This window comes from Haliotis asinina, chromosome 14 (assembly GCF_037392515.1).
Source record: "Haliotis asinina isolate JCU_RB_2024 chromosome 14, JCU_Hal_asi_v2, whole genome shotgun sequence".
Classification (NCBI taxonomy): domain Eukaryota; kingdom Metazoa; phylum Mollusca; class Gastropoda; order Lepetellida; family Haliotidae; genus Haliotis; species Haliotis asinina.
Genome location: NC_090293.1, coordinates 27004241 through 27148419, shown reverse-complemented (window position 1 = coordinate 27148419; position 144179 = coordinate 27004241). Strand labels below are relative to the sequence as shown.

At 38.8% G+C, this 144179-nt stretch overlaps 6 protein-coding genes across 10 annotated transcripts in view; 1 reads left to right on the top strand and 5 right to left on the bottom strand.

Moving 5' to 3' along the window:
- The window catches only part of LOC137261165 (cryptochrome-1-like), a 16196-nt gene extending 11635 nt beyond the window's left edge, over positions 1-4561 (bottom strand). The window contains exons 1-5 of one of the 3 annotated variants that reach the window (XM_067798870.1): positions 4462-4561; positions 3573-3806; positions 2268-2462; positions 1504-1622; positions 20-171 (exon numbers count right to left, since the gene is read on the bottom strand). In XM_067798870.1, the coding sequence (XP_067654971.1) occupies positions 20-171; positions 1504-1622; positions 2268-2462; positions 3573-3787 (681 nt within the window). In that variant the 5' untranslated portion in view covers positions 3788-3806; positions 4462-4561. Of the gene's footprint in view, positions 1-19; positions 172-1503; positions 1623-2267; positions 2463-3572; positions 3807-4266; positions 4361-4461 lie in introns of those variants that run through there. The other 2 variants (XM_067798871.1, XM_067798869.1) reach the window with 2 other exon arrangements.
- Positions 4562-12055: 7494 nt separating this feature from the next.
- Positions 12056-42403, bottom strand: LOC137261115 (nucleobindin-2-like). The gene is made up of 12 exons (XM_067798800.1): positions 42317-42403; positions 41768-41917; positions 27277-27384; positions 24309-24471; positions 18927-19015; positions 18280-18465; positions 17131-17221; positions 16578-16636; positions 15988-16182; positions 14919-15002; positions 14063-14662; positions 12056-13923 (listed from the first exon to the last, which is right to left on the bottom strand). The coding sequence occupies exons 2-12, from the start codon at positions 41903-41905 to the stop codon at positions 13897-13899; spliced, it is 1740 nt and encodes a 579-aa protein (XP_067654901.1). The 5' UTR covers positions 41906-41917; positions 42317-42403; the 3' UTR covers positions 12056-13896.
- A 21742-nt stretch (positions 42404-64145) lies between these two features.
- On the bottom strand, positions 64146-65737 carry LOC137261147 (nucleoplasmin-like protein ANO39). Its single transcript, XM_067798850.1, has 4 exons — positions 65582-65737; positions 64870-64960; positions 64575-64701; positions 64146-64409 (listed from the first exon to the last, which is right to left on the bottom strand). The coding sequence occupies exons 1-4, from the start codon at positions 65593-65595 to the stop codon at positions 64279-64281; spliced, it is 363 nt and encodes a 120-aa protein (XP_067654951.1). The 5' UTR covers positions 65596-65737; the 3' UTR covers positions 64146-64278.
- Positions 65738-65955: 218 nt separating this feature from the next.
- Positions 65956-81456, top strand: LOC137261837 (COMM domain-containing protein 9-like). Its single transcript, XM_067799639.1, has 6 exons — positions 65956-66077; positions 76157-76294; positions 77994-78078; positions 78903-78992; positions 80592-80695; positions 81167-81456. The coding sequence occupies exons 1-6, from the start codon at positions 66039-66041 to the stop codon at positions 81305-81307; spliced, it is 597 nt and encodes a 198-aa protein (XP_067655740.1). The 5' UTR covers positions 65956-66038; the 3' UTR covers positions 81308-81456.
- Positions 81457-87606: 6150 nt separating this feature from the next.
- Positions 87607-113314, bottom strand: LOC137261047 (uncharacterized). 2 transcript variants are annotated; one of them, XM_067798708.1, is made up of 6 exons: positions 113251-113314; positions 107387-107721; positions 93863-94016; positions 90536-91636; positions 89769-89959; positions 87607-89296 (listed from the first exon to the last, which is right to left on the bottom strand). In XM_067798708.1, exons 2-6 carry the CDS (start codon positions 107525-107527, stop codon positions 88934-88936), a joined length of 1950 nt encoding a protein of 649 aa, XP_067654809.1. In that variant the 5' UTR covers positions 107528-107721; positions 113251-113314; the 3' UTR covers positions 87607-88933. The 2 variants fall into 2 exon arrangements, with proteins under 2 accessions (XP_067654809.1, XP_067654810.1); XM_067798709.1 differs by lacking the exons at positions 93863-94016; positions 107387-107721; positions 113251-113314 and adding an exon at positions 92309-92318.
- Positions 113315-125660: 12346 nt separating this feature from the next.
- On the bottom strand, positions 125661-143126 carry LOC137261045 (uncharacterized). Of its 2 annotated transcripts, XM_067798706.1 has the most exons (6): positions 143081-143126; positions 137719-137993; positions 136402-136543; positions 131722-133794; positions 129606-129847; positions 125661-127243 (listed from the first exon to the last, which is right to left on the bottom strand). In XM_067798706.1, the coding sequence occupies exons 2-6, from the start codon at positions 137893-137895 to the stop codon at positions 126941-126943; spliced, it is 2937 nt and encodes a 978-aa protein (XP_067654807.1). In that variant the 5' UTR covers positions 137896-137993; positions 143081-143126; the 3' UTR covers positions 125661-126940. The 2 variants fall into 2 exon arrangements, with proteins under 2 accessions (XP_067654807.1, XP_067654808.1); XM_067798707.1 differs by lacking the exon at positions 125661-127243 and having other exon boundaries at positions 129631-129843.
- Positions 143127-144179: the final 1053 nt, after the last annotated feature.

The window sequence follows — 144179 nt, the reverse complement described above, 5'->3', positions numbered from 1 at the left end:
TGCCACGACTTGTACTCACAGTTTTCTTGAGGTATCTCTCCATACGGACAAGTGCCTCTGTCTCCCCACCGGGGTACAGGTTCGGACCCAGGTCATTCTTGCACTTGTCTAGGTCATCCAGAGTCGGAACTCTGTACTTCTCTGTGTCGTCTGCTTCAGGGGTCCGACAGCCTACAACAAAAAGGTAGTCAGGTGCAAAGCCACTTTCAACAATATTTTAGCTAAATCACTTTTTGAACTTATACTGCATTTACAATACGTAAAACATTCTCCCAGAGTAGTCTTCCAGAAGTCACATGTAGTGATGTACAATGAGTGACAATAGAGACATCTGGTAAGGGGAGGTAACTGTGGTGCAAGGCTGAAGAGTATTTGGCTCTGTCTGGCTTTTCAAAGCAACAGATCCAATTCTCAACTGTCATGGAAACTGTGTCACGCTATAGTAAAATTGTTCACCCTTTTTATAATACAAAGACACCCAAACCTATGCTGAAAGGTCTCAGTGTGAGCTGATTATTCATTCATACGGCACACACACACCTGACAAAATGCTCAAAACTATTGAGACCCAGAATGACAGAACTCATTCCTGAACCCTTTCCCTTTTTTCAACAATATATGTTAAAAACTACACCTAGAAGAAAAAGGAAAAGAAGTGATTGCTCTAATTCTGACAATTGATATCAGATGATTTCTAAATTGAAAAAGTAAAGCCAGAAACAGGACAACTTTGAGAAGGGATAGCTGTAGTTATAACACTGGGTTCCTACACAGACGATCACACTGAGTATCTTTTGCTATCAAATATATCACCACAAGATGATAAAGTTACAAATAGCCAAGGACATTTTTGCTTTTCTCGATGAGTTGTGATATATTTGATATCAGAAGACCCAAAGGTGAGTTTGTGTGTATCATCAGAGATCATTTTCAATGGAAAATGTCCATCGCCAAGTAGGGTTCTGTCATTTCACTTGCTGTGCAGTGATGTCATAGCATTGTGATGTCATCAAGTTCATGATGTTGAAGAATTTTGACATCATCAAATTCATGATGTCATAGAATTGTGACATCAAGTTCATGATGTCATAGCACTGTCAGGGCATTGTACAAAATCTACAGTCAAAATGATATCTCCTGAGATATCATCTGATCTCACACAGGTGATATCTCCTGTGGAGCACAGATTTGGCTGATAAAGACACATCTTGGCCTGCTCGAAGGTTGACATTTGTTTCAAAATTTGCTGACCTGAAAAATGTCCCAGTTTTCATGATGTATATTAATGGAAAGTGTTTGTGTCGTGTATTTCACTAATAACGAACCCGATAACAAGGGGAGATTCACTTGATTAAGACACATGAATATTGGTCTTGATTCACAAAGCATTTGTAACGTTACACGTATAGTTTATTTTCATAGGATTACGAGTGTTGTAGTGCTATGAGGGCCTTGTGGATCAGAACCCAGGTGACATGAAAAAAGTATGGAACAGCATCTTACCTTTCATCTCCTCTGAGGTGAGCGTATTTACAGGTGATGGAGGAGCCCCCATTTGTGAGATCAATGTCTGAAGTCTTTGGTATGTGAGTGGGGGTGTTCCACCATTTTTCTTTATTGTTCTGGCAAGGAACACCAAATGCATTTATGGTATTCACATCTTCAATACTTCTGTTTTTTATAAACTGTCAAACTAAGAAGATGACTGATGGTTAAGTTATTGGTCCTAAATTAAAACAGGGAGCACAAGATTGACACCGATGATGAAATTATTCTATCTATTTAACATAAATTGAATTTTGCAGAGCTCGTAACGTGAGGGAGTGAGTATGGTTTTACACTACTTTTAGCAATAATCCTGCAATATAACAGCAGGTGACACCTGAAACAGGCTTCACACATTATACTCATGTGGGGAATCAAACCTAGGTCTTTGGCAAGACGAGACAACACTTTAATAGTTAATTTACCTTACAGTCCCAGAGTTCTTAAACAGTACCTGCCTTCACATATGATCTGTAAAACAACTTCGATTTTTCTCCCTTAATTACTATCTACTGAAATAGCTGTTCTTTACTCCATGAACAAGCCAAAGATGAAGAGAGTGTAAATATCTGATTCCAGGCAAACTAGTGGTTGAGAACTTTATAGCCACCAGATTACCAGGAGTCTGCTTTCACAACTATGACAGGCAATGGAGTGTCTGGGACAGATTCAGACTGCAACCACATGATCCTTACTTCATCAGTGATGAAAACATATCTTACTTGTTGACATCAAACAGAGTGTGTGACACCTCCGTGACGACCTCCACTCCATGCTGGTGTGCCAGCTGTTTCACTTCTTCATCGCGGGCCTCGGCATACGGTTCAGTGTCCACCTCAAACGTCAGTCGAGTTATCTCCCATTGTTTAAACAAACCTGGGAACACCTCCGCCGGCTTGCCTTGTATGACAAACAACCTGTCAGAAGTTAAAGAGGGTCAAGGTTAAGTTCTTATAGTCAGCAATATTCTCTCATGGCAAAAAAACCCCTGAAAATTCGGGTTAGAATTGATCTTCCGTAACCCATGCTTGTCTTAAGAGATCGGATGATCAGGCTCGCTGATTTGGATGACACATGTCATCGTGTCCCAATTGCGTACATCAATGTTCATGCTGTTTATCACTGGATTTTCTGGTCCAGATTTGATTATTTACATACTGCGCCATACAAATGTTGCAGAGAGCGGTGTAAAATTAACCTCAATCACTATCATAGCAAAATTTCTATAATTCTTCTATTTACAGACATTCTCTTCCCATAGTGGTTACATGTCATATCTTCCCACGTGACCTCTGTCCTAATATGACCTTTACATGGTGCGAGTATTCAAGACTCGTGATTGGAGGCAATCAGATTTAGTAGTGCAATCAGCGACCTTGTTTCAAAAGTTATTATTCGCAAGATCTCGGTAATTTCCGGATGCATCGTGAAAACTAGAACCTCTTCCAGAGCGTGATACTCAAATGTTTCTTCTAGACAGAACTCAGTCATCTCATATTTGTTTCTCCACATTGCTTGGATTTGTCAAGTTGAATCTAGGTTGATGTAACACGTGTTCTGATTGGAAAGAAAAAAGGGGAGATAAATCTGCTGCCATTTTTTGCCGCATTGGTTGCAGTCATGAATTTATTTCATGCCACAGGGCAAGTTACTTTCCAAAAGTAACTAGTCTTGACTAATTTTCCACTTAATTGCCCTGATTTTATGACATAATCAAGAGTGATATATAGCAAAGAAAGCTTGCTCTACTTCATTATTACTGCGAAATTTATCAGCTACATTTAAGCAGATATGAAATGAAAGCCAAGTTTATTTGCAGTTTGAAACCATAAGTGGAAATTATCTAATAGCCCACGGACAAGGAAGATACCATTATTTGATTGCCTGAAATGAAAACTGATTTGTCCTAGATGTGAGGCAATGGGATTTTTTGACAACTGAGAAAGGATACTACGAGTACACTCGTGAGAGGCAGGAAACGTGTTAAAGACAAACAGCATGGTTACTTCTTGTTAAGGAATCAGTACCTTGAGTTGACTTTCCTCAAATTCTCATCAAGATCTTTCAAAGACTGAAGCAGAAACCGCCATCTGTTGATTCCAACTCGAGCATTTTTGGCAAACCACGGATCAAGAATGAATATAGGCCATAATGCCTCTCCCTCTTTGACAGCTGCCAGGAGAGCTGGGTTGTCATGGACACGCAGACCCTTCCTGAACCAATGGATTGTCTTGTGTGACATAGCTGACTTTTCATACACTCTGAAATTTAAAACAAAAACAAAAAACATTAATCAAATTCTGAAACAATATAAAATAGGCAGGTGTCTGCAAGATCTCTTGTGAAAAATTTCATGTTATGATTTAGAATATACACAAAGGTCCTATTTTGCAAAATTTTAAGAAAATTGTTTGGTTAGTAAATTGAAGGTAAAGAAAAATGTCCAAACATGCAAAATATTTTCGTTGGATCTGAAGTTTTCTAGTTCAGCAAGCTAAACGTCGTGTTCCTGCCAAGGCATACACCGACGGTGTATGAGACACGACGTTTAGCTTGCTGAACTAGAAGTTTTCAAGCAATCTGTCTGTTGAAATGTCACTGGTGTGCAAGCCAAGCACCATATCAGCATTCAACGATTGTTCCATAAATAGTAATGTCTGTGGTCCGTATATAATCTAGTCTGGACCACACGATGCAGTGATTTGGCATCGTCAACATCACCGTTCCCTCAACGCATCAATCCAGCTACTGAGCCTGACCGCTCGATCCATGTCGCCTCGCTTCCAACAAGCCATTCATCGAAAAAGTGGAGCACATGCGACAATGGAAATGTGGAATGGGTGTGCGTTATTCATATACAGAAATGCTGGGATTCTTTTCATTGTTTATTCAAGTGAGAAAAACAAACATCCTTACCAGTACCCCGACTTGCAGCTTGAACTTAAAAGCGGCGCGTGGCTCTTGTTATGTAAACAGCAGTGACACACAGTTACCTCCCCTTCACCAAAAGCTGTACAATAGCTTTCCTCACCAAACAACTAGAAGCTAGGGCTTGCAGCGGAAACAAGTGAATTCAACATGGTTGCTGACAATTGAAACCTCCTTCAAAACAACCACTTATGCAGTAGCATTTTGAAAAATCCATCTTACTTTTGAACAATATATAATTTTACTGCAATACAATTAAGTTGTTTCAAAGGCATTTAGAAGTTGGAGGAATCAAACTTAAAAAGTGCTTTATGCTGTTATGGTTCAACTTCTTTATTATACAAGGTCACAACGTTTCGAGACAGATTCTAGTCTCTTCTTCAGGTGATTTTTCAAAATGCTACTGCATAAGTGGTTGTTTTGAAGGAGGTTTCAATTGTCAGCAACCATGTTTGCTGATAAATATGGTTTAACTCACCTGAAGAAGAGACTAGAATCTGTCTCGAAACCCTGTGACTTGGTGTAATAAAGAAGTTGAACCATAAAGCACTTTTAGTTTGCATTACAATTACTTGTTAAAACCTCGAATTTCCAGTCATTTTCAGCCAATCAACAAATCCCAGTAAATGATGGAACTTAGTATTCTGTGTAACTTAAATGATGTTGGTGATGATTTTCATTATGTGTTTATCTGTTCCAAGTTGGAATTAGAAAGAGAAAAATATATTCACAAGTATTAATATATTAGAACAACTGTGTACAAAATGAAGAAGAGATTTGTAAGAGCATTATTCTAAGTCAGCGTATCGTAAATTTAAGACGCTTCTGTAAATCTATTTGCCAGTGAAAGCTGACCTGTCACTTTATCTTTAAATTATAATTGGTAAATTGCGACCATATTCAAGTGAATATAACATATAAGTACAGTATCTGTTCCTGGGATTTAACATTCATTTCAGTTGTGAACGATTGGTTATGAACTGACTATGTATTAGATGCTAATTGCAACATTTAACAGCTGTGTGTCAGACCACCTGTCACTGTGATGATAGCAGGGGTGATGACAGCATCTTCATTGTTACAAGTCAAATTTCCTTTATGTCATTACCAGAATATGCTGCGTGTCCTCATGCATTTGTTTCATGTTTACAAGATGGTGGGGTAGCCTAGTGGTAAAAGCGTTCACTCGACATGCTGAAGACCTGGGTTTGATTCCCCATATGGGCACAATATGTACCAATTCTGGTGTCCTCTATGATTTTGGTGGAATATTGCTGAAAGTGGTGTAAAACTCACTCACTCACTCATGTTTTACATGGCACAGACATTCCAGTTAAATGAATGACATCTATAAATAACTGAGGTTGGACCACATAATCCATTGACTGACATGAACATTTAGAAGCACAGATCTGTATGTCAGTTTTAAGCATGTCACAAAAGGCAATATAAGACACTGCAGCTATGACATATGACAGCAGCCAATACTCATAAACTGCGAATCTGTTCAGTTAAGTTTCATCTTTAAGAAAAGTAGCAACTAAAAGGATCGGGTGATCAAGCTGCAGACTTCGTTAACACATCATCGTATCCCAGCTGTGTACATCGATGCTCATGCTGCTGATCACTGGACTGCCTGGTTCAAACTCAAATATTTACAAACTGCCACCATATAGCTGTAGTATTGCCAAGTGCAGCATAAAACTAACCTCACTCACTGACTTATCGACGTGCATGCTGTTGGTCACAGCAGGAATACTGCTGCGTGCAACATAAAACTAAACTCACTCACTGTATAAAGAACACGAGAGTCCATGAAACATGATAAATAATCATTTATTTCTCTTTCATATCAGCATTGGCTATGGAATATTCACACTAAGCTACACAAAATTCTCAACAACTTTCTACAAGACATGGGAATCCACTGACAAATGTTTTGTTTTTGCTCATGATATAACATTGTACTTATACAACAGAAACATTCATTACATCGAACTGGCCCCAAAAATGACTTGCTCAAATGCCCTTTAATTGGCAAAGGCAGATACCTCTGAGATTTAAAGTGGTTCTGCCTACCTGGATCAGACAAAGTTGTTGGCAAGCATTAATCTGTTATGAAAACTTAAAACAGTGTTCATAGTTATTTTGGCCAGACAGGGGCAAACTCACAATCACTGTTAGATGTTCAAATAACATGTTTTCTAATTCAACATTTCAGTGTATTAACTGTAAAGGATTATCCAGAAAGTGTCTCCATAATAACACAGGCCACTAATTATGACCTACACAATCTGGACACATCATCAGGCAGTCTTCCATACATCCTCCGAATATTGTCCCCCATTCCACAAAGCAGTGTTGAGGCTACACTAAGTATAAGCTTCTGATAAAGTATGGAAGTAACGATGACTCAGAAGCAAAAGGCTGCTTTGTGAAATGAGGATCCTGGGTTATGATGATCCATTAACAGACAGGGTTCCTTTCGACAAAACAATCTTAGAACACTACCATTGTAAGCCTATGCTGACACATGAGAGTTAGGGTACTCTTAGTGCAAAGGTCACTTCGAAGAAGGGGACCTGGGGACCTGGGCCGCATTTCACAAAGTGATCACAGAGCTTCGGTGATTGCAACTCCTGTCTTTCAACATACACTTACAACAGTCATATCACTACAATAGTGGTCTGAAACAGACCCTCAATGATAACATTTTGGAAACCCAAATTCTGCTGGAATCACAAGTCCTGTATAAGGTAACGAATCACTTCACACATGGATATATCTATATAGTGATTAGGTAACGACTAGAGTGGATCAGGAACCAGCCATTTGACATTAAGAAGCTGGAAGCTAGGATTGTTTTTTTTCTGTTTTCCAATTTGTCCATTCAAAACTTTGCAGAAATATAATTTAATTTGTCCTCAGATTAACTTGTTTCTTAAGGGAACGGTTTTTCAGACATGCTAACTTGAAATAAAAACATATTGTGAAAAATCCAAGACCTAATTTCAGAATATTAACCGACTGGTTCCTTAGCTACCACAGAAATATTTGTTCTTGACAATATAACACAGTAAAATCCAACAAATTATTCAATAAATTATAGTATTAAAACATGTTTCATACCTGAACATTCTGTTTTTCATAGTATGTCTCTGCTAATTTTCACTCAGTAAATAAATCACTTGGCAATATTAAGTTTAGAATTTGGACAGAAAGAAACATTATGTCAACGCTAAAACTAACTTTTGTCAACACAAGTATTTGATAAGTAGCATTTGTTTGGAGACAAGGCTTTGTTCATGAAGGATGTGCATGGTTTAATGTTTGAATCAATAATTGACAGAATTCTTCAACCAGTAGATATAAAGGCTTTTACAAAGCTCACAGTTGTCTGTCATGTCAAACAATATGCAGCTTTACCTCTACTAATATTCTAACTCAACACTTAAAAAAATATATTCAGAAAATAGTTTTCATCAAATGGCAAAATTTCCAAAAGTATGAATAAATCAAACATGAAGTTTCAAAACAATTTTCACCAAGTCTCATTTTCGTGGACAATTTCGAAATAGCATTATGGGAGAGACTATCTCAATATGAGTGAATAGTCATAGAATTGGAATGATAAAGTAAGTTGAAACAAATATTTGATTAAATTGCTTAACATATTAATGTAGACCTTCTACAAGCAAGAACATCAGTATTCTACAAGCAAAGCCAAATACTGAATGCAGAACATCTAACCTATCACCTTGCAGCTAACACACAACATAAACAGCTCATGAGTTATTTCTGTCTGAGGTAAAATATCTAAATAGAAGTGAAACCAAGCTAAACTACATGCTCCCAATATTAGCACCAGACTCTCATCACAAATATATTTGAAACAAAACATAAAAGTTAAAATAACCCTCAGCTTTAAACTTTATATATATATCTGCTTGCCATGCACATCGTCAATTGAGTGAAATAACCTCAAATACAACAATAAACCCCATTTCATCTCAACTTTCACCTTGCCACCATGTTTCAATAACTATTTCTGTACAGTCTTAAAAGAAAAAATATTTACTTTGTCATAAAGCTTCCCCAAATTTTCGCCCCAAAATATTAGGGTTTGTTCTTTAAGAGAGGTGACTAGTATTCCACACAAACCACAGCTAACTCCTGAATACAGCACAAGCACTTTCCACATTTTGGTTCTTCCAGTCTAGTCCATTCCGTCTGAAGTAACCAGTCAAATTACAGTGAAATCCTGCTCACTGGACAGCATTTCTATAGAAGTATTTGGCACTTCCGTCTTAACGCAATGAGTGACCAGGTATCTGCAGTTGGTGATGTTGCAGTATCTAAAACTGACAAGCTCATGTGAATGAAGTGTGTTATCTTACACCACTTCCAGCAATACTCCATTCCAGAAAAGGGCTTCACACTTGAACCGGGGTCTTTGGCATAAAGCAACCTTATGAGAGTTGAGTGAGAGAGGATTTAACATAGAATCAGCCATATCTTTCTGCTGTGTACCTCAATGTAAATAAGCCTCAATGTGAGTTTATTTCATACAGAGGCCACTGACACATTGCACAATGACAAAGGTGACAACACAATCCATCGCCATTTATAATAGAAGCTGTCTGTTAACATGTACAGTGTCTCCTTCAATTCTATGCCTATTTTCAAAAACTTTGCTGAATATGTTCCTTGATGTAAAAAGCCATAATGTTGTACCCAGATGGGACGTGGATATGACTGTTCTATGCATCGAACAATTGCACTTGAAACAGGGCTACTTCAGTCAATCAATCCCCTTAAGCAAAGTTAAGACCCTGTGATAATATGGTAGAGTGGAAATGAGCATACAGCAGTTCTGTTTCAAAGCATGTAGTGATTAACATTTCAAATATAACACAGAAACACTTTTGCAAGAATAATCACAATATACAGATATTACCCCAAAATAAAACAAAAATATGTACAAATTAAATATGACAACAAACTAATAAAACTAACTTGCAGAGCATGCGCTTTACACATTTCAACAGAAATTTCAAACACAGCGATACCAATCAGAACGTTTTTCATACTAACACTTTGGTATAGATCTTTAGTTCACATTCATGCCACTTTCAATGTCCCATATTAATGTTACAGGTAATAGGAATTAATATTTCAAGGCACACATCAACAATCCTCATCTGACACTGATATTCAACTAGACTAAGAATGGGATTATTAATGCAGGAGCATTTAATGCACAGGCTAGCTATTCTTGAACTGTTCGTAGCCCTACGAACTTCTCAAGCCCATTCTCAAGACATTGGCTACGATCAAAGTTAAGGATTCTTAGGGTTACGAACATTTCGAGAATAAGGGCCCAGAACACCATTCTACAAAACGATCTTAGCACTAAGATCATGGTATCTCCTGTGCTTTAACATAAGTTCATGATCATTCTAGAGCTACAAGTGAGTAAATGAGTTGGGTTTTATGCCGCTTTTGGCAATATTCCAGCAATATCACCGCAGGGGAACACCAGAAATGGGCTTCACACATTGTGCTCACAAGGGGAGTCGCACCCAGGGCTTCAGAGCGACAAGCACCAGCTTCAACCACCAGGCTACCCCACAATCCCCTATTGCTAAGATCATTTTGTGGAACAGGGTCCAGGTTTCTGATTTTATTCTGCTCAGATATATGATTCAGTACTCTGTTTACATTCATTCTGAAAAACAGTTTCTCTCTCATAACTAAACCTACCAGGACAGATTGAGGCGTTCAAATTTACCCCACAAAATGTTTCAAATTCCAACAAACCCATGGATAACAACTTCTTTTATTTTGTTATCCATACATTTGACAGTACTGAAGTTAAAAACTTCTAAAATGCCGCTATAGAAGTTTAAAAATACTGTCATTGAAAATTTGAAACACTGACAGATGGCCACTGTGTGTCTTAAGAAGCAGCGTCCATCAAGAAACGATACAGTTACGAAATAATAACTAAAACTGAACAACATGAATTGACGAGTTCAGTCAGACATTGTACAGATGTTTTGGTGAATTATGAGTATATTTATGATAACCAGGATGTACAATGTGCAGGGTCCAAAACTTTCATATGAGCTTTGAAATACAGACAGTAATAATCACAAGAGTGTACAGTGGAAGCTGTGTTAAAGGGGCACTGATGCGGAGCAAATAATGTTTCTCGCCAACGGTTTAATTACGAAACCAAACTGCAAATTGGTCAGCGCCCACTCCCTCGACCGTGACTGACAAAGGGACTGGGCTCCTGTCCATATTAGCAGAATTTCTTCACCTAAACAGTTAAGAGGCCAGATGCCCATCATATGCCATTATTTAGAAAATATCAACGGTATTCCTTGTCTGATCGTAACAAAATATCCCAGCAGTGTAGTTTTTTCAGATGTTTGGATGGTATAGTGACTGATCCAATTTGATCCTATTTCTGTCCTCGATATTTAATCATGTTACGTGAAAATACAATGTCTACAGGCACGTAGCAAGCCATTTGTGTCAGTCCGAAAGACTGCAAAGTTTTATATTTAGGTAGTTTTGAGTGTTGGTTCAGCTGTGATAGCAAATATCATACGTAAATTTTGGTAGCAATGGTAACTGAAAACGATGACTTTGCCTTTGGTACAGAAATTTGAAAATTTTCTTACGTAAACCCAACTTATTACACCTATTTACCCAAGTACACAGCAAATGCCAGTGTGTATTCCTTATGTAACGAAGTTCCTTCAGTATCCTCAAAACAGTTTCGGCCCATAAGTGTTTTCAGGCTGCATGCGACACAGAGATTACATCTTTCGTGCTGTAACGCGCATTTGATGGTGTAAACCTACACGTGTTATTTGTCATCATTCTTTGGATGGTCAGTTAATGAATTTATAACGGGTATAACTAGTAGTACCATCACTTCAGTTACTCAACAAAGGTTCCCATTTGGCATTTCTCCTGTCTGGTGTAAATACTCAACATTATAAATTAAGGTCTGTAATGGCAAATATATTGTATGCTATGTAATATGTGCATGTATGTGATGCAAGAGGATTTATCAGCTGAGGTATAAAAACAAACATCAATCAAAGGATTAACCTGATAAATTAATTACTTTTATCTTCTAGCGGATTTGTCAAAAGGCAATGTGTGTAGATGTACTAATTTATAGTGACTATATCCTGTCGTAAAGTGCGACTGTAAAAACAACATCCTCCCTTCAAAGAATTAACCACCCTAGCGCTGATTGATCATTATTGGTTAACTAAATTACTTAGAATGGCGGACATCCTACAATTAGTAGCCAGGTGTGCTATCTTGGGTGACCAATGAGAGGTTTATCAGTTTTTCACCAATTTGAAAGACGTGAAAGGATGTGTTACTTTTTCGCAAACTGTTGTAAGACACACGACACAAAGCAGGATTATTTACCAGCTGCAGATGAATGTCATACAATTTCTTTTATGTGGATATTGATGATTACATTCCTGAACAAGGTAGTATCCTGACGTTGTTGCTATAAAATAAGTCTGTTTTACATTCATTATTTGCATTTTGTTTTAATTTATTTGTTGTAGCATTCAGCAGAATCTATATGACAGAAAACACACACTAGATCGCGTATGTGTGTGAAATAGGATCCACATTGGCAATCTATACAATCAGGGAGCCTATATAGAGGTACGGTATCCCTGATACAATGTATAAATGTTGCTGTCATGTTAGAAATTTACTATAAGTATAAGGAGACCATGTGTTCTTTTAGTAATTTTCAAAATCATACAAATATACAATAAACTAACTAGGGTTATGAGACAAAATATAGAGACGTATATTGGCTTCGCTATTTTTCCGTCCTTATAGTTTTTTACTATTTCTACCACTGGCAGATGATTAACCTTCAAAGTGTTTTCATAATACATTTGTAATGAAGAAAAAATGACTTCACCTTAGTTGATCAAATTGCTCCGCATTAGTGCTCCTTTAACTGACCATCACTGGGACTGAAGAAATATCCCAGTTTAGACAATGTGCCAGATTATGGAGCTGATGATACATGTACAAGCCACGGATGGGACTGAGAATATATGCCAGTGTTGACAAGTTGCTGTATTGGACACAAGACAGTTTTGACAGCTTCCACTGTATTTCACATTAAACTGTCTTATGAATATCAGTTGGTATGTGTTTACATCAATACAGACTCTCTGGATCTATGACAGCCCTAGTAAATATCTAGCTGACATCACAGTTGATGACAACCTGGCAGTAAACACAACACGCACTCAGGGAATAACAACATCCAAATTGACGTTAACGTACAGTTCTCACGGCTAATGGATTGGGCAGCAATAACCAAATACAGTTGTCACACTGTTCCATCTGGAAGTGACTATATTTAATAATAATGATGAGTCCATTTGTAATGCGCTAAACTCCACACCAGTAGTTATGCTCACAGCGCTTCAGATTTGACAAGCTCAGTCGTCATATTATTTCTTAAAAAGCAGGGTGTTTTGGTCTGATGTTAAGGCATCAAGTCTATGCACTCTTTTCAATTCACCCTTCCAACTGTCAATGTATTAACAAAGTCGCAATATTTTCGGAGGGTATCAAAGGAATGCAGTTTTGTCTTTGTGAGGAGGATGTTTTTCTGTCTCTTTAATAATAATCTACCAGTAGTATCACAGCTGAGGATACCAAGAATGGCCTCACATGTACTGTTGGGGGTATTTCCAGCTCTGTTCTTCTGCATTACTAGTCAACGCTTTAACTATGATCCATGACTGACTGATTATTGGTCAAAGTTGAAAGATAGAAATATGAAGGGGGATAACTCTGACAAGAAGTGATTGAAAAGGATATCACACAGCTTTTGGCAATGGTGTAATCACATGATACTCAGAAAGTGCACCAGGAATTGTTTCATCATTGAACTAAATGCGGTGATTGAATGAGTCACTCATATCACACATTCAGTCTTAAACTTTGATATTCTGATAATAAAGCAATTCTACTACTGTAGATTAACCATCTGTGAGATTCAGAACTTTCATGAAAATCACACTCATTTTCAAAATCCACTTGAACAAAAGAAAGTCACAGTGTGGATTTCTAGGTGTGAATGTAAGAGGATTTAAAAAAAAAATATTTATAAATGACATGTACCATAGTGCCAGAAATAATGAAAATAAACATCATACAAAAGCACTTTGATTTCTTTTCATCAAAAGAAAAATTATCTGAAAACTAAATATACATAAGTATGACTCCTCCACCTAGAGTAAAATAAATAACATAAACAAGATCATATCACTGTTATCAGTTCAGAGCATTGTCCTTGTCATCTTTGATGCCTTCCAAATTCCTCTGGAATGACCTTCACCTCTAAGATTAGGCTTGACCTTGAACTGATTGAGCCTGCAAAAATATAGAGTTTGAAGTTATGTCTGGTCGTGAATAACTGAAAAATAGGAGCATACACAGTTTCTTTTTTATGGGGAATACTCAATATTTACTGTCAGACTGATGTTTGAACCAGAATGTTTCCAGATCATACCTGCTGTTGCTGCTGTTGTTGTCCTTGAACGGGTTGCTGGGCTTGTTGATTCTGAATAGGTTGCTGTCCTTGAACAGGTTGCTGAGCTTGAACAGGTTGCTGGTTCTGAACAGGAACTTGCTGTGGCTGGACAGGAACCTGACCTTGACCTTGCTGCTGCTGCTGATTTGGAACTGGAACCTGACCTTGGACTTGCTGTTGTTGACCCTGCACTGGTACTTGAGCTTGCTGTTGGTGAGCCTGTTGTTGGTTCAACTGCTGGCCCATTTGAGGTTGTTGAAGCATTTGCTGTTGTTGTTGAATATGTTGCTGTTGTTGCTGAACATGTTGCTGTTGTTGCTGCTGCTGTTGAATGTGCTGTTGCATCTGAGCATGCTGTTCTGCAAGTTGCTGCTGAACAACCTGTTGCTGGGCAAACTGTTCCTGTTGATGTTGCAGGATTTGTTGTTGCTGTGCAAATTGTTGCTGTTGCTGCTGGAAGTCATGAGCTTGAGGCTGACCTTGATACTGAAGATTCTGACCTTGCTGTGGCACCTGGCCTAGAGGAACTTGACCTTGGTTCATCTGCATCACACTTGGGTCAAAATGTTCAGGCGGTTGCTAAAAATTGCAATGTATGAAACAATATTAGCAAACATTTTCAGACAGAAATCAACTAATTAAGACAAGACATTACCCAGCACTGGGAACAAATACAAAGGTGCATGTTAAATTAGATGTATACAAATATGGTAGAAATCATGTTTTACTAAAAGGTTGTAGTAGTAATGGATCTTTGAATGGTCATAATCATACATTAAATTCACAAGATAATCCATTTCAAGAGAACAATAGCGTCAATAATCAATGAACCTACATTAACCACTCCAGGCTGAGCATGATGTTCCTCCACAAACTTCTGATATTCCTCATCAGTGAACAGCTGGTCCTCATCAACAGTCTGAAACAGCAACAAATGGATGAAAATCTTTCTGCAGAAATCTGGCACAGCAGACAGTATTGCTTCATGTCTTTACATCTCCCTTCTTTAAATAATGCAACGGACTTCAACTAACACCTCATACATATCCCCAAATACTACTCTAGGTGTGTTTCATTCGTTCATGTTCTGTGATAATAATTCATATTCATCATCATCATCATCATCATCATCATCATCCATGTTTAATACTTTAATGCTTCTATCATCAAACATGACACACCTTTCATCAACTACCTTCTACCATCCACCAAAACCCATCTATCACCTACCTTCCACCACAACCCATCAATCAACTACTTTCTACCATCCACAACTTATCTGTCAACTACCTTCTAACATCCACAAGCAATTCATCAGCTACCTTCCACCATTCACCACAACCAATCCATCAACTACCTTCTACCATCCACTACAACCCATCCATCAGCTACCACCTACCACCCACAACCCATCTATCAACTACCTTCTACCATCCACAACCAATCCAACAACTACTTTCTACCATCCACCCAAAATATCCATTGACTACCTTCTACTATCCATCACAACCAATCTATCAACTATCTTCTACCACCCACCACAACTAATCCATAAACTATCTTCTACCATCCACTGCAACCCATCCATCAACTACCACCTTCAACATCCATTTATTTAACACCTACCCACCAATGACCATACATGTACACATCTGACACCCATCATCACAAATACTTCCACCATGCATGTTCTATCAGCCTTATTCCATCCATCAAACATGTCCATCTTTCCTCACCTTCCACCCATCATCACAAATACTTCCACCAGGCATGTTCTATCAGCCTTATTCCATCCATCAAACATGTCCATCTTTCCTCACCTTCCACCCATCATCACAAATACTTCCACCACGTATGTTCTATCAGCCTTATTCCATCCATCAAACATGTCCATCTTTCCTCACCTTCCACCCCTCATCCTTGTTGAACTCTTCATTTTCTCCATGAGGTCCAGTGTACAGCAGGAACTCTTCTTGTGAGATACGGGTATCCTTGTTCTTGTCCATCTCTTTGAAGATATGCTCTCTCATTCTGTTCATCTCCTCAAACCTTTCCATTGGGTCTGTCCCAGGAGTGTTGCCATCATACACCTTATCCAGCTGCAACAAGGGGGATAACTACATGTCAGTCCAAGTCAATGGCACTTGTCAACATTTCAGTGAATGTCATTTTTGCTGTCTCTCGCTACGATATTGCTGAAATATTGGTAAAATCAGCATAAAACTAAACTCATTCATTCACTGATTAACACAAACAATTCAAACATCAAGAGAGTTTTTAAACTTGGCCTGACATATGTAATAAGACCTGCAGACTAACAGGACATCATGTCCCTCACTATCACTGCATAACACAGAAACTGAACTAGGTTCAACCAATGAGTAAGCCAGGCTTCATGAACAAAATCCAAACAAATTACTGAGTTATCACCCTTTGACTAGCTAATGAAAGCCTCTATCATTACAGTCATGTGAAACACTGTTTATTATCTCACCTCACTCTGCAACACTGCCTCCACTTCTTCAATACCCCAGAAACCGTCATCCTCAATATCTGCAAGGTACAGAGCTGACCATCAGATTGGAACACAACAAAACATTACCATCATTATCAAATGAACATAGTACAAGGACAACTCAGTACTGATTCAAGTACAGTTCAACTGTGCATGCATGATGTGTGGATTCATTTCAAGGGCAGGGAAAAGGGTAGCCCATAAGGTAAAAGCATTTGTTTGTGATGCTGAAGACAAAAGTTTATTTCAATGGGTTCAATGGAAGAAGCCCATTGCTGATTCCCTCGCTGTGATATGGCTGCAATAATGCTAAAAGCTGTGCAAATAGCATGTTCACTGCTCCTGATTGTAAGACTATCTATGCCATCAGCATAAGATAGTTCTCAATGGATTTGACAGTTACCAAGATAATAATGCAAAAACTCTAGGACCATGTGATGTCAGCCAGACAGTCAGCTGATGTACTTGAATTACTCAGCCACCAAAGTCTCCCCAAACATATTACATGTACCTGCAGTTTTCTTTGACCTACCATGCAGCTTGAAGAAAGTCTTTGGGTTAAATTCTTGTTCTTCCAAATGGTCCTTCTTCTCCCAGACCTCTTCAAACTGATCTTTGCTTCCCTGTAAACAGATATAATGATCCTACAAATAATGTTTCAGACAGATCAAAGAGCTCATGTTTCACACAGGTCAAAAACCTCATGCTTCACATGGATCATATAGTTTCATGATCCACACAGGTCACATGGCTCGCTTCAAATACTGACACATGAAATGTTTGCATGGGAATACTTAACTTCCATGACAACTTAACATTATGTATGGCACTCCTACTCATAAGAATGGATCATTGCCATAAACTCATTCAAGCACTAAAGAATGAATGAATGCTGTTTTCAGCTTGGATCATGTACCATGTTGAGATCTGCAAAACAGTGGTTGACAGCATGACTAATGATCCACAACCATATGATTCACTTCAAATTGTGGGATGCATGTGTAAAGTCCATTTTTGGTTTCACCACCTGGGATATTGACTGCATTATACCATAATCAGCCCTTCACTCATCTTCCACAGAAATCCCTCGTGCAATGTATGCAATGTTGCTAGTTACATGATGGGATTATAACTTAGTTTTATTGCATTTATAGCATATATTTGACCATGTCATTGACTTACGGGATATGTTCTGAAAATGATTTACAATTGTGGTAACTAGATAATGTCTGTATAGTTCATGATCAAACAAACTGTAACTTCCACAGATCAGCCTGCCGATTCATCTAACACTAAATGTGACTGGGTCTAGAGAATGCTTTCAGCCAATGAACAATGCTGTTCTTTTCTGTTTTTCTGATTCAGATGGCAGTGACACTAAATGAAATAACAGTGACCATCAAGTTGGTTTTCAAATTTCCTTTTGCACATACATAAAGTGAAATTAAGACTGCAGATCTTCATAATTTCTAAACAGACTATACAAGTAATTCATTAATTACATTATTTAAACAGGTTATCCCAATTTCCTATTTTAAATACAGGGCTGGTTACACGCTATCAGGGCCAGCAAATTTATCAGCCATGATGGCTTCCTGTTTCCCTGAGAAGCTTTATAAACTGCTGTGTTGTAAGAATGGTAACATCATATCTGCAGCTCAGCCATGAATATACGACTTACAGGATGGTGCATTTTTGGATGCTGTGCTTGTTGTTTCTTGATCTCCTCCAGACGTGCTTCCTCTTTCTTCCTCTCTTCCTCTGACAAGTGATTTAACTTGTCCCTCTTCTCATATTCCTTTTCCATTTCATATTCTTTAAACTCCTCCTTCCTCTGTTCGTCCAGCTTTTCAAGGTCACTCGTCGTCTGAAGGAACATTGTCATTGTCAAAACACAGTGATGATGATCATAACGTGCAAGTGCAAGTTTTATGATCACATTGACATTTTATACTTGTCCTGACTAATGTTTATTGCTTATCTCCTTTTGACAGTTAAGTGGAAATTTGAATCCTTTTCAATTCCCTGAAGCAAATGTAGTAACCTCCCTTTTCCTGCCAAAATGGTCCCTTGTGACCTGAGCCTATCTCTAATCACTCTCTCCAAAATCAAGCCAACATTTCATACATTTTGGAGATGATGCCACTTTTTTTAACTGACATAATGTCAGAACTTACAAATACTGAGCCTCAGAATTCTGCATCTAAACATACTAAAAATACCAGGTGAAATCTCTTACCAACCTCCATCAACACTATTACCATGCTCCAAATGTCATCAAAATGTAGTGACGAGGGAAAGGACATCGTTGTCATGGCGACTACTCACCTGTTTAATGAGGGTTTCCAGATCCTTCATTTCAAATGAGTGTGGATTCTGTACATCTAGATGGGCAGGTACCTCGATACCTCCGACACCTGCCATACAAACAAAACAAACTGATTAATTTAACAATATACTGCATCAATCATGACATACAGATACATCTAATAAGGAATACAAGTTCTATTATAACTGAACTGAAAACAGTGGAGTAAGGACCAGCAAAATGCAAAATGGAAACTCACTACCAAATGCAGAAACAAGGCTATTATCATGATCATGAGAACCTTGGTATGATTTATTTCTGTCAGCATCTTTAATCGGTTTGAAAACTTAAGAAGTGTAAGAGTTGTGATTGGTACGCACAACTTCCCAGCATATGGGATGGACAAAAAGCCAGTCAAGGGAGGTAATAAATTCATCGGACTGACCTGTAGATGCATCCAGGGTATTGTGAAGAATTATCGGAACATATATTCCCAGAGATAACGAGGATGTCAGCAATATGGCAACTAAATATGGTCAAATCTGAACCAAACATCAAGTGCATTGTTCAATGGAACAGTGATACAATAACACTCATAAACCAAGTCAGCAACCATTACGGCACCATTCCACAAAAAAATCATAACGCTAAGATGATCATAACTCCCACACAAAACTTAGACTTACAACCTTTGTAGCACTAAGATCACTTTGAGGAAAGGGGCCCTGATCTGGTTTCCTCACCTCTTAAGATAAATCATAAAGATAAGTAGGTGAAGACCCAGCATCTAACTCGGATCTCCACTGAGGGCCAGTAAGTATAAACATAGGTCACAACACCAAATATTCCAATTAGATTTTAAGTACTTACACTGAGCAGTTTTGCTAACACTTGATGAACAACAATTCAGGGATATGGAAAGCCCAAAGCGAAGCAGTTGGCAAACCTTTAACAGTCTCTGCCAGAACTATGTGAGCCTACTAACCCTAACATATTAAATTCTACAATGTAATAGTTTTTAAAGTTAGAGCAAGGTGCTGTAATGAGCTCACAGAAAGAAGTTTACCTACACACAGGCTTTAGACAAAAAACACAAGTAATAATTGTAAACTGCATTGTGGCAACTCCCAATTTACTGTCTCATATCATGCCTGTCCATAAACCCCTTTACACAATGCACATTGAACATTGACTTTCTACTGGGATCATTAATTACCCCAACACTAAAAAGGGAAACAACTTTTGGTCTCAAGTTTTTATAATTTATCTAGGATTCCAACTGAAAAAAAAATGCAAAGAAATTATCTTGTTTGGCCAACAAAAAATTCAGACCAAGTCTGTTTTACAATGAGTAAACAAAAATAACTTCAATTAACCATCTTTCAATAGCTAGTGTAGTTCATTTTTTAAATTATTTTATTTGAATTTCAGCACAAAATTTTTCTAAGTCATCTAATATATGCCTATAGGCTTGACAAGTACAACTCCAGAAATCAACCAGGGAACCAGGTTTATATGTCAATACTGTTGAGTGATTTCATTTCATAGTTTCATGTGACAATGGATTGTATATTTTAACACAAATTATAAGGTCTACTGCTGAAAAGCAAGTTAATAAAACCTACATAGACTAGCATCCAACAAATCTACTCCCAGCTGACAGCCTGAACGGCAGCTTGTTCATTTATAGTGATGCTCTGAGAACAATAGTGCCAGGTTCAGCTGATATCATTAATCTCAGCCCAAATATTAGCTAGAGATCATATTCAGGACCTGATTCCAATAAAATATTCTCAACTGTGTTGGAACAGATTAGGGGAAAACAAAGCCGTGTGATCATGCTAATAACATGCAACGGTTGGTGGTTCATCGGGATAATTTCTTTATACAATCAATCATCTAGTCATGCTCATTAGGGGTATTTGAATTGTTATGAAGGAGAAGGGACAGGGTTTCATCATTCATGTCAGTTTATCCATGTATACAGTATTTCATACAAAATCAACATTTCAGCTACTTATCTATAGTCTTCAATAAAGCTATCTTAAAGCTTCAAAATTTGTCACAAATATCATGACATTCAATATGGTACACACTAGTATACATGGTCAAAAGAAACCTGTGAAAGGTATCCCTAACATGCACAAAATGCAATTTTAGCTACTACTGTGAAGCCAGAGTCTTGTCAGATTGTAGTATTAGGTCTAGCAGGCACTGCTGGTAATCATCTAATAACAACATAAAAATTAACATAAATTGTGCTGCTTACAGAAGAACGCATTGCATGGAAAGTGAAATATCAACACTGACTTGGCTACAACAGAGATCTGTTACAGGAACAAAGTGGAAAGTTGTAATGCACTGTTAAAAATATGTACAAAGCCAGAGAACAAGCAATTGTCTTTTTGTTTGATAAGTTAGTCTGTCGGGTCAATACTAGATGAACGGTATTAATATGAAACATAAGGTGTTCCTTCACTGCTGCTCAGCTCAGTATTATCCAGGCTGTCAAGAATTCTTAACAGTCATATACCTTGTACTGGTTTTGAAATAGGTTTATCCTGAAATAGGAATTCCTGAAATTGCACTCCCTATGTGAACATAATATTTCTGTGCATGGTCACCGACCTATCATAATTACTGTCACTACTAATCTTAATTCACAAATTCAGGTGAGTGTGTTAAAATTTTACTGCCACATAGAAATGTAAACAAGGTTTGCAATTTAAGAGACCTGTCAACAAATGGCAGTAAAATTAACTAGACTATCACAGATATATATATAAAACTATCAATGAAATCTAAACTACTTTAACTACAAAGGACAATGCAATATAAAAACAGTTTATAGATCATCAACAGCTGAAGGAAGATCACCATACTAGGGTCCATGGGGACACTACCTTTGCTACCAACATGGACCCTGGTTGGATTTACACCATCCCTTCAGTCGCTTGCAACTGAGGGAACAATTTAGCCGAATTGTTAAAAAACAAAAACACTATGTTTAAAACTCTGACAAGCTAAAATTGAACTTTGAATGTTTTGGGACTCACGTATTCACTAATTCGGGAAGTAATTCACAAAGTATTGGATATATTAGAAGAGGCAGTGCCTCTAGTAATCATAAACTGGTGATATTGTGATACATAAGCAATGAGAAAGTATTAAGGATGAAATTCATATTGACTATATTTGTAAATGTTATGGGGATATGCGTTACATTTCATTATGAAAACGTTCTATGGATATTATCATTCTCTTCACATCATACGTACATCATGAGGCATTAATATCATAAACACTTATGACAAGTTCTTTGAACATGTGTATTCTGCACCTGTTAAAAGTTACTTTGTGACTGAAGTCACTATCGTAGCACCTTGTAGGATGGGTGCTATGGCCTTTATAAGAAAAACACTTCTCCTTAAATCACAAACATCATAGGAAAATGTTGCTGAAATCGACTTTTACACTGGTTCAAACACAATGCAGTACTTAACTACTACTACCTAGCAAAGACGTTCAGAAACATCATAGTCATACTGTAATTGATTTTATCAGTTTATGCTGTTTTTTATGAATATGATGATATCCTTTTAACTGATAAATATCTTAAAAGAAACATTTCCAGTAAGTAGTCTTGAATAATTATTATATACATAGTACATACCGTACACTGAAAAATGTATTTACAGTACTAATTAATGCAAGATTTTCATGTCAACATGTTAACATCAATTTCATTACTTACACAAAAGAAAGTACTGACTATGTTAAGTTTATTAATGCTACACAGGTCTTCACACCATGGTATAACAAAGTCGTCACAGTTCACCTAGACATTAAATCAAATTGTTTCCTTATGAACACAGCTGATGATGTAGAGTCACCACAGGGATGAACTATCATCTCCATCATCTAGTTATTAGACAACACCTATGACAAGTTAAAAGTCCTCCCTTCACAGTTATTACAATAGAATTACAAAACAGGTTTAACACATGTGTTGATAATAGTAAAGAAGTGTTGTCTAAAGTGTGTTCAGTGCAAACATGATCTGATTACTGTAGTTGGATGCAATGTGAGGCACATACATTATTTTAAAGAAAGTATTTCTACATGAATTTTCATGATGCTATAAAAACATGGAATCAGGTCTATATCTTTATCTTGTATGATGTTGACTCTCCAATCAATGTTTATCAACACTATGTTAGAGTGAATGAGTGAGTATGGCTTCACACCACTTTTAGCAATATTCCAGCAACATCATGACGGGGGACACCTGACACCTGAAAAGGGCTTCACACATTGTGCCCATGTGGGGATTCGAATTCAGATCTTCAGCATGAAAAGTGAACACTTTAACCACTAGGCTACCCCACCGCCCTCTCAAGACTATGTACACAAACTGCACTTTAGACTTAATAATAATTTCACACACAATGAAAATGGCCATTTCTATGTCGTCCAGGATGCACTGTTAATAAAAGTAACTTTTATGATAAAATTGATATTTTAAACCTATCCTGATTCATAGTCTAAGGAAAAAGTTATGACTCGGGATGAAAAAAAAATTTTTAATTTACTCACGCAGTATTTCAAACAGTTTCTTATTGTTACGCTTCATTCATGTGATGCAAAAAAATAGGTAATTTCAGATAGAAGCTGATTATTTCAGATATCAAGTTCAAGGTAAATTGGTGTAATGAGAGCTACAGTTTGTGCAACACCTAATAAAATAACTACTTATTCATTTAAATTGTCTCGTATTTAATTAACATGTCTAAATAGACAGGAGAGTCAGTAGAATTACTATCCAAAGAAGTTGAAGGACACGGTTACGTATTTCGTGTTAATAAAACCTGTGTGACAGAGTAAGCTTGCACAGATTTACTTACATGAATTATCAAACAGTTCAAGCCAAACAGGTAAATCTTAACCATTATTAAACAGAAACACATTAGCAAACCAAAACCAAAAATCCAAAACGAGAATTTTCAACTGCATTCATTTTCAAGGTCTAACATATGCGCAGTTCTAAAACACTGCCAAGATTCCGAAAACATCTGTAACATATCATATTCAATTATCATCCAATTATCATCCAATTATCATTCAATTACTTTTGAAATACATGTGAAAATTCACTGTATTGTATTCTGTCACCAAGTCTACACAGGGACGTGACAACTCTACACTGCAAATAACAAAATATATCCCAAAATACAACCTTTCAAACCCAATGTCTGTGAGTTGTCACATCCCAAACTCAACTGAAAGGTGCTCTAGGGAGCAAGGCAGCATACGTTGTGAGCAGACGACAACTACAGCAGGAGACAGCATGTAGGGCAGACGTCAGTGCGGAAAACTGCTCTTTGTCAACAATAATGGCCTACCTCCATGATAGGCTATGTAATGAAGGACTTTCGTACCCTGCATCGACCTCATCTGTAAACGACGGAGCTCCTGCAGGCGATATATTTCACGACGCTTGATCTCATCCAGTTTGGTGCGGACCTGATGTCCAACAAGTTCTATGTGTTTTGCTACACTGCCATCCTACAAGAGACACATAAAAATACATATACACTTCTTGCAGAAAAACATAAATGTATGTTTTTTGTGTAAATATGTAACAAATGAACAGTCGATGGTTAGCAATGCACCATGAGTGAGTGAGTGAGTTGAGTTTTACGCAGCAGTCAGCAATATTACAGTTATATGGCAGCGGTCTGTAAATAATCGAGTCTGGATCAGACAATCCAGTGATCAACAACATGAGCATCGATCTGCGCAACTGGGAACCGATGACATGTGTCAACCAAGTCAGCGAGCCTGACCACTCAATCCAGTTAGTCGCCTCTTACGACAAGCATAGTCGCGTTTTGTGGCAAGCATGGTTTGCTGAAGGCCTATTCTACCCCGGGACCTTCACGGGTACAATGCACCATGAGTAAGTGAGTAAGTGAGTAAGTGAGAGAGTGAGTTTAGTTCTACGCCACATAGTTAACTCATGATTAGTACTCAATATATTCCGGTTATATGTCAAAGGTCTGTAATGAAGCAAGTCTGGACCACACAATGCAGTGATCAACAGCATGAGCATAAATCTAGCAAATGAGATATGATGACACGTGAGCAAGTCTGACCACCTGATCATGTTAGTCGCCCCCTTATGACAAGCATGGGTTACCGAAGATCATTTCTAGCCCTTATCTTCAAAGATCAATGCATTATACACGAAGGAATAGATTTTCTAAGTTCTCATAGTGCTTAAGATACCGTGTATACCCGCGTATAATGCGACCCCCCTTCTACATCCTTTCAAAATCAAGGATAAATCATATACCTTGTGTATAATGCGACCATGGATGAAACCGTTAAAAACAAGGAAATGAAATACAAATGGTCCTTATTTCGGATATTACAAGTAATTTCGGACTAAATGCAAAGTTTTCTTGTGAAGTGCTGGAATGGCTAACAAAGGCCAGATGACATCGTCTTTGGAAACTGAAAGTGAAACAGCTGGGAAAAACGTAAGATCTTATACCCCCTCATTCTAGGTACAAAAAACTCGCATTATACGCGGGTATATACGACAGTAGTAAGGTAGTGTTAATGTATCGCACTTAAAACATCTTAGCATTAAAAGAGCTTTGAAAATCTAGGCCCAGGACAATTTCAACAACAAACAAGAATCATCAGAAGATGACATATTCCCCCACTCCCCACCCCCGGCCCCCCCATATCTAAAAGGATAAATCATCTGACAGTTACTTGATGTTTTCTTAGATTAAGTTTGAATCATTTCCATGGAAGTCATGAAAAATATAAGTGCCATATATCTGTAAACAGCAAACGGCACCACTTCAAGATCTGTTTCATATATCTGCCCAGATCTGTTGAAAGATATGAAATGGTTTCCCAGTTGTGCTCTGGAAATGAAGCCTATCCCTCCATTTTGAGACTAAGTCAGAATTGTATCCATGGAAACCAGGAAAATTAAAATGCCAAAACATTGTAAATAGCAAAAGGCACCTCTTTGTGGTCTGTTTCTAATATCTGCCAAGTTTTGCTGTAAGATATTGAATAGTTTTTGAGTTGTGCTCCGGAAACAAAGCCTATCCATCCATTTTGAGACTAAGTCAGAATCGTTTCCATTGAAACTGGGAAAATGATAAATCACACAAATCTGTAAATAGCAAAATGCACCACTTTAAGGTCTCCCCTACATATCTGCCAAGTTTTGCAGAAAGATATTTAGAAGTTTTTGCATTGTGCTCCGGAAATGCAGCCCATCTCTCCATTCTAAGACTAAGTCCGAATCATTTCCATTGAAACTGAGAAAATAATATATCACAAAAACCTGTAAGTATCAAACAGCACCACTTTAGGTTCTGACTGATGTATGTAACAAGTTTTGCAGAAACATACTGAACGGTTTTTGAGAAGTGAAGCCCATCCTTCCATTTTGTGAAGTCCAAAACATTTTCATGGAAACAGAAAATAATAAATCCCAAAAGGCACCACTTTGGGATCTGCCACACATATCTAACAAATTTTGCTGACAGATATTACAAAGTTTTTGAGATGTGCTCAGGAAATGAAACACATCTGTCATTTTTGAGACTATGTCCAAGGAAACCAGGAAAATAATACATCACAAAAACCTGTAAATAGCAAAAGGCACCACTTCACGTTCTGACTGATATATCTACCAAGTTTTGCAGAAAAATATAGAACAGTTTTTGAGTTCTGCTCCGGAAAGGAAACACACCTCTCACTTTTGAGACTATGTCCAAAACGTTTCCATGGAAACCGAGACAATAATAAATCACAAAAACCTGTAAATACCAAAAGGCACCACTTCAGGTTCTGTTTGATATATCTACCAAGTTTTGCAGAAAAATATTGAACGGTTTTTGAGTTCTGGTCCAGGAACGAAGCCCACCCCACCATTAGACTAACACCAAAATGTTCCATGGAAAAACAAAAAAAACAAAACAAAAAATGCCAAAACTCTGTACATAGCAAAAGGCACAACTATAGGTTGAGATTTTTATATCTATCAAATTTGGTCTAAAAAAGTAGAACGGTTTCTGAGTTATGCTCCAGAAACAAAATGATTACAGACAGATGAGGCGTCGACTATATCACCCCGGTATGTAATGCCGGGGGTATAAAAATGGACAGACTACAAGACATCATGCCCTAATGTTCAGAAAACAATGTGATTCAGTTCATCAAATGTAATTCGTATAATTCTGACCAGTTAGCTACATACAAATAGATAAGGAATACTTGTAAAATTCAGTTTGTATATACCTCTCCTATCACAAAATAATGAAAGAAAGGTTCACTTACCTTTATGTCAGATACATTCGACTCTTCTAGTTTCTTCCTGAACTCTGGATCTTCCTCCAGTGCCATGACAACTTCACGGAGATAACGGTCATATGATAAATTTGTGCCCTGGAAAAAAATCAGTCAAAAAGAGATAATTATCATAAGAGATTATTTACTACCAAGAAAATACACAGCTGATAATCTCCATTTCTACCAAGAGTAAAAAATAACAATATGACAGATGAACAGGTCAAAACAAATAAAAAAGTCCATGTCAACTCATTTTAACCTTCTGTCTGAAGGACCATCTTAAACATGTTAAAGAAGACAGCTAATTACCAGGGCCCCGTTTCACAAAGCTCGCGTAAGACTAAGATCTCGCAACTTTCTCGTAGCATTCATACCTACTGTGCTGTAACACAGAAGTATGAATGCTACGAGAAAAGTTACGAGATCTTAGGCATATGAGAGCTTTGTAAAATGGGGCTCAGTCCTGCATCACAACCTGTGAACCTGTGATCCTCATGTTAACAGCTCACAAAATTAACAACATTTATTGGTGGCCATTCTGCTGCTGCCTGACAGACATTGCTAAGCGGAGGTAAGTCTAAACCAGGTAAACTGAGGGCAGCAGTGACAGGTCATTATACAAAGTGAGTGAGGAGAGCTTAACAGCACTTTTAGAATTATTCCAATTATATGGTGACTACATACCAGCAATATGCCAGAAATATTTACAACAATGTTTCCACAATATTCCATCAACATGACAGTAATATTTCAAGTACACTCAAGAAATAAACCAGCAATAACAATGTCTAGGGACCCCAAGAATTGTTTTCATACAAAGAACCCTCGTCTATCATACAGATCCTTAAACAAATAGATCCAAGAAAGCCCATGCAAGTCTAGATTATGTAGCAAGTTTATATTCCCAGTTTCTAAAAATGAAGAAAGTGGGCTCCTTTTCATAACATTCTATGATATTAATTGAGCAACTGCTTTTTCCATAAAATATGTTCATTTTACAGACAAGATGCTAGTGTAAAAGTACCCCTGTGATCTTTAACATAACCAGTGACATCTTTAAACAACATTTGCGTTACGTTTTCGGAAACACTACACATCACACATTTCCTCCTGCACAGTCAATTCACTGCAATTGATGAATGCCACTAAGAACTAAGTCACAAAGGAACAATGCAACTTTACATCTTAATCTAGACTTTCCTTAAGGTGATGGCGTCACTTGCAGGAAATACCCCACACCAAAACAAAGAAGACTTCAAGTGAACCAGATAGGTCATATATGCCAATATGTGTACTCATCAACCCTGTTGAGTCCATGATTTCTGCTACTTTACTTGCAGCTGAAACTGCTAGGGGTAAACATGATAAATTTAGCTATGTATTGCAGCCATTTTACGACTGGTAGTTAAAATGCTCGTAATTAAAACAAGTTAGTCAGCCCAAAGCGTTACCACTCCTCAACACACACGCCATCACCAGTGGCATTATTTAGATAATAACAGTGAGAGGCATCAGTTCAAAACAAGACCTGTATTCAGGCAGTTTGGGTATAAAACATGTTAGGAGCACAATCAATAAAAAAGGTCACTTTCATTCTGAATCATGTTATCAGGCATGTCAAGAATGAAAGGTCTATTCTTGTAGATTAACAACTATAAAAACCTAGTGAAACCTTTATCTAGTAAGAAGATACATCAGAATACAGTAGAAGCTGTCAAAACCGGCACTGTCCAATCCGGCAAGTTGTCAACAACAGCATTATAACTCAGCCCCATTCATGGCTTCTACATTTACCATCAGTTCTACAATCCAGCACTTTGTCTAAACTGGATTATTTCTTCAGTCCAAATGAGTGTCGGTTTACAAAGCTTCCACTATATATGTTGATTTGTAGTCAGCAATTTTAATTATGTTTTCTAATTCCAGAAAGCAAAGACTTGATATTGTAGGCAAGAAACATATATGCTTAAGGGAACTGTACAGATTGCTTCTCCAACAGGCAATGCTAGATAATCCACATAAACTGGTTCTTGAACTGGTTCTGCTATGTTTCCAGTCTAAGTAAATTTACCCTCAGTACTTTTCGTAACACTCCACTACTGAGTCTAACAAAACCTTATGGGAGGTCACGTCAGGTAACCTTTGAGATTGACCAATCAGAACACAGCTTACCAAATCGCGAAAGTGGATATTCGCGCATACCTTTTGAACTTTTTATCTCGAAAAGGTTCGTACCCAAATGATTCCGAATGCTATATAGCGTACGCTCGCTTCCTAGTGATGCACATGGCGTACGTACAACCATGACAACGGTGAGTAAACAGTCGCTGAAAATGGTGTTTTTGGCAATATTTAAGGATGTCATCTTGCGGAAATATTAGCTAACGGTAACCATGTCAACAGAAACCCCAAAGCGTATATACTGCAGGTCAAATAACTGTGTTATATGCAGATTTTTGTTTGTGGAGAGATCTGTGTCAGTGACCTGAATATTTTGAAAGTCCCTTCGATTCCGAAATAGTAGCCATTGTCTGATTGGTGAAATCTATTTAACCACCTCGTGTTTGACTGGACGGTCATTGGTCGCTAAAAGGTTACCTGACGCGACCTTCTTGTTTTGTTAGACTCAGTAGTGGAGTGTAACCAAATACACTGAGACTAAGTTTACTTAGATTGGCTATGTTTCACATGTTTTTACACCAATGTAACTTAACGAATCCTACAAAGATTTGATATTGTAGGAGAGAAACATATGCTTGGGGACATTATACAGATTCTGGTTTATATTGCCAACAGGCTATGCTAGATAATCAACATAAACTGGTTCGTGAGCAGGTTCTGGTCCATGAACTGGTTCTACTAGTATCACATGTTTTACATCAATGAATCGTATGCATTGTAGTGCAGAAACTGGAAACAGATGTATCATATTGTGAGCCTCATGTCTCAAAAAAATATTATATTGCCATAGTGTTTCACCATTACTGCAGAACAGGTTCAGCATTTATTGGTGTTGATCTGCATCACATATTTTATGAGCACCCATTGCTAGTTAGAAATTGTAACACATGTTTTATTTAGGATTACCCTTCTACAGTACAGATTCCAGGGCTTATTTTGATTAAGTCCTGTCCTCGATTTGAACAACACACCAACACTAAGTCAGCGGTCTAACCCACTCAGCCACTATGGCTTCAATAAATGGAAGCCTGACAAATGGTAGTCTGGACGATTACCTTTATCTTACCTTACACATAAATGTCATTTTCTGATTGGCTGAGCCAATAAATGTACCCCCCTTATATGCGAGTAACATTTACCCACTGGAAATGCCAAACTGTGGGAATTCGTCTGGTACATCATATTTAGCAGTGATTGCACTGGTGCCTTTCTCAGGTACTCCTCATCGTATCCAATACCTGTACTTGAAACAGTTCAAACTTAACATTGAGGTGTTTGGTGTATGTTGTTCACTGGTCCCTCATGGGACATGGGTTGATGTACCCTCTATGTTTGTCTGTATCCCACTCAGCTTGTGCTCAATGAATATAAACAAATATAGAGGGTACATCAACCCAGGTCCTCCTCATGACCTAGTGGACAAGTTATGTTGTGTACCCCTACGATGAGTATGAATTGGAATGGCACAAACAACCGCAATTTTGAATCCACAATGCCATTTACAAAGTGGTCAAATGTACCTTTGAATGCAACATTAACCACACTTTATTTTGCTAGAACTGTCTTTAAATCAATAACTGAAAATCTCCCACACAAATTAAACTAACTTTGAATAAGATCATAATTTTAGAATTAAGTCAACAGAAATTGGAAACACAAATGCTTCAACTTCACAATAAGCTTTCATTAATGACCTTTTCAAAATATATGAAAAAATTAAAATCGCAAATCAATACTTTTATCAATACTGCTTATTTTTCAAAATGAAATCAGATGTTTATTCAAACAGTCATGTGGCCATCATTAATTTTGTTCAAAAGTTCAAGAACTGACAGACATTGTGCACAAAATCTAAATCATCCAATGATCTGACCGTTAACAATATGATCAGCCTTGAGGTGATTAATTTTTTTATCATTACTGATGCATTCTGGATGACAAATTTTGGAGTGAAATGACATCTAAACCCAAGTTCCCCCTAGCTGAGCCTCGGGATGTTTCACAGGAAAGAGCTGTGTGTCAGTGCTATTTATATCTCATGCTGTTACAGTCATAATACGGCATGTTATTCCCCGTAAAGACTAGGTCAGTTGTAACATATTTCATTATTATTATTTCCATGCTTCTCCAAAATAGATTCTTTCATCATATTCAGTATATCTGGAAAACAATAAGCTTTGGGTCTATCATAAGATCAGTGATTGATATTGATGCTAAACATTCATTTAATCAATAATGACATCTTTTTTTCTTGAGGGTGTATTAATGATATTTGAGTGTGGCTTAAGCCGTTTTTAGCAAATTGCAGCAATATCGAGGAATTGGACTCCAGAAATAGGCTACACACATAGTTCCCATATGGGGAACTGAACCCTGGTCTTTCACACGACAAGCAAACACTTTAACCACTAGGCTACCCAGTAACCCTGTACGGTATTTGAATCTAGAAGGCCTTCAATCTGTAACATCACCATGGTGCATAGACACATCCAGGATTGGAACTCAAGGCGGATCTGAGGTTCTTGTAGGTGCATCAGTGATAACAGAATCTGAAAAACCCTTCAATCTCTATAACCATTTGGGCTAGCACTGCTGATATTGGTAAGTGCTCAAAATTTAGGGGTTTCCTAGAATTCAGGCAGTCATTCCAATGGTATTAGAATTTAATAACACCCCAATCTTCATTTTACATTATCTTATTTCGTTTACATTAAGCTGTCATACTTTATACAGTCAACATGCAGAAAAGTGTTCATGGTAAGCACACTGATTGCCTGTCATGTGTATATTAGTAATAGTAGTATCAGTTCTGCTCAAATTTGAAACTATCAATTATCTCGTAGCTACATTGTTGGTATTTTAAAACAAGTTTCATATGTAAGCAAAATAGGTAAAAGAAACAAAAGTCTCCTGTTTCTTGTGCCTGTTTTGCCAGCATGTGAAACTTGTTTTAAAATACCACTGATGTAGCTATGAGATAGGGCAAATACGACCAGTAATGATACTACTAGTATACTCATGATGGCAGTCTGTGTTAAGAGTTTCATTGGGTATACTCAGCTTCAGGTTTTATTCTAAACAGTGCTCAAAAACAGGAGTCATTTACCCTACACTTATTAAAGGGGGTGAGAATGGGAGGTGTTTAACTTCACATTCAAGATTATTTCCTGTATATAGTCCAAGTGGGTTCATTTCTTCCATCACTCACCTAACACTACAGTCCTCGTGCTTTAATTACAGTGCAGTTTGTCTAATTCGGACCGGTTTGAGACTGAGAAAAAAGTCAAAATTAGACAGCAGTCAGAGTTACACCGAATTTTCAATAAACAAGGATTACATCGGGACCGTAACCAAGTATATCCAGCAATCTGAGAAAGACAGAGTCCCAACTGGACAGAGTGCACTGTACAATAGTTTACCACAAAACTATACTTTATTATAAAACACATTGGGGTAGAGCGAACTTTATTTCCTAATTAAAGATAAGGGTCAGTGCACAAAACCATATATAAGACACATGGATAAGTTTATTTTATGGGGGTAACTTATGAGATATTTCAAACACCTCTAACAACTCCAAGCCATATTTTAACCCTATCTGCTGAACTCCCAGCACAAGAAACAACAAGTAGTAGCTGTTAAAAATGTCTCGAGCTATCAAAAGGCCACCAACCTTCCACTCATGAGGGAAAACACTAATGCTAGAGTTGAAGCGGTCATTGTTGCCACAGGTACTACAAATATGTGAGTGAGTGAGTTAGTTTAGTTTTAAGCTGCACTCAGCAATATGTCAGCTATATGATGGTGGTCTATAAATAATAGAGTCTGGACAAGGCAATCCAGTGATCAACAACATGATCTGCGCAATTGGGAATCGATGACATGTGTCAACCAAGTCAGCGAACTTGACAAGCACACTCGTCTTTTGTGTCAATCATATGTTGCTGAAGGCCTATTCTACCCTGGGACCTTCACGGGTCATACAAGTATATATCCAAAATACCAGTATGTTTCTATATACAGGAACATGCTATACAGAAATGTACCCTAGCCAAAATCAGAAAACACAAAGGTACTCACTACCGTAAACTGGAAAAGAGCTCTCATTTAACGCTTACTGACTACATGTAGTGATGTGCATAGCAATATATTTGTTACTATGTATTCTGGTTTCTTGTTTACAGCAATACAATAGTATCATACAATAGTATGACACTTCTGTTCAAGAAAACAGCAAAATGTAGAATGCACTCATCCTTGGGTGTGTGTCTGTATTCTGATTTTTGGCCATGGTATGTTTCAGAACACAAAAAACATACCTGGGGTACACATCTGTAGTGATCTGTGAAGGTCCGGGGTAGAATAGGCCTTTAGCAAACCCATGCTTTCCATAAAAGGTGACTATGCTTGTCGTAAGAGGCGACTAACGGGATCAGGTTGTCAGCCTCGCTGACTTGGTGGACATATGTCAATAACTGTCATCGGTTCCCAGATCGAAGCTCATGTTGTTGATCACTGCATCATCTGGTCCAGACTTGATTCTTTACAGACCACCACCGCATAGCTGGAATATTGCTAAGTGTGGCGTAAAACTCAACTCACTCACACACTCACATCTGTAGTATCAATGCCGACAATCCCTTCAACAATACCTGTCGACTGATTCATTGTCTAATGCCTCACTCAGCAATATTCCAGCTATATGGCGGTTGTCTGTAAACAATCGAGTCTGGACCAAACAAACCAGTGATCTACAGCATGAGCATCAATCTATACAACTGGATACGACGACGTGTCAACCAAGTCAGCAAGCCTGACCACCAATCCTGATAGTTGCTTCTTATTACAAGCATGAGTTACTGAAGACCAATTTTAATGGTTATCGGCAATACTAGATGTAGACATGGATACTTAGTTCAATTAGCCCTCCAAACATAACTACAGATAACTTTAATCAAGAAAAATTATTTTCAAATAAAGAAGAAAAACAGCCACGTCGGTCAATCATTACAAACTCCTCATCAAGCATAACATGATAAAACAAAATCTTACTCATTCTATGATATGAAAGTGAAACTAGAAACACAAGAACAAATTGGAAAACAAAAATCACATAAAAAAAAGAGGCTTTCAATCTGCATACTACCAAACAAACTCTAAAATACTACAGTATTTCCCTTCAACCTGCACACTGCAGCTAAAATGTCTCATATCCTACCTATTTTGTCAACAGGTGCAGGCAACATGGAGCTGTCGTACACTGTGCAATCACTAGCAAGAAGAAATATTATTAGTGTTATACATCGGTCTGTAGTCAACTTGTGCAGAATTGCCTGGACATTTGGAATATAACAATATCTGTACCTCATCTGTGAGCTCCGAGAATGAGAAACAACAAGTAGCATCAGTGAAAAATGTCTTGTGCTGTAGTCTGGCAATAGTCAGACTCACTGCATAAGTCTAAGAATGTAATATAAATGGGATTACCAGTAGATCACAGTATCTTCAAACACAGGCAAACTGTAGCGCAAATGGGGTTGCACAGCATAAAGAAAATGACCAGTCTTCATATATGGGAGCGAAGCGAGCAAAGGTTGGCAACATACTTTCCTCGCTTCGGATCGAAAAATATTTTTCATCTCAAAATAAAATATCACCACCATCAAAGGTACACTCCTATTTCCTCCTTTGGTTGTGCTCTCAGATTTCCTACCTCATGTGTGATAATTACTCACATGAAATATGTTTTATTCAACATTTCAAGCACCACTCATGGTATTCACATCATTCTTCACCGCCATTACCTCTGCCAGCTTCCAGTTGAACGGAATGATGGAACAAGAATAAGCAGAAATTAAAAAGAAATACCACCCTAATTTTATCATGAACCTGCTGGGATTTATTTGTCTTATCTGTTGTCCCTACTGTTAGAATTTTCGTAACATTCTTTCTACATAAAAACACTTCTGGCGTAATGGGCGAATGAAGCAGGGGAGGTAACTGTAAGTATTCCATATGGAATAATACCCTCATGTTCCTCAACTCCGTTGAATCGAAAACTGGAAGGGGTAATGGAGGCGAAGAACGGTCTGATCTACAAAGAATAGCGTTTAAAATGTTGAATAAAAAATATTTCATGTGAGTAATTGTTCAACATGGGGTTGGAAATGTGAGCGCACAACCTAGTGAAGAAATAGGTGTATACTTTTGATGGTGGTGATATTTTATTTTGAGATGAAAAATATTTTTCAATCCGAAGCGAGGAAAGTATGTTGCCAACATTTGCTCGCTTCACTCGCATGTAAGAAGACTGATCATTTTCTTTATGTTGTGCAATCCCATTTGCGCTACAGTTTGGATGTGCTTCAAATGATGCATTTTACAACTTAATACAAGGGCATGTTCCCAGAATCAATATTTTGGGTAGTAAAAATACATGAAGTTTCATGATTATCTCTATGACTTAAACATGTTCTGGTAAACTCTACATTCTTTCATTCACATTTTAATTAATTAACAAAACAGCATACCCCTTTGATGGGCATACCTGACACAAGATAAATTGTAACAGAAATGAAAATACAAACCCTCAAAATCAAATGATTTCTGTTATCAAAACCATAACAATTATATTTAGGGTTTTAGTATGTGGAAAACAGACTGCATGTACAATCAGTGTCACTTTCAAACACAGAAGCTCCCAGTATATCACAAAACGTATCATATTACAGTACAAAAACAACAATATACTCCAATGCAATTTCCAAATACACAGCCTTAGTAATTAGATGATACAACCTCACACAAATTATGCATTTTATGTTTCGAAGGCCTACCATGACATTTTGGCCAGGATACGTCAGCTTCTATACTTGTGAAGTGATATTTCATTCACTCTTAACAATTTTACTCACTTTTCACAAGTGTGTATTTATATTTCATATTTTATTATGGAGTTGTATTTGTATATGTGCGGAACAGAAGAACAAAATCTTCTTCCTTCCTTCTTCTTACAGTTTTAATGCTGATATTAATCCCAGAACATACACAAGTTCTGGGTACAACTACAAAAGCACCATTCATGAAACTCACCACAATGTTAAATGATTACCTTAAAGGTCACATGCAAACAAAAAATCAAACATTATCAAAATACAATTATCACTTATTCATGACATATAAAATACATTGCTGCTTGTAAAAAAACAAATAAACAAAATTATAAGTGTACAATTGTGATTCAAAAGTGCAATATTTTGTGCTTGGGCTTACTTCCCTCAAAATGAAGCCCACAGTAGACTGAACCCAGTCATAGCGGGCGGATGTGCACTCAAATTTAACTACGGCTTCCGATGGGCTGTTTCATTTGCTGATACGCTGTGGGCTCATTGTGCAAACAGAAAGATGATCAGTGTGATTGGCATTTTAGAAGTATGGCAAGTCACAGGAAAGTAAGATTCTTTATGGATAACAACCTGATGCATCGTTTCAGTATTGATTCATATACCGTTGTCAAACAAAATCATATACACTAGAAGTTGTTATCCTTAAAAAATGTATTTAGAGATGTTGGGTTTGGTAAATACATGTTCTCTGAATTTGCGTTCAATCCAATCAAACATCATCTCAGAAGAGATGGTGAATAACTGCATGACTGGAAACTGTCATTCGTCCAAGTACAAAGCTGCTTACCACAATCAACAAGTTTTTTATGTAACGAGTAGATTATTTACTTGTTTGTGTACAAAACCAGGATTAAACCACTGCGCACGACCTCATACTCCGGGCATGCATACTGTTTCAAACTCCACGTACCTATTCACGGCGCATGCGTTATAGGGACAGCAAAGCATAGCTGTTGACACCACTTTTTTCCCAAGCGCAGGGGGAAATTTAATTAATTTGAACTCCGATTTCACAGGCTTTTTTTTCATCACGTTTTTTTCATCCTTATGGGTTGAATTAGCATTATTGATGATTTGTTTCGGGAAGTTCATACCGAAAGGTATCAGAATCTGCAAAGTTGTGTTTTACGTAGCATGTGACCTTTAAGATAGGTCACTGGAAGTCAACAATTATTTCATGTTTATCAGCTGCAGGCAAACAATATCATGAATCAAATCAATCACGTTTTCCTAACAGAACATTACTTGTATATCAGTTATGTAAAATATCCTTGGCTCTTTGAAACACTTTATTTAACTGACCATGTTAGTCACCTCTTACTCAACTATTTTACTTTCCATATTCTTTCAAACATTAGTAGTCATGGAGTGATAAAAATTCCTGGTTCAGTTAGGAGATAAACATCATGTGTTGGCCAATTTTGCGGGTGTTATTGAGTATTTGAAGCACGGGAATGCATTTGGAACCGACGGCGATAGCCGGAGGTTTCAAATGAAATATTCCCGTGCTTCAAATACTCAATAACACCCGGAAATTGGCCAACACATGATGTTTATCGACACTGTAAACACAAAAGTAAACCAAAGGGTTTTTATGTCTGCACTCGTTTACATCGAATACGGATACAGCAGTGAAGTGTCATCAGCTGGCCGTTTCAACTGGTTCCCATGGTAGCATCTGGAGCTGCTCATTTGTGACGTCATTCTAACTTTACGTCACAATATGATTTGAATGACGTCATCACTGTTGATGACACAACAAAACAATTGTTTACGTGTCAATACGCGGTGAATAGTCTTTCAGTTTCCGGGAATCTAATACCATTTAATCATGTTTTTCAACCAATCAGATTACAGAACACAGTGAGTTTTGGTTTACAATTCTCTTTCATCTACTGACCAACAAAATATGTCAAGATCCAGTTTGTTCTTTTTCATCTCTGTTATGACTGACAACAGGATTTTATACCATTTACATATTTTTCATAGGTTTGTTCTTGACGAATAATTTTCTCTCGTCTCTATATGGCTGGAGTATTGTTGATGTGACAATAAATTTTAACTCACTCTCTCGCTACTGTAAAGTGTGGATACAGCTTTTTGAGAAAGGGGACGGACATTTCACTGACATCCGAGTTTCAATGGTCCTTCAACAAAATTTCAGAACAAAAAGGAAGGGGAGGGTGAAGAACCTTGCAAAAAGCACACATACACACCTCTCACCTCAGATCTGCCTCTGATACTACAGAGATTAAGAGTTGAAGTCAGTTTGTAAATGCTCAGTTTGAATTTCAAAACACAAAACAACACAGGCAAATGAAAGGTTCCATGCTAAATGCATGAGTGATTATGTTGAATTTTATACCTCTTCTATCAATATCACAGTGAGGACACCAGAACACAGATTCACACATTGTACCCACAAGGGAAATCAAACCCTTAAATGCAATACAAAAACAACTCAAAAGCATCCAGTCTTGAAAAATATAAATATCAATTTTAAGAGTGCCCTAATTACAGCATTCCCACCATTGAACAATATGGACATATAGATGTTAATCAAGCTGCATCATGCCACAGGCATCTGCCACAAATTACAAGCTTATCACAGAAAGTCATCTTCATGTCAAACACACCTGCTAACCAATCTGGATCTATTCAGATTTTAACAAGACACAACATATTGTGACTGAATATATTTCTGGATAACTATCCAGGCCAAAGGCAAATGGTATTCATTGCTAGGTCATTTGACTGCGTAAGTATGGTTGTTGGAAGGATTAAATTTCAACTTATAATTTGATTTTTCTGATATTTCAGTTCTTACTAGAAATACATTTACATATATGTCCAGACATTCCTCATCAGTTTTTTCTTACTGATATAAGGCCTGTGAAGGTCTGGGGTAGAATAGGCCTTCAGAAACCCATGCTTGCCATAAAAGGTGACTCATAAGAGGCGACTAATGGGATCCGGTGGTCAGACTCACTGATTTGGTTGACACATGTCATCAGTTCCCAGTTGCACAGATCGATGCTCATGTTGCTGATCATATATTGTCTGGTCCAGACTCGATTATTTACAGACCACCGCCATATAGCTGGAATATTGCTGAGTGCGACGTAAAACTCAACTCACTCGCTCTTACTGCTACAAAATTTATTCAAATAGAGAAAATATCTCTCTAAAAGAAGCATACTGTATCACACATACCTTTAATACCTGAGACCAAAAATTCATTATCGTATTGTAATATCATATACTAGGTTTAAAACAACACTGGAAGGTTACAATATGACGTGTATCCACCTGGGCCTAGATTTTCAAAGCTCTCCTCGCGCTCTCTTCACGTCATAAGTTAATGTTAATGTAGGGCACTTACGACAATCTTAGGACTAAAAGAACTTCGAAAACCTAGGCCCAGAGCTGGAATGAATACCCTTTGAGGCACTACCCTATGATTTGTACCATAAAATTAGAGTCATGAATATGAATATCTATTCATAATTACATACAATATCGAGTGAGCAGTTAAAGATTTAGTTATCATATATTAGAGATACAGTAACAAAATAATTTATCAAGACAATGTCAAGGCTTATAGCCTAATGTTTTGGTTGACAAAGCAAAGCAACACAAGTTAGGCTACTGCATTTCTTCTAATTCTTTCCATATTGTATATCTCATATGACAAGTGACGTTTGAGAAAGAAACACTTTCTTAAAAGATATACACTTTATAGCAGGCTCAAAAAAAAAACCTAGCTGAAGGTACATTCTTGGCATGTACTTTCAAAAGTGGACTTGAAACTCAAATTACAACACATTTTAAATAGAACAACAAACGTTAAGTGGAGAAACGAAAAAGTAAAAGAGTAGCCAGTAATCTGTTTTGGCCAATATATTGTGTTGTACTGATGCAAAAACAGAAATTATTAACTTGATCATCATGTTACAACTCTGTGAGATGTATCATTTTACTGTGTGTTTACTTGTGACACATATCTATCTGAATTCCTTACGACCGAAATATTTACATGTCTTCCTGATTTGCCATTGCATGATACTGACATACCGGTTTGCTCTTACATAAAGAACATCTGGCGAGTACACTGAAAAATCAATACAGTGATGAGCACAGCTTACCAAACAGCTGGTGCACATATGAAAAAAAGTAATATGAAGGAGAATTGAGTGAAAAGTAGATGTGACCATAAAAACATATGTGTCAGTTTATTATATGCAGATAATTGATTTCTTTGTATGTTTGTCTATGAAAAGGATGACTAAGAATTGGACCAAGATTCTTACCATAACGTTCAGTAAATTTAGACAACAGGTCAGTTTCTGGATTAAGAATCAAAGACAATCACACCTTGTCATAAAATTAATGTTGGAAACTTTTAGGGTCCTGTGTTACTCAAATATACATAAAGAATTGAAGCAACGTAAGAAGAAGCAACCATAATTTCTAACCATAGAACAGCTGTCCTAAAAATATGCTTACTTGCTGTCAAAAGGTAGTATTAACTTTAAATGATTACTTGTGAACCATGACTTTATCAAGGGGAGTGGAAAACTAAATTTATGGACTAAGAATTAACAGCCATATAATCCCCCCCCAGAATCATTTTTTCTAAAAATGATCCCAGTGTTAATGTCCTTTCATATGTTCACCTTCCAATGTAAATCATGAACCTGTGTGAACAGTCACAGATATTAACCTTATTTTCAGACAGGCGATTCGGGCCAGTAGATATAGGAACTTACTGGCCAAACTGTTTTCTACTGGCCCAGTTAAAAAAATGATGCAGTAAAAAACTCATTTCATATCAACCAACTGTACTGAGGCAAACATTTAAATGATTATGGTGAGGCTTTTAACCAGTTATCAGAAGAGGGGATTCGGACAGAAGTCTTTCCATCTTTATGAGCACACAATGACACATGCCCTTGTCGCCCACGTGGCAACAAGTAGCATGGTTCTAATTCACTAAGATAAACTTCTACTCAGGGCGAGTGTTAATTTCCATCACTCGTCAATGCAACTTCCAAAGCCTGAACATCACATAACCAGGCACTACACGAAAGTTTACACTGCATGATTCTGCATGCACTGTGTCACAGGGTTGAAAGCTTTTATAGGATTCTTGACACATTTTTATATGATTCAAATAATCAAATATTTTTTTAAAAACCTAGTATCCAACTTACAGATGTTTTGTTTTGTTTTTTTAAACTGAAATATACACAATTATCACAAGCATATGTAACTACGTGTCTGCACTTATCTGATAATGCTTGAAATGTTTTAACTGAATTCTAATACTGAGCAGTGGAAATTGATCATTCAGTAACCTCTACCTGAATGTTCAATGATTAACCAAAACTCACCCCTGGTTCATCATCTGATCCCCCTTCTACAGCTCTGTCGTGGGGAGGGGGTGGGCCCTTCTTTTGAGCCACAGGTTTACTATCTGTCAAGCCAGCCATGAAGATCATAGCAGCAGCTATCGCCACAGACCAATGCATGATTTATTAATACTGTAAAGAAAGTACAAAGTAAACTAAGTAATGAATGTTTACCAACATATTCTGCATCACAAACATACTGAAGTCAAAGGTGTTATATTCAGATTGAGGGATACTCAAATTGTTTTGAATAACTTCTCATATCGCAAGAGACCGTAGTTCCATATGGTTTAAATATGAACTCTGTCCATGAACACATGCAGAGTGTTTTCTAAAAGTACTCCGAAATAACAACATTCGACCAGGTGTTTGTAAATCACTGGACTTGTCAAACCGGACCTAACTTATCTTGCGTGAAATACTTCTTGGTAACATACATACTCTAATTAACTAGTAACAGGTAAAATGATATGGAATAAACATAAATATCGATTAAGGAAAAGAAAGGGCCAGCAAACCCGAAGGGCTTACCTGTATGTACCAGATGGTATCTTTTCTCAATAATTATCGCAAGACGCTCTCTCGGTCGGCACAGAAGCACCGGAAGTAGTACGTGGTCTGCACACGGGGATCGGAGTAAAACTTTCCTATGGTTTGATTGGTTGAATTGATAAGTACACGTAATCGTATTCACAATCGGAACGTCATATAGTGCCTCGGGTTACATCGGTGACGAAAGATCAAATTCAGGATATAACCTCTGGCATTTCTATGAAAACAACAAAACAACGTAGAAAGATTTGCATGGTTGGAAAACAATATGTATCATTACATCTACGAAATTATGTTTGAGTATTAACGGGTACAACACCTAAATAACAGTTTTTGAATATTCTTCCACAGAAAATAATGTTAGTTGTTCTAGTGATCGTATATAGGGATAGGGCCCGTTCTAATTTGCGTAAATACTCAAAGGCGCGAAGAAATCGACAGATTGTTTGTTTTTGATGTATATGCTGTATGTTATGGTTGAGAAAGCATGTATAAATTTGAGACCATTTTTTGTACGCATGTGTGGCTGCTTTGCATCTACTGAAAGTTTGTAATATATTCAACTTCCGGTGAAGATGTAAAGATAACATTTAACTGTTTTAGTAAAGTCCCCATTCACGATGTCGGGAGGAAATCTCGTACACACTCCATGCTCCAACCAGGGTCAACAACTAAACCTTGTCAGTTATAAAGAGTAAATATGAAAAGTACATGCTCTCTCTCTCTCTCTCTCTCTCTCTCTCTCACACACACACACACACACATACACACACACACTTTCTTAATTGGGTGACACTTTATTGATTCGCCAGCAGTAGCGCGACTGTCGCATCTGCCTCCTCTTATAGCTGACATAATGTATATCACTCGTGTCATGTAAAAAATGTAATGCCGCATGATTTAATTACCAGTAATGCAGAAAACCACACTTGCCTATCATAATCCTACTGACCTATGATTGAATCATATGCAGATATTCCGTAGTCACGGTGCAAGGCAGTAGACTCTCGATCTGTGGTAATCAATACAAACGGGCAGCCCATGGGGTTGTATTGCAGTCTCCACTGCGTGGTTGGGTATCCTTGTCAGTCCTATGCCACTCCTCCGGGCGGAAAACTCCGGAACTGACGGTGTATTTCTTCTTTCTTTCCCCGTATATCGTTGCCTCATTAGTATAGCTATATTCATGACCTCAATTGCAAACACAAGTATATGTATTTGATGACGGGGGTAAAGGTTTAACTGCTCTGTGCTCAGGAGATGCACATGGACGAACACACCATCACACGTAAACAAACTGCAATTGCAAGCGTGTATTTAGACAATAATACACCCAATTCTCGATGTCAGAATAAAAATTCGTACATATATGTACCCTCTCTTAGACTGTGTTAGCCTCCTGCCCCCCCCCCTTTCCCCTCCATCTCTCTCTCTATCTCTCTCCCTCTCCCTCTCTCTCTCCCTGAGATATTTAACCTACTTAAAACAGCCGTTCTTCGTGTTTTATCACGACTCAACCACAGACACAACTCGGTCTTCTTGCTCACGTGTATATTTTACATTCGCTTCAAAAGGTATTCAAATAATCAATATCAGAAAAAGAAAACGAAGTGCCCCAAACTGACACAGCAGACGTCATGTCACTATTCAAATGAATAATCAAATAAATCCAACAGCACTGTTTGGAAAACATTGTTGCCTTTTGAAACAGACTGTTTATGATTAGAACACAGCATCATGCGTCGCAATTTTAAGAGTGGAATTATCTGATTGTCCAACTTCGATACAAAGAAGTACGATAAAATGTGTTATACTAATGATGGGCGCTCTCGGACATGATGGTAATCCATATATTTGGGGTTCAGCAGTAGCAAGCTAAATCTGACGACTCTGGTCTATATCAGCGCTGGGGCATAGAGAAAACACGCAATACCTATGCGGAGCGAAGAACTGGGTTCCTGTCTACAAAACAAAAATCAATGATTATCGCACACCACTCAGCGCCTGCCATCCGGAAAACTGTGTCATTAATAAAGGATATGGATCGAACGATTTTGGAATGCACATGTGTTGGAATTTTAAGTTCGTATCTTCGTTTATAAATACATGATACGGATTTTGACGGTTAAAAGTTGTGCAACATCTTGGAGTATATATGATACAGATCTATCTTGGCAAATCGTTAAACCCATCTACACACCACCCCCCCCGTGTAAATATTTGGAGGTCACCAATGTGAATTTGAATTGATATATGCCCATATGTAGAGATTAAATGTATGTATTTCCAAAACAACATTTTATTTAAAATACAGTGATGTATTTTGATGTAAAATTTGGGAGAAGAATGATATCTGATAAATGATTTGCACATATGTAAATCAGTCAGCAGTGGTAACGTGATTATCAAGAAACCCACATCGGTAGCAAATGGACAAAGGTTCTTTATCATAATCTGTGCTGTCGATTTCGTATTGAAAACTCCGTAAGATTCCGGCTAACTCCGTTAAAGTCCGTTCTTATTATATTTACACCAACAGCGATTGCGCCCCTTTGCAAGATGGCTAGACACTTCTGCAAACATCATTATTTGAGTTCATTTGATTGGCCAGTCTAGGGGTCTTTGTTAGTCTGGTCTGGTCCGATTTGACAGAGCTTTTGTGACAATAGGGTTGAGAAAGCGGACAGAGTGCGCCCTGAAGACAAACACCATTGGACTAACTTTGCAGGTGGCGGGTCCAGGTGCCAGGGTTTCGGGTTGCTTTGTTCGCCATATGGTCGTTTGGTCTCACAATCCTAGCTGTCCTCCTCCTCCGTTATCCCACAACGCAACCATTTTCCCACAAGTCTTGAATCCAGCAACTCGTAAATGAAATAAAGTATATGAACCGCTTTCAGAACAAAACGGTATTAAAATGTGTCAGTCTTCAAATGATTCATTCACAACACTGGTATGTCAAGTTTGTATGCTAATCGCGTTTTACACGAGGGATTGATTTGTTTGGTGTGACGAACGAGTGGTACATAACTACAAAACGACATTTTCTGCACGCGTGTGTTTATTCATAATTGTGTATTTGTGCAAAACAAAAACCACGCGACATTTCATAACCCAGAGCACTCAACTGACCTAGTGAGGCGACCTGATAGTCTATATATACTCTCTTGTTTAAATTTGACAGTCTCACAAATCCACTAGATACAAGATTACGGCTGATAATTAATCCACTGGTGATGTGTCTCTCACACACCAACCCCAATTATTCGTACTAATCTGGGACAGCGTGTTTTGAGATTACCAAGAATGTCGTGGGCAATTTATTTTCAAAGCCCCATGTCACACAAAAGACGAAGATGTCGCGAAAGAAATTTGAACCTGGGTAGGTCATTACGAATATTAGATTATAAACTTACGACTGTGTGTGTTAGCGTAATGACAGAAACAAATACTGGCGTTATGAAAGTGATATCGGCATATGCGGGGTCCAACTGCACTTTTAATATTGTTTGTTTGACATTCTGACTGTGTCACATTTCAGACGTGGCTTGTGTTTATGTCGGAGTTTTAACAACGTTGCGACACTTTGGCTTGAAAACTGTTGCTATTAAATTCGATACATAATTACGGCGAACCTAAAGCAATTCTTGCACAGCGAGATGTAATTCTGAGACTCAAGTCTGGCGATCAGCACGTGGCCGGACCATGCTTGAGCCCCGTCACGATTTCAACATACGACACGCCTTACGGGCCAGACTTGCCAGGGCTCCTCTTTCTGACCGAACAGGCGGTCGCTGTATGAATTGAAATACAAGGTTGCTTTGTACTGGCATGAAACGAAACGCTTTGACGCCGGTCAGGCGCATTACGGATTGAACTAGAGAGAGCTTTGACGCCGGTCAGGCGCATCTCTCTCTCTCTCTCTCTCTCTCTCTCTCTCTCTCTCTCTCTCTCTCTCTCTCTCTCCCTCTCTCTCTCTCTCCTCTCTCTCTCTCTCTCCCTCTCTCATGATTTGCCAGTAATCCAGAAAAACACAGAAAATAATAGTCGTTTGCTACATACCACAATCCTTTATCCCAGGGAGATTATTAAGATGTTTTTATACAGCACACGGTAGTGGAAAATTTGTGTCACAGGTTAGGCACATTGCGGATTTATTCCATATACAATGTACAAGTAATTTGCTTTTATACAGACGCAGTAGTGGAAACTTTGTACATCTCTTTCAGGCACAGGTTAGGCACATTGCGGATTTATTCCACATACAATGTACAAGTATTTGGCTGGTAGATGCCTTATTTCTTATGAGATGCGTTATTTCTAATGCATTTTTATATTTGAAAAAATATTAATTGGAAAGTATATTGGAATCGTCTGTGCCTTTTCCATTTATCCCAGGAAGTGTAAACACGTTTATACATACAGCACGCGGCTAGGGAAACAGTTTACATCTCAGGTCAAGCACATAACGTATTTATTCCATATATTTGGCTGGTAGATGCGTTATGTGTTATGACAGTATATTTATACAATTGTATAAGTTGGAAAAAATGAATTATCGTCTGTATCTTTCCACAATGCTTTATTCCAGGATGGCTTGCCAAAAATGCTTGAGGAATAAAGATATGGCGGTTTCTGTCTTTGACAGATCTCGATGAGAATCTGAGGAAAGTCAGCTCAAGGTATATATTCTTTTAACAAGAAGTACCCATGCTATTTGTCTTTAAAACGTCTCCTGCCTCTCGGAAGTGTACTCGTTGTATCATTTCTCAAATCCCTTCAAATTTAAAAAATCCCTTGGCCCGCCGCCCGGGACAAGTCGGTTTACATTTCGGCCAATCAGATAGTAATATCTTACTTGTCCGAGGGCTACTAAAAAATTTCCACCTATGATTTCAAACTGCAAATAAATGTTGATTTCATATCATATCTGCTCAAAATGTAGCCATTACATTTCGCAAAGATAAAGAAGTGTTATCTTTCTTTGCTATTCGTCTCCTTTCGATAAATAGTGCAGTAAATATTGTCATCAAATACCATGTTCATCTATTATTTCATAATTACATCATCATGATTATGTCATAACATCAGGGCAAGAGGAGAATTAGTCACGACAAGTTACTTTCTAAACGTCAGTTGACCTGTGGCAAGCGGCTTTTAAAACAATTTGAACTGGTTATTTTGATAAGGTGACATTGCAAGTTTCGCTTCAGGAGCCTCCCAAAACACCGAGTGAACATGTGTGTACGTTGGTAGGTATATAGTAGGTAGTTTCTAGGAAATTCGTTCACGTTATGAAACTGCCACGGAAAAAATCTTCCCGGTCGAACATTTGTGTCTGAGTATATTTAAAGCGTTTTCTACGAATATATAGAGTTTGGCCTCGATGTATATTACATTTTGAGTCTAGACAAAAAGGAAAAAAACGGTTGGTTTACTGTGTTTATTAGTTAACAGATTATATTTGAGGATGACAAATCACGTCTGTCATAGCCTGCGCGAACGTTAGCGTCATCAGGTCAGTCTAGGACGTTTAAGCATGGTATTGTGTTGTTTCTATGGATTACATCGAATGGTTAGGGCTTTCTGAAACTTGAACAGAATTCGAGTTTAATGTTTGATAATCAAAGTAAAGTATACCATATAATTTATTCATACATGCCCTTAGGAGCAGTGTGCGAAATATGTTCCAGATTTTTCAAGCCAGTCCGGATAGTTATGCCTGAAAGTTAGTAGCCAGCAGAATAACGCTCTATTCCGACATTTGAATACGCATGTAGACAATGGTTTTATCATTAGGCTTCTAATATGATGAGCATTTTCTTCAGATTATAATCCTGCATGATTTAATTTAAAAGCCTATTTTAGCTTAACAAGTCGGAGAGAGTGATATATTTTGAAAAGTCACTACAGTCTGCTTGCGGTGAAAAAGTGCTGATGAATTTCACTTTAAACAAAACGTAAATGGAATAAGGTGAAATTAAGATTACGATTCCTGATAATTTCACCTTGCCAACTTAATATTTAAATCTCATAATTGTATTCAACTTAGGAGAAAAGCTGTTTAACAAACGATCAAATCACGCGTTGTGAAGTCAGATGCATAAAAGAAAATATCAACTGGTGAATTTATGAGTGCCGATCAAGATGTAGCAACTATAGTAGAGTCATCGGTATTATGTAGTCTGACGTTATGGGTTTCTATAAAATCCGGGACATTCAACCAATCTGTATGCGCGGATCATTGCATGATGTTGTGCGTTGACCTTGACATTCATCACTTCCTGTACACGTCATTGTTGGTCATTATAGAAAGTTTCAACGGGTCCCTTCTACACAAACACAAGATGACGTCACACCCGGAGCGAACTGTGATTCAAAACCCAAATGATAGGTTTCCGGCATGCCCAAGGGACGGAACTCTCCTCAGCGACTTGACTTGACTTCCCTATCTGTGACCCCTTGTGAGTGAATCAAGCAGGACATGGTCTCGACAGTTGATGGTTATTCACAAGTGTGTTGTAGGATATATCTATGTCCAGTAAGAATTGTTAAAAAGTTGGATTAATATCAAAAGTTATCTACAAACGTTTGTTGATGGATATGCCCTTCACCGTCGTGGGCTATTATTTACATGTTCCATGACGTATGTGTCCTTGAATGTTGTGGGTTATTTTATGTCTTTTATGTTGATGTGGAAGTATATTTACAAGTTTTTGTATTTGGTTATCTCCTTGCTGGTTATTACGTTTGAGGATGTGCAATTGAAGTTCCAAGTTTGCAACCTAAAAGATCCTACTTATCAGTGTTACTTCCAGTGTCTCGGGACGCGTGTACACCTTTGCTGCTACATCAACAACCACTATACTATAGGATACATGTTTTGATTTGTTTTTTTCTGGTGTATACTGCCAGTAATGCTACATGCCATGTATACGAGCAAGGGGTCTGTAGGTTATATCATTAACCTTAGTTTGTCTCACCTTAGTCGCCTCTTAAGACAAGCATAGTCGCCTTTTATGGCAAGCATGGGTTGCTGAAGGCCTATTCTACCCCCTACCTTCACGGGTCTTATTTATTATATCACACACTAATCAAATCCGTTGGTGTTCCAAAGGAATACCATAGGCTCCCGTACTTGCTCACTCACGGTATTGCGCGATCCAGTTTCCCTAGCAATGAACGGGTTCAGAATCGGATCTGCCATACCAACCCAACGTCACCTGGCCGTTGATCATCAATGAAACAAATAATTGATTGAAACATGAAACCAATACTGAAATACATCCACACTAGTATTTATCATTTATCACAGAGAACGGTGCTAAGAATATTCTGATTGGCTGTGTGTATGGTGTAGTATGTAATGTTTGTCAGAACGATTCACGGAAAGAGTCAGTTATTGGGACGCTGAACTGACAGGCATGTAATAAAAAGTACAGAGCGTGTATGAATGATTCATATGATGCTATGACCCATGAAGGTCCCGGGGTAGAATAGGCCTTCAGCAACCCATGCTTGCCGGGAGACCCATGAAGGTCCCGGGGTAGAATAGGCCTTCAGCAACCCATGCTTGCCGGGAGACCCATGAAGGTCCCGGGGTAGAATAGGCCTTCAGCAACCCATGCTTGCCGGGAGACCCATGAAGGTCCCGGGGTAGAATAGGCCTTCAGCAACCCATGCTTGTCATAAATGGCGACTGTGTTTGTCGTAAGAGGCGACTAACGGGATCAGATAGTCAGACTCACTCACTCGGTTGACACATGTCATCAGTTCCCAATTGCACAGATCGATGCTCATGTTGATGGTCACTGGATTGTCCGGTCCAGACTCGATTATTTACAGACTGTCGCCATATAGCTGGAATATTGCTGAGTGAGGCGTAAAACTAAAGTCACTCACTCATAAGATGGTATGGCGATGAAAAATAAATACAGTTGCAGCTGCAGTACCCAACAGAGCCTTGGCTTGGCACAGCTGTAATAATTACAGCTGATTCAGATCATGAGCATCGATCTACCCAAAAAATGACTGTAGTGATAACAATAACACGGCCACTGCGAAACTGACAACATCGTCAACAACAATCAAATATTTAACTTCTTTGAATGTCCTTAATCTATGTATAATATCCTTATATAATAATGTCTATGACATAAAGCGTGCTTGAGCGACACGTTGATATCATATTTCAGTTATCAGTATCACAGCAAGTGAGTTTAGGTTTATGCCGCTTTGAGCAGTATCCCAGCAATATCCACGCTTTAACCACTAGCCTACCTGCCACTTCAGAACCAGAAGGAACACATTGCATAGGGGAATGCATGACATCTGGTTACGGAATATCGCCAAACCAGACCGTGGACAGTTTCAATGATCACATATTTCATAGGTATCTATATTTCATATCAGAATGTGATCTTAAATAGAGCAAACAACAATAAAACATTATTTTCCGTTCAGTTGCTTGGCCGAAATAGGATCTGCAAGTTCACGTCTTAGGGTAGGTTCTGAAAGTTCATTCTATAATGGGCTCAGTTTACTTAGTCCACGTGTAGTATCAGCTGAACACTACTGTCCTTTTCTGGTGTCCTCCCCTGTGATGTTACTGGAATATTGCCAAAAGGTACGTTAAACTACAAACTGACTCACGCTGAATGTTACTCTTTAAATGTATAGCGCTGGCTATAGCCCTATTTAAAACGTTGGTCGAAGACGATATTAATATCGTCACAATTGTTGTTGTAATCATCATCACAACCGTCATCAGTATCGTCAACTGTGTGTTTGATCTCCTGAAAATTTTAAGTTGAAAGCCATAGCCACACATCACACAAACACCCGCTCACTTAAATTTACACGCTGGTCATAAAAGCCTTAGCAAGTCTAGGTCAACGGCGTGTCAATCTTTACCAGACCCAACACATCCTGTTGAACGTTCAAAGCGAAGCGCGTTCACGAAGCAAGCCCAGGTGAAGTCGGTGCAAAGATGGGCCAGGCGAGATTAGAACGATATTCGGGGAGAACTGTTACGCAATTAGTGACGACAAATGGTACTAGTTCCATTTGTGTAAACGATGCCTGCCATCGACATGGCTACCATGGCGAAGGGTGAATCTGGCCTCCACCTCCTCGCACAAAGGCCGTTGTGTGGGTGGCTTGACAAATACAAAGCAGAGGCCACTGTGCCGACTGAGAGAGGGATGCGGTGAATATTATTACAGGCTTGTAAACTCAAACAGGTGACATGGTGCTCAAAAGGAGAGACGTTAAAAAGTTGATAAAACTCGGCGTCGTGAATTTAGCTTGAATTTAACACCCATTAACGCGAGAAACGGATAATTATACACTTTCGGGAATGTAGTGAGAACAAAGACAGTGAGGAAGTGGTTATCAATACCTGGAGGAACACGCCATTGTGGTGTGGCGTTATAACGAGGGTTCCTGAGATTGGATTATTGTTGTTAAAACGGGATAACATGGTCACCGAAAAGAGAAAGTGTGGGTGTCCACCGAGCGCTGTTTTGCCCTGCATGTCTACATCAGATTGGGAGTCGAGAGGTTTGGTGGCTCTGGTATATTTAATCAACATACCAGTTCATGAAACAGACGGAAAATATAGTTTCTGACATCAATTTACGTGCTTCATCTGAACTTTGTTGGTTTGTGGTTTGAAGAGCTGCATTGAAAATGTGTTTGGGGGCCCTACAATATGTGTGTGTCTGTATGTTTCTGTATCTGTCTGATGTGTGGATATAGGGTATTTATACAGGCCTCGTGATTGACTGTTTTGTCAGATATACGTGCATAATAATTTTCGGCCTTTGTTTAAAAGCATGCTTATTCTCTGAGAGGATATTTTGAGTTTGAATGCAGCCCAGAGCTCACATGTCCGTGAAATGAACACGACCACATTTTACCCGAGACTTTAACAAAGAATACACAACAAAACTGAAACGCTTGGACAACACTGCCTGGGGATATCTTCTAGTGAACTCAGATTCGTGTCTGGGCATTGTATCAACAGTCATAATTCCTCGTAAGCGAAAAAGATGGACAAGTAGCTCGAAACTGTTTTTGAAAAAAGAATAGTGAGGTTATAGTGATAATAGTTTAAACCACTCTAAACAATATTCTAGCAAAACCAGAAATGGGTTTTACACTATGCTAAAGAATGATAAATATATATATGTACACTACGTCTCCAGTGTCCTCGTCAACCAGACAGGCAATCTACTCCTGCCTACCATCGTGATGTGTCTTAAGTATGTCACACAGTCCCTGAACCACAGTATTTCCTATTTCATTCAACCCTTTTCTAATTCGACACTGAAGCGAATCTACATATTCCTGAAGTCTCATATTCCTTGACTAAGAGTTGGCCTATGATAACTCAACGTGTCTGAGAACCGTGTCTGTGTTGTGTCCCCGAACCACATTATTTTTCCTACTGTTTAGCCCTTCCTGCAAGGATAGCCTCTAAATAAAGTCTAGGTCTTCTCGGATTCTGAATTTAAAATGTCACCGGGGCTCCTTTTCAAACTATGAACGAGACCATTTGTTATCATACATATTCAGAGACTAAGCATTAGTCTAAATCTGTGTCTATATCCGTGTCTGTGTCTGTGTGTCTATGACTGTTTATCTGCACGCGTTACATTGAAATCGTGTTGTTTAAGATGCCACCTCTCTAAAGCATGCTGTAATAAACTTCAGCGATGACCCCGATTTGCTATTGAGGCGAGCCAGCAGTGTAACAGCAGACTTGGCGTAAGATCAATAACGAACATCAGTGCAAATCAACCATTGGTTATTGCAATAAATGTTCTTTCACGGCCCAGTTATTATAACTTCCGGGGTTTGAAAAATAGACATGTAAATGAAATTAATCTATATTCTCATTTGCCAAGTCACCACCCCTTCTTGTTATAGTCACGTCCGCAACCAGCTCGTCACAGCGACTGTTAGCATTAAATCATGTGTATAGTGCGCTGCACTGGAGCATACACGAACTTGTACGCTAACACTGAGCGGGCGCGCATTATCACATCAAAATTGTCGGAAGTCGGGAAGTCCTCAAAATACGAATAGTTCGAGCCGGTAGTGGCTGATATAAAAGTGGAAAGATACTGAATCCCAGATCTGCATTTTCAGAAAATTAATAAACCAATGACAAATTTGTATATATTTCGTTGTGTTAGTGTTATATCTACGTGAAGCGAAATCGAGTTATGACAAGTACTCTTTAAATATCACGTGTATTTCCTGATATGAAAGGAAAATTCGTTCATTTACCATCCATTACTGTGTTCCGCAGGAGATATCGCTTATGTAAGGTATTTCATAAAGAGATATTTCGACAGTAGATTTTGTACAATGCTATGACATAACAATGATATGACATCACTGCACTACAAGTCCAATGGTAGTACAGTGTTGAGAGATGTATATTTTTCTTTTTGTAAATTAATGAAGAATGTTTTGGGGTTTTCTTATGATAAAGAGAATCTCACGTTATGCAAGGGTGGGATGGTTGGGTAGCCTGGTGGTTAAAGCGTTCGACTCGGAATTCGATTTCCCCACGTGGCCAGTATGCGTGAAGCACATTCTCGTGGATATTGCTGGAATATTGCTAAACGCGGCGTGAAACCATGCATACTCACTCACTGTCCGAGGGTACTTCGAAACGTACGTAACCTCATACGGACACTGATCGGTGAAATGTTGGGCATCAAGAGTATCTTTTACTGGAATGCTTTACTAATATTGAAACCAATGTCAGATGTGGTTTTCAAACACGTCGTAGTCCTAACAGGTGACTAGCGGGACAGCCAGGCTCGCTGACTTGGTTCACGCATGTCATCGTTTCGCGCAGATAGACGCTCATGATATAAACCATTGAATTGCCTGGATTGTATCAGAATACTCACAGACTGTCAGTACATTCTGTTCCATGATAACTGTAACTGTGTTGAATTAGTAAGTTTGATAATTTAGCAGAGGGGTAGATCCCTGTTAGAAATGGTCTTCCGAAACCCATACTTACCATTAGAGATAATAAACTAGATAGAGTGGTGAGGATCCTGTTTCACAAATCGATCATAACGCCACTACTGACGAAAGACTGTGATAGCTTGCCTTTCTGATGCTCTGGTGGAAGATGTCACTCACTTCTTTATAAAATGTCCTCAGTTGCCGGTTTGGTTTGATTAAAAAATTTTGAAATGCTATATAAAGGTCAGTTTAGATATTAACATAATATAAATAACAATATAAATGAACATATTTTAGTCAAGTCCATAAAAATTCTTTGTTCTTAGTAAGCGTTACAGTTAATCTTGCCTCTGTTCATTGTCAATTACATACATTTTTCCATGAAATTGTCGGTTACGGGCTTTTATAACCTTAACAACTTGTGTCCAATCCCTTTCAACGCTGAATAAAATATATTCAAACACAACCCTGGCTTCATGGTTGATTTTCACAATGTTAATCACTGAATTGTCTAGTCTGGATTGATTTACAGTGAATGAGTTGCGTGTTACGCAGCTTTAAGCAATATTCCAGCTCCACTCCATGTATCTATGCATATGGGGAACTGAACCCGGATCTTCGGCGTGAAGGGCGAACGCTTTAACCACTAAGCTACCCCACCGGCCCCTGAATACATTGGATTTAAAAATCGCAGGAATATTGCTGAGCAAAACCGGCGTAAAAAGGGTATGTCACCAAGAATAAACACTGGAACATATGAAAAAAGGCTGACAGTAAGACTAGACTGTATTGGCATAGGGCGCAGGGGTTAGCCACATTTTAGCTAAAAAGGGTTGAACATGGTGTAGCTCAACCGGCAATGGGCGTGGTTGAGTGATAGTGTGAACATGGCTCTCTCGGCAATGCTAATCCATGTTACCGTAAATAATGGATAACTAGCTGCCTTATATGGGTACTCAAACACATTTTACGAACTATTTATGATTATGCAACCAGTTATTTCATTGAAGCATTTTACCTCATGGGAGGGTCAAAGGAATTCAATGTTTTGTCCTTTTCTGATAACTGTTTGAGATAAGCGCTATTGTTGCTTCATTTGTTATGTTTACACTCAAAAAAAAATATAAGAATGACTATTTATTGGACCATTACACATAGAAAGTCACATAAGTGACGCCTAACAACTCATTTCGTTTTGAGCATATAAGCAAACGTTTTCACTAGATTTTTCCACAATCTGTATGTTTGCTGCTGTTGTGGAAATGACATTTGATTTGAAGCTGAAACGTCACAATAAATTTGACGTAAAGTTCTTGTCCAAACGTCTCTTCTGGTGCAGTATACAAATCATACAAACCAAAGTAGTATACATGAAGACATAAATACAAAAATACAAAAAAAATGTTTCTTAAGAGCAAAATTGCCGTTTTCCATATAATGACCCATTAACACGAATAGAGAATAGATTCTAGACATAGGAATAACATCATACAATCTACAATAAAAGCAGAGAGTAACTACAAAACGATAATGTAAACTAAAAACTTCAGTTGCGAGATAAAGAAGTCGTCTATCACATGTAAGGAGAGGGGTTTTGTAACTTGTAAGAATTTGTTCTCGATCTTTTTCACTTTGTGAATAAAACGTTGAAACTAAACTGAACTTACAAAGGTGAGTGAGTTTAGTTCTACGCCATATTCTGCAATATTCCAATCATCTGGCGGCGGTCTGTAAATAATCGTCTGGACAACACAATCCAGTGACCAACAACATGAGCATCGATCTGTGCAACTGGGAACCGGTGACATGTGTCAACCAAGTCAGGCGCCTGACTGCCCGATCCCGTTAGTCGCCCCTTACGACAAGCATAGTTGCCTTTTATGACAAGCATGGCTTGCTGAAGGCATATTCTACCTTCACGGGTCGAGCTTACAAAGGACAAGTCACCCCCATGACAATTTTAATCCATTGTGATCAGTGGGCGACGCTCATTTAATTGAACTAAAACCGGTAATGATGCCCGTACTCATTGAGACTTTTGCAGCGATGAACACATTTTAAGAGAAAAAACTCATAGTAAAAAAAGTAAAATATAATAAGAAAGAACCCTGAAACTTTTTTCATGTTCAGAAAGCTGAGGAAATCTAGACTTGCCACATTTTCTAGACTTGTGCGGGCTTTCGTGGACGTATTTGTTCCAGGGTCTGTATGACAGACTACTTGAAATGTGGCCTTAGCAGCAATTCGTTGTGCGCATGCGCGGGGCGTGTAAAAATATTTCCGGTTTGGTCGTATGTTTTACCGATAGTGTAAACACGCTCTGTAGAACCAGAGACCATATAATAGATTATATGGTCTCTGGTAGAACTAAAACGTTTTATGTCGAATGCAAGTGACCTCAATTCATTTATGAAACAAAGACCGGGGTAAATAAATAGCTTAATTTATGTGAACAAACTTTTGTACAAACACATATAACCACCACGCACAACTAAAAAACACGATATTTTTGTGCAGTTGCAACCAAATAGGACGTCAATTTTGAAAAACATAGGCAAAGGTATGAATGCACGATTATGTATTATTATCGTTTATTAAAGCATACGACCATACCGGAACTGCACCAGTTGATATTTTTACACGCAGTGCGCATGCGCACAGAGAACAGCAAATTAATGTGAAACCAAACGAATACGTATTTTTCAAATGTGGCTTTCCCGGGCGCACACCGGATGATGAACGTAACATAAAGACGTAGCACAGAGGATGACTTACATGTCGTAATAATCATTCTGCTTCTTCAGTTCAAGGGGCGGTGGGGTAGCCTAGTGGTTAAAGCGTTCGCTCGTCACGCCGAAGACCCGGGTTCGATTCCCCACATGGGTACAATGTGTGAGGCCCATTTTCGGGTGTCCCCCGCCGTGATATCAATGGAATACTGCTAAAAGCGGCGTAAAACCAAACACACTCACTCCCTCACTCTTCAGTTCAATTTGAGTTTCTCGACGACAGGTTCATGTGGCTTCCAGGTGTGGTGTGAGTGAGTGAAACCTAGTTTTACGCCGCTTTTAGCAATATTCCAGCAATATCACTGTGGGGACAACAGGAATGACCTTCACTCATCGTACCAATGTGGGGACTCGAACCCGGATCTCCGGGGAATGCTTTAACCACTAGGTCTCCCCACTGCACCTCTGGCCACCTCTGGTCAACTGGAGAGCAGTACGTCCGTTCGAAGCCCGTACACGCCATACCAAAAGCGTTGAAAGATTAAACTGTTTTTATCTCACGCTCGGCAGACAAGGAACCAGACAGAGTGATAAACTGGGCTCCGTCGTATATAGAAATACAGTTTTAGCGCAAGTTGAAGGGAACCGGCTTAACCAGTGTCTGAGCGGAATATATCTGCTAAACTGCAATTTATCCCAGTGGCCTAGAACTATACATATCGGACAATAACACGGGCTAGCGCACACGAACAGCAATAACAAACGCCAACAATCTTGAACGATGTTAAACCTCATATCACCTCGCCCAGTGTGTTACAAAGACGTGACTTCCGTTTTGAGGGGTTAGCGGAAAATTCAGGATGACTATACTCAACAATTTCAGTATATCAATGAGAAAGCGGCCTCGCTGCCCTTGGACAATATCATTTTCCGATCCACAATCCTTGGGGTAACTTAACGGCCTGTTCAAAGCATGCCTAGATTTTTCTCAGTACCAGAAGCCAGAACCCATTTCAAATTATCAGTTTAAAATATTTCAGATACTAGGTAATTTATTAGAGAAAATAATGCCACAGCACTACTGTATCCTGTTCCTGTATGCCGCCGTCTCGGACAAACAGACCTGTACAAAGCGGAGGTCCCTTTGCCACTGCCGGACCAACATATTGGTTCGTTGGTTTGGTTGGTTTTTAGCGCCGCACTGGGCAATATATCGGCTATATAACATAGGTCTGTTAACAATCGAGTCTGGACAAGACAATCAGGTGGTCAACAGCATGAGCATTGATCTACGCAATTGGGATGCGATGTCAAACAAGTCAGAAAGCCTGACCATCCGATCCCGTTAGTCGCCTCGTACGACAAACATGTGCGGTGGCGGTTGAAACGTTCCTTCGTCGCGCTGAAGACCTACGGTTGACTCATCACATGCATGGGTACAATATGTGAAGGCGACGTAAATCTAAACTCGGCCACTTATTTACATGTTGTTCATGTTTCTTTATTGTTGTTGGATTAAAAACAATCACTTTTGGAGTAAGGAAATGATAGTTCACTGGACAGTGATAATCTGCTTTAAGTACACATCAAGTTGGTTGGTTGCAGTTGCAATCCTTGGTTTCTCGGCTTTCACCCTTCATAACCTTGGAAACAAATATAACATTTCAATCCCCTGAATTTTACTAATTTTTCATATTTATTGCAGCCATATCTCGAATGAATAGGAAAGGATCTAGATCATAGTAAATACTTTACACAATCAAGCCAGATACAGCACAGTCATCGAGTCTGCACCAGACAATCTCGCGCTCTACGCAATTTGGATACGATGTCATGTCAACAACGTCAGTGACCAGTGTTCACGTATAACGTCTGACCCTCTGACAAATCCGGCAGATTCGCCAACGGTCAGGTAGAAGTCACCAACCCACCAGCTCGTGTCTGACTGAATAATTACAATGACTTTGTCAGAGGTTGTTATTTGTGGCATGTGGTACTTGTAAGCTGTTTATGAAACTAATGTTTCTTAATAATTTCAATGTCAATTATAAGAAATGTTAAAGCTGAAATGTGTTTTATAGTGTTTAATTTTTATTCTATGGGCACAGAGAATTTTCAGTGGGTCAGACAGGCATCTGAAACACAATTCGTGAACAGTGAATCAGTGAACCTGGCCACCTAGTCCTCTTAGTCGCCCCTTGCGACAAGCATGGGTAACTGAAGACAAATTCTAACCCAGAACTTCACAAGCGTTCGTCGGACCAACATTCGGTGTATTTCATATTTTGCATGTTACATGTGTGTAAATCCATTAACTGTCAGCAAAACTGACGCACAAATAGTCACTTAGGGGTCGTTCATAATTTATCACCGGGTGTGTGTGTGTGTGTGTGTGGGGGGGGGGGGGGGGGGGTCATTAATTTTGTCCACAGAATGGGGGGGGGGGGTGTTTCCAGTTGCCCCAAGTATTGAAGGCTACCATATTTGTACAGAATAAGATAAAAATCCTCATAGCCCCCCCCCCCCCCCCCCCCCACCCCCACTAGTGATAAATTATGCACGGCCCCTCATTCAATGCGCAGCCCCACATAACACCCTTGACGCATTCGCCATCCCTCATCTCCAGCAGATCTGACGTAACTCTGCCTTTTGGTGTTAGACGAAAATAAGGAAACATTGTTGCCTAAATTCTACACAAACGGTAACAATAAAGCTTCAGACTGTCGTCAATCCTTGGTTTCTCGGCTTGCACACTTCATAATCTTGGAAACAAATATAAGAATTTTACTTCATTTTATTGCAGCGATATCTAGAATGAATAGGAAAGGATCTACATCACTGTAAATATTTTATACAATCAAGCCTGACACAGAACAGCTTACCTTTTCACCTGACAGGAAATGGTAAACAGACATTTTGCATGTAGAATACAGCCAGCCAAGTTGTCAAAGCGTTCGCTCGTCGCGCTGAAGACCCTGGTTCGATTCCCCACGTTAGTACAGTGTTTGAAGCAAACGAGTGGTTTTCCTTGCAGTGGTATTGCTGCAATATTGCAATGTCGGCACATATTCACGGCAAATCTAATAGCAGACCAAGACCATGTTAACTGCGGCACAGATACTGAATGTGTGCTAGTTTTTCCTTAGTTTATACGTCATAAAAGTGACGTCTAAAGACACACATTTCGGTGTAGACGCTTACGCTCTTATCAAGCAATCCGATTTTACAGCAGTTTCATAAAAAACGAACTCGATAAACTTTCTTTTGTCCGAGATTTGTTTCCATAGAAACGGCGAAATTCAGTTTGAAAGCTAAGAATCTAACAGAAAAACACTCTATAACGTTTAGTGAAGAGTACATCATTGGAAATATAAACATACCTGTGTTGTACTGTGGAGAATAGTATTGGACTGGAGTATGTGTGGGATTGGTTGTTTCAATCCAGACAATAGCTGGCAGGTGCAAATGCGCATATGGCCCATATTGATCGCATTTTAGTATTTTCCATTCACTAAACTTGCATTGTGCTTCAGTGTCAGTATAATACTGACATAATCAAATTTACTGTGGAAAAACATGGGCCATTTCAGTCACGTCGTGTGTGTTGGTTCTTACAATTCAAATTCACATCACTTGGATGCAAGTCAGTGAAAATATCAAAGAAATTTTTTCAGCACTTCTTCATTAGATTGATTTTTGTAGGTATTAGCAGATCTACCAAAAATTTGATAAACGTTAACCTCGTTTAGTTGTTTGGGTGGAATAATTTAAAATATAGTCCAATGAAGTAGCATTATTCACTTGGTAAACCATAATTTCCTCCGGGTTGGAATTAGTCTTCAGTTACCCATGCTTGTCGTAAAAGGCGAATAACGGGATCGGGTGGTCAGGCTTAAATGACACGTCATCGTATCCCAGTTGCGTAGGCCGATGCCCAGGCGGATGATCACTGGATTGCACGGTGCACACTCGCTTATTTAAAGATCGCCGTCATATAGCTGGAATGGTTTAACCTCACTTTCCCCACATCTGACTGTTTGGATAAAAGATTAGATCACCTGACTGGGTGTGAGACTATGGTCTGTTCTAATTAGTTTCACTGGTGAAGCCTTCTCACAATCAGTAGAATGGAGCTAAGCCCAATTGGTGAAATCCGTTCACTTATAAACAGTGTATGGTTTTGATAGGTCTTGAATTAATAATCAGTTTGTAATAAAAACAAATACACTACTGAGATTTAATCCTAGCTTATAGTTTTGACATAAACAGCTCCACTGAATCACATGTGGTTATTTCTGTGCCACGGTTTGACCATGTGACAAAAAAATTGTCATAAAACAATCCGAGTCAGAAGATCCCCGAATCAACCAGTTTGCCGACTATGTGTCAGATCAGTGGTGACAGAGAAACCTGGAACCATTTCCCCACGGTGGGGGCCAAGAATAACGACTCATCTGGAAGGCTGGCATTTTGAACTGAAGAAGCTTGGTGCCGGCCATCGAAACATACTAATTCCTCGACTTGATCACGACAGAAGAGGAAGGCATTGAATTCACCATCATACAACTCGAATCTGGGGGCAGGTGTGCTCCCAAGAAACGAAAGTACCGCAGCCATGATGAGAGAGCCATAGAAGAGAAGAACTGGTTCCTAACTGGTGTCAAGACACTCATCTAATACTTCAACTCATTATTAAACTTTGTCGGACTGTAAATTCTCTTACTGTATCTACGAATATCATCTGCACCGACTTCGGATACTATCAAACTGTACATAATATTTTTACTACATGTATTAAGTATCTTACCAAGTGTTACCTTGTTTCTTGCAACGGACCATTGCTGAGAGAGGTGCTAATGAGCAAACCAACCAACAATTCTGCGATTAATGGATCTTCCATATATAACCAACGTTTTTTACAGGAAGAGATGAGAATTTGTTTTCTGATATCACTCTATGATACAATAAGGCATAAGGTTCTGTCTTACAAGAATTATCCGATAGAACGGCGCTTGTTAGCGCTAACATCTTATCGACAGTTGAAAAAAACAAATGCTACCTAGGGGCAGATAACTCTCATTCGTAGATGAAACGCTCACTCTATTTCCACAGTGGAACATTAATTTTCAATGCGGAGATGTCAATATTTCAGCCATATATTGAAAAAAGGCGGGGCATGTTTTAACTTTCAGTATATACGCCGTCCTCGTTTATCTGAGTTTTGTTGTTAAAATAATGTATGTGTATATTACTGACCGCGACAGATATACATTTCATGAAACCTGCAAGTGTATAGGCCATCTGACGAGAAAAAATAGTATTAATTGATCTAACCCCGAACATGTTTTCTGCGCCTCATCAGCAGGATGTGCTCTCAGATAATGACCGGAGATTCGCCCCAAACGAGTATATATACGGACGTCTAAAAAGCGGGAAAACCCTCTTCAAATATACCTTTCACCCAATGATCCAGTTGCTGGAAATTAACGTGTAGAAATGTCAGACGAGACGCTTAAGGGACCATCTCAAAAGTTATGTTGATGAACTGTGTTTGGAGCGAGAAAGAACATCGAGTGCATAATGTACATTGATCTTAATGGTATTTATACATCTTCTAGTTAACACCATAATATTACAGACAGTAATGCGGACACTGGCATCGCACTACCAGACGCGGGGGCATGTAAATGTTAGATTTAGCATCGCTCCCAATTAGATGTATAGTCAGTCCTTGATAATTATCACAAACGTCAGATAAACTTTACAATTGCACTGTGAATACCCGGAAGGGACGTTGAACACAGGATGACATAAGAAGAAAATCAACGCACACCAAGTTTGAAGAATTTAAAAGGATCTCGGACGTGGGAAACTGAGCAGACACTCACGACTCAGTATGTGTAGTTATACGAACAATCAACGCATAGATCAATGACATATTAACAGCTGTCTCTAACACAGGCAATATGATTTTTGAAAAATGGAACTCTTGCTAAATGTGTTCACACACGTTCCCGCAAATACGTAACGTTCGTATACCTTCACTTTCTGACCCAGTACACCTTAACGCTTCTGTCAGAAATATTCCTGCAAACGAGGCCTGTTAGATTTGAGTGGGCGAGTATGGTTTAACCCTGCTTTCAGGTTTGTTCTGCACCCAATAGAATATTCGAATCTGTGCGTTCGGTGTGATGAAACAACGCTATGACCAGTAGGCCACCCTGTTGGGACCACAAATTGAATGTTCCAAATCTATAATACATTGTCATGAATACATCAGCATAACCCTTGGTTGTGTCTTTACAGCATTTGCATAGCTCACATGGCCATTGTGTACGTCCAAACTGTTTTCTAAGTGCACATCATGTTTCTCGTGAGAACTGGAGTTGGGGAAACAAACGTGATGTCACAATATTGCCGTTAAAAGTACTGCTGAGGCTTGTGGAAGAATGTGCTACTGTCAACGATATCCAAGTAATGGAGTTGAAATAGATTGTAAGCTCTATTTTCGCCAACGGACATTTCCTGAAAGTTTCCAATGGAGTGTCAGGAAGACTTGTAGACATGCTGCAATTCCTTGTTAAGCCTAGTGGACAGTCTATAAACAAGCAGGACCTCACCAACACAAAGCAATAGTATCCATGAATTTTACGAAATGCTTGAAGTTATCAAGCATGCTCACATACCAAATAATTTTGAGTTTCATTTAAACCCCTTCCCCCCCCCCCACTTTGATTTTCAGGGAAAATACTTTCAAATGAAACGGTGAGCTTAAAATCCCAAATGCATTGGTGTGGTCTCTGAACACGTTTCTACAAACATTTTTAAATTGTTAGGTATTGACCACACGGTACCAGCTTAGCGACCACTTATCGCAAACACCTGGCTGTAGCACTTGTGCAGACTTCTTAAAATTATTGTTGCCTATATGTTTTTAGTGATGTGTGTGAAATACAACAAAAAATACAAATCAAGCTGTCTTCTCGCGCTACACACAGGTGTTAGAGACGGCTGGTACATAGCGATAACTAGTTACTAGCCAGTAGGATAAGGGAATAAATGGAACAAATTAAAACTTAAAATTTGGATGAATTTAAATAATGATTTATTACATGAACATGAACTAAAAATGAAACATGAAGAATTTTACAACTTGATCTCATGTTTACAGTCACAAAACAGTCAATGAGAGACACATATTCACTCTCCAGAAACACGAACTTAGTCAGATTCCTTTTCCTGTGATTCTTCTTTTTCCTCTGATGTATCTGTTTTAACTTTCTTGGTCGGACTCTCCTCTTCGCCATTCTCCTCTGAACTCCTCTTTTCTGCTGTGGTTTCTGTTGAGGCCTCTGAAAAGGGAAACACACAATATAAAACATACGCTATTGATAATGCACAATCACTTAATATCACCTGCTAAACGTTGAAGTGTTAAACGTATTCATGAAGCCGACAACATTTTGAGCACATTACTTGAAGTTAGCAATACTGAAAATTCGATGCGATTTACGTACCTGAAGATTCTACCTCTTCGCTCTGTTCACTGGCATTTTGATTTGTGTTCTCATCCTCTTTCTCAGCTTCCTTCTCGGTCTCTTCCTTCTCCTCAGTCTCTTCCTTGGCCTCTGTGGCCTCGTTGGCCTGTAACACACGATAACCTTTTGTTAGCAAACATTTCTTTAAATTCACGATTCTGAGCTCTCCAAACTGTTAAACAAGTATTGCTTACTGCAAGAGCATGATCAAATAACACTTTGTAATACTAAACGTGAAATGGTCCTTTGTTTACAAAACGGATTTCATACTCACGGCGTCTTTCTGTGCCTTCACATCCTCGACTGTTTTCTTAACCTCGACTGTTTCTGTCTCGGTTTGGGTGGTGTCAACCTCAACTTCTGACCTAGTGATGAAGAAGAGACATTTCTGAATGAAAACTTGAAAAATGTATCTTGAAACGGCTAACATAACCAGCTGACCTACTTTTCCCACAGCAGACGATATTAATCACTTAGGCCTAAACACGGAAATATTAACACAAGTTACATTCTTTTCCCACTTCAACCGATGGCGCACTGAGTTTTCCGTCTTGATACAAAGATAAACCTTTCAAGCGAAAGCTGATCAAACACTCTGAACAGGATGTAGGTTTAAGATCCTCACTATAGCGTTCTCTGCTTGCTTTAGCTTCTCACGCCTTGACCTCTTTTCATTAATTTACTCATGTCGCGCTGTACAAACAAATTTCGTGTGTTCATGTAATTTGTACACAGCACAAAGTACATCCTGTACACGATGCTTATACTCATAACGCTCTAGTTATTCAGATATTATAAGACACACTTTCAGAGAGAAGATGCTAACATCAATGAACAAAGACGACCATGCTTGTTCAGCGTGGTCTGTAGAAAGGTTATGCGTAAACACTTCCTTGTCGAAAGAAATACAGAAATACAATGAGATTTTTACTTAAAAACGTACATGATATCATAACTAAATCAAAAGAAAAGCTGTGGCGACTTACTTGGTTCCAGGCATGATGGGGTTTTTGGTATCAACTCTAGAAAAATCTCAACGAACGTGGGAGAACTGTGACTGCCGCCTTCCTCAAACAATGCTCACTGCAGACGACTGCCGTTGAGATTCCCGCCTCTTACGTATAATTTATGCGTCACGTGACCGACTTCTCTCTTCCGATTGGACAACGCATTTAATCCTATCTTAGTCACGCCCACTATGAACTACTGAGCATGCGTGCATTCTAATGATTGTTGGAACAAAGATGGCGGGAAATGCCTTATCGGTTACTTTCGGGAAACTCCGTGAATGTTTACGCTAATGTATGCAGAAAATCTACAAGAAAGCTTCCATTGGATAGAATTTGTTCCGCGAAGTGATATCCCGTTTCGCCGTAAATAAACCCATGTGACCGGAAATATCAAGTGTGACTGCAATGTGGTGATGATACAAGTCTGTCGAAAATGACTGATCAATTTGGGGACTTAGAGTTACTGCTAAAGGTATATCGCTTTTTGGTAGACTGTTATCAAAGATGCTAACCTTTTTCCCACACTAGTTTCTCTCAGATTCTTCTGACAATTCGCCATGAGAACAAAAATAATACTCATGTCAAGGGGGTGTGTCTGTAGGTTATGTTAACATTGCATTTGAAAATTAATAATGATAAATGCCTATTTGATTAATATTACGTAGCGACATCAAGCAGCGGAATGGTTCAACACTATCATGGGAATGCTATATGCATTGTGATTTCATTTCTGAAATCAACGCATAGGTAATATTCAAGATCAACAAGTACAACCGATTTACTTAGGGGCTAGTTTGTAGTCATTGTTCAGTCATCAATGAGTTTAGTAGATGTTACATTGGAAATGAGATTCAAATAGCAATATTTTGTTTGAGGCTTCATGAAGCAGTAACAGGATCACAAGTTCTGGTGATGTCGTCTGCTGGGAGCTCGGGTACATCAAAACTAGCCAAAAGCAGAAATCAGATATTAAACACTCACCTTCATAACAAAAGCAAACCAAAAGTATAAAACTAAACAAAACAAAAAAAGTTCTCAACTGAAATGCAGGAAAAGTATGTTCCTGTACATATTGACAGCATTGATTTCAGAAACATTATGTTCACCCATATGTGATGTAGGACATTTTGTGGCCATGATTCACTGAAATCCATGTACACCTTTGTGAAACTGTGTCTGATTACAAGAATGTTGTAAGACTGTAATATTCTTTCAGTATAATAGTTTTTGATGTTTCTTATCTCAGTATTCACTGTAGGGTTAATAGCCATTTGAAGTAGATAGTTGTAATGTAATTTGTTCTACACTTAGGAGTTGAATTTTTTCTGTTACTTTGGAATTTTCTTGCCCATGAAGCTCACGATCACATTTAGTGACACTTCAGAATAATAATATTATAAGTACATGGTGCTTATAACCCAAGTTCAATTCCACTTGTTGGGTAATGCAAAAATACATGTACTAGTACATGTATATACATCAGTTATATGTTTAATTTCAACAAAAATGTGCAGCAGTGGGTAGACACAATTGGTAATTTTTGTGGACAAACACTGGTGCATTTATCAAGGTGATAACTCTGCAGCTGAGTATTTTTGGACAAGAAATTGACAATGAAATAATGTGTAAGCCTCATTTCAGTATGCCTGAGGACTTGCACTTTAATGATCGTATGGTTTAAAAGAAAGACAAAGTTGCACCAATTTCCTTTGTGATTGGGGCTAGGAAGGTTGTATTCTTGAGGCATCCATCAAGATGATCTGTAAAGAAGCGTTGTGTAATCAGTGTCATAAAAGTGTCTGTTTACACATGTGGGTCTGTGGTTGTTTGCATTTATGTTTTTATTACTACAGTACATGAGGAAGACATTTATTTGGATCCTGGATGGTACTGAAACCCTGTACTTAGTTCCAGTATAAACATCTGTTATCAAACCATGAAAGCTATTAGGATTTTACAACTCCAGTGTGTCAGTACATGGTATTAGCATAGAGTTGGAAAGGACTCGAAACTGGATTAAACATATTTTTATGCACAGGACTTACACCTGATAGTCCCAGGAATGCAGACAACACAGGGGTGGAAATAACCCATTGTCTGACGTCCTAGTCTGGTGTTTTCTTCTGCTGGGCAAACCTATTTTGTATATCATGCTGTACCAGTGTCCAGTGGACATTCCACAGTTAATTTTATTGTTTATTTAAATAATCAACAAGAAAATCAGATAGTATAGTGGAACAATTATCAGGGCAAGTGATTTTACAAGTGCCACTGTACCAGAGTACTTTAGCAATTCAAGAATTATTTCCATCCCTGCAACATTGTTACACTGAAATTGTTGCTTTATTCATGAAAGAATCTCTTAATTTGAATATGTTATCTTAAAGGCAAATGCTACTAGTAAGTATGAAGTCTTTTCCGTTATAGATTTATTTGCTTTCTTGTCATCAAAATACAAGTAAATTTTGAAAACTAGAGAATAAATGAGAAAGGGAAACCAACTCAAATCTACTTATTTAAGTGCCTTTAGAAGCTGGTATGATGATAAGGAACACTTTTCATGGATAGACAGTCCATAAAGAAGTTGCCTATTCATAAAAAGTGCTCTTCTTCAACTCAAATCTTAAATGATTTTGCAAACATTGATAGCCTCCAGACCTGAACTAGGCGATGTCATTTCATTATTATATTTTGTTTCTGTGAATATATGTTATATATGCTGTATTTCTAAGAACAAGTGTGATCTATAGAAAATTAACTAAGTCTGTATGTTATAGGTTGTTAAAGTATGGAGGTTGCAATTGCTTTAGAGCTAAGATCTCTCTGTGGATAGAGGACCTATTTTAGAACTATCATGTTCCAGACTGGAACTTTCATTTATATTTTATGTAGACTTGAGGCTAGATATCAGTGTGTGTGAGAACTTGTCTAAATTCATAAGTGAGTGAGTCGAATTTAACATTACACTGGCATTTTTCAGAAAATTCACAAAGATTGTTGGTTGGATCACTTATTTTCAGAAGTGGTTCTTTTCAAAATCTGGACGGAATCTTGCATGTGATAAGGTATTTTACACTTATGTTTTAGAATTTGAGAAGAAAGGGTATATTGTTTTTTTTTCTTAAGGTTACAGATGTGGTTATATGGGCAGTATATACCCTATTAGTGTTCCATTCCTCTTAGCCCTGCTGAGGCATTGGGATAGTCTAAAGGTTATGGTGTTTGCTCGTCATGCCAAAGGCAGTGGTTTGATTCCCTGCAAGGGTACAGTAGGTGAAACCCATTCTGGTGTCACTCACAGTGATATTGGTAAAAGCGGCACATGCTTGACAGTGGTTGTGTTGCAAAGTAATGTGATTAAGACATTTTGATCAAGTGCTACCAAGAGTGTGGAAGACTTCAGTAAAATGTGCCTTAAATATGTTGCAATGACTTATTGATTAAAACAATGTCACTGAACACACTATTTATACAAAACCTTTATAATACCCTGAGTTTCTGTTGTGCAAATCTGACACTCGAGCTGTTTGTTAAATGAGGAATCAATTTATGCCTGAATGGCATTTTGCTACTTTTATCTGTTGTTCTCATTGTTGATCAAACTGTGCAGTATCATTGATGATCAGTTGTGTCAATCTCCAGTGAAGAGATTGATCATGATTGATAATATTCTAATGATGATTTCCATTGATTGTCTTATTGATGAAATCACAAGATGATGAACCTCAATAAGGTATTGTATTACCGACAGACGTGTTGTTGTAGTGTTTCCTAGCATTTACATCCAGATGTGTCTATGAGGCAGACTGTTGTCATGGATATCACTGAACAGATGTGTGAAAAATTGCAAAACAGAAACAGATTTATACCAATTGATGTTTTAATGGTTATGACACATTTGAGCCTTTGCAGAGGTCACCATGGCAACCTATACTGCGCCGAAAACAGGATAAATATATTTGTATTTTTCCAAGGTATAATAACTTTTGATTTTTTAGAACGCAACTTTACTGTAATTAGGTACCAAATCAGTTAACCATGTGTCTGAGTTTATTTAATGACCATTGAGCATTGACTGGAACTCAAGTGTAAATAAGAAGGAAGTGTATATTTTAGTGTCATATGTGTACTTGATAGTTTTGTCATAGAGCTACTGTTTCCTGGTGCTGTAGGTAGACTTGCTCCAAGTCTCTGCTGAATTGTAACTATTTAGGCGTAATTCTGTCTCTACAGTAGTAAGCTGAGTGTCCATCTGAGAGAGTGAGTGAGTGAGTTTAGTTTTACACAGCACTCAGCAATATTCCAGCTATATGGCGGCGGTCTGTAAATAATCGGGTCTGGACCAGACAATCCAGTGACCAACAACATGAGCATCGATCTGTGCAGTTGGGAACCGATGGCATGTTTCAACCAAGTCAGTGAGCCTGACCACCCGATCCCGTTAGTCGCCTCTTACGAAAAGCATTGTCGCTTTTTATGGCAAGCATGGGTTGCTGAAGGCCTATTTTACCCCAGGACCTTCACCGTCACAGGTTTCCATCTGAGAGAATGACCTTCTATATGATAATGTGTTCTTATTCTTCATGGTGCTGATTTGCAGCAATAATCTTTGCCTTGTGGAAGTTTAGGGTTGTAGCCTCCAGTTAAATTTGGAGAAATGCACTTTCCTTATCTATACCTCCTTTACAGCCTGAACTCTTCATCTCTTTGGCTCTGAAATGCGTGAGATGGTTGCATATACACTAGGGTTCCTTATTAGATTAATTTATCTATAGGCTCATATGTAACCCTGTTTCAAGGGTTGTTGGATGTCTTACTCAGGGGTTATATTCTCTTACAAAACTGCATTTAGGTACATGTTTCATAGAATTGACTTTGTCATTAAAGCTCTGAATGTCTTGTCTTTACAGTGGTAAAACTGGTAGAAAATTAGATTCAAATACAGGATAGAAGTGGTGGGTTGGTTTGTATTGTTTTGGGTTTTACACCATTTCCAGCAATGGTCCAGCAAGACGGCCATAACATGAAGAGGCTTCATAAAGTGTACCCAAGTTGTGAATTGAACCTAGATCTTAGGCATTACAAGCAACCATTGGAACCGTTAGACTACCTTACAGAAGATGCAGTAAAGCACTGTATAGATTTACATGTTTACAGAACATTTCGTGTTTTGTTAGTTGTTTCAGGCAACAGTCAGTAAGCATTTGTATGTTGAAATGTCCTCTGTTGTGGACTACACTGACATAGGCAGTCAAATAAACTTCACATTTTCTTCAGTATTTTAGTCAGATTAGTTTAAACATGCTTGTATCATCCCAGTGCTGAATGAATACAAAGCATGTATTGGTTTTGGGGCCAAAATATTGGCTTAAAATAGGTCAGTGTGCAAGCAGAGCTTGCAAAGCTGTTTAAAAATTCATCACTAAAATGTAACTCCTTTGACCTATTCTGTAATTTTAGAAAGAAACAAGTGGATGTAAAATCAATGGAAAGTGGAGTCTGATGTCAGACGTATCATGAAATCTTCATTACCATTCAGTTTTTTGTGTGTTCAGGATAAGGATGGTGTGAAATCGTTGTCATCAGTTTGGGAATTAAATGAAGCTGGTATTTTGCCAAGGTGTGGCTTAACATTCTTAATGAGTAACTGTTTGCCAGGGGTTTATAGAGCTACTCGGGACCCAGGAGTCATTCAGTATTTGTGAGAGTCTCATGACTTTCACATATTCTTTTTTTAATTGGTAACTCATCCCGACTTGACAATAAGGCATGCATGAACCTTTTATCTCATAAATCTTGTCACTGTAGTGGTACAGGATGATTGACACAGAGAAAAGATATACCAAGAGCACACCCACAGCACTACCCGAAAAGACTCTCATCATAAACATTATTTTGCTCAGATAGATACACTGACTGTTTATTAATGTCTGATCCGAGATGTGATAACAATTTGGAGATTCACCACGCACTTGCCAATGTAATGTGTCTTTTGCACAGTGTTGGATCGAAAGAGGGTTGATTTGACCTAAGTATTTGGAAACTTGAAGGGGTGTTAAGGTTGCATGATTGAATTTGTATGAATTTTTAATTTAGAACTTTGTGAAATAATATGCCTCCAATAAAATACAACAAGTTAAACATGATATATATTTATTGGCCCACTTTGTATTGAGTGTCTAGGTATATATCCAAATTCTTCAGATTTTGTGCACATACAGCACTGACTCAAAGATTCCACTCTGCCATCTAGCTGTAATTCCTCAGTCCCCCTCCCACACTTGTAGAGCCTCCTCTCTTCCATGATATGTTGTACCAGTCTCTAACCCTAAAATCACCCCACCCACCAAAATCCCCAGCATGTAACACCCCAGTCCTTAACCCAGAAATCATCCACCCCACTCAAAAAACTCCCCCCCCCCCCTGTGATATCTTGCACCCATCTTTAACCCCAAAGTCACCCCTCTTTCTCATCTCTGCCATGTAATAGACCCGAGACCACAACCCTGAAATCCTCAACCCCCACCCAAAAAAACCCTCCTCACCTGTGACATCTTCCACTGTCTACATTCCTGCAAGGACAAAGGCCAGAATCCTCCTGTGTTTATTGCCCTATGTCCCATTGAAGTCCCTTCCTGTCATAGTAAAGATGTCTGCCAGAGCGTGACCAGGCCCAAGGGGGAGGTCTAACCTGTGTGACATAACCTGGTGCAACTGTTGATGCTCTGTGACACTTGAGTGGGGGCCATCATCTATGTCAATAGGTGTGGGTAAACAGATTTAATGAGGAAGGGGAGGTGAGGGATCTAGGAATACCTAACACAAAACATCTGAAGGCATCTTTAGACCAGGTTGTGCAACAAGTCATTTCAGATGTGATTAAGTCTGCTTTGATGAGGGCAGAGATGTCAAAGTGAAAGCAGGTTGTTTAAAGGGATTGTTTAAGATGGGAAGAGTAGAGAACACAGAGGTTGCCAGACAAAGTTCTTTTTAGTTATACATGTGTACTTGTAACTGCATGGAGATTGGTTTTTGCAAAAAGCCACATAAAACCAAACTCACTCACTCACTCTGAAAGGCATTGTGTATTGACAGAAAATTTATGGATAATGTTTTAGAGCAGTTATCATCTATCAACTGCGATTGTTATGTGATAAAAACAGTAAATATTCAGTTGTACAGACAGTACAATGAAAGCAGTTATGGGTTTGTTTTTTATCTTTCAATCATGATCAGTGCCCATGTTACTGTTTCTTTGACATGAAAATGTGCAATAACTTATCATTTCATTACTTATTAAACTTGCAAGGGCCCTGAAAATTTATGACTGATGCAAGTGATGGGAGAACCTTTCCTCTCTTAAATTCATATGTTTCTTTATGTATAGCCAGTCTAAGTAACTTCGGTCTGGTTATTACAGTTTTCTTCGACTGCATGTATAGTCAAAATGAAGATCAGTTGATATCCATTATTGTGCACTATCTGAACAGGCATTCAAGCACCATTTTCTCCATATTTAGTGTGGTGAGGGTTTGGTTGTCTTGAAGTGAAAAGCAAAAGCCTGGTGCCTGCATGTTCCTCATGTGGGTTCGAATCCTGGATGGAGCCCAACCCTACAAAAATAGTAGACTCTGTACTTTACTGAGAAAGAGTATTCCTAGATATAACATTGTTACATTTGACCACTTTCTAAATGGCATGCTGTTACCATAGCTTTTTGCTGTTGTAGTTATAACAGTTCACAGTTATCAGAGGGGTACACAAAGTCGACTTTTGAGTAACTCAAAACCCGTTCAGTATTTTTCTGCAAAACTTGGTTCGATCAGAACCTAAAGTGGTGCCTTTTGCTATTTACAGGTTTTTGTGCTTAACTATTGTCTCGGTTTCCATGGAAATGTTTCGGACTTAGTCTCAAAAGTGAGAGGTGTGTTTCATTTCCGGAGCACAACTCGAATACTTCTTAATATCTGTCAGCAAAACTTGGTAGATATTTGTGGCAGACACCAAAAGTGGTGCCTTTTGCTATTTACAGATTTTGGTGATTTATTATTTTCTGGGTTTCCATGGAAACGATTTAGACTTAGTCTCAAAAGAGAGGAATGGGCTTTGTTTCCGGAGAACAACTCAAAAACTTCTAAATATCTGGGTAGATATGTGAGCTAGACCCCAAAGTGGTGCCTTTTGCTATTTACAAATTTTGGGCAGGGTTCCAGGGTTCCATGGAAACAGTTCAGACTTCGTTTCAGGAGCACAATTCAAAAACCATTTGATATCTTTCAACAGGTCTTGGCAGATGTATGAGACAGACCTCGAAGTGGTGCATTTGCTGTTTACAGTTATATGGCATTTATATTTTTCATGCTTTACAAGGAAACGGTTCGGATTTAGTATAGAAAATCATCAAGTAACTGTCAGATGATTTCTCCTTTCAAATTTGTGGTGGCTGGGGAAATATGCCATCTTCTAATGACTGTTGTGGAAGTCACAGTGGCTGAGCAGGTTAGGCAGCTGACCATGTGCGCTGGCGATCAGGTGCCTGAGTGTGGGTTTGCATCCAGGATGGGATTCAATCCAACAATAGTACTAGAATCTGTACTTACTAGAAAAGTGTAATCCCAAATATAACAAATGTTGTATAACAGTAATCACCTATCCTGGTTATCAAAAACTTGAGAAGTAAACTCTGTATATGTTCCATCTACTGGTTAGTGCTACCCACAGCGGTGAGTGAGTTTAGTTTTATGCCACACTCAGCAACATTCCAGCTACATGGCAGTGGTCTGTCAAAAATCAAGTCTGGACCAGACAGTCCAGTGATAAACAGCATGAGTACCGATCTGTGCAGTTGGGAACCAATGACATGTATCAACCAAGTCAGCAAGGCTGCCCACCCAAGCATGGGTTGCTGAAGGCCTATTCTACCCCAGACCTTCTTGAGCCATCCACAGGTACGTAGGGGTAGCCAAGTGGTTAAAGCATTCACTCGTCACGCAGAAGTTCAGGATGCAATTCCCCACTTTGCTACAATGTGTGAAGCCCATTTCTGGTGTCCCCTGCCATGATGTTTCGGAAATATTTTTGAAAATTGGCATAAAGCTGAAGTCACTCAACAACTCACACAGTTTAGACGCTTCAGTGTTTACTGGTGGTCCTTTCCAAATATTGTTTGAAACAGAGAGTTTTAAAGTGGAAAATTCCAATACTTTGTTTTCTGATATTATTTTTCAACTTCAAACATCCCTCAATATGTTTAACAAATTTGAACAAGGACATTTTGGATCGCTATATTTTGAGTGAGAATGTATAGTTCTGAAACCATTTCAAAATGCTGCCAGTATGTTATCTACAGTGCCTGGCTCCATTCTATCTAGTATCTATCTCAGTTTCCTGCCCAGCAACACCTACTGTCTAATGTCCAGACGAAGCAAGCCTGTTTTCTTCAGCTTCAGAATCTCAACTCAGAGGCTCCTTTTCAGATCTTAGGGCATTCATTATCACTATCCAAAATATATTTTTGGAGGAAAAATATTATTTTATACGTATCCTGACTCATACTACATCGCCAGAAAGATGTTTTTACTGTTTTGGGGAAACATCATTCAGAATGTTTTCACTGTGTCTTAGGTTAGAGAGAGGGAGCAAATATTATGAGTCACGCCCCGACCAGAGACTAAATGTTCCTCTAATTGATGGGTAATGCTGTGAAGGAAACATCTTGCTCATATCTGCTGCTGCTGCTGCTGCGAGCAAAATATACCTGTGAACAGCAGAGTAGTCTGTCATATAAATGAACAAATTGAAGCCCACGACAGTCTAGAATATGTGGCAAGATTACCACATTTTCTGAAAAATTAATGTTCTTGGCGCCTTTAATTATTTTTTATGGGTTTAAAAATGATTTTGAAACTTTTTTTTCTGTAAAATATGTTCATTTCAGAGACATTTGCTTCCGTTAAGACTTAGATGATGACGAGAAGATTCCTGATTCTCTTTCTGTCCAGACGAGTCCAGATTCTCTTTCTGTCCAGACGAGTCCAGATTCTCTTTCAGTTCTGCTGAGTTCACCTCAACGTTGTCACAGGCAGTCTTCCATTGCGAGGACGGTCAGCTGTGCATCCAGTGGCTTTGACTTGTTGCTGCATGCATTTTATTGTTCAAATATGAACAGAAAAATAGTTTTCTATCAAACAGTGAAGGAGTTGTTGCATGTTTGGTGACTCTTCTTATGGGAATGACACCTTGGGATGTATGTGCATTGACATTTTCATGAAAAACGCACAAATACCTTGTCCCATCATAACTTTAGTAACTGCTTTTTGACATGTTTTTTGTATCAAATACAGAATCTGAAACCAAATTTTCTTGAACATTGGTTACGAACCAGGTCTAGGTAACTTATAAAAAGTGAAAAGATAATTGAAATTAACATATCTGGCAACATTTTTGGTAGAGTGCTGTTTATTTTGCAGCTCAGTATGTGTAGTTCTATCAGAAATATATTTTCGAAGACTATGCGTTAGGCAACATTCCTTAACTTTATGTTATTTGCAGGCCTCTGCCAAGGATCAAGTTGTGAAGATTTGTGAGGAGGCATTCCTGCTTCGCCATAAGTCACCGCGCTGTGTTCCTGACAATGTGGTCAACAGCACTGCAGAGAAGTTGGGAGTGGATAAGAGCAGCAGTCGATCTGTATGTAATGTTCTTGAAACTCGTGTGGGTCAGGTCCAGATGATTTGCATGTCATCATTGTTCATAGTACCAGTTTCCTTTTTGTCTGGACCAAATAGGGCAGGGGTAGCCACATGGTTAAGGTGTTTGTTCATCTCACCAAAGACCAGGGTTCGTGAAGCGCATTTCTGGTGTCTTTCACCAAGATATGGCTGGAATGTGAGACCAGACTCTCTCAGTCGCTGCCATCATAACACTAAATAGAGGTGAAATAAATCTCAGTACAAAACCTCTTGCCATTATCCCAGAGAAAGGAGACTGTTGTAGTGTTCAGATTCAATTTCAGAATTGGAAGGTCAGACCTACCAAAGAAATCTTTCTCCTTGTGCAGAAAAACTGAGAAAACCTGCATTAATTGTGGAAATACCAACATAAACATATTATCCTGGTAATGAAACAGTGAAAATAGCTGCTATAAATCGCTAAAACTAGATAAAAACCAAAACATCTACAACTTCGCTTTTGTGCATGCACACATGAAAGAGGAAGTTTTAACCCCATGTTGCCATTTTCCAGTGTCAGCAAAAGTTGTATTACCTTTTCAAAGTATTTCTGTTGTGTTTTTGGCATTTATCATAATCATACTTGTGTGTACACCTGTTGAGTTTACTTTCCATTTGTATAAAATGACTGACAGTTGTTCTTTTGACATATTCAATACCTTTTCTATGAGACAGGATTCATGGTTGCCCTAGAAATTGAAAGAAGTACAAATCGTGAGTGTATGTGCAGTAGAGGTCAAAGTTCATTGGTATAAAAAAATGTTGCAGTTTCATAGTCTTCTTTTGGCGTTTTACTGTTTCAGTTGCTAGTAATATGTTTATGTTGCTATTTCCTCAATTAAATGTGGAGTTTTCTGCTTTTTTATTTGCACAGTGGGAAAGCTATCTTTGGTAGGCTTGGTGCCCCCAACTTTATTGCCATCAGTTCTTTCATTATTCCGTTTGGCGAAAGAGGTCCAGTGCTTCTGTCCAACTGCCATATCATGTTTTGTCTTAAGCATAATTGGAAATCGTCCACTATGTTTTTATCACATATTTACAGGGCACAGTCTGTGCTGTCTGTGCTTTTTAGGAAGTTGTTATTATTATTCAGGCTTAAATGAACATGATTATGATGATGAAAACATGATGACATACTGAAGAGCTGTAATTATTTCTTCAGTCATTGAAGTGCCTCTGGAGCTGACCCTTCTGTATTTTGAAATTGGATCTTTTATAGTGTTTCTGAGTGCGTTAATGGAAACAGAAAACCCAGTGTGTATATTTATAACTGCTCCCAGTGATGTCATAGCAGTACGAGTACTGAGATGGATAACGATACCATACAGTTAGGAACGTAAGAATCGAGTTACATCACTTCATGTCACTAGCAGAGGTTACTGGAGACATGCACTTACCTAGCTACCTATCTTGATAGCTGGAAAATATGTTTAAGCAGTGTATAAAATAAGGTCCTTCTGACCGCTCAAAACTGGCTAGATTTCTGATATGTTCCATACACCTGAGTAAATTTACCACATCTTAGTGTCTGGTTAGGTTAGTATCCTTTTTGGGCCGGTAACATATTGAAGTCATCAGCCCTGATGTCTGGCTGGCTGGCTTTTTAGCTTATGTCACTGGTTTTTAGACAGCTGATATTCCACTGTCTTGTGTTCCAGCTCCTGGTTAGCTTAGGGCATGTAATCTCCTCAGCCGTATTCCTCGGTTCCTCCGACCCCAAGACAATCATCACCATCTTCCCAGGTACAGTCTGAAGCTTCTTACCACAGCTAGGTGGGAATCATGGGCACACTATGGGCACACTTTGGGCACACTATGGGCACACTATGGGCACATTTTGAATTGGCACTGATCTCATAGTGAGGTTTATTTTGTTGTTATTTATTTCTGTAATTTTTGCAATTCAGTTATAGTTTCAAGTAGTTTCAAATTCTATGTGTTGTGAATTGTTTGGGACAATTTTGCAACAAGTTTTAATTATGTTATAAAAATACATAAATTTTACTATTTACAGTTTTTAATCATTTAACTTAATTGTGTCCAGGAAGAGATTCAGTGTGTAGCCTCACTAACATAGGTATTTATGGACACAAGGCGGTTGGGTAGCTTAGTTTTTAAAGCGTTTGGTTGTCATGCAGAAAACCAGGGTTTGATTCTCACCATAGCCTTTGTAAATCCATTTCTGGGGTCCCCTGCTGTGATACTGCTGGAACATTGCTGAAAGTGATGTAAAACCTCAATCACTCACATGGATACCATTTTTATGACTAGACTGTATTGCATATTATCATGTTCTTACAGTACATTACTGATAAACTCAGGTTATCACTTGATTCTTGAATTGTAGGAACCATGATATACAGGGACATGAGCCGTACTGGAGTAGGAAACATGTAAGCCCTAAATTATCAACCAGAATGAGAGGGCAATGCTGAGTGATTGAGATACTGAACAGTGCTGCATCCACACTCACCGGTTGACACACTGGATTATCTCCCTTTGATTCAGCTGCTTAATGAATACATGTTTGCCTAAAGTTTTTATCTCACTTTGATGTTGACTTGCAGATAATTTCCACAAGAACCTGCGTGACTTGCTGACGAAGATCTTCATGGACCATATGGCGGGATGGAAGACTCAGGCAGCTGGAGGATTGGGTGGGTGGATGGGAGGGTTAGTGAGTGAGTGAGTGTTTAAGGTTGCATCGGCAATATTTCAGTCATACTTTGATGAGACTTGGCTAGTAGATGGCAGTGCTTGATTACTATTCTGACTGATGTCCAGTTAGATGGTTGTTTGTTGTTTATACCACACTCAGCAATATTCCAGCTACAGCTGTCTAAACCGGGACTCATCAGGACTGAAAAAATGATCTGGATCATGGCAGGTTGTGGAGGTGACACTTTTACCTATAAATAATACTGAACCAGTTTGGTCACGCTCATATACATGATTGTATCATATGGTTCTCTCAATTACTGCATACCGAACCAAGATTTACTGATCTTTTTTGAACACAACTCTATTTCTTGACAGTACACGTCCGGATGACTCCTTGCCATGGATAGACAGAGTTGGTTACTGTATAAACACGTATTAGGGCGACTGATGTCATACCATCGAAATCTGACAGCTGCCCGATTGCAGAGCCAGACATGCCAACCTCTATGATGTTGTCATAGTCACTACAAATGTTAACTTCAAACTACGCCAATATGATTCCACTAGACATCCTTTGAAATTAAATTTGAATAAAATGCTTTAAAATTCGGATATATAGACAAAAAAACATATATTTTCAACGATGAAATACATTTTCGGACTTCCAGTACCTTACATAATTTTGGCGGAGCTGATTTCAGCAACGTTGCGATCTGACCCACTTAGTTCTGACAGAAATGATTTGACCACGTGACTGTAACATTCATTTTTGCTCAGAATCCGTCATGACTTTGTTTTTTAGTTGACAACTAATGTTATGGTCAAACTACTAATTTTGAACATTGAAACTACTATTTGTAACACCTTGGGGTTGGCATCTCTTCAGAGCATTTAAATCATCATCATTGTACAAGCCACAGATGGGACTGCGATTGCACTGGACATCTGCCATTCTCTATAGCTTCCGCTATAAATGGCAACAGTCTTTAAATAACTAAGTTATCTGAATCATTTTATGTTATTAGGAACTTACAGCTTTGGCACAATTAACATTGTGAATGCAAACATTATTTTTTGTTATCTGTAGGTATCCATCTGCACATGGACACTCGCAGCTGTTTGACAGGCATGACATCACACTTGAAAACAGTGGCATCATGCTTGAATGCTTTGACATTACACCTGAGTGACGTGACACTCGAAAACCATGACATTCTAGAATGCTTTGACATCACCCTTAAATGCTTTTACATCACACCTGAGTGTCATGACACTCAAAAGCTATGTCATACTTGAATACTTTGACTTCACACTTAAATGCTTTGACATCACACCTGAATGACATGACATTCTTGAATGCTTTGACATCACCCTTAAATGCTTTGAAATCACACCTGAGTGTCATGACACTCAAAAGGTATGTCATACTTGAATACTTTGACTTCACTCTTAAATGCTTTGACATCACACCTGAGTGACATGATACTCAAAAGCCACGACATCATACTCGAATGCTCTGACATTGTACTTTAAGAAGTTGTCTGGATCCACCTGTGTTGTTACATTCTGTAAAATGTTCTGTTCTCTGTGTTCAGTTTCTCTACCCAAAATGGTGGACTTCGACTGGCGAGTAGACGTCAAGACATCATCTGATACTGTGGCCAGGATGTCTGTGCCCACATGTATATTAAACATGCAAGTAAGTTGTCTTTAAAAACACGATTTCATGGGATGAGTTGGATGGTATGGTTCTGGGTTTGTGTATCGTTTGACCCAGTGGCAGTGATCACACCTTACAATATGTCACCAGATTATCTGGACCAGAAAAAGTAAGTGGCAGGCAGGGCCCACTTCACAAAGCTGTCTCAACACTGACACTCCCATATGTGAAGAGACTGTTGTAATATTGCCACTATGAACATTTAATAACTGCTGTGTGAACTTCATATTGTTCAGAACAGATGTAACATTCATTCTATTTGTTGTAACTGTGTGGCGTCTTTTTCCATCAGATCCAAGCAAAATTCAATTTGAAGAATTTCTCTGGTTTGCTTTTAACAAATAATATGTTTAACTGACATGCACATCACTCTCACTCCGCTCTCACTCCACTCCACTCCACTCCACTCCACTCCACTCCACTCCGCTCCACTCTTCCTTCTGCCATCAGGTCCAAGATACTGCTACGGATGTGGGGATTGTGCCAGATGTGTCCAGTGTTAATGTAGAACTGTCAAAAGAGACGCTAGACACCATGTTGGATGGACTGTCGAAGATACGAGACCAGCTGTCATCAGTAGCAAGCAGATGAGTCTTGCAGACGTTATGAGCTCAATTTTGGAGACTTCTGACCAAAGTTCATGAATAGTTCCATTTCCAAGAATGTACCATATATATATATGTGTTTATTTCTACCATGTATTGTACATTTGTAAAGTATAAAAATACATTATGAATATATGTTGTCATTTTGATATTTGTATCTATGAAGCAGAGACATCACAAGAAAAGGCAACATTTGAGCAAGATCAAATCCTGGCATGGAGTTATGCTGGACAAAAATTGTTGGGGATATGTATAAATTTTGAAATTATTAGTAATGATCTATTCATTGATTGATACACTGATGAAGTATTAATCATAAAAATACCAATAACCCTAACTTACTTTTTTCAGTAAGTGTTGCTCAGGTTAAAAGTTGCGTAGTATGGCCAAGGGACATAACGCTACATGAGAGAGAGTGCCACTTGGCTAAGTGAGACCACAGTTCTGGACCAGAGTGTGGAGTGAAGCCCAAAGGTTGAGCGTTATGACCAATCAGCTGTTTAGTCAGCTGTTTAATCAGCTGTTTAAACATTTTCTTACCTGATTGAAAGACCCAGAGAACAATCTTGGAAGTTTTTAACCCAAAACAGGGGTTTAAAAATCCCATCGCCTGACACCCGGGACAAATCAGTTTTCATTTTGGGCAATCAAATAACGTTATCTTACTTGTCTGTGGACTACTAAATAATTTCCACTTATGGTTTCAAACTGCAAATAAATTTGGATTTCATTTCATATCTGCTCATAATGTAGCTATTAATTTCACAATATGAGTAATTGAGAACTATCATTCTTTGAAATTGATCACTCTTCAATAAATAGCCTGGTAAACATTAACATTCAAAATTGTGTCATAAAATCAGGGCAAGTGGAAAATTAGTCAGGACAAGTTACTTTCTTGAACCCACTTGCACTGTGGCAAGTGGCTTTTAAGAAAAATTTTGAACCCCTGCCAATACTATTGTTGGCAGCAAGTTAATCCCTTCAACAATCTTTCCAATGTGTATGGAAAGACTTCCTAATACATATCACAGTTCTGTCACAGCAGCAGTTACAGAACACAGACCAGCTGAAAAAGTTGACGGCAGGTTATGTTGGCAGTCAGGTGACCCGCATCAATCTCTATGTATTAAAGATGTCTGAATGTTAATGGTCAAATCTGGACCAGGTAAACATGCAGCATCATACACTGGGGCAGCAAGACGGTGGTTAATTATACTCTCAGCATTTACAACACGCAAGGAACTAACTGAAAGATTTGAACTTCATCTACCTTAATTTTACCAGCTGCAGCAACTTATTGCGAAGGCATGCAGAGTTACTCCCCTTTGACTTACTCAACTTATCAAATTCTATCCCATGCTATTTTCATCTCCCTTTTCACACACTTGCAAATTTTACGCACAAAAGAATGAAATTCCAGCCTGTCTAGACAACCTTTTGTATGTATTTAATTGCTTTGAACATATTTTTTAAGGAAAAATTTTCTGGATTGGTAAAGAAGCTGTAACGGCTAATGCCATCCATTAATATTTTTTGGCATGGGATTTAACTGAATGTGTTGAATCTTAATGGCAATATTACAAATATTTTTACCACTGATAACCCAAGCTGCCAGTGAGGTGCTAGAAGGTAATTATTCTTGTGCCCTCATTCTCATTAGAAGTTTGAATAAAACCTGACTTAGTGTGAGTGAGTGTGGTCTTATGCCTCTTTAAGACATATGCCAGCAATATAATGGTATGGGAGACACTAGAATTGGGCTTCACATATTCTGCCCATGTGGGGAATGGAACCTTGGCCATCAGTGTGACATGCCAACACATTAATGACCCAACCATACCTGAAACCAAACACAACTGACACCCCTAGCTTGGAACCATCAAAAAATAAAAACTATATTGCACTATAATCAACATCAATAACAAGATTTTTGTAAAATGCAGCAGACCTAGCGTTTGATACATTCTAACCTCAGTGAATACAGTACAATCATGATGATAACATTAAAATGAACTTAAAAACAGAAGCCATAATGATTCAAAACATGATTTATTCACGAGAAAATTCATGCATTGACAATACGTGACAACAAATTTTGACACACTTGGATAAATGTAATTTGTCAAAGGCACATCCATTGTATGCAGATATATATGTATGATAGTCAACAGTTGCCTCCCTTTGAGTAAACATTTCTGAAATGTTACCACAAGCAGTTCAAGATCTCATGACATTTTTCAAATGTTCTCCAAAACAAATAAAATCTGGTATGTGATTGATAACATATGCATCTATCTGAAGGACGTACATGATTTCATGTCCTAGTTTGACCATTTCCTCCCCCAAATTCAAGACCATTTTGCGTCAATTTCCCCATGCTTATTGGCTAAGCCATGTCACCTGAGCTAGCAAAGACTATTATGTAGTTTGTGTTCAGCTTGAGGAACCACATTTAAATATTTCAAGTCTGTAATGCAGAGACCGACTCTGGTATTATGCTGCTTTGAGAAATATTCCAAGGCAAGGGACACTAAAATGGGTGTCACATATTGTACCCATTAGGAGAATCAAATACAAATCTTCAACATGACAGAATTTAGCAGTACCATACTAAGCTTTTCAAATAGATAATGCCACAAGTGTGTGAAAGTAAGACGTGACACTCTCGATCTATAGAAGCCCAATCTTGTAGTACTTAAAAATGTGTTGTAGATATGTACCACAGAAGTGAAACCCATGTACATGGTTCAACTGCTGCCAGTCTAAGGATCATAAATTTGGAAATCTAAACAATCAGCAGATCCTGCTGCACCTAAAGGAAACAATGTACTATCTGCCAAGAAACATTTTGCATCTGTAACTAATCTGCCAATCAGTAGCAAGACAACTCAAAATTCTAGAATGTATAATATATGAAATACTCTGTGCGATCTACCTATGAGGTATCATTTTATTGACATTCATTTCATCGCAGCAAAAAGCTATTTGAATTTTGGCAAACTGAAAGCACTAACAAATTTCTAAAGTTACGTCTCGTATAACAGACGTTTATGACAGCAATTTAAGTGTAACTCCCATCATTTGTCAAAGACTTCAACCACTTTCATCGTGCTATGATCATTTTCTCAAACAGGGTCCTGATAAATGAAACTACACAGAGAGTAAACATAACAATCCTACTTCAATCACCGGAATCTCTACAGTAAATCTATGTTTAGAGTCCATGACGTAGACTGTGCCATACATGAGTGCTGCACTGAAAACAAAATCTATTCGTAACAACACTAAAACAATATATAATATGACAAAGCCAGATAAATGATATTTTCTTGTATTACAAATCCATAACACTGATTTTTCCTTGATTTAAAAAAGATCAAGAAGAAAAAATATATTAATGATTTGAAAAACATTCACCAATAATTCAATAGTTCAGTTTCTCAGTGGAAGGGAGGGAAATCTTCCAAGATTGTCACAAACTGTCAGCAGACGTGAAAAACTGGGTTGATAGCAGCTTCTCTGACTTTGTCCCTTTAAAGACGAAACCTTTCTCTCATATTGCTGCAGTTAATTTGTGATAGAACAACTAATTAAGTATTGTAAAGAACTCTTCTCTATTTTATTTCGAGTAGGAAACATATTTTTTTCACTGATCTGAGCTTTTCTCCTTTCCCACCTCCATTAGCCAAACTGGTCTAAAGAAATTGTAACAGAAGAAAAACATGTATCTGGCCCAATAAATAAACATCAAGTTCTCAAGTCAAAATAAGAAACAGGCACTGTTTCAAATCAACAAAACATGACAGAGTGTCACCAATTCTGACATAAAAATATCCCATTCTGACATAAAAATATCCCAACAATATGAATACTCTAAACAACACATTTAATTGGTGATATTGTCAATGACACTACCTTAACACTTGTTAGCTAGACAATGGGGCAAAACATGCCACACCCTCCCAGACAGACATGCATGCCTAGAATAATTCAGTAACATCCACCAATAGCAATAATAATAATAATTCAGAAACCAAATCCATCGATTATCAGAAGACTTATGGTGAGAGTTCAATTATCGGTTATATACGAAAAATTTACCTTTCCAATGTAATCACCAATTTTGAGGTTTTTTTCCCCAGGTTTTCATAGTTACACAATAAACATGATTAAAATTTTGTAATGCACATGGCTTTATGTCTTTGGGTGAATGTTTGTTGGTGAATATTTGTCAAATTTCTTGGTTAGTTAAGTTCATTCAAGTGTGTTATACTAAAACAATGTAATTTTGATAAATCGAAAATAGTTTTTTTTACAATTGAAAATCATTTTTAATCCTTCTATCAATCAATTTTCTATTATTTTCGGTCATGGGTACACCACAATCCCATACCTGAATATTTCAATGAAATCCTTTAGTCCCTTTATATACTGTGTAATGGATAAGTAAGGGTCATTTCTAAATCTCTTCATTTTTGAATTCATGTCCTTAAAATAAACAATAACATTTAATTTTGAAATACAGCCTCTGTACTAGTAAACAAACGAAAATCTTGATCTGACATCAGTGAGTGAGTATGGTTTTACATCACTTTTAGCAATATTTCAGCAATATCACGGCCGAGAAACACTAGAAATAGGCTTCACACATTGTACTTGCATGAAATAAAACCTGGGCCTTCGGCATTTCAAATGAACACTTTCACCGCTGGGCTACCTGGTGCCCCATGACATCAAAGCATCACATATGCAAGATCTATGCAGAAAATAGCAGCAGCAAGAGAGAGGTTTGCTGGTAGGCTGGTCACTTGTGACCGTCTGCTGGGCAGTGAAACTGTTATTATCAAGCATTTTGAATTCATACTTGTAAATATCACCAATGGGAAGTCATATCAACAATTATTGATAAAAAATCTTTGTCATCAAGATATTGTTTATAAACAATAGAGATGAAATTAAGTAACAACTCACACACACAAAGTTATATCTTTATTCATGCTTTAAAAACATGTTTATGGCACTTTGTTCATAGATATTATGAGATAGCTATGTTTGATTCCTGTTTTGCACTTTCGCTGAAAGGTACTTCTCCAATATTAAATTTATGAATACTGACCTCCATAGAACCTTTATTTATTTTGGAACGAGCCTTTCTGTTGTTCCTGCTGAGGAAAAGCTTCAACACAGCAAGGGACATTACTCTGTATTTCTTATCCTTTGATATAAATACTTTCACCCCATGTATTAATTGAAAGATCTTTGGACCTAGTGAGACATGACATCATTGAGGCAGCTTGTGCTGGGATCCTGATAGGATCCTGAATGACCGAGCATGATAACATAAAAACCAGGTCACTCACTGCAGTTAACTACACACTGACTAGTCAACTGTTGTGACGTGCTGTAAAAACTGGGAATCTACGCTGGCTAGGGGACCATTCATAATTTATGGCTAGGGTGATGATGATTTTTATGAATAAGTATGTACAATTTGAATGACACCCCCTAAACTTTATGTACAAAGTGCCCCCCACACAGACCCTGCATATCATGTATAAAATCAGTGCTACCTGTACATGTGTACAAAACTGATGACCCCCTTTTATCTCCCTAGAACAAAATGGATGACCATCTCCTTTAAAATCATCACACACATCCCTGCCATAAATTATAGCAGTAAGCTGTATCAATCTTCTAACAGTAAACATGAACACATAAGATCTGTTGTTTAATTCAGCATTCTTGTTTATCATATACAGTGAAATCTGTCAACTCCAGCATCTGTCTAATCCGGCCAGTTGACAACAATGGCATGAAATATCAGTCCCATCCACTCTTAGCTTGATAACGACGTAAGAACCTACCTTGAAACGTCGCTCTATGCAGTAAATAAGAAGTTGTCATCCATAAAGTTGTATGTTTCAGTTTGGATGAGATTGGTGTCAGGCATTTTAAGCATTTTCCTGACACCAAAGAAAATGGCAGGTTTTTACGCATTTAACTAACTGAAAATTTAACTCAATTCATACAATTGCACTAGAATATTTCCTTAACTACCTACTTACTGATACTATGGCAGAAATAGAATAGCACAGCTAGCAGTGGGCAGCGCTCATAAGATGTGAGTAATGATGTATAAGACACAAAACTCAAAAGATTATTGTATAATTATTTTAAATCTCTCAGTTTAAGTATAATAATTACTTTTGGGCATCAAATTACGGATTCATTCATATTACAAACAAAGGAATCCTTTAATGACAATATGGGATTTTTTAAACATTTTTCAGCATTCGAAATGTCACAGTTTGTCTTTTCTAAGTCAAAGGTAATAAATGTTTACTGGATGTTGATTCAAAATTTGCATATAAAGTAGTAATGTACACAAGGCATTAAACCAACTTCCTTTTTAATGGACTACCCTTGATATTCCTGTACCAAATGCCAGGGTCATTCTAAAGGAAATGTGAGACAAATAAAGCGAGCACACATACAGGATAACAACTTGTATGGCTGGTCATTTTCCCTGACACATTTCCCAGACAATTATCACCTGTTTATTTACAACTCGATATGTTGACAAACTGTTCCAGTATAAATTCACAGGGTTTGAAAGCAATTAAACTGGCCTGTATCTCCATGGAGAAAGTTCTTGAGAACAAGATATCATCCGATTGCCAAATCAACATGAACACATAGCAATCTGTTGACAAAATCTTGAAGTAACGTCCATCACAATCATCTCACAATTTTATGCTGAAGGTGCTTCTTGCACAAAAATGAGGAATCCAGTGTTAACACCATCAATGCTTTTCCCAAGTAGCCATGTTGTTGATATTCTGCCACATAGAACCAGGATTTGGAAACATGATGGGTGCACATGATGCCTAACCACAAAGTGCCTTGGTCAAGGGTAGGTGTAACATGTTAGGCATCAGGTTCCCTTCACCTTCCTTTTGGATGTCTTAGTCCTTAAGCGTATTTCTTAAAAAGGAACACATTGTGTTTGGAGGGGCACTTTCATTATCATGACCGTCCCACAAAAAGTCTCCCTTGGCTCAAACATGTCTGCTGACCTCAACCTGGGGAACCTAACAGCTTAGCATTGAAATATGTATGTCCCATGTCTTAAGTGAATGTCAATGTCTGGAGGAAACATTCCTCTAAAACTGAAGAGTATCCACAGTTCACCTGAACAGCTCTTTTGCTCTCAAACTTAGGAGCTTTTGTTGGGCAATGTTGGAGGAATCTCCTCTGCCTCAAGCTGAAGCCTCACTGGTCAGTCAGTGATCATGATCTTTAAGGAAGCCATGCTATACATTCTGGTTTCCAGTCTGGATCTAAGTGTTGTAATATTTGCCTCTTAAACTGATACAATCTCTGCAGGGTTTTGGTATTTAACCAATACGGTGACATCCATCACAGAATCTGAGATAGCACTCAAAGCGATGTTGGAATAGCTTGAATCACACTTCCAACAGCTGCCTATTGGGTCAATCCCTTGTCTACCACTGAGAGTGAGATGATATCCGTCTTGACCTCACACCAAAACACAAGAGTCATCAATTTTTTTTATTTTAAACACTTAGTCACAGGCTTCAGAATCACCTCAGTGCTCGTCTTCATGTGTCGGCGAATTTGATTGGCTGATGGACTCTGAGAACAACTTAGGCTTCGGTTTAATTCGGTCTTCAGGGCGAGTAAGCATCCACAACAGATCCTTGTACTGACTTGGCCAGGAGTATTTCAGGGTCCTCTGTAGCCATGATGGAAGATACTGTTCATCAGAGCTCTTGAACAGCACTGGGACGAATCTGGTGTTCCTGGCATGGTCTTTGTACTCTTTAAGCATCAGTGAGTAGATGTACCGAGTGTGGAGCTGGCTCTCAGGCATCATCCCATTCTTGCACTGTTCCTGTGCCTCAATCTCTGACTTGTATTTAGCAGACGGACACACGAGGATGAAGTCAGACTGAAAAAAAGATAAAGATGAATCCAAATTGAAGAGTTAATGTGGCTGTTGCTGTTGAAATCCTCACAATGGAAATATTCTAGACAAGATTGACTTGATAATATCACCAACCCTCTGGGAACAATGGCAGGCTATCAACCAAATCTGAGTGACTCAGTAAGTTGGGTTTTATACAGCTTTTAGAAATATTCTAGCAACATCACATAAATAAGCTACATACATTGTAGCCATCATGGAATCAAACCCAAGCCTTTGGAGTGAAAAGTGAAAAGCTTTAACCAATTGACTACCCCACTGCCCAAATTATTCAAAGAAAAAATACTTTCAGATAGTCACTTGCTCAAAAACTGACACAATCATTTATGAAAAATATAAGCACTATGTATTTTTTGTTGAACATCAACAATCCTGTAGTGTGTTTACAAATGCAACTGCATTTTCACAAATCAACAACAATTTAAGTTTTGCTGACCTCATTAAACTTCTGGTGGTACCAGTTGACCTTGTCATGCTGGTTTGGAAGTGTTGAGATGTAGCGGCTGTTTATGTCCACGCAGACCGAGAACCCGTTCTTCACCATGCAGTTGCACAAAGACAGAACATGGCACAGGTGCGTCTTGTTGTCGTTGGAGTACGTGACAAAAACCTTGATATGACGGAAGGCTGGAAGGAAACAGGGAGTCACAGTGATGATATGACAGTGTAGCTCACACTGCACTTTGAATATCGAATATCAGGAAAGGATGTACTTTGAATAAAGAATTCATATTGGGAAAGGATGTACTTTGAATAAGCAATACATATTTGGTGAGTGAGTGTGTGAGTTTAGTTTCTCACCGCACTTAGCAATATTCCAGGTATATGATGGCGGTCTGTAAATAATCAAGTCTGGATCAGACAATCCAGTGATCAACAGCATGAACATTGATCTGTGCAAATGGGAACAGATGACATGTGTCCAACAAATCAGAGAGTCTGACCAACCATTCCCTTTAGTTGCCCCTTGTAACAAGCATAGTCGCCTTTTGTGACAAGCATGGGTTGCCGAAATAGTATTCTACCCTGGACCTTCACAGGTAGCATATCTGAAAGGGATGTACTTAAATAAGGAATATATATCTATAGGGGATGTGCTTGAATAAGGGACAGACCAACCAACAAAACGAAAAACAACCAACCAACCGAAAAACAACCAGTCAACCTACCAACCTAAAGTCTAATGGCTCAGCATGTAATTACCTTTCCTGAACTCGGCTGGCTTCATATCTACTGGCATGGAGGTGGACTTGGTGAGAGTGTTAGACTGGTTCATCTGCAGGTTAGTGACCACAGTCCCTGAGGTGGGAGTCTTCACACGAGGAAACGTCTTTGGCGTTTCTCTTACACCATTCTTAGTCCGCGATTGCATTTTCTTCATATCTGTGAAGTACTGATTATCTTGACCACTACAGCTTGGAGCATCCATCTTCTCTTCTTTGAACTGTCGAGGCCTTCCCATCCGTTCATCTTCCACCTTCTGATCAGCAACAATCTTCTTGTATTCCTGATTTGGCTGGTAGCAAAGCGGTATTTTAGCCAGCTGCTGCAGCTTGGAAATGGGTGGCGAGGACACCTTCCGCACACCAGCATCATGCATCATCTGATGATTGTTCATGTTGACGACGGTATCTTTGATAATGTAAGGTCTGTTGGAGGAGGACATAGGCAGTTTCGGGACAATATCCTGCCCATAATACTCTGGTCGCCCATGTCTTTCTCCCACGCGTTTGTATGCAATGTAGTCGTCATTATGCCCGGAAGTTTCTACTTCCTCCTCCCGAGCTACATCTATAGCAGTTGGCTGCCCCATGGACTGTGAATGAGTGAAAGATGAAAGTTGGTTATCGCCCCTCATGATGGTCTGCGGCAGAGGAGCAGGATCCTCCGGACGATGATTGTCGTCTTCCATGTCGATATCATCAACGGATATCATGTCCCCTGGTCCTTGAGGATCATCATGGACCATCATGCTCTCCTGACAGCCATTGTGCTGGGGTGGGTTATATTCACCACTGAAGTATGGATGACCCTGCACACCCCGTTGCATCGGGTAGGATATGCTTCCGTTCTGACTAGGGTAGCCATTACAAAGGTGGGGTCGTGGCTCCAGGATGGAGTTGTGTCTGCAGGGTGGTGATGGATGGACGTAGCAGGCACTAGTGGGGCAATATGGCATGGAGTTCACCATTGTTGGGTATGGATACACGTAAGATGCACAGTTAGATGGCCAGCTGAATTCGTCAGGGGTGCGAAGAGGCTGTCGAATTGAATTCTTTTCATTTTTATATGTTTCTTCAGCTTCTGAAAGACAAAATATGAAGATGTAATCATTGGATTCATCATGGGATTGTGTCAACCTGTTTTTATTCTTGCTCTCAAAATATGTCTAAATTGGATGAGATGGCTTTGAGCAGCCACTTCTGAAAAAAAGTCAATAATTGTCGTAATTACCTCATATTAATCATCACTACATGCCTGTTCCCAAACCTCCCCTTCAGTAAACCTACCACAACCACCTTCAAATCAGCACAACACAAACCACTGCCTCAGAAGACACATCCTGTCATCATGCCCAGAAACCCTGCCACAACCACCTTCAACCCCAGCTTCTGCCCTGCATGTGACTGTTCAACACCTCCCCTGCATGTGACTGTTCAGCACCTACCCTGCATGTGACTGTTCAGCACCTCCCCTGCATGTGACTGTTAAGCACCTACCTTGCATGTGACTGTTCAGCATCAACCAAGCATGTGACTGTTCAGCATCAACCAAGCATGTGACTTAAGCACCTACCCTGCATGTGACTGTTCAGCACCTACCCTGCATGTGACTGTTCAGCATCAACCAAGCATGTGACTTAAGCACCTACCCTGCATGTGACTGTTTAGCTTCAACCAAGCATGTGACTGTTCAGCATCTACCCTGCATGTGACTGTTCAGCACCCACCTTGCATGTGACTGTTCAGCATCTACCCTGCATGTGATTGTTCAGCATCAACAAAGCATGTGACTTAAGCACCTACCCTGCATGTGACTGTTTAGCTTCAACCAACCATGTGACTGTACAGCATCTACCCTGCATGTGACTGTTCAGCACCTACCTTGCATGTGACTGTTCAGGATCTACCCTGCATGTGACTGTTCAGCACCTACCCTGCACATGACTGTTAATCATCTACCCTGCATGTGACTGTTCAGCACCAACCCTGCACATGACTGTTAAGCACCTACCCTGCACATGACTGTTAAGCACCTACCTTGCATGTGACTGTTAAGCATCTACCCTGCATGTGACTGTTCAGCACCTACCCTGCACCTGACTGTTAATCATCTACCCTGCATGTGACTGTTCAGCACCTACCCTGCATGTGACTGTTCAGCATCAACCAAGCATGTGACTTAAGCACCTACCCTGCATGTGACTGTTTAGCTTCAACCAAGCATGTGACTGTACAGCATCTACCCTGCATGTGACTGTTCTGCATCTACCCTGCATGTGACTGTTCAGCACCTACCCTGCACATGACTGTTAAGCATCTACCCTGCATGTGACTGTTCAGCACCAACCCTGCACATGACTGTTAAGCATCTACCCTGCATGTGACTGTTCAGCACCAACCCTGCACATGACTGTTAAGCATCTACCCTGCATGTGACTGTTCAGCACCTACCCTGCACATGACAGTTAAGCATCTACTCAGCATGTGACTGTTCAGCACCTACCCTGCACATGACTGTTCTGCATCTACCCTGCATGTGACTGTTCAGCACCTACCCTGCACATGACTGTTAAGCACCTACCCTGCACATGACTGTTAAGCATCTACCCTGCATGTGACTGTTCAGCACCAACCCTGCACATGACTGTTCAGCATCTACCCTGCACATGACTGTTAATCATCTACCCTGCATGTGACTGTTCAGCACCTACCCTGCATGTGACTGTTTAGCTTCAACCAAGCATGTGACTGTACAGCATCTACCCTGCATGTGACTGTTCTGCATCTACCCTGCATGTGACTGTTCAGCACCTACCCTGCACATGACTGTTAAGCATCTACCCTGCATGTGACTGTTCAGCACCAACCCTGCACATGACTGTTAATCATCTACCCTGCATGTGACTGTTCAGCACCTACCCTGCATGTGACTGTTCAGCACCTACCCTGCACATGACAGTTAAGCATCTACCCAGCATGTGACTGTTCTGCATCTACCCTGCATGTGACTGTTCAGCACCTACCCTGCATGTGACTGTTCAGCACCTACCCTGCATGTGACTGTTCAGCACCTACCCTGCACATGACTGTTAAGCATCTACCCTGCATGTGACTGTTCAGCACCAACCCTGCACATGACTGCTAAGCATCTACCCTGCACATGACTGTTAAGCATCAACCATGCATGTGACTGTTCACCACCTACCCTGCATGTGACTGTTCAGCACCTACCCTGCATGTGACTGTTCAGCACCAACCAAGCATGTGACTTAAGTATCTACCCTGCATGTGACTGTTCAGCACCTACCCTGCATGTGATTGTTCAGCACCATCAGGGCATCAGGTCTTGAAATCTCCTCCAGTGCTGCCTTAAACTTTTGGATCGTGGCTGTGTCCTTCTTCACATACTCTCCCAGCAGCAACAGCGTGCATGGCTTGTCTCCACGGCGAGACTCCAGGAACTGAAACAAATATTATAGCTGGTTTATATTCACCAGTGAATTCATTACTTACTGGTATCTAGCATGCCGAAGAGTGTGTTGGATTATGGGTCCTTCATTTGACTATTCATACCCATACAGTTTTAATTACTCTCAAAATTGCGTGTTGGGACCGGAATACAGAAAAGACAGGTGCCTGATTATACAATATATTAACAGCATGATACGGCTGTTGATGGGAGGACAAAACTTTTATGCTGGTTTGGACAGTATGCTGGATTAGACACGTGCTGACGTGTCACTATACCTGTACGTTACCTCTGATGAGGATGACGAGTGATGTCAGGATAGTATTTGAGCCTCTGGGACTACTGGGACTGTATTGTTATTGTGATTGCAACGCAATAATATCTCAAATTACTGCAATAGCACTGACACAGTTTAAATTTGATATTTATCAATGTAACAGAAATGAATTTCTGACAGTGTTGAAGTTCACCATATATTTCCCTGCCACAACTCCATCCAAAGGGAAGTACCCGGTAACTCTAATATGAAGTTGTCATAACAGGGGTTCAAAACATTTTTCAAAAGCGACTTGCCAGAGGGCAAGTGACTTCAAGAAAGCAACTTGTCCTGACTAATTTTCCACTTGCCCTGATTTTATTACACAATGTTTGATGTTAATGTTTACCGGACTATTTATCGAAGAGTGATAAAGAACGATAGCTCTAAATTACTATTATTGCGAAATGTAATAGCTACATTATGAGCAGATATGGAGTGAAATCCAAGTTTATATGCAGTCTGAAACCACAAGTGGAAATTATCTAGTAGTCAAAAGACAAGTAAGATACCATTATTTCATTGCCGAAAATGAAAACTGACTTGTCCTGGGCATCGGGCGATGGGATTTTTTAACCCCTGCATAATCACTGCTTATCATCAACAGATGGCATATTCTAATTCAGCCATAACAGTTCAAAGTAATGTGTTGTTCATAACTTACAACATATCTGTCAAATCCCATCATCATTTTGAAATTCCCAACAAACTTAAATCATATCAGAAACAATAACAATACACTGGTCACAGGCAAACTGCAGAGCAAAGAGGGTTGCGCAACAGAGAGAAAATGACCAGTCTTCTTATATGCAACCGAAGCAATGGCTGGCAATGTACTTCCCTCACTTTGGTTTGAAAAATATTTTTCATGCCAAAATAAAATATTGCCACCCTCAAGGGTACACCCCCATTCCTTCACTGGGTTGTGCTCTCTCACTGAAAACAATTACTCACACCACTCATGGTATATCGGATCATCCTTCGCCTCCATTCCCCCTACCAGCCTCCGGTTCAACAGAGTGAAGGACAAAGAATGAGCAGAAATTAATAAGAAATACCATATTGCCTAATCTTACCATGAAGCTTTTGGAGTTTATTTTTCTTATCTGTCATCGTTATTATTAAAATTTTCATAAACAAAAAAACTTCTGGTGTAGTGGTACCCTGCAAATATTCGATATGGTGGACAGATGATTCAACATGTAAATTTACATTTAACTCCCCTGTTCCTTCACTCCATTGAACCACAAGCTGATGAGCAAATGGCCACCGCCCTGTACCTCAATAAACAATCTAGCAGTAATAGACACTCAAATGTTTTGTAGCACGAAAGTTTTTTTAAGGTTATGCTATTCATTGTTATTTAACATCTGCTAACCTTTGGCACACCACAAAGTATACTTGCAAACTCAGAGAATGAATGAACAGAAAGGAGCCAGATATTTCAGCAATAGCACAGCAGGGGGCACCAGAAATGGGCTTCACACATTGTACCCATGAAGAGAATCAAACCTGGATCTTCAGTTTTTGTGGTGAAGTGGACAGACATAATCCCCTATTTCACTATCAGAGAGAAATTCCACAAAATTGCTTTGGGAAAAGCAGGGGCCATGGGCCATTTTGCACATTAGAATGAACAATGGCCCATTAAAATTTGAATGTTTACTATTGATACAAGGGCAGTGGCCCATGCAAAAATCAGGAAATGGCTAATAATCCTGAAAATGGAATATTTTTAAAGTTCTCTTTCCCAATCCCTGAAGTTCTAATGTCTCTAAACATACAAAAAGTATAAATTAGAAAAACAAAATATGAGTCTCTATAAAAGACCTATGTTTGCTAAATGAGTTTCGTGCAGTGGTTTTGAAGGAGAATTGGATAAAGTACACCCCCTGCTGTATGGGACGAACAAGATGCATTATAATCAAACTCAGCTAAGTGCAAACATCTGTAACAGCGACAAAATTAAGAAATTGGATGAACAAGGTATGAGATGCACACCTTTAGAGTCCCAATGAAATACACATAGAACAAACAGCAAAAATTGGCAAAATAGATTAAGTACAAAATCAAACTCTAAAAATGCACACCTTCAGAGTCCCTATAAAACACATGTGCTATCTAAATGAATTCTATTAAGTAGCTTTTGTGGAAAAGTGGCTAATGTGGATATCTCCCATTTAACACTATATTCAGAGAGAAATTCAACAAAATATATTTGAGTTCAAACGGCATTAGAATTGAAAAAATACATAAAATACAAAATCAAACATGTGATGCACACCTTTAGAGCACGTGTTTTCTAAATGAATTCCATTAAGTTGTTCTTCAGGAGTATACTAACCAAGCACCATCCTCCCCCCGCCACCCCACCCCACCCCACCCCACCCCAACCCTTCGTCTCTAATAAACTATCATCATAGAGAAATTCATCAAAATGTACCTAAGTTCAAATGAAGAAAAAGAAAAATACAAAAACAACATATGATACATTCCCTGTTTTGTATGGATGGATGGACGAATAGATGGACAGACAGACAGATGAACACGGAGTGAAACCCTATAATCCTATAAGGCCACATATGGGCATACAAATAGATTAGTACATGCACTCATTGGAGGAATAAACGAACCAAAATGGTGGTTTCACTGCAGATACTTTATCTCGAGTCCCAGACTTCAGAGTGAAGTGTTAAATTTGGAAATTTTCAATTAACCTTTCGAACAATCACACCTGAATCCTGATAGTGGACATGCAGTGAAATTGTTCCAATCCAGAAGGAAGGAAACAGTAACTTCATTGCCTTACACCATTTACTACACTTTCACAATATATTGCAATACACACTGCAAAATGGCAACAAATATCACAACATATTGCAATACAAAGATATTGGCTATACATAATCATAGTTGACATCTACAAATTCTCCCCCATACGTGTATTACATGTATGTTCCTTCATTTGAAGGGATTGGCCTCCCTTACCTGCGTAACAGAAAGTTATAGCAGAGGAGGATTATCATATTTTCTCTACTAACACCATCCAAATCATACATTTTCAAACAGTAGGCTACTGTAGCACTTGTTTACATAAGGCTTGAGATTAAAATATGAATAGACACTAATGTTTATACAGCAAAACTATTCAAATAATGAAAGATACATCATCCATTTTGTGAAAAAAAAGAATATATGTAGCAGTTCTGTATATTCACTGCACTGGAATTGACAAGATGAAGTTGAATAAAGCTGAATGACATCTCACAACCAAAAGCAGAATGTGTGACCTTATTAAACCTAAGTACGAATTAAGTATACCCTTGTTCATAAAACAGATCAAAACAAAAGTCAAAGCAATACATCAAATTCAGTGTGTCTTTGATCAGCTAGGTAAATTTCAAGTAAATTCAACATCCAAACAACTTACTTCATCAACATCTTCATAGAAAAGTTCATCCTCATTGAACTGAAGGTCAAAGAACTCATCTAAAACATCCATATTTTGTTTGTTGGAGAGACTACAAACACCACCGACCACCTCAAAGCAGAAATGACTTCTGCATCCCCAAGTGGACAAGTACTGCCCTTCCCACAAGTCATCCAAACCAGTATGTCACCGCTCCATACAAAGCAAACACTCTTAGCTTAAAGAACAGCAAAAAATCAAAGGATAAGAAAATATCATAAATCAATTACAAGAGCAATTAGATTAACTATAGCCCTCTTCAACTAAATAACTCCCCCAAGCTAACTGTATCATTCAGTGATGGAGGTGTTATCTCCCCTTGGGCTGAACTCTCCACTAAGAAGGTGAAAATTTACCCTTGGGGAAGAGGTCATAAGATCCATTCGAGTGTGACCATCACTATATACCTGCAGGGCGTATCTTGAGTTGTTTTAATTAACAGCTTATCAATTATATGTGCAATGGTACAGAGACATGGGCAGTTTTTGTCTGAGGATTAGAAAATATACTCAAACGTGTAGACACATATCCTAGAAAATCTGTCTTTGATGAACTTATTTACAAGATTACATATATCTGGATGACTACAAACTTGAAAAAACATAGGTCTGACCTCTACCTGCTGAGTAATTGTATGTAAACTGTAATACTGGGTCAGTTAGAAAGTTCACCTGGTGACTAGCTAGTCTGTCTAGTGTTTCTGACAGACGTGACACGTGTCAACCATGGTTCAAACACAGTTACATCATTCATGCCGACAGTTATCTTGTACAACACCAATTTCAATCTGGGAAAATGTTTCAGACATGTTCAAGAATTCATTCAATTTTTGGGAGCATCCCAGGAAATAGAAGATCCCAAACGTAAGTCATAAGTGAACATGATAAAACTAAAAATAATTATGTTAATGTATTGATAAAATTCATTGGGAATTGTGATGTTTTGGACTTCATTGATTTACTACTCTTCAAGCGGAAGACACAACAGACCACCTGGTATGACAGAGTGAGTGAGTATAGTTTTATGCCGCTTTCAGCAATATTCCAGCAAATAAGACAGCAGAGGACACCAGATATGGCCTCTACACACTGTTCCCATGTGGGGAATTGAGTTAGGCTTTTATGCGACTTTTAGCCACATTCCAGTTTTATGCCAATTTTAGCAATATTGCTGCAATAACACAGCAGAGGGCACCAGAAATGTGGGCAATCAGGTTTAGCTTGCATGTGACTTTTAGCCACATTCCAGCAATATCATGGTGGCAGACACCCAAAAATAGGCTGTACCCTTTCTCAGAAATCAAACTGAATGAGTTTTCAGTGTGACAAACAAACACTTTAAACTGCACCACCTTACATAACCAACTGAGATCAATCACTTATATATAAATATTCAAAATTTATCTTTGAGCAAATGCTCCAAAATGGAGCAGCATATTTCACATTTATGCATGAATTATCTTAATGAAAATGTAACACTTAATGAAAATTTAATACATAATGAAAATTCGCTTTCCATCTTCAGCAACTCAATAAAAAGATGTTTGCTAAGCTTTATCAAAACTTTATCATTGACCCAGCATTCATATCCATAATCATCAATATGACTTCATCATTAACGGTGATTTAGATTATTAAACTAAAGATACAAACGTTAATGATGGTGTTGACGTATGTGTTCTTAAGTCAGCATATGAAGAGTCAGTATTCAGACATTTGGTTTTCTACCTAGAAGATCTGAGCATGCAAGAGAAATCAAGTCGTACATAGGTGCCCTTAATATTTCTAAAATAGCAGAGGACAGTAATTGCAGAATTTCAGTTTGAAATTTAATTTTACACATAAATGTTTAAAAACTTAAATTATGAATGTCCAAAATCTTTAGATAGAAAATGGAGACACACAAAGAAAAAATACAAAATTAGGTTATGCCGCAAACTTGGTCTGTAATGAACACTGTCCAGCTTGACCACATCAAGTGAAAACTAAATGCATTGCATGATCATGTCACAACTGGTTGGGTCTGTTATTGTGAAGGGGTGCGTCTTTGTCGCGTGATGGTTAACATATCCAAACAGCCGAGACAAGGTCGTTGTTTGACATCTCGTGTCTAGAAATCGTAAGCAATGTGCTAACCTTCTTTAAACAATTAGCTGCAGATGGTTTAATGGGGTGGTTCTCATTTCGCCTACAGTTGCATTTCGCCTACACTTAAATTTGGTGAGAAGTAATTAGTGGCAGTAGCCTACACCCCCATACAACAGTGACTCAATAAGTAGTGTTAATCTGCTAATTTAAAACAACTGACATGTAGAAAGGTGATTTTATAAAGAAACACTGACATTTTGGCTTAATGATCTGTGAGTACAGATATTGCATGTTCCCGACATACCAGCATGGCAAATATTCAACGTGTGGAATATGTTACATCTCAGCCAGGTGGACAACAGGTTTTTCATGCAGGGTATCATTATCGTCTCAATGTTAAACATAAATTAGCAACACATTGGAAATGTGTCTTTGCAGGATGCAATGCCCAAGTAAGTACTGTGGTATCGTCGGTTTCCCGACATGCGCATCCCCCAGTTGAAGAGCCTGAAAAGTTTAATGTCCTCAGCAGACTTAGAAACCGAGTTCAAGGAGATACAACCCCAGTTCAACAAATATATGAAGATGAAGTTGGGGAGTTGAATGTCCAAGCAGCTGCAGCCATTCCAACATTTGTCACCATGAACTCTGCACAATACAGAAAATGAAGGAAGAGAGTGCTGCCATTCTTGCAACAGAAGATGCAGATATACAAGGGTGCTTTTTCCACTACCCCCAAGCAATCCAGAGGCGAACAGCAGAGGAGGGTTTATCCAGAGACTACCAGAACAATCCGAAAGTTCAAGCCCATGTTCGTCGAGTTTGTGCACCCACTCCTACCCATTGATCGAAGGTGCTTGGATTGAGATTATGGACAACGGCCCAGCAACAGAGAGAATCCAGGCTTTTAATGAGTATGTGACAATAACTTGGTTAGACTATGACGCTGTGTTTAAGATACCAATTTGGAATCACCAAATAACCATTTGGAAGGCTTCCATAACAATGCCATTTAGAAAGTGGTCAAATGCAACATATGTCATATTTGGGATTTCACTTTCTTAGTAATATTTTCGGTTGAGTCCCATCCGGGATTCGAACCCGCACCCTCAGAGTCAGGCACCTAATCGCCAGCACACAAAGTCAGCCGCCTAGCCTGCTCAGCCACCGCGACTTCCACAAAAATGAAAGTCGGACAACTGGTAGTCTAGATTGCGTACTTTGTGTACCCCTCTGATAAGTGTAAATTGGCACGGCTCCCACGGCCGAAAGCTATGATTACACGATGCCATTTAGAAAGTGGTCAAATGCAACATATGTCATATTTGGGATTTCACTTTCTTAGCTTTCGGCCGTGGGAGCCGTGCCAATTTACACTTATCAGAGGGGTACACAAAGTACGCAATCTAGACTACCAGTTGTCCGACTTTCATTTTTGTGGAAGTCGCGGTGGCTGAGCAGGCTAGGCGGCTGACTTTGTGTGCTGGCGATTAGGTGCCTGACTCTGAGGGTGCGGGTTCGAATCCCGGATGGGACTCAACCGAAAATAGTACTAGAATTTGTACTTTACTAAGAAAGTGAAATCCCAAATATGACATATGTTGCTTCCATAACAAGTTAAAATTACGTGTAGGAAAACCACATCCTAACATATATGAATTTGTCAACAACATCAAGAAGGTCAAGGAATCCTGGAATATCCCCATTTGCTGTATGCAATGTTTATAAAATTCATCATGCAATAAACTCTGGTCCATAAACGCATATTTTGTTTTCTATTTTAAATCTAGTATTCCTAGTTTGTCTTTACAGTTAACAGTTATTGGACTTGTCCATTTATGTATACAGGGTAATCAGGTGGCAATTTAAGTCTTGTGTTGGCAAAATTGCACTGTAGGCAAAAGGGTACCAATCCGTTTTATGTTTCCTATTCAGGCTTTGATGCAACAAGCTCCCTTGTTTGATGAAGTTAACTCGACCAGCCGTTCGTGCCCTTTGACCTCCCAGGTCATGCATATGTAGAGTAGCTCAGGTCAAGCTGGACAACCTGTAGTATCATTCATCAATTATATGTATTAACATCTGTCCCCAAGAGCTGAATGAGTGAGCGAGTGAGTGAGTTTTGATTCACATCGCTTTTAACAATATTCCAGCAGGTAACACCAGAAATGTACTTTGCACATTGTACCAGTATGGGAAATCAAAACTGGGCCTTTGGCATGATGAGTGCACAATTTAACCACCACTTTTACCTCACTGCCCCCCAAAAAGAACTGATTATGTCAAGGCATGATGCACTACATAGTAGGTCTTTTTGCCTGTTAGCACATCCTGTTTCCATCTTGTTAAGTTAGATCAATGGATAAGCTGGTACAGACCCAACTCTTTACAGATTACTGTGATTCGGCTGGAATATTGCAACACACAAACAAACAAAGAGATCAGTAACATTGTTCAAGGCCAAAGATTGGAGTAGAGTGTCCTGAACAGGATACAAATGTATTACTATAGTATAATAGTCAACATCTTCAGGTACATGATCATGTACAGCCACCAAGCCAGACAGTTACGCCCAGGGCATGACAGTGCATTTCTATTTAAACAGTGAATGACAAAAATTCCTAAGATATCTCTTAGGATGTGATACGGCCTGTCTGTATTTGGACCCTGGGTAATCCTTTGAAAGAGGCTGGATACTGTGATTTACCATATGTCACAGGATGTGACAGTAGAAGCATGTATTCATGTTACTCAGTCAGAGATGCCAACCCTAAACTGTTGCAAATAGTAGTTTTAATATTCAAAATTAGTAGTTTGACCATACAAATAGCAGTCAACTAAATAAACAAAATCATAATGGATTCTGAGAATAAATGGATGATATTATGGTCAAGCAGTTAAATTATTTCCGCCGGAACTCAATGAGTCAAATTGCAAAGGTATTGAAATCAGCTTCGCTAAAATTACGTTTGTTACTTGCAGTCATTCCAGTTCAAACATGTCATTAATTTTGAACAATGGAAGGTACTTGAAGTCCAAAATTTATTTCATCATTGAAAATATATGTTTTTGTCTATACATCCAAATTTTAATGCATTTCATTCAGATTTCATAGGATTCCTAGTGGAATTGTATTGGTGTAGTTTGAAGTTAAAATTCGTAGCGACTACAATAAAATCGTAGAGGTTGGCATCTCTGTTCAGTTATTCCCATTTATCTTGCTTCTAATCCTTCTTCATGATATTTTGGCCAAACAAGCATTTATCCTGAGGTAAACCTGGGCAAGAGTTATCTCTCCTTATCAAATGAGGGATGAGTGCAAAGAAAGGGACAGCCAGGTGTGCAAGGAAGGAAGGAGACGGCACAGCACAGGTTAATGAATAAATAATGGTCGCCACTTGTACACGTGTTTCTCGATCACTTTCTTAATTAATTATGTTGTTTTTTTAAAGGTCACATGCCACAGAAAAATCAAACCATAGAGAATCTTACTTTCTTGTGACTCGCCATACTTCTAAAATGCCCATCAAACAGATCATCTTTCTGTACACACAATGAGCCCTCAACTTATCAGCAAATGAACCAGCCAATCGGAAGCCATGGTTATGCTTGAGTGCACATCTACCCGCTATGACTGGGTTCGGTCTCCCGAGGACTTCGTTTCAAGGGAAGTAAGCCCAAATACAAAATATTGTACTTTTGAATCGCAGTTGTACGTATATTTTTGTTTATTTGTTTTTCTACAAGCAGAAATGTATATTATATGTCATGAATAAGTGATAATTGTGTTGATTTTTTGGTTGCATGTGACCTGTAAGGAGTATTAACCAATTCCTGTTTTCATGAAACATCTGCAAAACCGTCATCAATGCTTGAATTTAAACATAGGTCGAAACAATTAAACGACAAAAAGGCCACTCCCTGAGCAAATCTATAGACTTGACTTCCTGTTTTACAGCTGTAATACACTGTTCATCATATGGTAAAATTTGTGTTTATAATCCTCATCATAACATCTTGAGTGACACATGGCAGTGTATTCACAGGTAACTGACCACACACGCTGCTACGGGAGTAATTACTAAGTGACAGTCAGTTGTTAATGGGGTTGTCAGAGTCAGAACATGGTATTGTGGGATTAATGAGACGATTAATTACGTTCATTCAAATTTGTTACCAACAAATAAAGCTGATTGTCAGATAAAAAGAGGTCGGATTAATAAGACTTAACTATATATGCATCAGAAGTCAAAAAGTACCACTGTGTGAGGACATTTTAACAGAAGATTTGTAATTCAGTTGTTTCTGAAACTTGCACTTAATAACTTAATTAACTTTTAATTTAATATTTTAGTTAGATGTTCAGTAATTAACTCAATTTTCACAAAGATGTTTCGTATGTACCAGCTCCATGTCTTAGTTTCTGTCAATCAGCTCAGGAGAGCATCCACCATCACAAGAATTAGCCACGTTCCTAGGCTACAATGGTACGATCATTTTGGGTTGTGGGTGATGGATATTTCACCATGGTGTTTTCAAGTTAAGTGTTACAGTTTTAGCTTGTGAGGAGTTTGTCAACTCAATCAACTCCACACACAGCATTCCTCAATCCTCATACAGACCATAGCACTATCAACATGTCCACCCACACAGATGATAACAGCAGTCCAGTTTCACTTATATCAGGAAACTGGCCATCAACAAAATGATAGTGCAAGTGTCAAGTCAATTGTTAATTGATTGTGAAAAATATAATGTCAGAGGCATTTTAATATCGTAAATAGATCAGGGTGCCGATCCACAAAGCGTTCGTAATGTTACGACCTGTCGTAACTTTATACGTCATCATCGTAGGCTTACGAATGTCACAGCCCAATGAAGGCTTTGTGGATTGGGGTTCAGAGTGAGTGAGTGAGTTTAGTTTTACACTGCACTCAGCAATATTACAGCTATATGGCAGCTGTCAGTAAATAATCGAGTCTGGACCAGACAATCCAGTGATCAACAACATGAGCATCGATCTGCGCAATTGGGAACCGATGACATATGCCAACCAAGTCAGCAAGCCTTACCACCCGATCCCATTAGTCGCCTCTTACGACAAGCATAGTCGCCTTTTATGTTGGGGCTCAGAGGCATTAAATATTGTAAATAGACATTTTAGCCTTAAGCAAATATTAAGTGAGCATGATCAATCATTTCATTGTAGGATTCAACTACAAAGGAGACTAGTACTTTGACAGAACCACTGACAAAAAAATTACAGCACTTCTATTAGTTAAAAAGTTTAGCATCTAAATAATGCACTTATCTTTGACATAAACTTATGACAAGCAAACATGTCGGTCATAAACTAATGAGGTAAATATGCAAATTAGATAACTCAACTTTGGACATTCACCAATACACTGTGATTGGACAAGCATTGTCGCTACTCTTATTTAAATTTCTAACAGTCTTACTGTGTTCAAGTATTTTATTTACGAAAAATTCCGAGGAACTTTTTTCACGGCACATGAACATACCCATGAGAGTTTGTATATTTGGGTTCACAATCGGAACATATATATACATATGCTCCACATTTTCTGACATCAAGTTTGGTCCATTTATTTCTTAAAAGGAAACAGGAACATTGTGAAATTGACAAAGGCGCTGACAAAATCTACAATCAAGATGGTCAGGATACTTCCTGTTGAGACATGCATGAGATAATGCTGTGTATGTTTTGATAAGTAAGGAATCTGCAACAGTTGTCTATGTCTTGATGTAAGAAATATAACGATTCTAAACACACGTTCTAAAGTTTAGTTTGATGTTTCATTTTTTGTGAATACTGATTAGTCTCCCAACCAGTGTACAAAAAAACCACTTGGCCCTTAGCCCGTGGCTAGTAATAATCTAATCAGGCCAATAAATCTCTGCAGTTACTGGCCCAACTGCTCAGTGAATTTTCATTTGGTCATTTTGTAAATATATCGTTCTCGTGGACTTCTACACTTTTAAAACAAGCAAGATTATGGTCTCACAAAATGTTCATCATATTAGCAGCTTAATGATGAAACGTGTGGCTACATTCAAATTTTAGGACAGTGAATTATGTTGTGGGCTAGTAACTTTCAGGCATTGCTAGTGTAACTGGCTAGCAAATTTGGAAACTATGTTTTGCACATTGTTCCCAACAAAAGCAAGGTCTGTCGATTGACCGATTCAATCAATCACTACAGCACCAGTGGCTGTTGGGATCATCATCACTATTTGTCATCTGTCATACACATCAAGAAACAAATATGTTCAATACAGCCATGAAAGCTTATTATGAGTGTCAAGTCTTTAAATATTCTGATTATATAAACACAAAACATTGGTATAGTTAATACCCAGAGGGACACTTCAGTTTACCTGAATGAACAGTCTTTTGTGATCTCAATGCATACTCTTCAGTTCCAGTGTTGGTACATACCAATAATGTTCTATACATGCACAGAACCATAACCTAAATTCATGCAACATATGTCATATTTGGGATTACACTTTCTTAGTAAAGTACAAATTCTAGTACTATTTTGGTTGAGGCCCATCCAGGATTCGAACCCGCACCCTAAGAGTCAGGCACCTAGCCCGCTCAGCCACCGCAACTTCCACAAAAATGGAAGATAGTTTAGACTGCGTACTTTGTGTACCCCTCTGATAAGCGTAAACTGGCATGACTCCTACAGCCGAAAGCTATGATTACATAATGCCGTGCCAATTACAATAATCAGATGGGTAACCACTTTCTAAATGGCATTGTGTAATCACCGAAATTTGTGGCTAACCTTGATTTGTGGATCGTGGTAATTATCATGAAGTTCGTAGATTAAGTCTTGTATAAAGGTCACAAAATGATTTTGATGTACATACAATGCCATCTTCCGAATCTCTGCATAACACGCAAATACACTAAAACTATTTGTCCAGCACTCAGATAAACAGCCCAAGATCACTAATGCCACCAATACCAAATTTTATTTTTACAAAATGTCAAACAAAAACAGATACCATCAGCACCAGCCTCCCCACTTCTTGTTGTCTGCTTTCCTAGGTGTCAATACTGACTGCAGTGGGCTGTTGTACATAGTGATATAAAGTAACCAACTACATAATCCACAAAACAAGGTGATGTCACTTTTTATGTGCACACAAAAGGCTGAAGATTGCAAATGGCTTCAGTAAACAAACATCATTCATGAGTGGAATATTAGGCATTTTCACTTTGCTGAATCAGTAAATAAAATGATGAGTGAGTATACAAAATTAAATCCGGCATATTAAATATGATTTCCGCAACACTTCCCTTATATCCATGAATCAAGGTTAGACAAGAGTATCTAAGTTGTGTCTCATGTCTAAAGAGGATATACCTAAAATTCCATTCATTGAACAAAGCCATATTGTATCTTGTATACCAACTGAAAACTGAAAATTACGCAAAATGCAGAGCAACTTACCGCAACGTCTTCTGCATTGTATCCCAGCTGCTCTGCTAAATTTCGCCAGTCTTTGCCAAGCATTACAGTAGGCTCTAATTTTACAGTCAGTTCCTGCCAAGCAGAATATGGCAAACATCGGAAGGGTATTTCTTCCACCATTGTTGCCTTCAAGTTCAAGGTTGACTTCTCAGCGTAACCTTGATCTTCAAACAACCTTGACCGTTGATAAGTTTTGACCTTCAAGTCTTCTAGGTGAAATGAAGGACATGTAACAAATGATGGACAGCATTAACCTGTCAACTCCTGATCACTAGACATGGGAGACTGTGTAGTTCACACCATCTTCAATAAACCTGAAATTGGTAAAAAAAACATTCAAACTTAAAAATCACCTAGTCTCAAAGTACCTGGGACTTGTTCTTCAAAGCAATCGTAGCACACTACGACAGTCCTAACCTCCATACTTTAACATAGACATACAACTGTCATAGCGATACGATTGCTTTATTTATTTATTAAGTGGGGGGGGGGGGATGTAGAGGGTGGTGGCATTTTTCTGTAAGCGTGTAGGCCAGTTTTTTAAATGATTACTTTCTAGTAACCTATTTTCAATAGATGCCTCCAAAATACACATTTAAAACAACTGCAGGGTTTGAGTAAATGTCATATACACATTTACTACCTACAAGGGAGAAAATACTGGGTTCATATTTTTCATACAATGCCCTTGTGCAAAATATCACTTGTTATGTTGATGGGACATCATGAACAACACTGTGACGTCACACTTCTTGAATGAAGTTGTGTCCTTCATGCACCAAAGGTGGTGGCAAGTTTATGTTTGAAAGTAGGTTAGGATTTATTTTCCTCAATTTGACATCTTCAGAAAAAAATCATATTTGTGCCCATATCATACTATGTTTGCAACACTCACTCTTGCTTGGGAAATACCAACATTTAGGCATTCATGTTGTAAACACAGTATGACCAGGGCATTCAAAGTCCTAAAGTGTTAAGTCAGATACATCAAGGTTTTATGAATCTCTCAAGATTTGTGGTTAGTCTTAAGCGGAACACCTAACTCATTCTTAAAAAATTTGTGGTTAATTCAAACCGAGCAATTAAAAGTTGCCAAAAAGCTGTCTGCTTCACTCTCACCTGCCAACAAAACCACAGACAGATTACGTAACTCTGTTGCCAGAGACCCCATAGAAGGAACGATTTTCAGTTAGTTGTATACAAAATGTGTAGGAAGCTTGTCATTTTGCTGATTTCTCGACATCAACAAAGACATGCCGAATTGTGGTGTTGACGTCAATTGCTCCTTGGGGTTGGGTGATGGTGTCACTATGCACAGATTTACACCGGACCTCGTAGTTTGTGCTAAATGGGTTGTTTGTGTGTGCGAAGCGAGCATTGTGGAAGCTTCTGGTATATACTAAATTGGATGGTTTGCCCCCTACCTTGCTTCCAGGATAAAAAGCACTATTGAGATTTGTTTTCATCGAGTTATATAATCAAGACTACTTACTACATATTGCTGACCAATAGGATTTTGCATGACCATAACGATTTCTTCCTCAGCGGCGAGGTTGTGGTGAAAGTGACAATGTTATTTAAGTGATATTATATTGACCTCTGCCTCGCTTCCAAGAGTTATATTGTTATGTTACAAGCAATGTCATGCAAACTCCTATTTTTGAAAGTCGTGAAGTCTGTTAGAATTATTGAGATAATGGTTTGTTTTCATCAAGTTAGAAAATCAAAACTACTTCCTAGAAGTAGTTAAATATGTATTTGAATCATGACCAAATGGATTTTCCATGACACAACTTGTAACAAAATGACTTCTTCCACGGAAGCGAGGTGGGATCAGAGTGAAAATAGAGCATGATAAATTTCTTCACTTGCTAAATTCACTTGGTTCATGAACGTTTACTCACAAGTATGTAGATAGACACTTGTCAAAGTACATCTTTATATTTGGTCTTATAATCCTAATTACTTTATAATCATACTTGTATGCATTTTTAAACTTAACAAAAAGAAGCGATCTTTTGATACTTATAGTGCATGTATAACAGGAATATACTATTTAGACATTTCATACTTTGCCAGTGTGAATCATAATTCGCATACATGCCCTAGTGTATGTTGTCTGCATCATTACACTTCACAACGAAAACAATGCTACAACAACTTAAGAAAAACCAAAATGCAAATATCAAAATTAAAACAAATTAAAATTATTGGAGCAATATTAGCCTACTACCTTGTTAGAGGAATGTATCCATCAATATCCGCAAAAACAAGTGATATATAATTCATCTGCAGATTTCCCAAGTGATACGTCTTTTAACAGTCTAATATACGAAAAAGTGATATATCGTTTCAGGTTTTCACATTGTTGTACAGTCTCACTGGTCACCCAAAATAGCACACCTGGCAACTAACTGCATAATGTCCGTCATTCTTTTAAAAAAGTAATTTAGTTAACCAATAATGAACAAACAATCAATGCACTGGCGGTTAATCTTTTGAAAGAAGACCGTTGTTTTTACACAGGCACAGAGACGACAGAATGCATTCAGTATAGATCAGTAAATGTACATACATAAACACCACCTTTTGACAAATCTGCATTTAAATCCACAAAAAAGTAATTAATCAATCAGCGTGTTATCGGTTAATCCTTTGATTAATCCAGACACAAAGCATGACAAATGCGGATCTTTGTCAGGTAATCTAAGTGGCATTACCACTAATTATGCCTGTTATATATTCATTAACTGAGCACCAAGTGAATAGTGACAAATAATGTGTAGGTTTACACCACCTAACACGGATTACAACCTAGCGACACCAAGTGATTTTGACAGAATCGTCTGTGAAACCAAGGGCTGCAACTCGGAATCTAGGCAAAGCAGGAGACAAAACTCAATGATAGTAGATTGTGAGAACAAATAGCTTTCATTTTTTACAATAGCTATCATGATTTCAGTTTGTACAAAACTGTAAACAAAACAGTTTACACCCTGAAATGTAGATGAATTCTGCATAGGCCCTTATATCTATACCTCATATTACTTCATGAAGTCACGCCACTTTGATTTCTGATTGGTTGAAATTTTGTTCACGGTGGAGAATTGTGCACTGTTGCCAAAAAGGTTGATTTAATGACAGGGTTTCATTTATAACGATGCCAATGAGTGATTTATGCATTTGCACCCCTAGAGTATACGTGATCTTTAAGCGCAAGAGGCATAATAACATCCTGTTAAAATGTGACTTAACATTCAACTCAACTAAACTCACAAACACATCAAAGAAATTCATTTAGACCCGCAATAACCCCAAGATGACCAAAGGATCAAAGGAAATTCATTTCTATGCTGAAACCTGAGACATGCCGACATCTTGGTCACCATGAAGCATGTCCTGATCCAAGAAATCCACTTAGACTGTCTCAAAGTCCCTGAACCCCATTATTTTCAATTCTTCCTAGCCCTTCCTGCAATGCTAAAGTTCTAAATGAAGCAAGGCTAATTGTCCTCTTTCAGGTTCTGAACCTCCCTTTTCACTGCGACTAAGCATTAGTCTACATTTAGACCTTCAGCACCCATGATACAACCAACGGATCCGAGGAATTTCTTTCTATGATGACGACTCAAAGGCTCCACTCAACAAACTTCTGGGCATATACAGTGTTTGCCATGACGCTGAAAACCTGTGTATTCTCAAATATGCAGTGAATTTAGAAGCTACAGGCCCCGTTGTTCACTTTGAGTACATACTGTAATGTGCTGTTGTTTAAAACAACAGTTTAAGGTTTGTATAACCAGGATATCTAGAATTGAAAACTTAAAATACATTTGATAAATATTTAAGGAAAATTTGTAGTCAAGTTAAGAAGGGTCAATGTTCTGGAAAAGTGCACTGACTAAGTAACCTAATTTTCATTGATTCACTTTCCTTGCAATACTATTGCTATCGTCAATATTAAACAACAAGGGTGGAAATAACACGTCCCAGTCCAGTGTTTTTTTCTAGTTGAGCAAGTAAATATATACGTCACACTGTACACGTGTCCAGATGACTTTCTGATGTTAATTTGTGGTGTGTATATAACAACTGATGAAGAAAATCGACCGGTATAGTGGAAAAATTATCAGGGCAAGTGATTTGTGCCACTATACCCAAGTACACAAACAATCCTCTAGTTATTTGAACTTCTTTGAACCTCTGAACAATCACAGTTGATGTCTTGAAAGTTCCAAGCTGAACTTGACTCCCAAAAACATGTCTATGACACCCTCCCATGACACCAGGGAGTCATGATGACTCCTAAATTTTTATGTCCAGGGCAAACAGCGCATATGTTTCTGGTTCCTTGTTCCTGGTTCAGTGTTGTCCGAAATAATGACTAATGAACCATGATAACATATTCAGACTGATCTGGGTTTGCGCATACAATATCAGTGTTAAGAATATCACTGGGATTCATATCAATCATAGTACGAAATGTATGGATGATTGACCAGGGTGGTACCTTTGATCCAGTGATGAAAAGCATGAGCACAGATCCGCACAATTGGGACAAGATGACATACTAACAAGAATAAGTTGAGCACCAACCAATTGCCCTGTACTACCATGTATGAGTTTCTTTGTTGGCCAGTATGTATACTGAGTCAGCAAGCTTGACCCATCTGGCCCCATTTGTCACCCCTTATGACAAGCATGGGTTGCTGATGACCAATTCTAACCTGGATCCAGGCTGAATGAATTGCGTGGTCAAGCTCAAATAATATTATAAATAGAGGTGTCTTTGTAAACTTACACTCAGTATTAGTTATACTGCTATACTGAGTCTAAGAAACACTAGTGTAAGTCAATGGGAAAATATTTAGTTTGGCGTAACACATAATTTCTTAATAGTCTGTAACCCATAATCTCTCATTTGTCCAAAACCTGTGAAGATCTGGGTTAGAATTGGACTACAGAATCTGATGCTTGTCGTAAGAGGCTACTAATGGGATCAGGTGCTTAGGTTCGCTGCCTTGATTGACACATGTCATTGTATCTCTGTCGCAGACATCGATGCTCATGCTGTTGATCACTGGATTGTCTGGTCCAGACTCAATTATTTACAGACAGCCACCATATAGTTGTAATATTGCTGAGCGCTGCATTAAATAACCAAACAATTATTGGACAGTGAAATGTCATTCCAACAAAAATTCGCCACTACCTAGTCCTCCTGACCTGCAATGCTGATGCCCTAAATGAAGCAAGTCTAGAGCTGAATCTCTGGTTTCCTTGGGGCTCCTTTTCAATTTAAATGGCCTTACTTGTTACAATCAAAACTATATAAATTCAGATGCAAAGCGTGAGTCTACCCCAAAGCCTGAGAATCAAGCGAATTGGTGGATCACAAGAGTGAGAGGGTTTATTTTCACGACTCCTATAAACTGCATATACACATTCACCATTGCTTCCGACTTCTCACATCAACAATTATCACGTGAACAACCTGTTGTGTTGACCCCGTTGAAACATGTTAAACTGTTAATGTCCTCGAACAACATTTTCACTAAGTATTAAATTGGTATAATACATAAGAAAACATTTGATAAACATTATCACTTGCATAAGGGGCACATGGACATACAGACACAATCAACAACATTGGCTGATCGTTATTAGTAGAGCAATGATTTATGTGGACCATCTGCTTTTATCGTTACATAAATGTCTTCCTTCACTTAAAGATAGTTTCATTAACATTACATGCTGTTTGCATATCAATGATCCGTATCGATAAGGCTACAATACATAAGTGACATTTAGATTATAGCAAGTTGTTTACAACGAATACCTACCCCATCGTGCCCCAACAAGGAAGTTGTAGACTGACGCCATTTTGTATGCGTTTGAGCGAGCTGTGAGTCGCCTTCGGGGAGAGGCGAGAACAGATATGCCACGAAGGCTGACGGAACATCTGTTGAAGCACAGGGGCTTGTAACGCTGAAAACTGCCATTGACGGCAGTTTTCAGCGTTACAAGCCCCTGTGTGTTGAAGGAGCAATAAAATATTCTGGGGAAAAATAACAATATGAGCTTAGTTCACTCTTTAATATATTTCGCGATATTTGAATCAACATAACACAACGACTTGTAAGAGTTAATCTTCTGCATAAAATTTCTAAATTATCACCCACTAAAGACATTCCAGTAACGAACCCGAGCAAGGGTCCTTGCCATAGCAACAGCGTCGCGCTAACTACAAGACCATTTAAAGAATCGGCTTTTCTTTGTGTGTTGTTTTAAGTGATCAATAGAATTGGCATCGATCTAATCAAGTGGGATACGGTGACTTAATTGGGTTAACCAAGTCAACGACCGTGACTACTCACTCAGGAATTGTCTTTATGGACTTTATGGACAATCAACTTTTTTTTGTACAACAATGACGTTTCGGTATAGACACTTATAGAACCGTCGATTTACGCACATTGGTATGTGTCCACCAATTAAGTCAGCGACCAGGGCTGGATACAGCTATTTAAGAAACGGGTGTTGGGCAGTTCATTTTCACCCGTTTACGCGAGGGTTTTGATGGTCATTATTTAATAAACTTTCAAGACAAGGGACAAATTCTTACGACAAGCATGGGCTGCTGGAGATCAGTACTAACCCGGATCTTCACGGATAAATGAATCGGCTGGCTTAGCTCGTTGACTTTGATGATCAAATGAGAATCAGTGGCTGAGTTCTTCGTGGTTGTTCTTGTCATTTACTGATATTCCAACCAAACCATCAAAGCAACATGCAGATCGGTTGATTAGTTTAACAGCGAAACTCAGTAATATTACATTTATATGACAGCGACAGTCACTGGACTGTTTAAACGAGTCCTGACTCGATTATTTACAGACTGCCTACGTAAACTTAGGCTCAGTATTGTTCTTTACTCTGATACACTGTTACAGTGGAAGCTGTTGAAACCGGCATCTGCCCAATATGGCAAGTTGTCAACACCGGCATACAAAAGCAGCCCCATTCATGCCTTGTACATTTACCACCAGCTCTGCAATCCGGCACTTTGTCTAAACCGGATCGTTTCTTCTGCCCCAATGCGTGCCAGTTTTGACAGCTTCCACTGTATATAGTATAAGAAATATAAACAGTGTAGCGAATAATACTGAGCCAAAATTTACGCAGGCGGTCTGTAAATAATCGAGTTTGGACTAAACGGTCCAATGATCAACAGCATGATCATCGATCTACACAACTGGAATACGATGAGGCAACTGGCATGTGTAGAACGAGCGGCGGTTTTTATCTCTAGTTTACCCCATCCGTCCACATTAAGCTAGATGTGGTCACATACATGTAGGAAGTGGGTCATGGGCACATTCGTAACAACTCGTCTCTTTCCGAGACCTACAAGAAAACGCCATCCGGCTTGTCGGAATGACACGAGTAGTTACGAATGGTGATGGACAGCGTGTTTACACCAAATTCCGCATGTACCAGAAGGGTGAGTGAGTGAGTTTAGACGTACAACATTTTAAAAAGGCGCGACCAGCTTGTATATATTCTTGAACTGAAACAATTCTTCCAAATCAGGGATGAGAGAAACGGCTGTTCTGTTTGTGAGAAGGACATTATTGTATCTCACACCTCATATTGACTTTCAACATTAATATATACAAACTTAACTCTGCAACGATCATTGAAATTAACCCTAGTGCATCTGTCGGTAAGTACTTGCCAAACAGCGGCGTGTATCTGCCGCAACAAATGGGTCAATACGAGACCCGGAAGTTTTAAAGGCACATTGTCATGCCACATTTGTGTAAACATCAATATTGCATTTCTCTCATCAGTACTAAACATCAACCTCCTTCAAAGCTATCATATAATGTATTCCAAAAGAATTACATGATAAGATTACATTGTGAAATAAAAAGTTCGAATGAATTAATGCAACGTTGCATTAAATCGACTCTCCCACCCTCTACCGACCGAGCACAACTTAAATTATACTTGATGCCAATTCTGCAAACACCGACAACACCGTGTGCGACAGTTTTCGATGTACGGAGCAATCCTTAACATCCCATTATGACAAGCGTTATCTGTTTGGAAGCTGTTCGCCTCGAATTTTCCATTAACGATTTCAGACAAATCATAAGGGATAATAAGACTTTTATTGCATCAATATGAAGCTGATGTGAGTGCATATGACCCAATACGTTACTATTGACCAAACTATTTTCGAAAAGGGTTGACATTGTGCCTTTAAAGTGTACGTCTGAATGTTGCTTCGTAATTACCACGAACCATACGGCTTCGAGCGTAACAAGGACCGCCTCTTTTTCCTTATCCGGATTCGGGGATATCTGATTACGTCGCCTCTATGAATTTCATGGGAGTGAGGGAGTGCAGTCTGTTCAGGCGACACTAATGCTATATAAAACGTACTGTATTATGTTAGTAACCACGGGATGAAACTCCCCAAAACTCCCACTCGGACTACAGCGCTGGTTAGATGTTAAACTTGCCACCACGGACCAAAACTTATCTGCCCACAATATATCTTCATATATATACATGGCTAAATTTGAACCCGACTGCCGGGCAGGTGAATTTGAGAACCTATAGCAGTCAGTGTCGGGCAGGCAGGTATTTCGGACGCTGTAAGTTTACGACAAACGCCTTAATCGCTATCATTCAGTATTATCCTAATACAACCTAAAATTAATTAAATGAACCCGGTAGTACTGGACAGTAATTCCATTATGGACAATAATATCATAATATTCAAAGGCTCTTGCGCAAGTCGTGTACCACCAGGAGGTAAAACAAGTAAGCCACACTCAGCAACATTCCAGCTATGTGTGACTGACTGACTGACTGAGTTTAGTTTTACGCCGCATTCAGCAATATTCCAGTTATAAGGCGGCGGTCTGTAAATAATCGAGTTTGGACCAGACAATCCAGTGATCAACAATATGAGCATCGATCCTGTCAGTCGCCTCTTACGACAAGCACATTTGTCTATTATGGCAAGCATGGGTTGCTGAAGGCCTATTCTACACCGGACCTTCACGGGTCTCCAGCTATATGTCGCCAGTCTGTAAATGATCGAATCTGGACCCGACAATTTGGTGATCAACAGCATGAGCATCGATCTAATTAAGTGGGATACGGTGACATGGATCAACCAAGACTGACCACTCACGCTTGGATATCCCCTCGCATCAGTCTAACACGCTGTGATATATAACTGAAATACTACTGGAGATGGTAAAGTGAACCTGGGCACTATTGAGACAGGAAAGTGTATCACCTGACATGAATGGCTGTTTGTTGAAGTGTATCAACAAAACTACGTTCGTCAGGCATTTTTCCGAATACTTATGATACTTTTATACAATTTTTCAATAAGATAGCTTAATTTTCACTAACCAAACCAATGACATTAGGAGCTGCGGTTAGCCTAGTGGATAAAGCGTTCGCTCGTCACACCGAAGACTCGAGTTCGCTTCCCCGCATGGGTACAATGTGTGAAGCCCTTTCCTGGTGTCCCTGCCGTGATATTGCGGTGATATTTATAAAAGCGGCATAAAACTAAACTCACTCAATCATGACGTCAAATCACTCTGTTACATTGTATATAGGCATTGTATCATTATGCGCTAGTGTATATGTTAGGTACATTTCAAAAAGTGAAAAACGTCAGTACTGGTTTAGTCATGCAGATGAAACAGTTGTGTATTTCATAGACTGTTTCAAGACCTTACAACATGAAATGGCCTTATCCTTCTGAAGTCGAGCTATTTGGCAAATCTGGATTGCCCTGGCTCTGGTACAGTTTTCAATAGCATTGCGTTTTGTAAAACAACGATTGTGTGACAGACCTTTGTGTGGGCTTTTATGGTGTCAGCCTACAGCATGCGCCTGGCGCATGTAATACATAGTGTTCCAAGAATTATGAAAGGAGTCTCAAATTTCTGTACGTAAAATACCAGTGGTTTGACTCAGAAAGAGGTAAGCAATAACTGGGTCAGCTTGGGATGTTGATCTTCAAAGTTGATATCTCCCTACGTGCTCACAGAAACGAAAATTCCTTTTGAAACATTGACCCCGTTGTCAATATGATACGCCCTGTGAAGATCCGGGTCTTCTTGAAGTAATCAGTGTTCGTCGTTCATGTCAGGTTTACCTTCCGCTGGGTGCTAAGCCCATGCCTATTTATGCATGTTTTGGGTTGTTTATTTATTTACTTATTTTTAATTTATTTATTTTTTTGCAACAGAAATTTTCAATTAAACGATAAATTATTATCGAAGAGACCTTTATGAGTCTAGTTTCAGGTGATCGTGCTCGCTTATCTGGTTAATATACATGTACATCGCAATGCCCCAACGGGAAACAGGACAAAACAATCGGAATACCTCTCACTCATCATCATCATCATCATCATCATCATCATCATCATCATCATCGCATTTACCACTACTAGTGTCCCCTCAAATCCGATTGTTTCCTAAAAATGTTATCCGCAAACATTGTGTGCAAATAACTGTCATGTATATCACAGTACACGCGAACTAATGTGGGAAGACATCGATGAGAGCGCTGACCGATATCATGACGTCACGTCCCAAAACGAAGCAAATGCAGTCACAGAGGCCATGTTAATGTATATCTACTATCTCCAGCCCGCCTTAATTCAGTGTTCATTCCGACCTGATGTTTGTGTTTACTTGAGTTGGGCTTTACGTCACATCGGCATTATTCCACCCATATGGTGACGAGACCAAGTGTACATTCACAAACAGTTTAAGTTTAAATTTTAAATAAGTTTTATTTTAAACACATATCCGATCATTACATTATTATTTAAAATGGAAAATGTCGCAGCACTAAATACAAAAGCAAGCAATTCGTTATATGCATTATACGTAGACATATGTACTAGACATGCATGGGTTTAGCATTCATTGCAGCCTTGGAGCATTCAGTACAGACCTGAAGCGTTCGGTATAGCCCGGGAGCATTCAGTACAGCCCTGGAGCATTCAGTACAGCATTGGAGCATTCAGTACAGTCCTGGAGCATTCAGTACAGTCTTGGAGCATTCAGTACAGCCCTGGAGCATTCACTACAGCCTTGGAGCATTCAGTACAGCCCTGGGGCATTCAGTACAGCCTTGGAGCATTCAGCACAGCCTTGGAGTATTCAGTACAGCCCTGGAGCATTCAGTACAACCTTGGAGCATTCAGTACAGTCTCGGTGCGTTCAGTACAGCTCTGGGGCATTCATTGCAGCCTTGGATCATTCAGTGCAGCCCTGGAGCATTCAGTACAGACTTGGAGCATTCAGTACAACCTTAGGGCATTGGGTACAGCCTGGGGGCTTTGGTTACATCCGTGGGGCATTCAATACAGCCTTGGAGTATTCATTATAGCCTTTGGAGTATTCAGTACAGTCTAAGGACATCAAATACAGCCTTGTACGCGGTGGACCCCTCTCCATGTATATTCGTTAGAAAATTGCGAAGCAAAGCGATTCGATCTTCCTAATAAAAGTCAAGGTCATATAAGTACATGTATGTGTGTTTTTGAGCGTAACTCACTGAGACGTGCTGGAGGTTTACATGGACATCTTACTCAAACAGTGAGTCGACCAGTCAATGTAGTAAACACTAAATGCCGTGCGCCAGACTGGGAAATAATAGTTCCATCTTTTAACGTCTTTGGTATGGCGCCGCTGAATGGAAGAGATATACAGTCAATGTTGTTGTTTTTCGAAACTGTTTAAATAGTAGATTGCTTATCTTAAAGAACAATTTGTGACAGGAAACACGAATATGTATGTGTATTTTGACGTAGTTTCCAGTTTAACTGGCTATTAAATTGTGAATATATTTGCATGTATTATTGTATATTTCATATGTACTGATAAATATACTCACAAACCTGATCATGTCTATATGATAGTTAATGCTGAAAACAATATGAGGGCATTTTTTCTTTACTTGTATCAAAATTTCAGAGCCATCTATTGTCTGCAGGATCGTTCCGCTTCAGTGATGTGAAGACCCCATATATAACTACGGATTAATTATTAGATCAACATGAGGCCTTGGAAGTGTAAATACATGAACTCCAAATTTCAAACCCTGCCGTTGAGGTTTGGACGTTAATTTCAAATATTTACTTATATTTGACTTAAAGAGACATGGGTGATAATATTCTATTTATAATCCACCCAGATGCGAAATAGTTTCCAAATTTTTATGACCAGTCGGGTTAGCTATGCCTGAAAGTCACTGGCTGTGGACATTTACTGGCCAGACTGTACTCATATCAGCCACGGGCTAGCGGGACAGTAGGTGTTTCACACACTGAATCCAACGCTTCTAAACATACAGTGTTGGACACATTCGCACCAGGATATCCCTTCATTTCATCTACATGCCTCAAATTGACTAAACCCTTATTTCTTATGGCTCAGCCAACTGAAATCTACATTCAATATGCGTAATCGTCATATACGTTGTCCCAACAGTTTGAAGCAACATTGGTGTACTGGATAGTGACAACATCAAGCGTTGTTATTTTATAGGGCTACCCTACCGCCCCTTCAAGCGACCAAGACAATACTGGCCTCCAGTTTGGTGGGAAACTGGTGAACGTAATGGGCAGATTATATATATGCTTCAAGACATATTTTCAGCGTTAAACGTTTAATGTCGCGAATGACCAGGAAACACCACTGTTCAAGCTATGGTATCAGTCTGTAAACACTTCACAAGAACAGCGCACCTGTCAGGGGGTCTTGCAGGTTTGGTTAACTTGACACACCAAGACTGATTAAGATACTAGTGTACAACTCTAGGAAGGTGTGGTCCGGCGTTATCATGCTGGAAGATCTATACATCATTATGTTGCCAAAATGTAAAACTGTCATTTGCAAAATTGATAATTCTTCTCCACACGCGTGCTTCCAATGGCAAGTGCTGTCTGTTAGGCTGGAAACGTCGACGTCGAAGTTCTGGCGTCATAATTGGCGGTTGGGATGGGCGTTTTGCACGCATGCCGTAGACGTTCTTACTGGTACACCTCAGTTGCCTGGTATGCCGCACGTTGTGAGGGTTGCTGGCTGAAACCTGTGTCAGTGGTGCGCAGTTCGAATCCACCAATCCATTGGTCTTGACCATGCAGGAAGGCCTATAGCTTGCTATAAAGTGTCACATGGTCTTTCAAAGTCGCAGAGCCAACCAACAACGTTACACTGCCAGGTATAAGACTGCAATAAATGGAACCACAGGGGGCCTTGCTGTCCGGCTTGTAAAGCGCAAAGTGCTGGACATGTTTTCTCTAAAATGTCATGCTCCTGTGATATTACGTGCAATTCGAACAACTTCTTAGTCGCATATCTTCCGACCATCTGATTATTCACAACCACTGTTTACATTCTAAAAAAATCGATGTCACAATATACTGAATCCGATTCTTCATCTGCACTTTTTAATAAATCTTAATCCTCAGTTAGGTTATTTTGCCATCAATGAAAAAACAGGCATGATCACCCTTATAACCGAATTATTCAATGGTTTTGTGATCAGAAGTTTTAGCATTCACTATGTGCCGGTCACAGGCGGATCCAGGAATTTTTAAGCGGGTGGGCTTGGTGGGTGTCCGTGCCCTCTGAACGCCCACTCGGTCTTTCAGTCATGATATAAAGACAGATGATAAAAGATGACCAAAATATCCACGCAATTTTTTCCAAACAAATTTGCTTATAAACATAATGGACTCACATTATACAAATATGAATTCTTTTATTTATGTGTGCAATAGGCTTTGCAGCATTTTCATAATATGCAATATTATCGTCACGCATATAAACAATGGAATTACATGGCTTTAACTCTGGGGTCCCAAGGTACAATACAAAACAATTCATTCAGCAATACAGTGAAAGCTGCCAAAAACCAGCATCTGTCCAATCCGGCAAGTTGTCAACACCAGCATATAATCTCCATCCCTGCCACCCGTGGCTTGTACACATATCATCAGCTCCATAATCCGGCACATTGACTAAACTGGATTATTTCTTCAGTCCCAATGAGTGCCTGTTTAGACAGCTTCCACTGTATACTGTCACTGTAAGTCATCGGAGGGTGAAGAGTACTCTATACCATAGTTCGTTGGTTATCATAAATATTGTAAACATACAAGCGACAAGTTGTGTTTAAGATAAAGGTATGTTTGACTGGATAGTAAGATGCCAATGTAATTTGCGAGAAAACATTGGGGTTCTTTTAAGAATAAGTCAACCCATATTAAAGAATAATTCAACCACTAAACAAGGCCAAATAACGTTTTCATACCAGTGTTTAAATAACCTCTTGCTCCAAGGCTTTACTACATGCTAAGCCTATTGATGTGTAGTAACTCTACCCTTTAAGCAACAGGTGCAGCGTGTTGTTTTCTGCTTCTTTCAGCAATAGGACACCAGAAATGGGTGTCACACACTGTGCCCATGTGGGGAATCGAACCAGGGCCCTTATTCTCGATGCGTTCGTAGCCCTAAGAATTCTTAACTTTGATTGTAGCCAATGTGTTAAGTAGGGGCTTACGAAGTTCGTAGTGATACGAACGTATAGAGAACGGCAAACAAGGGCCCTTATTCTCGAAGTGTTCGTAGCCCTGAGAATTCTTAACTTTGTAGTCAATGTGTTAAGTAAGTAAGGGCTTACGAAGTTCGTAGGGATACGAACGTTTAGAGAACAGCGAACAAGGGCCCTTATTCTCGAAGCGTTCGTAGCCCTAAGAATTCTTAACTTTGATTGTAGCAAATGTGTTAAGAATCGGCTTAAGAAGTTCGTAGGGTACGAACGTTTCGAGAATAGCTAGATCTTCGAAGTGATGTGGGAACGCTTTAAAAGCTAGACTACCCCATCGCCCCTCCTTTAAGTGGGTTATGCTGCTTTTAGTAATATACCAGCAATATCACGAGGGACGCAATATATTGACTTCTCTTACTGAACCCATGTGTCTAATCAAACCCAAGTTATCTGTGAGATGAGAGAACACTCTTAAAGAGGCAAGTGTAGACAATGGACATTACAGTCTGAGGATGCCAGTCTCTTACCTATATTTTTTTGTTAGCAATTTGTATCATTTAACATATGAATTATTACCTTAGAGACCTTTGTTGATACAATGAAAGCCTTACACCCTGAAATAAAAGCTAATTATTTAGTCCATTATTGCAAAGGTTCTTCTTGGTCTGCATGCAGCAACTTGATACAAACATTAACATGTCCTGACCCCGATTTCTTGAAACAAACTTAAATGTCATTTTTTACTTTAGAGTTTTTATTCAAATTTGAGAAAATACATTTCTCAGTATTAATGAAATCAATATTATGACCAAGCACAGTGGACAATGTGAGTTTGATGGATAGATTACATACATTGTTTGATCTCTTAAAATTTATTTAAAAAATGCACCGGAGTTAAAAATTCAGATGTTTTAAATTGTCCGACTCAGTTTGAACTTTTAGTAAAATCTATGTTTGTTTTGAGAAATTGGGACCTGTTTTAAAAATATGTTTATTATTCAAATACAGCTAGATTTGAATGGACTTATCAACACTGTCATTTAAATATACTGCAGGTTATTGATACTTGAATCTCCAATCCCCATCACCACGATCACATGAAAGCACAAAGCAGTTTATATCTCATTGCAAATGTAAAGGATCACCGGTTTCAGAAAGGCCTTTCAGAAAGGCCATTGCTAGGTTGCTGACTTCAATTGTGTACCCTGGATTGTCGACACCAAGCGACAAATCTACCAGATGCCTTTGTACAAGACAACCTTAGCCCTAAGACCACCTACCTTAAGATACGAGAGTTACAGTCACCTTAATCGCTTTGTACAACAGCAACTTGAGATCTGTGTTCCACACCCCTCCAAAAAGCAGAGACAAACTTGAAATGCTGTACAAAGCAACCTATAAAATCGTGGGCGTCTCTCTGGTGAATACAGCTGAGGCCGCTGTCACCTGGACCCTCTATCTTTACCTGTCATACAGACCCTGAAATAACACACCCAATACATCACAGGCATGTCTATCTTATGTAGCAAGTCCAGATTACACAGTTTCAGAAAATGGAGAGCGACTCTGGGCTTCTTTGTATTATTATCATTTTATCAAAATAATGTAGAAACCATATTTTTTTTATAAAATATGTTTCTTTCAAATACAACAGTTTGGTCTATTCCTAGTGTATGTGTGTTTCACAAAAATCCTAAATTTTCTACATAAATTTGTGGATGGATCAGTTCTAGCCAACATGGCCATCAAGATCAAAACATGGCAAAACAAAACACAATGTTCCTCAAGAAATATAAACAATGACTGTACATATTAAAGTATATTCAACAGATTAACCATTGTATAACTGAAGAGTACTGGCAACTAACATTTGTAAATGTCTTTCACACAAGTATATACAGATATATATATATATATATCTAAAATGCCAATCAACTCACATAGATAATTAAAATATCAACAGCTTGACACTATGTTTCAAGCAAGTAAATGTATCATGTGTAATGATTATACTATTCTGGCATGGTAACTACCTTGGAACCATGTGATGGCCTGATATTCCCTGGAGTACCATGCCAAAAGATGGTAAAGATGTTACCCTTCCTCATGCTTGGCATTCAGGGGAAGAAAAAGGGAGAGGTTAACATGGAGTCAGCATATTGTGTTTTTCAATGAGCAGATGAGTGTGTTGGGTATTATCAGTATTAAGCTGCTTCTAACAATATTCTGGCAATATCATGGCTTGGGACACAAAAATGGGCTTCACACATTGTACCAATGTGGAGAATCAAATCCCGGCTTTCAGCTTGAAGAGTTCACTTGTCATGCCAAAGACATAGGTTTGATTCACCAGATGGGTTCAGCAAGTAAACTTTGGCTTAACCGAAAAAGTTAGCTGACATGACTTTCTACTAAGGTTTGTTTGAATCAGGTTCAGCATTATTCCATACACAGTTCATGCTAAGTTTATTAAGGGCAGTCGGGTAGCCTAGTGGTTAAAGCATTGGCTTATCACACAGAAGACACGGGTTTGATTCCTCTCATGGGTAGAATACAATTGAAGCTCATTTCTGGTATCCCACACCATGTACTGCTGGAATATTGCTAAAAGAGGCGTAAAACCCAATCCCTCACTCACTCACTCACTCACTCACTCACTCACCTCAAGAGGCCTTCAAATCCAGCTATGCTGACATGCCTGAAACTGTGGGAGGATTGTTAACAGTGACGATTCACTTGCCTATGATCCTGATTCATGAGCAGTTCCAGGGTTCTTAACGTAACAGAATGGATTCTACTTGTAATAATCTGGACACAAGATAGAAATTTAATACGAAACATCTAAATTATACTTGAACAAATAACAGGATGGCTGAAATCATCTGTCTGTTTAACATAAATAAAGACTCAAGAAAATATGCAGTTATCCATTCAAAACCAAGAAAAATTCAGCACTGGCAATGGCCAAAACACGTCTGGCTGTCTTAGTGTCATGTCTGACTTAAATACTTGTCACATTATCCACATGGGGTCCGTTTCACAAAACTCTCGTAAGCCTTTAAAGATCTCGTAAGTTTCCTTGTAGCCATTGTACTTCCTATACTGTAACACAGGAGGTATGGAAGCTACAAGAAAAGTTACGAGATCTTAGGCTTACAAGAGTATTGTGAAACAGCCCTGTTCCAGATTACATTCCTGGAGATGATAGTCCAGCAGGAGACAGCACGGTGGTGGAATCTGCCAAACTTACAGCACTCCTGCCATGAGTGAGTTTATAGTTCGACGCTGCTTTTGGCAGTATTCCCACAATATCACAGCTGGGGACACCAGAAATGGGCCTTCCACATTGTGGCCTCGTGGTTAATCAAACCCTGGCCTTCAGCATGACAAGTGAAAACTTTTACCACTAGTTATATGACTGTCCCACACTAATGCCGTGAACCACATCCTAGCCCATACGCAAAAGAAACTTCTCTTGCCGCCTTTCTCTGTTTACCATGATGATGTGGTTGAAACTTGTCATCTTAGTAGAGGTGGGAAAACGTATTTGCTTTAAAGATCTGGCTGTCATCTTTCATGCATTCATCATTGCATCAACACCTTTAAGGAAAGTTTAAGGGCACAATGTACTGTGGAGGAGTTGGAGAGTGAGAGAGTTTAGTTTAATGCTGCAATATTCCAGCTATAAGGTGGCGGTCTGTCAATAATTAAATCTGGACCAAACGCCTATAGTGGCCTCTTACAACAAGCATGGGTTACTGAAGCTCTATTCTAAACCTGATCTTTACAGGTAGCATTTTGGAGGACTCCTATCAAGAAAAAACACACTGATCAAGTACAATGTAAATCTTACAAAGATATTGAACACTTCATATGATTCTATACAATACCAAGGCACAAAGACAAAAAGCCTGTCAATTCATATATCAGGCCTTTTCCTGAGTCTCTAAATTCACTCGACACATTTTGTCAATGCTGAACCATATTTAAAAGTCTTCAGTTTTATAAAAAATTCATACTCTCCCCATGGAGGTTGCTCCTGTCATATCTTCCTTCATATCCTCTGTTCTAATATGGCCATATTTCCCAGTTCCAGTAAAATCCCCAAGTGGCCAAAAATCGCAACACGAATTATCTCCCTTCTTTCTATCCAATCTGATCATGTGTGACATGGAAATAGATACAATATGGTGTCTACCATGGCGTTAGTTGATCAATGTACAAAGGATAGATTCGGTATGTCATGTTTAACTGAAAAGCAGGAAGAGATGTTTTTTGTTGATGTGTTACTTAAAACATTTATGGCCAGCATGTCCGTTGTCAACGAGGGGGTTGCAGACGCCATCACATGACTGAGTTCAGACTAGATGAAATGTTTGCGCACATTGCTGAGGAAGAGGTTCTAGTTTTCCCCAAGTATTAGGAAATTACACATGCCTTGCAAATGGTAACTTTTGAAACAATGTTGTTGATTGCACAACTAAACTGGATTGCAACCAATCACAAATCCACTAAACATTCACACCATTATTAGGGCAGAGGTTACATAGAAAGATATGACAGAAGTAACCTCTGTGGGAAGAGAATTTAAAATATTATGCTTTTACGTTAAATGTTCCAAGTGAGTGAGTGAGTTTATTTTTACACAGCACTCAGCAATATTCCAACTATATGGCTTTGGTCAATAAATAATCAGACAATCCAGTGATCAACAGTATCAGCACTGATCTGTGCGAATGGGAACCCATTACGTGTCAACCGAGTCAGCAAGCCTGACCACCCAACCTTGTTCTCTTTCAACAAGCATGGGTTATTGAAGACCAATGTGCTACCCGGACATTCATGGGACAGTTCTAAGTCTCAAACAGCTTGAAACTTTCAATGCTTGCATAGGTTCTCAAACCTTTAAGAACCACCCAAACTTTAATCATTCTTTAAGTCTTGTTGCAGATGCTTAAACAGCTCTTTGCCTGGAAAGCAGTATGTCAAAGTGGAGGAAATCCAGTCTGGAATATCACTACGCTTAGTCTCCAGGTCCTTAAGACATACTGGATAAAAGCGTTTATTCTTCGAGAAATTTTTCTCACAGTACTCTGTCAGCATGAGTGTGTAGATATGTCGCGTGGAAGACTGATGCTCCGTAGGTTGAGCTTGGGCTTGGGCGTCATTCTCCTTGTCCACATAAGCCTTGTAACCAGGACTGACGATCATCAGCACACACGTGGCCTGTGACAGAAAGTAGGTGATCAAGAAATACAGTTTGCTCTACCAATAGTGTAATAGTTAGTGTAATAAAGCACATTTTCACCCTGAACTAGTATAGTTAAAGCATGAGGACACTTACTGTAGGAGGCAGTAAATGGTGTTGGTTACTTTGTGGCATAATGCAAAATTGTTTGATTACCAGGGGGCAGAGTAGAAAGGCGCAGTGACGCCAACACATTGTCACGTAATGTAAAAAGTGTTCAGTTACAAGGGGGTAGACTAGAATGGCGCAGTGACGACAACGCATTGTGACGTAATGTAAGAAGTGTTAAATTACAAGCGGGCAGACTAGAATGGCGCAGTGACGACAACACATTGTGACGTAATGTAAAAAGTGTTCAATTACAAGGGGGCAGACTAGAATGGTGCAGAGATACAACACATTGTGACGTAATGTAAACAGTGTTATATTACAAGGGGGCAGACTAGAATGGCACAGTGACGACAACGCATTGTGACGTAATGTAAAAAGTGTTCAATTACAAGGGGGCAGACTAGAATGGCGCAGTGACAACAACGCATTGTGACGTAATGTAAAAAGTGTTCAATTACAAGGGGGCAGACTAGAATGGCGCAGTGACAACAACGCATTGTGACATAATGTAAAAAGTACACATTATCTTGTGATTACTGTACTGTCTCTGCCTTCAATCTTTAAATGAAGCATCTTTGAAAAAAATTTAAAGAGGCCCAGTTAAGCCACGTATCTGGGTAGAATATGCATCAGTGTAATTAAACTTAGTCTCAGTGTATTTCGTTACACTCCACTACTGAGTCTATCAAAACCTTATGGGAGGTCACGTCAGGTAACCTTTGAGATTGACCAATCAGAACACAACTTACCAAATCGCGAAAGTGGACATTGGCACATACCTTTTGAACTTTTTATCTCGAAAAGGTTCGTACCCGAACAATTCCGAATGCTATATAGTGTACGCTCGTTTCCGGGTGATGCACACAGCACGTACAACCATGACAATGGTGAGTAAACAGTCGCTGAAAATGGTGTTTTTGGCAATATTCAAGGATGTCATCTTGCGGAAATATTAGCTAATGGTAACCATGTCAACAGAAACCCCAAAGCGTATATAATGCACGTCAAATAATTGTGTTACATGCGGATTTTTCTTTGTGGAGAGATCTGTGACCTGAATATTTTGAAAGTCCCTCCGATCCCTAAATAGTAACTGTTGTCTGATTGGTTTAATCAATTTAACTGTCTCGCGTTTGGTTGGACGGTCATTGGTCACTCAAAGGTTACCTGACGAGACCTTCTACTAGGTTTTGTTAGACTCGTGGGTGAGTGTCACGAAATACACCGAGACTAAGTTTACTTAGACTGAATATGCATAAACAAATTTCGAATTACACATTAAAAAATAATTGTTATGTAACAAATATGCATTTAAAATGGTAACTATAGTCTGTTTGCAGTGAAAACATACCAATTAATTTCACTTTAAACAAAAAAGTAAATCAAATATTGTGAAATTAAGATTGCAAATCCTTATTTTACCTTGCCAATCTATTTTAGGATAAAAATTGTTGAAAAAACGATCATAGATTCAAATTGCTATTATTAGTTTGCATTACGAGGAGGTAAGTGCAGCATCTGGAACAGTGAAACAGCCACCTCCATCTTCTGTAGAATGGTTATGAGTTTTTACATTGGCGGGAATATTGTCTTGGAAGGTTTGTTGTTGTTTGCCACACTCAGCAGTATCCCAGCTATAAGGTAAATGTCCGTAAATAATCGATCCTGTGTTCCATTGTTCAAAACAACCTTAGCTTACATCAACCTTAAACACTAAGGTTGGAGTTACGATCACCTCAAGAAAAAGATACGCCCATTGCACAGAACAACCTTAGGGCAACCTTAACTTGGACTAACTTTAGTAAAGGTCTAAGGTTGTAATCTTAGAGATAAGGTTGACCTTAAGACATAAGGTTGTATTGAACATCTGAGCACTTGACCAGACAATCAGTGATCAGGATCATCACCATCTATCTACATAAATGGGATATGATGACCTCCCAGGGTAACAATGTTGGTTGTTTATAATTTGTTGCTTTAACATTCGGTGTGTAATACCTGGTAGTGTCTGAGAACCAGACACGGGCTTTACACGTTGTGCCCATGTGGAGAATCAAACCTGGTTCTTTGGTGAGATGAGTGAACACTTTAACCTCTACGCTACCACACTTGTTTCTAAGAAACCTTGAAAATGGAACCAATGCTTAAAGAAATTATTTTCTTCATTATCATTCAACAGGATGCAATCAGCAAGCCCCCATGATGACACCAAAAATACTGGAGCCTCACCCTTTCGAAGTATGCCATTCGTGCTTCATGTACGTTGTTCCTTCTGAATGAGATGGAGTTTTGTCCCTGCAGCGGATCTTTTGGCACGGCTTGGAATTTATCAGGCATGTCTGCCACAACTGTTATTCCCAGTTTACGCAGTTCATAACATATCTTGGATATCTCCTTAGCAACAGCATCCTGTTGGGTGTCATCTCCTCCAGTAATGAACACATACTTCTCTCTCTCTCTGTGTTCACTCTCTGAAACAGTGAAAAACCATTTTATATGGCCTGCATCTCAGGGTGTTGGTCTAGGGGTGGCGAAGGGTTTGTGAAGGGTTTGCAAAGGAGTTTGTAAAGGGTTTGTCTTTGAACTGTCATATTTTGCTGATTTCCATTTTCCTGTTCTTTGTTGACAGGCCTACCTAAGAAACCTTTCCCATTGTGCAGAAAAACACTGAATAGTCCACAATTAATCACGAAAATAGCAACAGAAACATAACACCTTGTTACTGAAACAGTAAACTGGTAACTTTAAATCGGTAAAACTGGATTAAGAAAACGAAGAGCCTAAAACTTTGATTTTGCGCATGTGCTTTATAATGGAAGAGCAGGTTTCAGCCGCATGTTGACATTTTCCACATTTTTGTCTTGGACAAAACTTATATTCCCTTCTTAAATGACTATGCTTGTAAGAAACCTAACGGGATCAGGTGGTCAGGCTTGCTGACTTGGTTGACATGTCATCAATTCCCAATTGCACAGATTGATGCTCATGCTGTTAATCTCTGTATAGTCTGGTCCAGAAAACTAAATGCACTCACTCACTCCCTTCCATTAGTATTTCTGCTGTGTTAAGTATTTCTGTATCATGATATTTGTCTACACACTTGTTTAGTTTACTTTACATTTGTATGAAATGATTGACAGCAATCATTTCCATGTATTCAATACTTTTACTACAAGAGGTGATTCAAGTTTGCTTGGAAATGTGAAAGCACCATTGATCATGATATAAAGTAGAGGTCAAAGCTTGCTGGTTACTGTATATAAAAATGTTGCAGTTTCATAGTCTTTTGTTGGCTTTTTAACTGTTTCAATTGCTAGGTAATACACTTATGTTGCTATTTCCATGATTAATGTGGACTTTTCTGCATTTTTCTGCATAGTGGGACCATTTTCTTTGGTAGGCTTGATTGAAACGAATGACCAGTCTCTAATTTCATCCCCACAGTGCACTCACAGGCCCAATGTAGTAGACAGCATCAACATCAGGTAAAATGGTACACCCGGCCTTATCACCCATACTGCATATCTTGACCATGTTGAAACAGTACTTGTCATCATCCAGTTGATAATACTCAATATGATTCATACTCATTCAGTCAGTCTATGAATATTCATCTTACTTGACACATAAACATTGTTGTCTGATTGCCTAAGCACTCTTCTATTATTTTCATTGTACCGCACTTACAGGTGAGGCACATTTCAGCATAACCTGCTGCCAATGCCAATTCATTCGGTACTTCATAGTAGTGCTTCTTTATCTCAAATAACAGTGAATAACACATGACGCATTGAAATTACTAATGTTTCGAGAATGCAAATTGATGGAAATGAGATAACTCTAAATCTGTTTTCTTGTGTCTTCTGCAAATTCTTGCGTTGGCTTCGAAAAGATATGTCTTCCATGCCAATAAGTAAGTTTTGATAAAACGTTCAAATACAGTCCCGATGAATATTAAGATGGGGAATTATACTGCGGTAACTACTAGTGCACTAAAACAATACTTGTGGGAAAACAGCAAGATGCAAGATTTGAATCGTCTTGATTCACAAAAGGTTGGCTGAAGTGTATAGTTGGTACAGTTTCAACAGTGTGGTAAACCTTGCTTGTTTACAGTAACCTGTACATTCTGCAGCTAGTTCCAACAAGAATTTGGTGGGTGGAAGTGTCATATTAATTACTGGACAGCACTGCTGAGAGATTCTAAAACATAGGGACTTTTCTTGCATTTGGCCTAGGACTAAAGATGCCTTCCTGTAAATTGTCAGTGAAAACCTGTTCTGTTGTTGACTGTTAACTGAGAGAGGTTTGTTATCCAGAATAGATCAAAACAAAGTCCACCTACCAGCTTCCCTTCCACAAGCAGCTCTCCCTTCATCTGACCCATGACGTCTGTGCTGGGAAGTTGGACTGACTTCCTTAACCACATCCGAATCTGAAAGTCGCTTCTCAGTTGCTTCACGAGACTCTTGTCCTCGAAGCTTTACCTGTCCTCTTTCATTGAAAATGATCCCATCTTCCGTTACTGGAGGCCTGTCTGATGGATTGGTCGGGTATCCTCGTGGATCTCGACCAGCAGCAGCAGGAACACCTTGTGGGTATTGGTCATGATCTGATGCAACTGGAATCGTCTTTTTGGCAGGAGTAACTTCTGAAGTGAGTGGAACCTGCCAATTTCTTGCACCGGGTACAAGTCCTCTCCCCATTGCATGCAGAGGTGGGCCCCTTCTGGTGGTGTACTGATGTGGGTCCGGAGAGGCCATCTGATAATGACCTCCTTGAAAGTTCTGAGGACAACATTGGACATTCCGATTAGCTCCTTGAATCGTCTGAGAATAACACTGAACTTTGGGAGTTCCTACAAAGTTCTGACGAGCTCCTTGAAGGATCTGAGGAAAACCATGAATGTACTGGGGAGTTCTGAGAAAGGGCTGAGGAATTCTATGATTGGTCTGAGGAGGTCCATTGTGGTGATACATATATCCCTTCTGCATGGTTTGATGCGAAGGATGAGCTTCGTTGTTGGGGTAACCATACTCAGAGTAGGCATAAGGTGGAAACGAGTAGGCATGACCATCAGCAGGTATGCTCTTTAAGTAGGTAGAACTGTAGCTTGTGGACTCTGGGGATGCTGATTTGTCAGAAGCTACAGGATTTAACTGAAACGGTTTGCCATTGTTATTATGATTTGCCATTTGTACTGCTGAGCTAGTGTGTTCACTTTTTGTAATTTTTGGTGCCATTGGTGACTGAATGGATGCATTACTGACCTTGTCTTGAAAGTTTCTACCTGATGTGCTGAAGGAATCCCAGTCTGCTGGTGCCAACAAGTCTTTGTTGTCAAATTCTGACATGTCATCAAGTGTTAACTCTGACATTGTGGTAGGACTGTTTCCACGTCCATTTTTGGTCAAACAAAATGTTTGCTGACTATCATAGCCATGCTGGTTCCGCAGAGCTTTAGTATCTCTTCCATCATTTCCATCATCTACTTCATTGTCCTTGACCATTGTCTCATCATCACCTACACCACTGTTCTTGACCTTTGTCTCATCATCACCTATGCCACTGTTCTTGACCTTTGTCTCATCATCTACTCCATTGTTCTTGACCTTTGTCTCATCACCTACTCCATTGTTCTTGAATCTTGTTTCATCACCTACCCCGTTGTTCTTGACCCTAGTCCTATCACCAGGTCCATTGTTCTGAACCATGTTTCCATGGCCAGGTCCACTGTTCTGGGTTTTGTCTTCATCACCTGGTCCATTATTCTGGATCCCATTTCCATCACCTGTTCTATTGTTCTGAACCTTTGTCCCATCACCTACCCCATTGTTCTTGACCATGTTTCCATTGCCAGAGTCACTGTTCAGGGGACCGTCATCATCACCTACTCCATTATTCCTGTTCCCAGAATTAACAGGTTCTACTTCACCCCAGCCTACGCCATAGCTGCAGTTGTCTTCATCTGATATCATCCTCTGCAGGGAACCCAGCCTTCTGCCTCTTCCATATGGGTCATCTTGATCAATGTTGGCAACAAACTGTCTCTCACTCATACTATCAGGACCTTTCTGAGTCATCTCATAGGTTCTGGTGCTACCAGGACTTGGGACGTGCATCTCCACCATTCTGGAATCCTGTCCAACCATCTGCCCTTCAACACTCTTCAGTCCTTTGAGAGGGCTTTGAGGCTGCCATGCCTGCTGAGGGTGAGGCATGCAACTCTGACATGACTGACCTCTATGACAACCTTCATCCTGAGGCTGCTGTGGAATGTACGGGTATCCCCTGATGGATGGGTGACTGGGAAATGCAGGGCAGTTCATGCATGAACAGTGGCTCTCAGTATTCTGAACACCCCCTGTGTAGCTTCCTGCAAACATCTGCTGCTCTGTCTCATAGTTCCTACGAATCTCTGAAACAGACATGCACCAAGTCCAAGAAATGTTGCAGATTTGCAATGCTTAGCATCACAGATAAGCCAATCTGGAAATTCAAAGAGTATTTTCCAGCATGTGGAACCCCTGAATACAAAGAAGAGTGAACAAGTACATTACCATTTTCAAATGATGCAGTTAAAGATGTCTTTAATCAGTTGCTTGCTGGGCATTTACTGATATAGTAGACCTGTGACACTATATCATAGTATCGATAATAGTGATACTTTATCAGACGATAAATATATCGATACTTTTTTTTGTATCGTGATAGGTATCGTTGACCTTAAAAGTGTTAATTTTCATTAGAAATTGATGGTTATGTGTTTTAAAGCAAATAACTAAAGATAGCATATCGTGATGTGAATCGAATCGTATCGTATCATTCCAGATATCATGATATGTATCGTGAATGTTCTCTATCATCCTGCTTCTCGCATTTAGTTGATTATTTCGATATTTGGAGGATGAACATTTGAACATAATTTGTCTCACAGTCTCTAAAGCACATTATTTTCCCTCCTGACAACCCTTCCCTGCAATAGTAAAGCTTTAAAGGTCACACGCAATGCAAAACACAACTTTGCAGATTCTGAATCTTTTTGGTATGGACTAACAGTAACAAATTATAAAAAATACAAATTCAACTTATAAAGTTGAAAAATACCGTAAATAAAAAAATAAAGATCAAATGATTCAATAATTTTCCCCCAGCAGTAGGCGAAAAAATGGTTTCACCAGCTGTGCTGCTCTGCACCCATAGCTCATGCGCAGTGATTAGGTTCACGCAGCTTGAGCCGGGAAGGAGACTTGGTAAAAATGCAGCAAGTGATGCTATGGTCAAAGTTGGAGAACAAGAAATGGTTCTCGCGATTACAAGCATCTTGGGTGTGCAGTTATAGAAATACACTGGTCCCATATCTGCAGATTTTCAAAACAAGTTGTCAAGAAAGTGTAGCATTAGAAATACTATTTAATTGTTAAAAATTGCTCAGCTTGAAAATTGAAATGTTTTAATAGATGTCTGTTGGGAACATAGAAAAATATGTTGATTGTGACAAGCTGTCTGTGTCATAAACAAACTCTGTTTTAATCATTAATGACACCTTTGTGTTTCAGTAGCTCGCCATCTGGGCATTTGTTGATTGGACAGAGCACAAATGCAGAGAGCATGTATTTACAAAATTTAAAGTCTCTATCTCATTATTATGGATAACAACATTCTTTCATTGTATATGATGCAACATTTCCTGATGGATTCTTATACTGTCATCTTGCTTGAAAACAGTACATGAAGCCATACGGAAAAGTCACATCATATACAATAAAAGAAGTTGTAATCCATAAAATACTTTATTCCTCACCATACTTCTACAACACCAATCAAACAGATCATCTCTACATACACACACTGAACCCTCAGTGTATTAGTCTTTGTTACACTTGAGTGCAACCCCCGTTGAGGTGTTCCGTTTAGAGGGAAATAAACCCAAGTACAAAATATTACACTTCTGATTTGTGATTGGAAGCTTATAGTTTTGTTTACTTGTTTTTCATAATGAGTAATGCATATTATATGTCATGAATAAGTGATAATTGTGTTTAAATTATGTTTGTTTATTTGGTTGCATGTGATCTTTAAATAAAGCAAGTCCAATTTTCCTCAGGTTCAGGTTCTGAATCTCTGGACTTCCTGGGGATCCGTTTCAGTTTAGTTTGCTAATGTCAAAATTATATATTTTCAGGTACTAAACATTAGTCTAATTTGAAAAAACTAAATAAAATTCACATATATTAAATTGGCGATTAGAAAACGAACAAACTGATAACTAACAATCAGATTATATTTGTAAATAAAAACAAAGAAACAATGTTGAGAATTGATTGGCTGTTGGCTGAGAACTAACTACATATTTGGGTTTAAAATCAATTGCAAAAAAATCTGACATGCAGTTACCTCCCTTGCATGAAATAAAATGAAATGTTTGTTTTTTTCTGGCTAACATCACACCAGCAATATTCCAGCTACATCATGGTGGTCTGTAAATAATCTGGACCAGACAATCCACTCACCACCATAATTTTCTACACAAATGGAAGACAATGAAATATGTCAACTAGCATTACCATCTGATCCCCATATTCCGTTCATGACAAATATGGAATGCTGAAGACTGATTCTAACCCAAAACATTATGGGTTATGGTTAATCTGATCTATCTCACAGTCCCTGAACCGCATTATTTTCTCTACTGCCAAGCCCTCTCTGCAATGCTAAAGCACTAAATTTTAAGCAAGTCTTGATTTCCTCAGGTTCTGAATCTCTGATCTCCCCGGGTCTCCTTTTCAATTACAATGGGTTTGTTTGTTACTATCAAAATTTACATATTCACAGACAAAGTGTTAGTCTTGGGTTATGGTTATATGCCTGTTATATAAACATGTAAAATTTAATTTTCAGAGAGCAGTTTTGATGCTAGAAATCCCACAAAAACATTCATCACGTTCATCACAGACTAAATTTGGGGACAGAAGGCATTACACGTACACTTCTGACCTGGTGGTATCAATACAGTGAAACATACCTTGCCATGATGCGAGAATTTCTCTCACCCCAGCCACCTCCATCTTCTGGAGAATGGTTATCAGCTTCCATATTGGTTCATGTCCAAATTCTGTCAGCAGTATGCCAGTTATACTTCTGTCACGGTTCCTGGCCCGACAACCCTGCCACAACAAAAGCATATTCAGTCTGTTTATTTGTTGCTGAATGTGACACATCACAGCACTCCACAGTATTCCAGCTCTGTGATGGTGGTCAGTTTGAAAATCACAAGACAACCTGATGACTGACACTATGACCTCTGATTTAAATGATTAGGATGACAGTGAATCTGACTATCCTAACTCATCAGCTGCCTCTTAAAACAAGCATGTCTTACAGTGTGTTTGCCATTAAGCCTGCAAAATTGCAGTCCCTAAGAACCTAGGGCCTAGATTTTCGAAGCTCTCTTAGCACTAAGGTAGTCCTTAGTACCATACATTAACATTAACTTACAACTATCTTAGTGCTTAGAGAGCTTCGAAAATCTTGACCCTGAACCATAGAAAGTTGTGGGTCCTGATCAGAATGTGTAGGCCCCGTATTTCACCCATAAGTCATGACCACTCTTCACATGGTCACTGAATTATTCAGGCTCTGAAGTAATTATACCAAGGTAAGACTGGGTCCAGGGACTCCCGTGGGTACCCAGGTCCAACTCAAACTCACATAAAGGTGTTTGAGTGACCAATCCCTGGCCTATTATCGACAGTGTAATTATGCAATGATAATGAAATGATGAAATGATGGTCAGTGAAAAAATATCATACAGCCATGCACAAATGCTTTTTATCATTAAACCTGATATTCCATAGGAGCTATTGCTTGAGTGACATCAAACAGTATCTTCAAGGGGTTATCGCTCTGACTAGACCTTATACAATGTCCTAACTCATCAAATACATGACTCACAAGGCTATGACATCAAGTACCTGATGATGTCACAATGCTATGACGTCACTGCACTGCAAGACTAATGGCAGACATACATTCTTCATTGATAACTGATTTCTTTTGTTGAAGAATAGAATCTCACTCTCCTGTCATCTGATAAAAAGTATATGAACATTTGTTGATAAAAGTAAAAGTATTTCTATCTTTATCAACCTGTGGTGATACATTTGCTATCAAAAGACACTTGGTGAGATTCTGTATATATCTGCTGTCTGATCAGTCATTACACTAAAAGTAATTTTACTGTCTACTCATGATGCTGTAGAAATTGCTGAAGTCTTACCATTCTTTTGTTGAACTTAATTTCATGACTTATCCAACTGACAGCTGACAGTCAAACCCTTACCTGAGTTTGAATATGAGACAATCCAAACAGTTCCCCAAATGTCCTGTAATCAGACCTTCCCAAAGCTGACTCGGGATCTAGGACATTGGAAAGAAAATTGCGACAGGATTGTGGAAGACATCTTATCGGGAGCAGCAATGCTTCTCTCTGGATATGTCTCAAATCCAAGTCGGCCATGTTGCTAGGTAACCGCTGGTCGCCACATCACCATGGCATCACTCCCAGGTACCACACCCATGTGGCATTATGTTTGTCCACCCACTCATCCAAGATGGCTGCAAGCAGATAGAAAGTACAAAATTTTTAAGAGAGGAGAATCAAACCCAGGTCCTCAATGTGACGAGTGAATGCTTTAACCAATCGCCTACCACACCTCTATTTCTCATGAATTGAATTAGGAGTGCAGGGACTGAAATTAAAGGTCACGTGAAACGTAAAACACAACTTTGCAGATTCTGGTACCTTTTGATATGCACTTACCGAAACGAATCATAAAATATGCCAATTCAATCTATAAAGTTGAAAAAAACACGATGAAAAAAAAGCCTGCGAAACTGAAGTTCAAATGTTTCACTAAATTCCCCCCAGCGCTGGGGGGAAAACTGGTTCCAGACTATACAACATAAAGAAATAAGTTGATTTATGACTGGTGCACCCGAGTCACGTGTCTGCCACATTATGTAATAAGGCACGTGTGATACACATGACATGTTTTTATGTCTGTGGGTTGCAAACAAACTACATTCATTTTTTGCGGATGAGTGGACCTGACAGAAACTGGTGCAAACTCATGTCAGTTTCAAGTCCTGCTTTGTACTTGGACGAATGACAGATTCCAGTCACACAGTAGTTTACCATCTCTACTGACATGATTTTTGATTGGATTAAGCGCAAATTCAGAGAACATGTATTTTCCAAATCCAACATCTCTATATACATTCTTCATGGATAATGACTTTTTTTAGTGTATATGATTTTGTTTGACAACAGTATATGAATCCATACTGAAACGACACATCAAGTACACAAAAAGAAGTTGTTATCCATAAGGAATCTTACTTTCTTGTGACTGGCTATACTAAAATGCCCATCAAACAGATCATCATTTTGTACACACAATGAACCCTCAGCATATCAGCAAATGAAACAGCCAATCGGAAGCCATCGTTATACTTGAGTGCATATCCATCCGCTATGACTGGGTTCGGTCTCCCGAGGGCTTCGTTTCGGGGAACTAAGCCCAAGTACAAAATATTGCACTTTTGAATCGCGATTGTACGCTTATAATTTTGTTTATTTATTTTTTTTTAAAGCAGCAATGTATATTATATGTCATGAATAAGTGATAAATGTGTTTTAATTATGTTTGATTTTTTGGTTGCATGTGACCTATAAATTTTTTCCAAGCATGCCTAATGGGCACTGTCATGATAAGTGTGCCATTTCAGTTTCCGGTGTGCCATAAATTCATGGTCTATTAAACTAGATTTCAAATCATTATACGACTTGAAGTGAATGTAAAAGTTGTAACATCCACTAATAAATCATGAGTAATAAAACAATGGTAGGTAGGTATTTTAGTTTTGTTTACTGACCTCATACTTTGAAAAGACATTCATCATTAGCTGGCTGTCTGATGTGTATATTTATCATTAGTCATTGTTCATAATGTCACTTTAAACCATGAAAACACAATATGGTGAAAACATGCTTTAATCCACTTTCAAAAACATCAATTGAGCCATAAAGGCACGCTGGTAATAATTTAACTGTGCCATTTCAAGTTTAGATGTGTCATCAGTGGGATGGCACTAATAATTTCGATCCCTGGAGTGTTTTCTGCCATATTTAGCAATATTCCATGAATGTCACTATAGAGAACAACAGAAATGGGCTTCATACCATGAACTCCTGTGGGTAGCCAACTGTGAGTAGTTAATTCATTGAAATGCTTGCTTGACATGCTGACTACACCCAGGTTCGATTCCCCACATGGCTACAATGTGTGAAGACCATTTCAGGTGTGCCCAGCCATAATACTGTTGGAATATTGGTAAAAGCAGTGCAAAACTAAACTCACTCACTCAACTCTAAAACAGTTGAAACATCCATACAACAGCCATAATTAACATCATAAAGCAGCATTCATTTGCGTTGGATCACAGTAAACTGCTACAAGACTATCGTTTAAATGAGAGCTACGATCACCTGAGACCTACGTCTGTCGTAGGTATATGTTAAATAAGGGACATTGGGTGGCCTTGTGGTTATAGTGTTCGCTCGTCACGCCGAAGACCCACGTTCGATTGCTTACCTTCTTTCCTTGGTATTTGTACTGTTATAAGCCTGTGCTATATGTTACGATGACATTACGTAGTTACGCAAAGACTGTCGTAGGTCTGAGATTTCTTTGTTGAAACGTACCTTGATCCTTTGTAGTTGGCTTGAAACACTATTGGATGTGTGCATTTTCATTTAAAATAAAATAACAAGCATTATGATACCTCCTGGTACATTAAAAGCTCAGGGTGTTACCTTGACTTACAAAACCAGAAGTTCAGAGGACACCAAAACAATTTATTTGCAAGAAATATGTGGGTCTAGTCAAGTGATGATTGGGTACAGTAAATGATGATTAATGTAAAAATCACCACAGTTGCTGTGGTGGAAATCTATTTAGAATTAGACTACATTTCTTTGGAACAGACACGACATACGACAAAAAGATCAAGCATCGTTTCCTGGTCCCTGTTTTAGGAGTGAGGGAGTCTAGTTTAATGCTTCTTTTAGCAATATTCCAGCAATACCACGGAAGGGGACACCAGAAGTGGGATTCACATATTGTATCCCATGTTGGGAATCAAACCAGGGTCTTCGGCATGACAAGTGAATGCCTTAACAACTAGACTACCCCACCACCCCTGTCCCTAATCTGCTAATTAACAGATATCAACAAATTCGGATAAGAGTGAGTGAGTGAGTTTAGTTTTACGCCGCACTCAGCAATATTCCAAATATATGGCGGCGGTCTGTAAATAATCGAGTCTGGACCAGACAATCCAGTGATCAACAACATGAGCATCGATCTGCACAACTAGGACCTTCACGAGTTTTTGATAAGAGAGTAGGTATCTGTGCTGAATGGAACAGTGTTTAATCACAATTCGTGCAAAACTGACTTTGGCTATAAATTTGTGGATGTTATTGTGATAAGGGTCTTGGGTCCAAGTGAGGGTTCCAGCGAAATCCCTTATCTAACTGACGTGCTGGTCTGCTAATAGGAATTAACTCAGCAAAGAGTCCGGAGTCACAAGAAGCTAATCACAATTTTATTTACAAGAACGAAATAACATAGGTGGGCACAGAGATTCGGTACAAGCCTCTGGGCTGGGGGCGAGAGCTGACCTGTGTAGGGAGTCTAGACCCTACTGATGGACAAACAGAGTTGGAGACTATTTAACTAAAACTGAAACAATACCAAGATTATGATTCATTGACTGATGCAAAATGGGTGTAACCTACAATAGCCAATGAAATGCAGGATAAACAAAATGGGGTGTGTCCTACCAGAACAACTTCAATGACAAGACAGGGGGAGTAGTTAATCTTTTGATCCTATTATAAGTGGCACTGGCACATTTACTGGATGCTTGATTGCTTACTCTGGGCTGGATTTTAACAACCCTTACTTGGGTTGCATAGAGATTGCATAGTGTTATTTTAATGTATCTAGGTGATGACATGTTTACCTCATCAAATCAGTTTATTAAACTGCCAAGACACAACCCTTGTCTTACTGAATAGTTTGTCTTTCAGTGAAGTTCTGAATACCTCAGGCTAGAATTCATCTAGAACATCTGTGAAATTGTGTAGTCATAACTTATGCATTTTTCAATAGTATGTCTGTAAGATGAGTTTTACTACTTTTGACATGTGTCTTTCTCTAAGCTACTGACCCATGAAAGTCCTGGGGTAGAATAGGCCTTCAGCAACCCATGCTTGCCATAAAAGGCGACTATTGTCGCATGAGGCGAACGGGATCGGGTGATCAGACTCACTGACTTGGTTCCCATTTGCGCAGATCGATGCTCATGTTGTTGATCACTGGATTGTCTGGTCCAGACAATTTACAGACCGCCGCCATATAGTTGGAATATTGCTGAGTGCAGCGTAAAACTAAGCTCACTCACTCACTCTCTAAGCTACTACTGATACACGATGAAACTAATATTCTGTATTTATTTTTTCCTAATATCTGAATGCTAATGTATTGCTTGAACTGGTTACAATTGATAATGAATTTTGGTATGAATTATTATTTCATGATACTGTGTTGATGTGGGTGTTTGAAATACTTCACATTTTTTGATTTAACAAAGAATACATTTACAGTACCTGACCTTTATTTTGTAACCCTGTTATGATTTTAATGTTAACCAGCTGTTGTCTAATTAGCCAGAATCGTCAAGATGGAGTTATAATATTAGGCAGTGCATAAATGATTGCATGAATTGAATTGCTTTGAAGGAAGTGCCACTAGTGTGACTAGCATATACCACGCAGGCACACAAAACACTAAAACACATTTCAAAACATAATGAGTATACATAAGGTGTAAAATTAGGATTTTAACACAATAAAAATTTCTTCTCTTCTGTTTACTTAAAACAGAGACCACATAATGGATCTACTAAATGGTCTCTGCTCAAAGTTGGTAATGATTTTTAACTTCGGTCAACTGGGTCACAGCGACTTTCGACATGTCCTACTTTCTGTTCAGAAAAATAGTGTCACTTCTAAAATTATTCATTTTAGACATTTACAACTGCAAAATCTTAGAAACTCCACCAAAATGTCTGAATCAAGACATACAGAGCACAACAACAACAGGTAGTTAAACGTGTTCACCCATCCTAATTTCAAAATGGAGTATGTTCAGGGTGTGTTTGTCACCTGCGACGTTGTACGATAGATCTATATTCTATGGACTCTGTTGTCACAGGTTAATATTATAATCCATCGTATCTTAAAGTAATTAAAGGGTTTTGACAATGACAATAAGCAAACAAATCAAAGCATTTTGATAGATGTGCAGCAGCTATATTGACTAAACAACAGTATATCACTAAGTCGAAATGATTTTGTTTTGATGTATAAAATATGTGGGACACTGGGGGTTTTACCCAATCTCCCTGATCAGACAGGACATACCCGGTCAATAGATTCCGTAAACAAAACATTGGCCATCAAGTTTGTATAACTATAGTATCTTTGACTTAATAACTGTTTCAAAGACTTGAATATGTCATTTATTTTCACTACATTGCAATAGTTTATGCATATTGAAGTCGACTGAACTTACCAGCAGTGTGACCACTAACCCCTTAATTCCAGGAAATGTTCACGTTCGATTGGATAAACCGGTTTGCAAATGTACCCGTAGTAAACTAAATGTGAGTGGGTAATTACGAAAACAAAGAATCATATGTTTAATGTGTCATGGTATATATCTTTTTGTGTGGTTGTGCTTTTAGCTATGCGTTTCTAAACCCAAAATCACGTGAAAGGCCAAGGTGTTTCACGCTTATCCAACCGAACATACTAAAATGACTGGTTTTGTTGCTGAACTTTGTAAACATTCATACGGAATTGATACTAGTACTCGAAGCCCAGTCTAACAGTAATTTCGCATCGTCAAAGGCAGGCGTAGAACATTACACAAAATAAAATGTGATCTCTGCCATGGTCGAACAAACGGTCTATACAAGTAATCATATAGATTCCCTTATGCGAAATATTAGCGTGAAACGTTTTAGTTCCTCGGTTGATAATAATAATGATGACGATGACGAGTGAGTGAGTTTGGGTTTACGCCTAACTTAGCAATATTGCAGCCAATATGGCGGCGGTCTGTAATCGAGTCTGGACCAGACAATCCAGTGACTAACAGTATGAGCATCGATGAAGGCGACTGGGCTGACCATCCGACCCCGTTAGTTGCCTCTTTCGACAAGCATAGAATGCCGAAGATCAGTTCTAATGCTGATCTTCACAGGTTTGGGTTCTGTGAAAGACGCTGCTCACAGTGTACGTGAGATACACATCATCATCGTAAAACATGCACAGTTGACCATGTGCACAATGAATGACAACCTCGTGATATGTTATCTACAGGTACGTAACAGTATGTGTATGTTCAACATATTTTCTGATTGGCTTTGATGTGGTGATTTTAAGTGGGGAGGCTGGGTGTAGGGGGTAGTGGTCACCCACGATGTTCTGGGGAGGTAGTGGGGTCATCAATTTTGTACACATGATCTGGACGGTGATCATCGATTTTGTGCATGAGAAGCAGTGGGTGGGGTGGGGAAGAAATCACTTACTCTGTACATTAATTTCAGTGTCGTGGTTAAAGCATTTATTGTCATGTCATATGTCCTGATTTGATTCCCCACGAGGAT

What these genes read in the sequence shown, in the direction of transcription:
- LOC137261115 (XM_067798800.1), bottom strand. Translation starts at nt 41,905, where the DNA reads ATGCATTGGTCTGTGGCGATAGCTGCTGCTATGATCTTCATGGCTGGC. An exon ending in ATCCAAAAATGCACCATCCT is followed by an intron (nt 17,222 to 18,279) that starts GTAAGTCGTATA and finishes ATCTGTTTACAG; the next exon opens with GGAAGCAAAGATCAGTTTGA. An exon ending in GACTTTCTTCAAGCTGCATG is followed by an intron (nt 16,637 to 17,130) that starts GTAGGTCAAAGA and finishes TGTACCTTGCAG; the next exon opens with ATATTGAGGATGACGGTTTC.
- LOC137261147 (XM_067798850.1), bottom strand. An exon ending in TGAAGGCACAGAAAGACGCC is followed by an intron (nt 64,702 to 64,869) that starts GTGAGTATGAAA and finishes CGTGTGTTACAG; the next exon opens with GCCAACGAGGCCACAGAGGC. An exon ending in CGAAGAGGTAGAATCTTCAG is followed by an intron (nt 64,410 to 64,574) that starts GTACGTAAATCG and finishes TTCCCTTTTCAG; the next exon opens with AGGCCTCAACAGAAACCACA.
- LOC137261837 (XM_067799639.1), top strand. Translation starts at nt 66,039, where the DNA reads ATGACTGATCAATTTGGGGACTTAGAGTTACTGCTAAAG. An exon ending in ACTTAGAGTTACTGCTAAAG is followed by an intron (nt 66,078 to 76,156) that starts GTATATCGCTTT and finishes TGTTATTTGCAG; the next exon opens with GCCTCTGCCAAGGATCAAGT. An exon ending in AATCATCACCATCTTCCCAG is followed by an intron (nt 78,079 to 78,902) that starts GTACAGTCTGAA and finishes GTTGACTTGCAG; the next exon opens with ATAATTTCCACAAGAACCTG.
- LOC137261047 (XM_067798708.1), bottom strand. Translation starts at nt 107,527, where the DNA reads ATGGTGGAAGAAATACCCTTCCGATGTTTGCCATATTCTGCTTGGCAG. An exon ending in GCTGAACAATCACATGCAGG is followed by an intron (nt 91,637 to 93,862) that starts GTAGGTGCTGAA and finishes TTTGTCTTTCAG; the next exon opens with AAGCTGAAGAAACATATAAA. An exon ending in GCCAGCCGAGTTCAGGAAAG is followed by an intron (nt 89,960 to 90,535) that starts GTAATTACATGC and finishes GTTTCCTTCCAG; the next exon opens with CCTTCCGTCATATCAAGGTT.
- LOC137261045 (XM_067798706.1), bottom strand. Translation starts at nt 137,895, where the DNA reads ATGGCCGACTTGGATTTGAGACATATCCAGAGAGAAGCATTGCTGCTC. An exon ending in TGTCTCATATTCAAACTCAG is followed by an intron (nt 136,544 to 137,718) that starts GTAAGGGTTTGA and finishes TTGTTGTGGCAG; the next exon opens with GGTTGTCGGGCCAGGAACCG. An exon ending in TGCTTGTGGAAGGGAAGCTG is followed by an intron (nt 129,848 to 131,721) that starts GTAGGTGGACTT and finishes TCACTGTTTCAG; the next exon opens with AGAGTGAACACAGAGAGAGA.